Genomic DNA, 121,896 nt, shown 5'->3' with positions numbered 1-121,896 from the left:
CCAAGCAGAGACCATAGAATAGATTCTATTATATGGTCTCTGGTCCAAGTGTTGGTAACAGAAAAACAGAAAGCACATTGTGATCATTGTGATCATAATGTGATTTGGCACATTAAATATAATCAACATTAGGAAAATGTACATATGTCATTACTACATTTAACAAAATGTACATTTTCATAGGTCATTTCACCTGTGAAGATCCTGGTAATAATAGGTCTTCAGCAACCCATGCTTGCTGTAAGAGACGACTAACGGCATCGGGTGGCCTCACTTACTGACTTGGTTGATGCATGTCATCATTGCGTAGATCGATGTTGATGATGTCAATCACTGGACTGTCTGGTCCAGACTCGATTATTTACAAACCGCCGTCATGTAGTTTGAATATTGATGATTACGGCGTTAAACAACAAACAACGATACAACAAACACTGATTTCATCATCATGGGCAATGCTATCATGTGATAGAACCTTCCAGAAGGTATTTAGACTAGCCCGTGCATATATCCTCTCACATTACATCAAGACCAGCGGTTGTGATAAAACCACTTTTCAGCCTGGATTCCCAGCCTAGGCCTATTTTGGAAGCTTGACCACAGTTGCTGATAGGTGAATATTATTTTCACTGACTTTTGTTATCGCCATGCACTGCTATTGTGTTTTATCACTGCTATTGTATTGTACTGCCATTCTGTTGTATGCTTGCATTGTAATTGCTGTGCAGTAATTTGCATTGATTTGTCAACCTGGTTCATTTTGTGATACAAATGTTAATTGCAAATAATGTCTTTGTTGTTTGTTAGTTTCACACTGAATTATTATACGTACAGATTTATGGATTAACTTATTGACTCAATTTGGATGTCGACACGTAACACACACACACACACACACACACACACACACACACACACACACACACACACACACACTCACTCACTCATGTTGATGTAGGATACGTATTATTTTTATAACTACATTAATGACACTGCATGAAATGGCGCAATTTTTGCTTGTTTGTTTGTTGTTAAACGCCGCATTTAGCAATATTCCAGCTATATGACGGCAGTCTGTAGATATTCGAGTCTGGACCAGACAATCCAGTGATTAACATCATGAGCATCGATCCATGCAATTGGGATACGATGACATGCATCAACCAAGTCAGCGAGCCTGACCACCCGATCCCGTTAGTCGCCTTTTACAGCAAGCATGGGTTGCTGAAGACCAATTCTACCTCGGATCTTCACGGACGTAATAAATGCCTTACAACTGTCATCATATCTTTGTTTGCTTCTTCCAAATAAGCAATATTTTAGTCCCGTTCCAGCTTACCACACAAACACGCGCATATATATGTGGATTGTTAAACCAACAAAAACATTTTATTATTATTAAAAATAATTAAAATATCTAAAAACAAAATCTACAACCGGGGAAACATATTACAACTAACCCCCATAACAATAACAACACAATTAACAATATTTTATTTTCTGTCCAGTCTGTTCGGTGTATGCCAAATACCGCTGTGTCGAAGTTGAAGGACATACGTAAATACTTCGAGTTATGAGAGGTTCGACACAACCGAAAATGATGACTAACGCAGAAATACATAGGGACCAAGCTTTTACTTCGAGACAACCTTAAATTCGACACAACTGTGTATTTGGTCTTAAATGCATATAACAAAATGTTAGTAAATGAAATCAGGTTATCGCCGGTCAAGATATAGCGATTTTACGTGCTCATCATAAGAGACTATTACATTCATCAATGAGTTTGTTTGTTTGTTTGTTTGTTGTTTAACACAGCACTAAGCAATATTCCAGCTATATAACGGCGGTCTGTAAAAAATCAAGTCTGGACCAGAAAATCTAGTGATTGACATCACGAGCATTGATCCACGCAATTAGGACCGATGACATGCATCAACCAAGTCAGCGAGCCTGACCACCCGATCCCGTTAGTCGCCCCTTACGACAATGTCGTTTTGATCCCACATGTTGTCTGCTTCTGATGAAAGTAGTAAATACTACCAGAGACTATATATTAGTATAGAGACCATGTATCGGGACTCCAAAGAGTAATAAAAAAACCGCATGCGATTGACACAAAAACCGGACAAAGTTATTTTACGTGTGCATCGAATGAAAACCAGGGGATATAATATGTTTAATGTCCCTTGCTCTATTCCGATTAGCGAAACGTTTCAATCCAAAGTCACTCGGCACATCAGAATGAATCAGAATGAATCGGCATCGTCACGATGCGATGAAATACGAGGTAACTGAAGTAACACGGAAACGTTACTAATGCATCTGTCGTCTGCACTTCCGGTACAACACACAAAACGCAAGGCATTGAAATATTGCTTTCCGTCCTCTTCGTCATTAATTCTGAAAGGTGAATTTCTTCCTCTACGGTCACCAAGACTGCAATGTCCATAGACATGGAGGCGTGCAGATACAGGCCGCGTTATGTTTTACAAAGTGAGTGAGTGAGTTGGGTTTTACGCCGCTTTTAACAGTATTCCAGATATATCTCGGCGTGTCAGGTTAATGGGGGAGGAAAGCCCGAAGTGATGCAGGTCTTAGACGTTTACCACTTCGGTGAAACCCACGAGCACGGGTATGGTGCTGACAAACCTAGAAACATAATCGGGGCGAACAGGGATTGAACCAACAATTATAGGTTTCTGGCGCACCCAAGGGACGCAACTCTGCACAGCGAATCGTGGCGCCTTAGACGACTGGGCCACTCGTTCCCCGTTTTACAAAGAAATCTGATACTCAATATTCCATTTGGCATAATAGGCAAACTATGAAAAGTATATAGGTGGATCACTAAAATATCGAGGAAAAACAAGGTTTTCGGTGTGTGTGTGTGTGTGTGTGTGTGTGAGTAACGCCGCACCCGACCAGTGCTTGACATCATGAGCACCGATTTACGCGATTGGGATACGATGACATGCATTAACCAAGTCAGAGCCTGATCACCCGATCCCGTTAGTCACCTCTCACGCAAGTATGGGTTGCTGCAGACCAATTCATCACGGGTAGCACTGGTATGTAGCCTCTCGGACATGCAACAGGCGATGACCCTAGTACGTCAGTGGCATCCCCCAGGCCATTGCAGATCACATTGAAACTGTACGAGTGAACCAGGTGACGCAAGCTGTAAGTCGGTTCATACAAAGATGAACGACACTCTAAGGGCGTATCAGCCGTTGTAGCGTTGATTTACGACAACACCGGCATACTAGGTTGACAATAAGGCAAATTAAAACACATCTGTGACGTCATTCTATTGTTTGAATGCTCCATTATTTTTCAGGAATGGTGAGTTGTTTGTCAACTATACATTATCTTGAACCAACATTTGAATTAATTTCCACTTGGAATAGACGGAACTATTTTTCACATTCATTGACAAGTGAATAATTTCATATTTTTTCCGAAAACATGTGTCGCAAGCGGGGTACGTACCCGCATCGTTTGATTTGAGAAACTGTAACTGTCAACCTCAGCTACGGCGGCACATGAAGGTATGGTGTGAAATTAACTATTAAATATTTTCATAATACTGCATAATTCTCTAAAGCTCAAAATACATGTAATATGTATATAGTTTGTGTTAGAGCAGGTTACCCACATTAATGTTCATATTTATAGATAGTTAGATAAACCTTTGAAGAGAAAAAACAAATCAGGTAATATATATCTATCTTTGTTCGAGGCTCTATATTTCTATTTATTCCCGTCAGCATGTATTAACAATGTGCAAGCGATTGATAAATACTAGTTTAGGACCCAACGAAATTATGAACAGCTGTGAACCATGCATTGTAAATGTCAGCTCGCGACGGAGCTTGGGGCACGTGCAACAGCGGCAGAGAACGCATTCCTCGTGCATCACGCAATGGCGACTCACGCATTTAAATACAGACAACAAAGTGTTCTGGTTTATTTGTCAAATATTTTCCACAACAGAAAATTTTGTCAAAGTGTAAAAGTAGGGATGAGTTTTAAGAAGGGGAATATCCTCGTAATTCTCCATTCCTGGCCCCTGCTCCATTATTTTTAAGGAATGGAGAGTTACTCGGACATTCCCCTCTTATGGAATACTGTAAGGGACATTCTCGCGATCTCGCATTCTCGCGATCTCGACCTTTGGAAACGAGGTAAATATGCCCAAAACACGAGAATGCGAGATCGCGAGAATGTCCCTTACAGTATTCCATACCCTCTGCGTAATCGCGAAGGCACACGTTAATTGGTAAGTACCAGACAACAACTAATGCAGCTGTCCTGCAAGGCAAAATGTACACTGTCACTATAGCAGCAATGAACAAAACATGATTTAGCGTCTATCAGCAAACCAAGATGTTGATAGAAAATAAATAGCTGAGTGTCCCACAGTGAATTCAATGAAATTAAACACATCAAATAAATAAACTGAAAAGCTTGATATATAATCGGACAGCAGGCTGTTGCTGGGTGTAATTGAATCAGGCCACATAATAATCAGATAATCGCACTCACCGAACTTAATTTAATAACAGTGCCATAAAACTATATATGGCTTCAAATAAATTGAACTTTTAAACGTTCTTTGTTCTAATGAGTATAATCTATTTCAAAATGAACAAACCTGTTGACTGAGTAAGCGTTCATTAGCTCAGATAGATATAGTTCACTTGAAATTACAGAATCAGATCTTTATATGTATTAAAACTTAACTCTGTCCTCCAATACAATGACTCTTGTGCAATTTTTTCATATCACAAGCATTTCCGATCTATTCCGCATCTACCGATGTCAGAACACATGAAATTAGGCTTCCAGACGACCTCAACTGACAACAACTGCCTTTCTACGGAAACTGGGGTATCATTGGGTGAGGACAGCACCCGCATCTCGTTCTGAATGTTATACTCTCCCCACCCCTCCACACAATTTAGGGGCGGTCGGGTAGCCTGGTTGTTAAAACGTTCGCTCGTCACGCCGAAGACCCGGGTTCGATTCCGAACATGTGTACAATGTGTGAAGCCCATTTCTGGTGTCCCCCGCCGTGATATTGCTGGAGTATTGCTAAACGCGGCGAAAAACCATACTCAATCACATCACACAATTTGACCAGCAGAACTATCCTTGACAAACCCTGGTTAATCCAGATTCAATGTAGTGAGTCCTGCTTGTAACCTCGGTTGATTCAGGTCACGCAAAGTTAAATACAGGAAACCATGGTACGATAATTTGAGACTATGGGACTTATTGGTAATATAACAGGAATGCTTTTTTGTTTTGTTTGTTGTTTAACGCCGCACTCAGCACTATTCTAGCTATATGACGGTGGTCTGGACCAGACAATCCATTGAATGACACCATGAGCATCGATCCACGCAATTGGGATACGATGACATGCATTAACCAAGTCAGCGATCCTGACCACCCGATCCAGTTAGTCGGCTCTTATGACAAGCATAGTCGCCTTTTACGGCAAGCATGGGTTGCTGAAGACCTTTTCTACCCCGGATCTTCGCGGGGTTTCGAAAAGAATGCACTGTCAATGGGTCGTTTTCAAGTATGTTTAAAAGACACCTTGAATTCCAGCACATCCATCCATACGCCATTTCGCTATAATAACGAGAGGAATATTCTTTCCTCACAGCCGGTTGAAAAAAAACTCCTGAAGGTACTATATGTACGCTTCAGTGACTATTGAAGAAATAATGGGTAGAGTTAACGTTCCTGCAATGTTGCTTCATTTCTTCCCCCTCCTCCTCCCCCCACCCCCTCCTTTGAAAGTGTACCTTATCCTTATAGGTTTGACACTTTTAACAGTGTAAGTACATGCATATATTATGTGGTGTCATGTAAATATGATGCGCAGCATTTAATATTTGTTTCATTCTCTCACTGATCTATCGCTCCTAACTTGACCGAATATGGTCTGATGCCAGCAGACAGTGTTCGCATCAAGGCCTTTCTGTGTTGTTTTGTTCGCCATATGCCTTAGACAACATACGGGACTCATCATACAATATCGAATACGCGTGATGCCTTGTTTATTTGATGTAGACGTTGTTTTGTATGAAGGTTGTTTTATTTTAATATTGTTTCAAATCTTATCGATGTCTTATGGTAGTTTACTGTCAGGCAGGTCTCGCTTCCGTAGCATAATTCATAACATTGTATATTTTTACTGTGAAACTTGAAACCCATTAGGCATGTGCTGTATTTGTGCCTTTGGCAATAAGTGAGTGAGTGAGTCTTGTTTACACCGCATTTGGCAATATTCCAGCAATATCACGGCGGGGGACATGTCAGGAATGGAACCCGGGTCTTCGGCGTGAAGAGCGAACACTTTAACCACTAGGCTACCCGACCGCCCCACCTTTGGCAATTAAGATTAATGTTAGGCTGAGTGCTGAGGAAGAAGAACTGACTGATAGTATTACCAAACCATTTGCATCAGTAAAGATAATGATGCCTAGTGGTTAAACCGTTCACTCGTCACGCCGAAGACCCGGGTTGAATTGCCCACATAGATAAACAGTTCATTTTAAGTTTCTTCGCCGTGATATTTCTGAATTATTTACAGACGGCGTTAAATCTTAAATCGAGGATGACCAACATTCAATTAGATTGCTATCAATGACCACCCGATCTACCACTTACAACAAAGGTTTCTGGGGACAAATTCTTACGGGACGGGACATTGTGAAGTACATCATATGGCAACAAACTAATGTCTGTTTGTTTGTTTTCTTTGTTGTTTAACGTCGCACTCAGCATTCCAGCTATATGACGACGGTTTGTACATAATCGAGTCTTGATCAGACACTCCTGTGATTGACATGTATCAACCAAGTCAGCGAGCCTGACAACCCGATCCCGTTAGTCGCCTCTCACGACAATCCTGAGTTGCCGAAGACCCTTTCTCTACCCTGATCTTAACGGGTCACAAACTAATGTTCATGCACCTTCCTTGTCGACATTTTAACTCTACAACAAAATAACAGCAGGGTCAGAAATCAAGTTTGGCTACGTTTCTTCATGGATAGCTTTCAATATGCACATCACAAAAAAATCCAATCGACGTTCATTATAGCGCTTAAAAACTATAGTAAGTGAGTGAGTTGGGTTTAACGCTTTGAACAGTATTCAAGATATATCACGGCGTGTCAGCTTAATGTTTGAAGAAAGCTCGAAGAGATGCAGGTCTCAGACGTTTACCACTTTGGTGAAACCCACGAGCACGGGTACGGTGTTGACAAACCCAGAAACATAATCTATTCACCCAATGTCACTGAAATCAGATGTTAGTTCTCGCTACCGCTAAACAAAGATCTGAGACAATCCCATTAGGGGTCACGTCAGAACGACCTTTCATCCGACCAATCAGAGCGTCGCTTACCAGATCATGAAAGTGACAGTCGGAATGTGATTTCTTATCATGCAACCTCGAAAACTTCCGAACGATAGTTCCGGGTTTAACGACTGAATCCAGACAATCTAGACCATATATTTGCCATTCCAGAATTTTCTTTTGTACAGGTTTCAAATTTTTAATCGAGAATTTGTCAAAAAATGTTTCGAAGCGTAGTCGCCAATTTGAATTTATTGCCGTAAAGCACGATAGAGCAGCCTTCTGATGTCGACTTCTTGTCAGTCCTTCCACTGGTCAGTCAAAATTCGCGCTAGGTTGGTCTGACGTGACCCGTAATGGGATGTCCTCAGATCTTTGTTTAGCGATAGCGAGAACTAAGATCTGATTTTAATGAGATTGATTCTCGCAAGCTTGTTGAACAAAATTAACATGTACCAATGGAGTTCTTGAACACACGCCACTTCTGCGTCTTGACGCGCATAAAAAAGTCGAAGAAACGCAAGTGAGCCTCGATTGGCTCAACTCGTAACCATGACACCACGTGACAATGCCGACGAACACCTGCGTGAAATATACAACCCTTCAAATCTGACCTGACATTGTTTATGAAAAACAGCCTACAACGACGGCGCTAACTTAAAAGAAGTTGTCTAGCCCAGAGGTGAAGGCGCTTGATCGTCTCTTCGAAGGCCGAGTTCGAATCTTTATATGGGTGTAATGTATAAATCCCACTGTTAATGTCCGCCGTCATGTGGCTGAGATAATGCTAAAATTGATGATATATCCAAATCACTCACTCACTCTATGAAATGCTAGGCTCTATATCCAATCCAGATCTAAACGTGTAATTAGGAATATCACAGTGAGTGAGTGAGTGAGTTGGGTTTAACGCCGCTTTTAACATTATTCCAGTTATATCACTGCGTGTCAGCTTAATGTGGGAGGAAAGCCCGAAGTGATGCAGGTCTCAGGCGTTTACCACTTCGGTGAAACACACGAGCACGGGTATGGTGCTGGCAAACTAGAAACATAATCGGGGCGAACAGGGATTCGAACCCTCATCATCATTATCATCATCATCATCATGCAATTTGAGATAGCAGACAAACTGTGTCTTTGACTGATTTGAACCAAACCTGCTAACTGGCCGGGGCCGTGTACATCAAAGTAAAATACACGCTTGTACATGTTAATGACTTTCTATAGGTTTAAACATACTGCATTATTCAAGTTATCTTTCGGGTTCATGTGATAATCACCGTAATGTTTTGTGATATTGTTCTCCGTCCATCATATACACTGTATGCTGTTAAAAAGAAATTCAGCATCGAAATATAAACCTGGAATGCAATCTAGAAAATATGCCCCTGATTGTACGGTCAACTAGTGACAACTAAATGCCCAAATGCACGCACGCTCTTTTTCACGTGAATACGGTGCATTTAGGATTTTAACATTTATTCTAAGTAAATAATTCCGTTCTTGTCGTGAATACGTGAGGTAAAACTGCCTTCCAGAAAGATACGAAATGGTTCCAAAATTTATAGGAAAGGTCAGATTGGGCAAATGAATATTATAAAAAGAATATGGAGACAGAAAGTTCGCGAAACAGATAGTGAATAACTGTTTTGTTTGTTTGTTGTTTAACGCCGCAGTCTGTAATGTTCCAGCCATACTGACAGCGGTCTGTAATTAATCGAATCTAGGACAGACAATCTAGTCACTGAGAAAAATCTAGCGAAATTTATTAACTTAACTAGTAATTGCTGCCAGAAGGTTAGTATACAGCGAATATACTATCCTGTCTGGTAGACTGCACTCGGCAGCAGTAAAGGGAAGCTAAAGGAGAAACCTGTTTCATTTTCGCCGCCAAGACCACGTGAAATGAAGAAGGGTTGCCAGTGTAAAACAGTATTTGTTTACTTTATTTTCCTGTCACTTACTCTTTCGTAGCATTCTTTAGATAAACTCAAAATGACACTGAAAATCATTATTTGTTATACATTGTCCATGTCATTTGGGATTTTTGCAGATTTTCCCAGCTGTCAAAGGGATTGAAAAAGGACCAAGAAACGAGCCTTACTTAAATTGTAGTAAAACTTACTTCAAGCTTAGTAAATATACTATTGCACTTAATAAATTAGAAGATTCTTTGAAAGATAGATAGTAATCTCTTCTATCTGATTAGTAAATTGTAACGATATGCCACCTACTAGTCTAATCAGCAAATATTTTTAAAGTTGTTAGTAAAGTCAACTAACATGTTAGTGTCTGTACAGACAGTGAAATTCACTAACTTAAACATCACTTGCTATTCCTGTCAGTGATGATTGACGTCAGAACATTGATTCATGCAATCAACCAAGTCACCGAGCCTGACCATCTACTCCACCCCAAGCATATCTCGTTGGGGACCAGTTCTAAACCGGAATCCAAAAAGGATGGAAAATTTGAGCATACACGCTATACATGATTTGTTCCGACAGTTACCTTACCGATATTTTCAACATTACCACAAATTCCCAGCCGAGCAACGTGATGAATGCCTAAAGGCTATTGGCATGTTTCAAAATGGTAAAGCTCAATAAGAGGCACCTGGTATGTTCAATTTGTCTCAAACTGTGACATGCAGACTTTGGAAATGTTTTTTGAAGAATGTTAAAGATCGGCTCCGCACCGTGAGGGAGCCCCAGGCCAACAACAAGTCCAGGATCAATTAATCAGAAACCATGCTTTACGAAATTGACCCCAAACAGCCAATCAAATCGCTGGATGGGATCATATAACTGCAAGAATTGCATACTGTGCACGGAAGAGTCACTTGATAGCACTACCGAGACAACATACTGGGTTATGCCGTTTGCCTACCATGCTGGTCCACGTTTTGTCTTTCAAGGCGGTAGCGCTTGGCGTCACTTTTTTTAACCTCCAGCAAGAAAACATCAGCAGAATACAATAGCCAGCCAAGAATCCTGGCCTTTGACCCCACAGAGCACATCTGGGACACAGGAAACGTGTATGGCAATGTCAAAGGCCACCGGCTACGTTAGCCGAACTTGGCCAGGCGCTGCAAGAGGAAAGGAAACGACTCCGTCAATTTGTCATTACGGGGTGGATTACGACCATACCACATCGTATATATTAATCCATTATTGATCACTTGATCCCAAACTTTCATTTAGTGAGTGAGTGAGTATGGTTTCACGCCGCTTTTAGCAATATTCCAGCAATATCACGGCGGGGGACACCAGAAATGGGCTTCGCACATTGTACCCATGTTCGGAATCGAACCCGGGTCTTCGGCTTGACGAGCGAACGCTTTAATCACTAGACTACCCGACCGCCCCAAAACGTTCATTTACTTACTGTAGACACTATCGTCTTTCTTGGTTGTTCGCCACCTTACAGTAAACAACCCACACGTTATGTTGATGGTAATGTTACACCACGTCCTTCCTTTTTCTTATTCGCTAACGCCGATCAATGTTGCGAACAACGCTCCACGCCGTCGGGATCCCATGACACGCCATCAACCACGTCACCGAGCCTGACCATGTCCATTAAGACGTCTTGTACGATCAGCATAGGCTGCTGGGAACTATTCTACCCTGCAATCCCCACGGAGTGAGTGAGTCTTGTTTACGCCGCTTTTAGCAATATTCCTGCAATACAAATGTGGGGGACACCAGAAATGGACACACAATGTACCCATGTGGTGAATGGAACCTGGGTCTTTGGCGTGAAGAGCGAACGCTTTAACCACCAGGCTACCCGGCCGCACCTATCGCCACGGAGGCTTGTAGATAATGGACAAGATGATGGACATTGTAGATAATGTAAATTAATGTTTGACGTTATTAGCAACGTCACACGATGATTGCAATGAGTCTGATCACCCGATCCATCTGAAGCTAGGCACATTGGGAGTTGGGGCAAATCAGACGTTGACGCTGTGAACAACTCTCCAGGCCGCTCTTTCCACTCTGCCGACTGGCCTTTTACGGCCAGCACACCTTGTTATGGCTGTTATTAAAGGTAACCACTGATCGTTCATTCACGTCGCTGGTTATCCCACATTGAGGCTTTAATAAGTCTTAAATGGTAATTATAACACTGATTATAGGTTTTGTTTGTTTGTTTGTTGTATAACCCCGCACTCCAGCAATATTTCAGCTATATGACGACCTTCTGTTATTCCATTTGACGTATTTAGGTCACGTGTTACGTTAGCAGGATCCGACACGGCCACTGGTCCATGTTTCCGAGACTAGCGAAAATCTACACAGACTAGTTGTTTTCTCCTAAAATCTTGTTATTCGACTAAAGCCACTAGCCCGAAATGAACTGTAGAATAGTTGGATATGACAAAATGGTGTTTATCCAAGTTGAGGCTTTCCAGCCTTTGGGCATCGCTCGATGGCTCACATTAACTACGGACCATGTGTTCTACATTTTTACAGTATTCGGCACAAACTTACAACACGTTTAACATGGAAGGGGTCATGTGGTCGCAAATTATTTTTTTTAACTAAATTATGATTTCCCAGCCACATATTACTTTTTACAAACTGTTGCAGGAATGAGTGATGGTAAAATAGACATAATCAAATTTAACAACTTTACCTCTCATTTTATATTTGTATCTCAGTATAAACTAACATCTCGAGCGAGTTAATGAGTTGCGCAAACGCCGAATTTAACAATACTTCAGACATATCAACCTGATGGGAAGTTATGACGGCCCTGGACGCTTCCGACTTGGTGAACCCCACGAGCCGTACGGTGCAAATAGTCCAAGAATCATAATCAGGGACAATGTGGGATTTGAGCCGACGATCTTTGCATTCTGGCACCCATAAGGGACGCAACTCTGTGTGGAGTATTTTGGTGCCTGAGACCAGTGGGCCAGCCGTGTTCCCTCTTGAACGATTATAAAGTAATACATACGAAATAATACACATTTGTCGATGCTTCCTGTTTATCGAATTAAGTGAGGGAATATTATTTTACGCAAGAATCCACCAATGGGAACACCAGAAATTAGCGTACCACTGTACCCATGAGAAGAATCAAGCGGCGTGACCACTTAACCACAAGGCTACTCTGTCATCGAAATGGAGTAAGGTAATATAACCGATCTCTTTCACACAGATCACATCCTGACGTGGAGTGTGCCTCCGTGGTCTAGTGTCAGAGCGTCCCCCCCGGAGAGCGGAAGGTATAGGGTTTTCCGGAAGCGTCGTACCATAAGACTTAAAAGATGTTGTTACCCCGTCTGGCGCTCGGCATTAAGGGGCTAAAACAAGGACTGGTCGGCTCGGAGTCAGTATACAGTATCTGAGTGGGGTATTCATGTTAAACTGGGACATGGTATCCCATTAGGCTAGCACAATAAAATCGGCATTAGTCCGGAATAGTACGCGCAGCCACACACACACACACACACACACACACACACACACACACACACACTATATATATATATATATATATATATATATATATATATATATATATACTCTCTTCTGCAATTGGATCATACTTGTGTATATATATAAGTGCAATAATGTTGGACGCGACTTTAGACCACATTTCACCTCCTCTCACCTTACATGGAGATCTATGTCTTCTGTGAACAAGCTACCCAACAAATCCTCAAGTATTTGATTCCCAGCATCCTTTAATGATCTTTTTTTCATGCAAAACAGTTAACATGATAGTAGGTTAATAAAACTTATCCTGTAAACCTGTCCTTGTTAGGTCATGCCTCACAAGCTTGATGGTATTGCCCTGATACGGACTATATTCCCGTTCTCAGTGGAAATTTCCACAGCTTGAATAACCCTGTTCGTAACGCACCGGACGTAACCGATTTCTCCTAAAGACAACAGAAGTATAGAGAAAACAGGTAGGGAACCGACATTTACTGTTACTTACCCTGATCTCCATTTTACCCCGAAGACCGAACAAACTACATGAAAATCATGAATGTCGACATTTTCTTTCTGAGCATGAAATGTTTAAAACACATCTCACTCGTGTTAGCACACATGAACGTATCACGTGTATTGTCCTGAAGATTTGTTTCTAAAGGTTTCCTTTTTTCCAGAAATATGCGTATTAATATTAGTTATGCCGACGGATACTGTTTTAGGGAGTCCGGAGCTGTGCCATTGTTAGCCCAAGGGGTTGAGGTAACCCCAAGGGATTGAGGTAACCCCAAGGTGACACAGATTATCGACATTTAGGATCCTTTTATATTGTAAATTGTTATAAAATATATGTAACTCATTGTGACTCATAGCCATAATGATGATTTTATTAGAGTTGGGGTTCTGCATGCATGGATTCATTTGAAGCCCTGCATGTATGGTTTCAGTGGAGAATATGCATGCATGGTTTCCGTGGAGGTTCTGCAAGGTTTCAGTGGAGGTCGGCATCATACCAAAAGACGTTAAAAAGATGGCACTTGTTGCTACCCTGCCATAGTTTCAGTGGAGACTATGCATGCATAATTTTAGCGAAGGTTGTGCATGCATTATTTCACTGGAGGTTCACTGGTTTTTTTCATGCATGGTTGCAGTGGAAAATCTGCATGCATAGTTTCCGTGGAGGTTGTGCATACATCGTTTCAATGGAGGTTGTGCATGCATGGTTTCAGTGGAGGTCCTGCATGGTTTCCGTGGAGGGTTTCTCTGGGTACGGTCCAGTGGAGGTCCTGCATGGTTGCAGCAGAGGTCCTGCATGGTTTCATTGGAGGTTTAGCCTAGGTTCAGTGGAAACATATGTTTTTTTATGCATGGATCAGTGGAGAATCTGCATAGTTTCAGTGTAGTTCCGCATTGTCTCAGTGAAGGTTGTACATGCATGGTTTCAGTGGAGGTCCTGCATGGTTTCAGTGAAGGTTCTAAATGGTTTCAGTGAAGTTTTTGCATGATTCCAGTGGAGTTCCTGCATGGTTTCAATGACGGTTTTGCATGATTACAGTGAAGGTTCTGCATGGTTTCAGTGAAGGTCATGCATGGTTTCAGTGGAGTTCCTGCATTGTTTCAGTGAAGGCTCTGCATGGTTTCAGTGAAGATTCTGCATGATTTCAGTGAAGGTTGTACATGCATGGTTTCAGTGAAGGTCCTGCATGGTTTCAGTGGATGTCCTGCATGGTTTCAGTGAAGATTATACATGCATGGTTTCAGTGAAGGTTGTACATGCATGGTTTCAGTGGAGGTCCTGCATGGTTTCAGTGAAGGTTGTACATGCATGGTTTCAGTGAAGATTGTACATGCATGGTTTCAGTGAAGGTTGTACATGCATGGTTTCAGTGAAGGTTGTACATGCATGGTTTCAGTGAAGGTTGTACATGCATGGTTTCAGTGAAGGTTGTGCATGCATGGTTTCAGTGAAGGTTGTACATGCATGGTTTCAGTGGAGGTCCTGCATGGTTTCAGTGAAGGTTGTACATGCATGGTTTCAGTGAAGGTTGTACATGCATGGTTTCAGTGAAGGTCCTGCATGGTTTCAGTGAAGGTTGTACATGCATGGTTTCAGTGAAGGTTGTACATGCATGGTTTCAGTGAAGGTCCTGCATGGTTTCAGTGAAGGTTGTACATGCATGGTTTCAGTGAAGGTCCTGCATGGTTTCAGTGAAGGTTGTACATGCATGGTTTCAGTGAAGGTTGTACATGCATGGTTTCAGTGAAGGTTGTACATGCATGGTTTCAGTGAAGGTTGTACATGCATGGTTTCAGTGAAGGTTGTACATGCATGGTTTCAGTGAAGGTTGTACATGCATGGTTTCAGTGAAGGTTGTACATGCATGGTTTCAGTGAAGGTTGTACATGCATGGTTTCAGTGAAGGTTTTGCATGCTTCCAGGGAAGGTTCTGCATTGTTTCAGTAAAGGTCCTGTTTGATTTCAGTGAAGGTTCTGCATGATTATAGTGAAGGTTCTGCATGATTTCAGTGGAGGTTCTGTCTGGGTTCAGTTGAGGTTTTGTCTGGAATTTCCTTGCTATTCCAGCTATATAAATAAATCGAGTCTGGACCAGACAAATCCAGTGATTGTCATCATGAGCATCGATCCACGCAAATGGGATACGATGACATGTATCAACCAAGTCCGCAAGCCTGACCACCCGATTCCGTTAGTCGCCTTTTACAGCAAACATTGGTTGCTGAAGACCTTTTCTAAGGAAACTTAATCTACAGTTCGGAACTTGGTATGGTTGTTAACGCACACACTGTCAATCTTACGAGACTCGCTAAGACTGAAACAGATATGTTCGCCAAGAATGGATAGTTCAATCCTTACATTTTGAAAAAGACTCGCCACTGCTACAGGTAAGGTGGTGAGGAAGGCGTCGTTATGACAAACCATGATGTTATGCTGAGCAAGACGATTTGGACATGACGCCACATAGAGGAAAACCTTTACCTCGCATGACCACGAATGACGATGACGAATTAATGTGTAATTAATGCATGCTCGCGTGCACTGCCTTATAAGAGAAATTTGTCGTCACAGATCATGAACATGCAAAACCTAGTATCTTTCGAAATGAGTAAACATTGAAACATTGAGGAATTAAACATACATTTTCTTCTATGTAGAACTATGGTACCAGTAGATCTGACAACACTAAATAGAGTTTGGAACCTAACGTGTAGAATTAAGTCGCCGCGAATAGCTGCAAAATTGCTGATGCGGCGTTAAGCAATATTCACTCACTCACTGTAGAATTAAGCTAACAAATAAATAAATAAATAAATAAAATAAAATAATAATGATAGGGTAAGATATTATGCTGTATAGATCATGAACTACTGCTTCAATTTTGTGACATTCATTCGAGGTCAATTGTACGAGGACAATGAGCCTAAACTAGTTTTATCCCCTCACAACCGCTTCAGTTTGGTCAAGGCACGGTTCAAGTTCATTCTTATTTAGATGCCACTTGAACTGGACGGAAAGTTCTGAACTATGTTATTGGTGACTAACCTCTGGTCTTACTAAACTGTTTGTCCACTGATAGGAAAGTAAGGTGAGAATATATCATCTAATGTTACTTTCTTTTTCTGTTCTGATTCGCAAAGTTTATATAAATGCATAACTTTGATTCCAGATTTTATATGCGCAATTAATTACTTAAATCAACTTCATTACTTGCAGAGTTGTGCCCCTTGGGCTTTCAAGAAGCCTATGACCATGGGTTCGAATCTTAGATTCGCCCTGGTAATAGTTGTAGATATTCAGCACCATACCTGCCTTGTAGTTTTACAAATGCAAACGGCTAAAACCTTTTGATTTTGTGGCAAAAAAGGAAAACAACATAATTCTAGTTTACCCCTCAAAATTAATTATGTACTCGACATGTTGGGTGTTCTGAAAATGATGTGATAAAAATGATGTGATAAAAAATATGTGTTCCTTTCCCCCAGAAACGCATTGCGTAGTACCCCCTCTAACTATTTAAACGTCAATGCAGTAGGACAACCAGTCTTGATTATCCATCGAAACATATTTCATTTGGCGGAATGGGCAAAGTAGCTGTGAAAACTATATGAATGACCTTTTGGAAATCAGTGATGACACCAGGTGTTCCAGAAAACTAAACCTCAGCAGCATTCTCCCTCCCCAACACCCCCACCCCCACCAACTCACCCCACCCACACCCCCACGCCCCTCCTCATTTCAGGTTTCCCATCCACATCAAGCTTACACGTCGTGATATAACTGAAATACTGTTCTAACCGGAGTTAAACTCATTCACTCATTCGGTCGGTCTTCGTCTGTATTCAATCATAAATGTGTTTGTTGACGTATGTTTATCAACGAATCTCAGACTGAGGTGGAATACATCTGGCTTTGATTAACCGAGTTTAAGCGACCAACTCGCCTTAACAGCATTCCTCCAAACAATGAATGGAAAATCTCAGTAGAATGTCATACGCATGACAATATTTAGTTCAATACATCGGTAAAAAGGATGTTATTTAATGCCATCTCGTGATAGCAGGTTATATTACATACTCAACCAATGATGTAACAGTCTTGAAACAATATCAAATTACCATTACTCCGTATTTAATTATATTTAGTAATTGAATTGGTTAACAGTTAAAAACATGTAAATGTGTGTGCTAATGTCAGAATGTGTAAATCACCGCTCCCGAGGGTACGACTTTTATAAGATTTTGAGCAAAATAAATGGTTCGCTGGACAGATCGGATGATTTGAAAAAATATGTTTGAGTTAAAATTGTTCGGCTTCACGTTTCAGAGAAAAAAATAATTTGAACAAGTGACATAAAAACAATAACCTGTCTGTAATAGGAATCCGAGCAGCGACATTATCTTTTCCAAAATGCTCTTAACCGCATTCTGCATGTAAATTGGACCTATTCCTTGTGTTTGCTTGTCACCCGATCATAACATAGGATTGTAGTCTGGTGACGTAGTGGAAACTGACCAACTGACTAAACTGACGTGAGTTATTGTGCCTTTATACGATTTAAACAGGTAGAGTTCGTGAGTGAGTTGGATTTCACGCTGCTTTAAACATTATTTCATTCATATCACATCATGCCAGCTTAATGTTGTAGAAACGTCCCTGTGAGGCGTGTGTTAGACATTTACCACTTTGGTGAAACGCACGAGCATGGTTTGGTGCTGACAAACCTAGAAATATAAACAGAAAGAATCTGTGATTCGAATCCATGATCTGAGGTCAAGGGGCAGAACTCTGCACAGCGGATTGCGGGCCCTTTGACAAGGGGCCCACTGTGCCCCTAAGTGTTTACCTTTTCTTAACGGTTTTAAGTATGCCTTCGTTTGGAAAATATTCGTTACATTTTGAGGGAACGTAATGCTTGAAACTTATCAAATTTGTAAAGTTCCATGTTAATGCGTTACTGGTAAACTTCTTTTAAATTGCATAAATGTACACTTACCTAAAACAGTATACCTCATTGTGCTGTGACGTCAAATACAATTTTGAATTTTTCATGTGATCAGGTTCCGACAACTCTCTTTAATTAAATGGGCTCTATGAAAAGCAGGTTGATTGCAAACATCCAGCATGAACTTATCAAGGTTCGAATCCCAGATTCATCCTGATTGTGATCAATGGTTTGGCAGCACCAGATGTGCTAAAGGGTTTCATCAACGTGATTAACGTCAAACGCTGGTTGGTTGTTGTTTAAGGCCGCACTCGACAATATCACAGCCATCGTAGATCGATGCTCATGATGTCAATCACTGGATTGTCTGGTTCAGACACGATATAGCTGGAAGGGGCGGTCGGGTAGCCTACTGGTTATAGCGTTCGCTCGTCACGCCGAAGACCCGTGTTCGATGCCCGACATGGGTACAATGTGTGAAGCCCATTTCTGGTGTCCCCCGCCGTGATGTTGCTGGAATATTGCTGAGTGCGGCGTTAAACAACAAACAAACACACAAGCAACTGTCCAGCATTAGTTGGGGGCTACATAACACGGAATTTCTACCTGGGGCCCTCATTCAATATTAACTTGACACACAGTGGTATTGCTGAAATACTCTTCAAAACAGCGTAGAACACAGCTCACTCACTCACTCGCGTTACCAGACAAAGTGATTGTGTACGTCACGCACAAGTTACATGAAAATGGTGGTGAGATGAAAAGGGCTTTACGTCGCCTAAAAAAAATATTGCGCTTATTTTAGCACGTGAATGCATCTGTGTGTCTGCTTGTACTAGTCCGGACTAATGCCGGTTTTATAGTGCTAGCTCATTGAGATACCATGCCTCAGTTTAACATGGGTACCCTTCCCAGTTATCAATCTAGGAATATGGTGTGTACGTTATCTGTGAGCCTGTGTACGGCCCGGGGTACATAGACTCACACATGGGGTACTTCATACCATATGCCCCGAGTAATCGGTTGGCAACGAATTTGTCTCGCCCACATTCATTCAAACCGAGTTACTTCCCTTTACCCAATGCATTGAACATCGGTTCATTTCAGCTCAACGATACTTATGCGACTCGTACGCGAGAAAAGAAAGTTACCTAAGGCGTGTTACGATTGATTTCTCGGATGGGGTACATGAGCGGACTACAATGGAAAATAATTGCCCTCTCCTTAGCCAATCAAAAGCTAGTATTTTAATGTCAAGTGAGATGATGTCATTTGGACTATGCCCTGTGAGACATGCACTTGATCATAATATTATTTCGTTCACGTATAGATAAAAAGCTTTGGATTTACGCGTGTGCAGGCATATTTTAACACAATAAGTCTGCCAAGATTAGGTCCAAATTCCATTCTGCTTTTTTATTCCGTTTAAAAATGCAACAGCAGTTAACACAATGCTTGTTAAAGACTACTCAAATAGGTAAAAAATTGAATAACAACTACAATTATTTTATTCAGTAAATCTAATTTTATGACCAAAGTAAAACTGTTTTGGTACACAACTTTTAACTGAACTGTATCATATTGAATATCGAAATTATCTTTCATTTGAGTGATTGAGTACATAAATGCAGTCACATCATATTTCCATGTTCCATGGCACAGACGTCTAAGAGCCGCAATTCGCTGTGCAGAGTATTGGTTGCGTCCCTTGTGCATGCCAGAAACCTATGATTGTGGGTTCGATTCCCTTTTCGCCCCGATTATTTCTATAGGTTTGCCGTGGTTGCGGGCCTCACCGAAGTGGTAAACGTCCAAGAATTACATCATTTCAGGTTTTCTAACCACGTCAAGCTGACACGCCGTGACATAACTAAAATACTGTTCAAAGTGGCGTTAAACTCAGTTCACTCACGCCTGGAAAATCCCAAAGACGTTTTCTTTGTAGCCTCGAATTTATATGTGACCTTGGTAAGGACACAAGCTAAAGCCGACGCACGTTAAGTTTGATGGAAGAGTCAAGGTTAATCCCCAAATCGTATGGTGGGCCAGAGGGGACATCGGTCTATTGACTTCAAATACGGTCACGAGAAAGCGATAATACGAGACGATAAAGCGATAATACGAGACAAGAAAGCGAGTTAGTCCATCAGGAGGCTCTGTCGCCATTTGCAACTGTGAAAATGGATTCAATAATTGAAGATCTAAACTTTAGGCATCCTCATCACCAAGCAAAGCATTAATTTCTGACATTTAAACTCATCCATTTATAGAGGCCATTCATTCAAGTCGCTGAGTGGTATCTTTGTACAACGTTATCAACTTGTCCGGCTGTGATATGGCAGATACAGTTGTTAACTGTAAAGTGCAATCCTAATCAAGCATCATTTGCCCTTATTTAAAATATAACATAAACCTAACAGTGTAATGAGTATGAAATAGTTTATAGTGTGTGTGGTTGTGTGCGTGCGCGAGTGCATAAGGGTTTTATCATATCTGAAATTACTATACACACTGATCCCTGTACTGTCCAGGTACTTTCTGTCAAATTGGTAAGTGGCGTTTCTGGTACTTGGAAAAAATCGAAATGTGGCTTTTTTTCAGTTTTATATCTTAAAATAACAAATAATTAAGGAAAATATAGTATACCTCGTTCCAAGTATAAACTTTAATGTGTAAATGCCACATGGACATACACAGCATTTCACAAATAAGTTCCCCTCTTTTCCCGCCACTGTTGCATCACTATCGCGGTATTACGATACACTTTCATCCCCTTTGTCAGGATGAGAACACTTTTGAGTCACTATTTCATCACTATGACTTCACTTTGATGTCATTTTCGAAGTAAAATCCCGTCACTATCGCGAGACTTTGGCGACACAAGGGAAGTAAAATATGAAATTTAGTGTATAGAAATAAACTAGTGCTTTTATCTGGTCTAAATAAAACTGTCAACATGCAACAGGCATGGGATTACTGGTAGCTGGGCTTCCATAACGTAGATATGATTGTAAAATAATATTATAGGGGATCAGTCAGCTCAAACAAACCTTATAGCATTATTAAGGTTTAATGAACCCCATTGTTAAGCATCAATACTGGCATTATTTCATTAGAACCTTTGTCGGTATTCACAAACGTTCTTAAAAGAATTTTAAGCCATAATAACTCTTAAATCCACACACAATTCTTACGTCACATTCACATAGCTTCTTAGTCCTTAGTTCTTAGATTAAGAAATATCTTAGATATTATACTAATTCTTTGCTCCATTGATTACTTTGACAACAGGAGTCTGCACAGGAGACAACAGGAGTCTGCACAGGAGACAACAGGAGTCCCAGGGTCCATGGCATGCACGGTCTGGTATAAACTGTGTCTCCTATTTAAGTGTTGCAGTGTCTCGTTTCGTTTGCTTATGAACTAATACAAGTTTTGGATCCAGGATGGGCGGGGAAATATGGTCGCACCAACTGGACTACTTCCTGACATTGATGGGCTACACGGTCGGAGTTGGAAGCATTTGGAAGTTCCCCTACATGTGTGCAAGGAATGGCGGGGGTAAGTTGACATTCACGACCATTCGTACATTCCGGCATGTCATACAAAGAGTCGCGTGGTGACGTTTGACCTTGGAATTTGCAGTACGTTTAATTTCATTTGCCCCGGGAGGTAGATTGTTTTTAAGTATGATGTACTTGAAATTGTAAGAGCAGGTTAAACAGTCAACCATCACTTATCCGATATACAAAAAGAATGAAGTTAATAAGCCTCACAAATACCCAAATGTTAACATATATTCAACAAATACAGATACACCATGACAAATCGACCGTAATCTATTGAGTCGGAAACGTCAATGTATAAAATATACAGCATATGTAGAAGCTCCATGTGATGTTGCAACAAAAGTGGTCTGTTCAGCTGTGAGACTTACAGTTCAAACGACGTGCCATCAAACACATGCACCCTCAGAGGACAAAATCACACGTGTCATTCTTAACTCTAATCAAACAGTTCAGTAAAGCATTTGTCCTCCCCTGGAGTCTATGCATGCTTGACAATGTCGTCTCATCGACTCGATGACACTCTTGACCATTCTGATGTTCTGCCATTACTGTACCAAAGCATGCGCCAGCTTGTCTCATAGATGCTCTATTGGACCTGGGAACATACTGGCCACGGTAAGTCATCGATGTTGCTTTGGGCCTGGAATGCAGTACAGATCGGGGCAACATGTTGACTCGCATTGTCGTGTTGAAATGCCATGTACTGTCGGAGAGCATTTGGAGCCAATTGGAGTCAAAATCTCATCCCCGTGATATTGCCATCCACAATGTGAAGGTCGGTGCTACCCCGTCCAGTACTCCCTGCCCAAATCATAACACTTCCACCTGCGACCATTTGCATTACACAGCAATCATAGAAACGTTTACCAGCTCGACGATACACTCGAACACGCCCATCAGCATCGTTGACATTAAAACGTGATTCGTCACGTCACTAAAGACGACGTTACACCACCTAAACCTGGTCCATCTTAGACGTTGACGTGTCCATCGGATACATCGTTGCCTGTCGAGAAGTACCAGTATCGGTCTCCTTGTGGGTTTTCGCGCTCTAATGTAATGCCCACACAAGTGATTTGTTATGTTCTTGGCAAATATATTCTTCCGCCTAGCCTATTTTGGCACTCTGGAACCAGTTATGTAGAGTGTTTGTTCAAATATACCGATATATAAATAGGTGCAGTAAATACGGCTCTGCAGGGATATACATAATAGCATATCACACAAGTTGATATAGAGGTGCAGCAGGCATGGCTTCACAAAGATATACATGTTAACAGATCACACAGGTTGATACAGAGGTGCGGCAGGCATGGCTTCACAAAGATATACATGTAAACAGATCACACAGGTTTATATAGAGGTGCAGCAGACATGGCTTTATAAAGATATACATGTTAACATATCGCACAGGTTTATATAGAGGTCAGCAGACATGGCTTTACAAAGATATACATGGTAACATATCGCACAGGTTTATATGGAGGTGCAGCAGACATGGCTTTACAAAGATATACATGTTAACAGATCCCACAGGTTGATATAGAGGTGCAGCAGACATGGCTTTACAAAGATATACATGGTAACATATCGCACAGGTTTATATGGAGGTGCAGCAGACATGGCTTTACAAAGATATACATGTTAACAGATCCCACAGGTTGATATAGAGGTGCAGCAGACATGGCTTTACAAAGATATACATGTTAACATGCCACACAGGTTGATATAGAGGTGCAGCAGACATGGCTTTACAAAAATATGCATGTTAACAGATCACACAGGTTGATATAGAGGTGCAGCAGACATGGCTTTACAAATATATACATGTTAACATATCGCACATGTTGATATAGACGTCAGGAGACATGGCTTTACAAAGATATACAGGTTAACATACCACACAAGTTGATATAGAGGTGCAGCAGACATGGTTTCACAAAGATATACATGTTAACAGATCACACAGGTTGATATAGAGGTGCAGCAGACATGGCTTCACAAAGATATGCATGTTAACAGATCACACAGGTTGATATGGAGGTGCAGCAGACATGGCTTTACAAAGATATACAGGTTAACATACCACACAAATTGATATAGAGGTGCAGCAGACAATACTTCACAAAGATATACATGTTAACAGATCACACAGGTTGATATAGAGGTGCAGCAGACATGGCTTCACAAAGATATACATGTTAACAGATCACACAAGTTGATATAGAGGTGCAGCAGACATGGCTTTACAAAGATATACATGTTAACAGATCACACAGGTTGATATAGAGGTGCGGCAGACATGGCTTCGCAAAGATATACATGTTAACAGATCACACAAGTTGATATAGAGGTGCAGCAGACATGGCTTCGCAAAGATATACATGTTAACAGATCACACAAGTTGATATAGAGGTGCAGCAGACATGGCTTCACAAAGATATGCATGTTAACAGATCACACAGGTTGATATAGAGGTGCAGCAGACATGTCTCCACAAAGATATGCATGTTAACAGATCACACAGGTTGATATAGAGGTGCAGCAGACATGGCTTCACAAAGATATACATGTTAACAGGTCACACAGGTTGATATGGAGGTGCGGCAGACATGGCTTCGCAAAGATATGCATGTTAACAGATCACACAGGTTGATATAGAGGTGCAGCAGACATGGCTTCACAAAGATATGCATGTTAACAGATCACACAGGTTGATATAGAGGTGCAGCAGACATGGCTTCGCAAAGATATGCATGTTAACAGATCACACAGGTTGATATAGAGGTGCAGCAGACATGGCTTAACAAAGATATGCATGTTAACAGATCACACAGGTTGATATAGAGGTGCAGCAGACATGGCTTTACAAAGATATACATGTTACCATACCACACAGGTTGATATGGAGCTGCAGCAGACATGGCTTTACAAAGATGTACATGCTAACATATGACACAGGTTGATATGGAGCTGCAGTAGACATGGCTTTACAAATATATACAGGTTACCATACCACACAGGTTGATATGGAGGTGCAGCAGACATGACGGGTGTTACCGATAGGGCGGGACTTGATTGACATCAAGTCTCTGAAATGAACATGTTTTACACACACACACACACACACAGAACCCAGTTGTTAAATTATAGTTATAACATATAATAAAAAGGACCCCAGAGACTTACTTCATTTTCAGAGACTTTCTTAATTTTAAGATACTTCAGTAATCCAAACATTATGGACTTGCATTGGCTGTATTGGATATATTTTTCTGGGTCTGTATGACAGACTAGGGCGGGACATGCTTAACGTTTTCGCGAATACCTTGTATCATCACTGATTTTTAGTGGTTTATTCATTCCACTGCTATAATGTATTTTGCCCTTATTCCCTTGAATGGACGTTTTATATTTAATTATTTTGTAAATATAATTAGGTTTGCATATATCACATGATTCCGGAATTCTTCTTTCTAGTTCATTTGAATACTTTTATGATATATTTATATATATATATATATTACATACATACATACATACAAACATACATACATACATACATACATACATACATACATACATACATACATACATACATACATACATACATACATACATACATACATACATACATACATACATACATACATACATACATATAGTTCTAGTTCATTCATACTTTTATACTATACCCTACTTATGCAACCCTTATGTTGGGATTTTTAGAGAATATGTTTTATGATAAGGTGAGAGACACTCTTGGTGAATCTATGAAAGAACAAATTGAATCCTCATGGAAAAGGTTTTTAGACGACTGTCATATTAAAAACCAGCGAAAGTCAACTTACAGCTGTTCATGAAATTTTAAATTCACTTAATGCGTCACTCAATTTCACTATGGAAAAAAGCGAATCCAGTTTAACCTTTCTCGATGTAGGAATCAATTTAATATCTGGGAGATTTGTACAAACTGATATCTTTGATAAAGATACTGATACGCACCAATATTTGGATTTTGGATCATGTCACCCGTATCATACAAAACGAAATATCCCTTACTGTCTCGCAAGATGTATTTGTTACCATTGTTTCCGGGAATGATGTTAAAACTACTCGCCTTGCTGAACTTAAGAGTTTCCTACTGCATCAAAATTATCCCGCAAAGCTAATTGAAGATAGCATACAGAAGGCGCTAAGTATTAAGCAACTAAAACTGAGAGAAAAGTCTGAAGAAAACAATATGGGGAATAATTTAACTCTAGTATCTACCTTCAACCCTAATCATGAAGAAACATTATCCATGGTTCAACGATACCTGCCTATTTTGAATCAAAGTATTAACATGGAGAAGATATTGAGCAAATACAAAATTATCAACAGCCAAAGACAACCCAAAAATCTTAGAAAGATTTTGACAAGTTCTAAATTTGATTCTGTTGTCATCACTCCACAGGTTTCTAAGTGCGGTGACAAACGTTGCCTAATATAACTTGCAGCAATATAATTGAAGGCTGTTCAGTCCAAATTACCAAGGACACTAAATTTACTGTAAAACAAAATATGACTTGTGATACTAGAAATGTTATTTACTTGATTGTTTGTAGTGGATGCAATGAAAAGTATATCGGAAAGACAGAACTATATATATATAATGAAATATACGAGTATATATATTTTTTTTAGATTTCAGTAATTAGACATAACCACCGAGTGAATCAGTTATAAGACATAATCACTGAAATTTTCAGTCATTAGACTTTATCACTGATTATACTTGTTTCCTGTAACATATATATATATTCTCCTTTCTTTATATATATATATTATATATCATAAAAGTATTCAAATGAACTAGAAAGAAGAATTCCGGAATCAAACCCCATTTAACAAATCTTTTCAACCTATCAGATTGCAGCCCACACTCCATAATATGTTTACATCCTTTCTTTCCAGGTAGTTTCCTTATCCCGTTCATCATCTTCACTCTGCTGGGGTCTGTACCACTGACGTATCTGGAGATGTTCGTGGGCCAGTACTCTCGAGGTGGACCAATCAGCGCATGGAAAATATGTCCGCCATTGCGAGGTAGGTGGCAGATTGACATTCCCCGCAAGTGTGATTCAAATCGATCAAAGCACCCTCTGTTTGTCTACTAATGTAAATTCTATCATGTCTATCCATCTAGCAGTTAGCGGTTACCCTAATCATTCAGAGATAACGCTATGTTAATAGAAATAACGACTGGTGACATAGGGGCACGAATTACAAAGTCTAGTCCTGGGCCCACTTGCACAAAGCGATCTTAGCGCTAAGATGATCTTAACTCCCATACTTTAACATAGGCTTACAATAGTCGTAGCGCTAAGATCGCTTTGTGCAAGTGGGCCCTGGACTGACATTGGGTACCAGACTGTGGAACAAACATGTAGCTTCTCCTTAAAACATTTCGCGTTTTAATTATCTCCACACAGAGAACAAAGGACGTTTTATGTTACGAATTGCACTATTACTCATGGCAATGATCCAGCTCAGCAAAATAAATCTATTGTGGAGATTAGTCGGTGAGCTTTGTTAGTTCAACTCGATGACGAAGGATTGGTTTACAGTAGCACGATGTCCGCTGGGTCTTTGCGTCACTTTATTTCTGACCGAACATATGTTGGATGGGAAAAACTTGAATAACAGTACAAGCCTTAGAACTTTTTGTTCACTCATGTAGGTTTTGTTTCCCTTTTGGGATCAGTGCTTGGTATCCGGGTTATTTTTTCACCTTTCTACCACCTACCCCGACTTCTCATCTTCTATGGGGATCCATCTTTTTGATGTGTGTCAGAATTAGGAAGGAGATCCATTGACCTCCCCTCCCCTGTGTTGTATGTGTGTGTATCATGGGTCAGTGATGGTGTCCTCGCTATTCACCACCTACTTCTCATCTTCTTGGTGATCCATCTTCGTTGATGTGTGTCAGAGTTAGGAAGGAGATCCATTGACCTCCCCTCCCCTGTGTTGTATGTGTGTGGATCATGGGTCAGTGATGGTGTCCTCACTATTCACCACCTACTTCTCATCTTCTTCCTATTCAATCTTCCATGAATCTGATAGTTAGGACGGAGTTCGTCAAGAATACGGGCATCGTGTTTTATTGTTTTGATACATTACCAAAATTCTATCAACTATACCTTCACAGTTTCCTGAAACGGACCAATTTGCATTGTAGTCAGTCAACGAGATTCAATCTGTAGAATTGATTTGAAACAAATCCTTCAGTAAATGTTTCCAAACATGCTGAGCTAAGACCACCGGACGAGGTCTCACCTGCTGTACACACATTTGTGACGGTGTTTTGTGAGGGTTTGAGAATATGAGAAGATAATTTAAATACGGAATTATATAGACAATAATTTACGAGTGACGAGGAATGACGGATTAGCCGTGCCCCAGTGAAATTAAAGTTGTAAGTCCCGAGCCTTGGCGAGAGTCATTCAACATTAATTTCAGGAGGGACAGATAATCAGTTGTTCCTTGAGTTGTTTTTTTCAAATATTTGTATAACCCATCGGCAAGTTTTAAATAAGAATCTAAAAGACAAGAAAGAGTTTACTCTTATAACAGAGGCGAAGTCGCATTTCATAATTATTCATTCGCGTGTGAAACAGCATCGAATTCACGGAATATTACCTGACCGCATACTCTACACTCAAAACTAAGATTCCACGATTCTAGGCCAGCGGACGCAAATATGACTGGAAAAGTACATGGCATGTGACATAAGCCAAAGAACAAACAGTGACTGGCTACTCATGCTGCTAGAACGTGCCAAGTTTGACAGTCGCAAAAGATATAGGGTAAACTGTGTCATTTTAACTGAATTAATTTTGAAATATCCACTCTTAGTCCCGAATGTGATGAAGTACTAGTTCCCATGAATCTACATGCTGTCAACCGGTTCACGAGTTACAGTTGGTGTAAAAACGGAATCATAAAAATAATATATTATAAAACGAAATCGAACAATTGCAATAGGGCACTTACCCAGTCTGGCCTGAAGACTGTGATGAGTGTGATGTCAAAGGTAAGAACTTGAGTAGTGGCTCTAATGATTGTGTTAGTACAGTAAACTACGGTTATAACGAACTCAAAGGGACCACTAAATTAAGTTCGCTATAACCGTAGTTCGTTATAAACATAGATACATCATATATATACAACAAATGGACGGGACTAAAAATAAGTTCGTTATATCGGCCATTTCGTTATAAGCGTGTTCGGTATAACCGTAGTTTACTGTACCACCGATTAGGATAACTGTGTCGATACATGCATTGATCTATTTCACCTCATCAGTGTGTATTTCCGGCTGCCTGAGTACTTTACGCTTTTCTTTGTTGACGAGAACGTTACTTACTTCGCACTTTGGGTTTACAGGCCACCGATTTTCTCAAACGCAAGGATGAATTATAAAATCAATATTATGAAAAAAACCTATGACATATGATACATGTACATCCTAAAACCAGTCACACTGACGAGGTAGTGTTAATCCATGTTAATGGAGGTCTAGTGTCGAAATAGCGCGTTGCAAACTGCATCGAATTTGAACAACTTTGGAATAATATCTCGGATGATGTTTATCTAAGAAAGGCCGTATTTGACTGTGACACTGATTAATCGCATACCTTCCTGGTTAAAACCGCACTCGTCAATATTCTGAAACTTATAAAGGCACTCAGCAGGGTTATTTCCCATGTTTGATTGACGCTTCTTTTTCTTTCTTCGAGCCTCCGCCGAATGCAATGCAGTGAACGGTTTACATATTTTAGTGACGCTTCTTTTGACACGCAAGCTCAAGTTCATTCAAGTCCGGCAGAAGAAAGTGTTCTCTCTTTATCATGTTGTAGTTCTGTTGTCATAAACATATGATGTTTTATGCCGCTTGTGAATAAATGCATTCAGATATTATTAACGTATACTTCTGTTATCATACCATCCTCGTGGCTCCCTGACCATTAGCCATCTACGTCCCTCCAAGCCTAGCTTTATTCTCACCTTCTAGCCTTCCTTCTGAACGTTGGACTTGGTTCAGTGATGTTACCCTTGCTATTCGCCAAGCGCAGTTGTTTCCTCCAATATTAAGGTATTATTCTAATCTCATTCTATGTCCTCATGTTGCAGGGGTTGGCCTGGGTTCAGTCATGATATCCTGGTTATTCGCCATCTACTACCCAGTCTTCTTCGCCTGGATTCTATACTACCTCTACTTCTCCTTCTTCCCCACTCTGCCTTGGACACAGTGCAACCAGGAGTGGAACACACAGAACTGTGTCGACGGGACGTCACACATCAATAGAACATTGACAGCCTACAACTCCACAGCCCTTCACAGCAACTTCTCAGACTACGGGATAAAGACTACGCTCGGCAGGTTGACAAACTTGTCGACTGGAAATGAAAGTCATGTAGAAATCTCGGCCTCCGAAGAATTCTTTCGGTATGTTATTTAAATAATATGGACCAAAGTCAGTGTAACTTAAAAACATTCAAACATTTAAAACAGTTTCTGCTTTGATATATTTATTATATCATGTCTACATCTTCAGACATATCAATTTATTTAAAAGTGATTTAAAACCAAAGGATAAGGAAGGTAAGGACCTGTTATGACTCATTGAGTATTTGGATTTCAGAAATGAAATCTAACGTCTCGATATCGATATAAAAGCTGTCATGTGTCATAAAAAGGATTCTTTTAATCATATGTATGTGTTGGGCTTCCAACAACAACAAAATGATTAGGTAAGGAAAAATGTGTCAAAAAGGTTGACATGAGGTTATGAAGCACTTTCTAATATTTGAAAGTGAGCAAGTCTTCGACTTTTGCTGTAGATAGGGCATAGAAAAACATGTAATAAAAAATATCATCTTGGAGTTGCACATATATTTCATTTGTAGTTAAAAAGATCACAATTGTTCGCACATTTTAGCCACCCATATATGTTTCATCGTTTCAGAAACCTCCAAAACAATAGTTATGAGCCATTTGAACATTTCTGATAATTTACATATAAAAATATTAATTCCGTTACCATAACATTTGACATTTCCAGTTGTCCAAAATAGGCTCTTATTCTACCTCGTCCCGTGGCGCTTAAAATGCCTTTAGGGATGGTGTCTATAGGGGCTATAAACAAATGCGATACATGTTTGAATCATGGATCAGAGTTAGTCCACACCATATTTGTCCTCGTTGGTTTTACCAAGGTGTTAAATATCTAGGACCTACATCACTTTGGGCACTGCTCCCTCCTTAAGCTGATGCGCCGTATACACACTGAAATGTGTGCTGCTATAACAGAGTCAAACGCATTCCACTCGCTCACTTTTCATTGTTCGTGTTTCAGAAACCAAGTTCTAGATATATCAGATGGTGTGGAGAATATGGGGACACTAAGATGGCCGCTGATCGGTTGTCTTGCGGTGACCTTCCTGTCTGTATATTTGTGCCTACTCAATGGGGTCAAATTATCTGGCAAGGTAAGGGGGTATATATTGCAATGTAATATATGACGGGGAACAATAACATAATAATAATAACATATTGATTTAGTAGTAAAAGTAACAACAGTAGTAGTATAAGTAGTAGTAGAAGTTGTAGTTGTAGTAGCAGTAGTAGCTGCAGCGGAAGTAGTAGTGGTAGCATCAGTATTAGTGGTAGTAGCAGTTGTAGTAGTAGTTGTGGTAGTAGTAGCAGCTCTAGTAGTAGCAGCCATGGTAATAGTAGTACTGGCAGTATATCAGAAGCAATATTAGAAGTAGTAGTAGTGGTAGTAACAGTAGAAGTAGTAGTAACAGCAGTAGTAGGAGCATCATCTGTATAAGTAGTAACTGTAGCAGCGACAGCAACAGTAGTATTATCAGTAGTAGTAGTAGCAGCAACAGCAACAGCAGTAGTAGTAGTAGCAGCAACAGCAGTAGTAGTAGTAGCAGCAACAGTAGTTGTAATAATAGTACGAGCAGCAGTAGTAGTAGTAGTAGCAGCAACAGCAGTAGTAGTAGTAGTAGTAGCAGCTACAGCAACAGCAGTAGTAGTAGTAGCAGCAACAGTAGTAGTAATAATAGTACGAACAGAAGTAGTAGTAGCAGAAGGAACAGCATTAGGAATAGTGTTAGCAGAAGTAGTAGTAGTAGTGGTGGTGGTGGTGGTAGTAGTAGTGGTAGTAGTAGTTGTAGAAGTAGCAGTGGTAGTAGAAGTAGCAGTAGTACACTCCTAAGACCTGCATAGTGTTTGGCTTTCAACTCACTCACCAATGTATATTGTCCGTTATAGATCGTGTACGTCACAGTGTCCTGTCCCTACATCCTCATCCTGGTGTTCCTGGTCCGCAGTTCCTCCCTCCCCGGTGCTGTAGACGGTGTCATGTTCTTCATCATGCCACACTTTGAAAAACTTATTGATCCAAAGGTAAAGTGTTTTAATGCTAACATCTTTATGTCATCATAGACACACTGATGTCCCATCAGGGACAGATTGGTTGGTTTGGTTTGTTTGTTGTTGTTTAACGCCGCTCTCAGCAAAATTCCAGCTATATGACGGCGGTCTGTAAATAATCGAGTCTGGACCAGACAATCAAGTGATTGATATCATGAACACGCAATTTGAATCGATGACATGGATCAACCAAGTCAGCGAGCTTGACCACCCGATCCCGTTAGTCTCCTTTTACGACAAGCATAGTCACCTTTTACGGCAAGCATGGGTTGCTGAAGACCTATTCTACACCGGAATCTTCACGGGTTCAGGGGCAGGTAACCCAGTCATTTAAAGCGTGTCTGAAACGTAACAGTATGGTCGTGGGTTCGCCCTGTTTCTAGGTATTTCTGCACCACCTTTTGCAGCACCATACATGTGCTCCATCAGGATCGTCTTGGATTTTCATCCTACATCAAGAATACATGCGCCCGGTAAAGATCCAGGGTAGAATAGGTCTTCAGCAACCCATGCTTGCCGTAAAAGGCGACTATGCATGTCGTAAGAGGCGGCTAACGGGATCGGGTGGTCAGGCTCACTGACTTGGTTGATGCGTGTCATCGTAATCCAATTGCGTGGATCGATGCTCATGATGTCAATCACTGGATTGTCTGGTCCAGACTCGATTATTTTCAGACCGCCGTCATATAGCTGGAATATTGGTGAGTGGGGCGTTAAACAACAAACAGGAATACATGCTCGCGATATAACGGAAATAATGTTCAACATTGTCAAATCCATGCATTTTTGACAGCATCATCCATTTTGTTACAGAAATGATATTTGTCACCACCGTTAGGGTTGACCAATCTTCTAAGCCGCAACAATTCGATATGCAAAATTACTTCCCCTAGTATTGCCAGGTTCCGCTAATCGATGGTTCTAATAAGAGATACTCTGAATCTAATTCTTGGTTTGTCATCACCATCCCCGTGCTCGTGGTTCCATCAGTAGAAAAGACCAGAACCTCCATCACGTAGGGCTTTCCTCCCACATCGAGCTGACATGTCGTGATATAACTGAAATCCTGTTCAAACTGTACATCCCTTTGTCTGGCAAGATTTCGACGATCGAGGGTTTGAATCAGGGTACGCCCATCACCATACCCGTCCTCCTGGGTTTCATCAGTTGAAACGTCTAGAACTGGACTATTGTTCAAGGGTGTTAAAACTCACTCACTCACTCACTCACTCACTCACTCACTCACTCACTCTAATGATGATTTCTTTAACATTCAGGTGTGGATGGAGGCACTCGGACTGAGTTTGTATCAAATGGGAATTAGCTACGGGTTCCTAATAACAATGGCAGCCCACAACCCAGTCAACAACAACTGTTTTAGGTGAGTTCCTTTCGCTTAATTTGACAACAAATTGAAAAATATTTTTTTCCACAATATAGTCAGGTAATCATCCAATCTCAGTTCTCGCTACCGCTAACCAAAGATCTGAAGACATCCCATTAAGGATAACTTCACACCGACCTTTCGCGAACTTTTACCGACCAATGGCATGGGCGGATACGGCTTTTTTGAAAAGGGGGATGGGGTGGGGTGGGGTGGGGTGTGTGCACAGTTAAGATCTATTTATTGTCTTTGGTGGTAATTTATACAGAAATAAAGATTTTTTTCGAAATAAAAAAAGGGGGGGGGGGGGGGGGGGGGGGGGGGGGCACTGACAAGAACACGCTCAGGCGCAGTGGTGACTTAGCATAACACCATTGCAACAGGCTAATTTGCATGTCACGTGACCGGACTTTTCTCTTCTTTGTTAACAAATGCGCTTTTTCAGAAATCAGAATAGAACGGCCTTATTCAAGTTTTTAGGGGCGCTGTACATATTGTTTTGCATAATTATATACATATGCTACTACAACTTCGACAGTGAGTTGAATGACAATACATATTTCATATTTACACACCAAAGAGACCGTATCGCTAGCTCTCCGTAGGGTTTCGATGACAGCACGTGGAGCCGGACAACCAATGTAAACATAGGATAACTACGCAAATTGAAATAGTTTTTCATGAATTAGGATATTTTCTCAATGAAAGTTTACCACGTGCACTCTATGACATATGTTTATCTAGATATGTAGACTTGTTAAAAATGAAACGGATGAAAAACATATGCAATATTTTGAATTGACTGTGTAAGATGTGACGAATGCCTTTGGCAGAGGTACGATGCTGGTCACATGGAACTCTGGGTAGGGGAGTGTGACAAGAAGTCGGTATTAGCCAATCAGAAGGCAGCTTTCTCGTGCTTCACGGCACTAGTTTCAAACTGGCGGCTACGTTCAGAACCATATTTTAACAAATTCTCGGTTACAAATTCTAAATTGGAATGGCTAATAGATGGCCAAGAATGTATGGTTTCAGCCATAAAGCCCATAACTGTCGTTCGGAAGGACTCGTGTTAAATCTTTGAGGTTGCATAATATGAAAACACATTCCATCTGTCACTTTCATTATCTGGTAAGCGACGCTTTAATTGGTATGATGAAAGGTCGTTCCGACGTGCCCCGGGATGTCCTCAGACCTTTGTTTGGCGGTAGCGAGAACTAATATAAGATTTTAATGAGATTTGGTGATCACCGGAAGATCAGATAGCAGAATTGGTCGAGATCATCCAATCTGCTTGAGGACAGAGTAACGCAACATTGGTTGCCGTGCAAAAGAAAGTATACACCATGAATAATGGTTTCTAAATATGATACAAACAAGAAATGGTTATTTGATGGTGATGTATTTGATGCGAGTAGCATAGTTGTGGTTGTGACCTTTCGTTCGCAGTGTTTTGGCGACTTTTTTCGGTCTGGTGCATTTTGATTACGTTTATAATGTTTTGGTCAAATTCAGTTTTCAAGTGTATACTTTCTTCCGCTCGACAGTACAGGTTTATTTGATAATATATAGAGGTTATCACGCGAGTGTGTTTGGGGATGGTAAATATCCTGCGTTAGGATTAAACATTGTATTTAGCGAGCCTTGTCCGCTAGAGTAACTGCCCTTTGTCAAAGGGAAGCTACTCTAACCCTAGTCTATAAGACGTCACGGTCACGTTCAGACGTTGTTGATAGTCGGCCTGTCCTGTCATAACGTTAAGAAGTGATGTACACACAGCGACAAAACGAAGCAAGGTAACAATTGAAACATATTTCGGCCGAATCCAACTATTGTAATTTGTGGAGAAGGTTTCAAGCCGCAGAGATCTACAAGCACAGATATGGCTACTGATCCCGCTTGGCTAGGCCTCGTGCCCTCGAAAAATTGTTTCGAAATTTATATCTCCAAAGTTGCCAAAACTTATAAAATGCCTTATCTACGTCACAGTTAGACACTGATTTTCAGTATATTAGACTGTTCTTTTGATAATGATAGCAATTATCCCTGTAGCTTATTCAGATTCCCGATGGTTAATTCGGACTCGATCGCCGAATGACAAGGGCGACGCCATGTTTGTTTATAAACAGTGAAAGTAGTCCCTACTTGACCTTTGATAATTGCATCTCTATCCGCATATGACCCCAACGGATATCGGTTTTATCCGTTGGCTTTATCCTGCCGAAAAACCTACCTATTATGTGATAAAGAAAGATATGTCGATTCATGGTTTAAAGAATGTTGGCACATCATTGCACAATGCGCGACGTTGTTGGTTGTGTCATCACAACCCGACGACGTATATCCTTGCTCATGCTATCAACCGTTCGTTTGCCAGACACTGGTTATCCGTTGGCCACTGTACTATTACTGATAAAACATGCCCACTCTTCCGATGCACGACAAACATTTTCCATATTGTTATAAAATCTTTAAATGTTTGATTACAATATTATATTTGATCGGTTACAACACTCATTCTTTTCAAATGCACCAGAAAAATACCAAAACATTTAATAAAAGTTGCTGTCTCATTTACAGGGATGCGTTATTCATCACGGTGATCACGCTGCTGTCACAGATATTCTTCGGCTTCGCTGTGTTCTGCATCACCGGGCATGTGGCGTTTAAACGTGATGTCCCCATCGAACACTTCCAGACCTCAGGTATGTCATATCGTACAGATGATGGCTGATAATACATCTTACCCAGTACAGCCTTCACCCGTGCAGATCCGGGGTAGAATAGGTCTTCAGCAACCCATGCTTGTCGTTAGAAGCGACTATGCATGTCGTAAAAGACGACTAACGGGAATGGGTGGTCAGGTTCGCTGACATGGATGATGCATGTCATCGTATCCCACTTGCGTAGATCGATGCTCATGACATCAATCCTTGGATTGACTGGTTACAGACCGCCGTCATATAGCTGGAACATTGCTGAGTGCGGCGTTAAACAACAAACAATACTTTCAACATGATTGGCGATGCTATCACAAACTATGACTTATACAGGGAGTTTTCCCAATTCATTAAGCACTTACTTACTCACAAGCTTGATTGTGGCGTTGAACAACAAAGAAAACAAATACATATTTCATTAATACACATATCTTAAATTTAAGATCTAACAAATGTGTACCCAGGTTTAAAGGAGCAATCAAATGTTAATTTAGAATTGACGTTACTATTTTTTTGCATTAATGCAAAACCTGGGTGCCGTTGTACAAAACAACCTTAGCGCTAAGGTTACCTTATATCCTTAAGTTTTAACCTTAGGCCTTTACTAAGGTTGACCCCCTGTTGCATGAAACTACCCTACGCTAAGGTAGCCTTAGTTAAGGTGAAAATTTTAAGGTTGGTCAGACCCAACCTTAGCCACGCTAAGGTTGATACTTCATTGAATTTCAACATGGCTACTTTCTTGTTGATGTGTGAGGAAACTGAGAGAAGTTTGAGGAAACAGCGTGTTTTCCGAGATCGCACCATGCAGCTTGAGACACTGACAGACTTGGACCTGATATCGCGTTATCGCCTCACTCGCGAAGCCATTTTCTGTCTCGTAGACAAAGTTCGTCCTTTGGTCGAAAGACCAACACAGCGTTCGTACGCTATGACAGTGGAATCTCAAGTTTTGTTTACGCTGAGATATTTAGGAAAAGGGGGATTTCTTTCTGAAATTGGAGATTTGCATGGTTTGGATAAATCAAGTGTGTCGAGAGGTTTTCATTCAACGGTAAATGCAATATGCACGGTTTTAGACAATATTACTTTTCCCTGGAGTCACGAGCAGCAAACCAAGGTACAGCAAGCATTCTATAGAATTGGTCATTTCCCAAAAGTTCTTGGTGCCGTCGACGGAACACTTATTCCCATAAAACGACCATCACCAAACGACGAAGCGGCCTACATATGCCGGAAGGGATATCATGCCATCAATGTGCAGGCGATATGCGACAGCTCTCTCCGGTAAGATGTACAGTAGATCCCTTATTTTACAATAAAGATACATTATGTATATTTTTTTATCGATATCAATCAATTAACGGCAATCAACTTTCAAAGAATAGTGGTAACTGGGCCATGGTCCGCAAACTACGCTGTACTGTTTACACTAGCAACGGCCTTGACCCACAAGCGAGTCGAAACTACTTTCCTGTCAAATGAAACCAGCTTCATTCAATCTTTTTTTGCTTATCTACATATAAGTTGCCTTATATTTTGTTACCATTTATACAACAATATTTTTAGGATTATTTTCTGAGTGTTACTAGAACTCATTAATTTCAAGATACATGAAATGTAATTTTGTTTCTTTTAACAAACATTGTACTTTTAATTATTTAGTGTGTGGTCTTCATTGAACTGATTTGACATGTCAAAAAGTTATGATTACGTATATTAATTTACAAAGTATTCAAATTGTAGGAATATGAGTTTGAATGTAATGAAAGTTATCAAATCCGAAAGATATAAATTGTCTGATAATATTAGATTGTTCATAATATATATTAGATTATCAATACAAAAATATTTTCATTGCTTTAATGGAAACCAAACATCTGTTTAAAGTGGAATTGTTTACTATTACAGCTTTACCAACGTGGTGGCAAAATGGCCAGGATCGACTCACGATTCTTTGATTTGGAGTAGTAGTCAAGTTGGGATGAGGATGGAAGAAACTGCACCTGATGGTTGGCTGCTTGGTGACTCAGGGTAAACCAGTTGAACCTTATCCATAATGCACTAAATATAGGTACAAAGTTGAGAGTTTTGAAACTAGAATTTTTGTGAAGGAAAGTGCCACGTTTGTGTAACTATCATTAATATTTCTGATGTTACTATGTAAGGAATGAATATCCTACATTTGTAAACAAATGTTATTTGGCTTCTACTATTTGTACAGATATGCATGCAGACCTTGGATGCTAACCCCCTTAGCAGATCCTCAGACGAAGCCTGAACAAAAGTTCAATGCAGCCCATATCAGGACAAGAAACACTGTTGAAAGGGCCTTTGGTGTGCTAAAGTCCAGATTCAGGTATAATATCAAAATTACATGTGTCTAGTTTCAGAAATGTAATCGAAAACCAGATAAGGGACTGGTCAGTTATTACAGAGAAGAGAGAGAGAATAGAATAACAATAACATAAAATGCCTTTCTTTAAATTTTGGTGGGATGGTAGGTCCAACATGTTATGCAAGCTTCATTGTGAATTATCCATGGTTCCATTCAGGAATAAGAACATTTATGAAGTTTTGAATTGTTTATAAGATATGTGTTTGAAAATTATCATTAATGATATTGTATGAACATAATGTTAATGCTGTAATTGTTGAAATTAGTTCATAATTTGTAACAAATACAAGAACTTGATAATATGACATTTTCAGATGTCTCCATAAGTCCACCGGATGTTTATGGTTTAATCCACAAAGATGTGTAGCTGTAATTATGGCTACTTTCAAGCTGCACAACTTCTGCATCGACAACAAGGTTGCACCACCACTAGAGGAAGCAGTGGTTGATCATGTTGATGAAGAAAACAATCCTGAAGTCAGACAGTGTCAGGATGGGTGTGCGACTAGGAGTAAGCTGATTACTGAAAGATTTACATAGGCTGTAAGTAAACAACACAATAAACAACAATTGAATACACATATGTATTTATTTCAATTACAGCTAAACAGCTGGGCAGTGCATGAACATAAATGTATTGGCAGAAAATAAAAGGGTTGTTAACTCTCTCTATACACAATATGTATTAATCTCACTTAATATAAAACCTTAAAACACTAGTCAGATACATCAGCTGGGGTGCTGGCACGGTTAGGAGGATAACATAAAGTTGATGACTGGGGACAAAGTATTTGGAGATCTATTTCCTGGATTCATTAAAAGACGTTGCAAAAGTTCAAATTTGGATTTCTCCAGGTCAAGCCTTTCTCTCTGTACCACCAAGTGCTCCTCTGATATGCTGAGCATCCTCTTTTGCACATCTATTAGCTCCTTGAGGGCATCTGCTTTGGCTGTCTCAACGTCAATTATTGAGGCAATGTGCTTCGGTGGCTGCTGTGAGTTTTCTTTAAAAATTGTTAGAAAATTCAATGTATCATGTTTATTATATTATCATGATCAGAAGTAATCATTGATGAAAATAATACACTTCATTAAGATAAAAGAATATCATACAGGAAATTAGTAGTTAAAACCCAATATATGTCTCCACAAAACATTGCTTTTACTGAAATTGTTAAGAATTATCCAAAAATAATATTGGCATGATTATAAAAGACTGTACACAAAATATAGAATAATGTCATACCATATCTTCTTTGTCTGGATCTGTTCATCTTGATATCCTTAGCTGTAAAAATTCAAGAGATAAGTTAATTATCCACTTATTATCAGCTTGATTTGATATATGGAGTCATCAGGTGATTGGATATTAAGTATAATTCTATATTATTGTTGATTATTTTTTCAAATAGGCTAGTTTTTAAACTTTTACCATTTGTGACTGAAGAATGACTTGTCTCATCTACTCTCATTTCTGCTGATTCCACAGGTTGACTCATTGATGAAGCCTCATCACTGCCAGTGTTCCCACACATAAAGATAGGACCTGCAAGTTTGATGAAATTAGGTTACATCAGAACACATGGTAATTTCATATATCTGAGATTGGTAAACTGTAATTAACTGACATCATGAATAACTGCACATTGAATGATTTTTTAAAAAGTATTGAATAAGTGTACCAGGTGTTTCAAGGGTCTGTGTCTCTTCACTTGTGATAATTGTATCAAAGAAGTCCACTGTGGCAAGGTCACCTTCATTCAATGCGTTGAGTGTAGGGAAAGCTGAAAATGTTATGAGTTCTTATGAAATAATCATCTATGTCCATGTAAATCAAAACTGTTACCAGTGTTTATTTCAATACTCAGTGTTGGAAAATACATCCAGTTCAATGAAAATATTCAATCAACATGAAAGTTATTTTGTATTTTGAATATATAGTGAAATTAATTGAAAACAAACACTTACTTTCACCAACCTCAGACTCCAGTCCACCAGCTATTCCTTCAATTTGACACTGTGGAATCAGTGATACAACCTACAAATAGAAATATTCAAGCTATATACACTTGGGGAGAAGAATTATATTAATAAATGTTGTTGTGAGGGGACACTTTCATAATTAACTTTCCTATTCAGATAGCCTTGAAATACAATCCTCTAAAGGAAATTAAAATTTTATAACATACTTTGAATTCCAGATCAGTCAAAGGTGATGGTGCCGGACCGCCTCCTGTTTTGGACGATTCTTTGCGGACATCCATGGCCTTTCTTTTTACCTGAGATCTGTAAATTAATTAATCATGCTGATGTTCACATTGATCATTGTAAAGGGGCCATTTTATAACATAAGCAATTCATATTGTAAATAAACTGTTGATTGTTAACATTTCACCAATTGTTTGCCATTTTTTATTTACCAATTGTTATTATAAACCAAAACACTTGAACACCACAACAATGTAGTTAAATACTTACAAATACATGTGTACACACCAATAAATTCTAGCAATGGAATATATCTAATACTTACTTGTAATCATTCCACTTTTTTCTCAATTGAGCCCCTGTTCTCTCAACAGACGAGCAGGCATTTACTCTGTAACAGATTGACAAAAAATTATGCACACATGCACAAACATATTTAATTTAGACAACAATGTAGTATTTTCAAGATTATTAGCCAATATTTCGCAAACAGGCCGGTAAGAAGGGTTTCTATTTTTCCTTGCCACTTTGGGCTGAAAAAAAATCCTGTTCAAAATTAAACATTTTGAACTCAAATAGAAATATATAGATCTAATGGTGGGTGGGTGGGTGGGTGTGGGGGTGGGGGGGGGGGGGGGGGGGGGGGGGGGTGGGGGGGGGGGGGGGGGGGGGATATTTATTTATTTATTTTGGCCTGTAATTACGTTAGATATAAAATGAAAATTAATACATTTATTCTAACACCACTGGATGTCATGTCATGCTTTCAAATATAATATCAATGATAGATACATAGATTTGATCTCATTTACAAAGTAACTGCATCAGCTAGGTTGAATGTATGGCAAAACTTACTTTGCGGCTATTGCATCCCACTCCCTCATTTTGGATTGATTGGTGATTGTTGAAGAAAATGCGCCGAATAAAACATGGCTGCGACACTTGACTTCATCGGCCAAGAGTGTCAGCTCACTTGATGTAAAGTTTGATTGCCGACACCGTTTCTGTGCGCTGGTAGACGGCTGTGTCATGTTGAAGTAGCAATATTAGTCGTCTGCAGATGCGAGCAGGGGAGATAACTCTCAACCGTAACTACGGACATAATTGAGTCTCCCACACTAAAGAGTTCAACCTTAGTTAAGGTTGCCGCTAAGTATCCTGTCCACGTTAAGGTTGTCCAAAGGTAGTTTTGTGCAACGGGCGTAACTTTTTGATAAGGTTACCTTAAGATTAACCTTAGTAACTAAGTTCAACCTTAGTAAAGGTTGTTTTGTACAACGGCACCCTGGTGTGTATAATGTGTAAATCCGCGTAACGTCTTAAGCGCCAATACTGTTTTGTCAACAACTTGACGTAATGTGGCACGTTAGTGAACTTAGACTAACTAGGCTGTTGCCACTAAGTGACCATGTGTAATAAGGCAAATACAGGAAGTGAGGGATTGTTTGTTTATTCATGAACTAGCTGGTTTACCAACGTATGGAAGTGAATTAAAAAAATATGCCTCGTTATATTTTTTGTTTCTTGTCAACTTGCAATAAATAACTGCGTCATGAAACTATGGCGAGTGTGTGTCACTCGCAGGTTTCGAAGTACTCTCCTGCTCGCAAAGCTTTCCAGATTTACAGTACATATTAAAGTCAATTCTTATCAATAAACACAAAAGCAATTGCTTGGTTTATCCAATCAAACATATTGACTTCTTCTTGCAAATTTAAAGAGCGAAATTAAACGACTAGTTCCGAATGTAATTAAAAGGGCCGCGCCCTTTTATTGTTGTAGATATTATACAAATCCTCTCATATCTGAACTTTAGATTCACATGGAGTACCAGTTGTGTTCTGTGTGGGTTTTCTTTTGTTATAATCGAAATTTCCGAATCGAAGAAGAAATAAAATGAAGCCATTTCAGAAAGGCTGATATCTGATTGACTCAAGAACCCACGAAGCCTTCATTTAGATGGGTGATGAAAATCCGCCAAATTTACTAAACAGTATTTCGGCACTGTAACACAAAGAACATAAAACATTGATTTTACTTCGTGTTAATGTCTCTCATCAAAATATTCTTACGAATCATTTGTTTCTCTTTGCAGGCTTCAAGCTGGGTTTTATTACATATCCGGAGGCAGCCTCATATCTCCCCTTGCCTCAGCTTTGGTCCGTCTTCTTGTTTGTGATGCTTTATACATTAGGAATAGACAGTTTGGTGAGTCAAGGTTTTGGTACGCATAAAACAAATATACAGTTTTGTGAGTCAGTGCTTTGGTACACATAAAAGGAATATACATTTAGGTGAGTTAGTGGTTTGGTACACATAAAAGGAATAGAAAGTTAGGTGAGTTAGTGGTTTGGTACACATAAAAGGAATAGAAAGTTAGGTGATTTAGTGGTTTGGTACACATAAAATGAATAGACAGTCAGGTGAGTTAGTGGTTTGGTACACATAAAAGGAATAGACAGTCAGGTGAGTTAGTGGTTTGGTACACATAAAAGGAATAGACAGGTAGGTGAGTTAGTGGTTTGGTATACATAAAATGAATAGACAGTCAGGTGAGTTAGTGGTTTGGTACACATAAAAGGAATATACATTTAGGTGAGTTAGTGGTTTGGTACACATAAAAGGAATAGAAAGTTAGGTGAGTTAGTGGTTTGGTACACATAAAAGGAATAGAAAGTTAGGTGATTTAGTGGTTTGGTACACATAAAATGAATAGCCAGGTAGGTGAGTTAGTGGTTTGGTACACATAAAAGGTATAGACAGTCAGGTGAGTAAGTGGTTTGGTACACATAAAATGAATAGACAGGTAGGTGAGTTAGTGGTTTGGTATACATAAAATGAATAGACAGTCAGGTGAGTTAGTGGTTTGGTACACATAAAAGGAATAGACAGTCAGGTGAGTTAGTGGTTTGGTACACATAAAAGGAATAGAAAGGTAGGTGATTTAGTGGTTTGGTACACATAAAAGGAATAGACAGTCAGGTGAGTTAGTGGTTTGGTACACATAAAATGAATAGACAGTCAGGTGAGTTAGTGGTTTGGTACACATAAAAGGAATAGACAGTCAGGTGAGTTAGTGGTTTGGTACACATAAAAGGAATAGCCAGGTAGGTGAGTTAGTGGTTTGGTACACATAAAAGGAATAGACAGTCAGGTGAGTTAGTGGTTTGGTACACATAAAATGATAAGACAGTCAGGTGAGTTAGTGGTTTGGTATACATAAAAGGAATAGACAGTCAGGTGAGTTAGTGGTTTGGTACACATAAAAGGAATAGACAGTCAGGTGAGTTAGTGGTTTGGTACACATAAAAGGAATAGACAGCCAGGTGAGTTAGTGGTTTGGTACACATAAAAGGAATAGACAGTCAGGTGAGTTAGTGGTTTGGTACACATAAAAGGAATAGCCAGGTAGGTGATTTAGTCGTTTGGTACACATAAAAGGAATAGCCAGGTAGGTGAGTTAGTGGTTTGGTACACATAAAAGGAATAGCCAGGTAGGTGAGTTAGTGGTGTGGTACACATACAAGGAATAGCCAGGTAGGTGATTTAGTCGTTTGGTACACATAAAAGGAATAGCCAGGTAGGTGAGTTAGTGGTTTGGTACACATAAAAGGAATAGCCAGGTAGGTGAGTTAGTGGTTTGGTACACATAAAAGGAATAGCCAGGTAGGTGAGTTAGTGGTTTGGTACATATAAAAGGAATAGAAAGGTAGGTGAGTTAGTGGTTTGGTACACATAAAAGGAATAGCCAGGTAGGTGAGTTAGTGGTTTGGTACACATAAAAGGAATAGAAAGGTAGGTGAGTTAGTGGTTTGGTACACATAAAAGGAATAGACAGGTAGGTGATTTAGTGGTTTGGTATACATAAAAGGAAAAGACAGTTTGGGGAGTTAGTGTTATAATTCTCAGGAATTATTTCCACGTATGGAATAGACAATTCAATGAGACAACTTTATACTGGCTTTATTTGCAAAAGAGATTTCGATGAGTAAACACAATGTTTTCAAGGAATAAAAAAATCAACCCGTCATGGTTACATATGAGGAATAGACGCAGTGTGGACGTTTCAACCCAACTGACATATATTATTTATGTTAAAGGTTCCATCTTATGAAGTTGTGACAAACATGTTCAGTGAATGGTTCCCGAACTTCGCCAGACGACGATGGCTCCTCAACGCCTGCGTGTTGTTCCCGTCCTTCCTGCTAGCCCTGCCCTACATGACACAGGTTCGTCCTTGTCCTGTCTCACGTCTTCAAGACGTCAATGACCAGCATTACGTTTGGCTCTCCTCCCTCGTTAAGCTAATACGCCGTGATATAACTGAAATACTGTTCAAACAGATGTTCGGTTTGTAGATTATTTACAGACCGCCATCATATAGCTCGAGTGTGGCGTTAACAAAAACCAGTAAATTAACAAATAAAACATTTTTTTCTGTTCTACAGGGCGGGGTATATTTCCTCACTCTTGTGGAGTGGTATGCTTTTTTCCCTGCTATCATCCTTTTCGCTATGTTGGAATGCGTCGTTGTCGGCTGGATATATGGTGCGTATACAATTAAATTAATAGTACTTTAGGGTATACCCATCAGTGATCACACAACTCAAGGATTTCATAGTATTACCAAACATGAATCTATATTCACACAACTTTTTTAGTTTCATTTTCACAGGCCCTTTTAACATAATAAATTTTATAAACTTTAGATAATTGACTTCTCTATATCATTGGGTCACACCTCATAAGATCTGGTCGAAATCCTCACCTAACCTGAGAAGTTAGTTCGTCTTTCGGCCGGGTAACTTTAGAAACATTTCGCAAATCATTAAGTGCAACAGCAATGATGATATTACGATTCAGTGGGGCTTCTGGTCTGTTAAGGGTGTTTTCGCGGTATCAAATACAGCCTTAGCAAATGTGAACATACCCGAGTTAGAATTGGTCTTCAACACCCCATGCTTGTACAAGAGACCTCTAACGGGATCGGGTGGTCAGACTCACTGACTTGGTTGATGCATATCAACGTATCCCAATTTCGTAGATCGATGTTGATAATGTCAATCACTGGATTGTCTGATCCAAACTCGATCATTTACAGACCGCCGTCATTTAGCTGGAATATTGCCGACTGCGGCGTTAAACAAAACAAACAAATAAACAAACAAATTTGAAACACTCGTCAGCCTTGAACCCCTTAGTCCTCACTCTCTCGTCTTCTACTGATTCTTCCGATATTTCAGGAGTGAAGAGGATAGACAAGGCTATGGTGTTACTCTGGGGCAAACATCTGTCCCCGATCATATCATTTCTGTGGAGATTTGCCTGTCCGATTCTATTAGCTGTGAGTATACCCGACGCAATCATCCTTCAACGTGTGCATGCTGATTGAGGCTGCTCTATTTAAATGAATCATAGGTCACTATAAATTAGTGATGTCACCAGGTGTTGGAAAAACTACATCTACCGCCCGACCCAGTTTGAGTGACAGTAGTTAAACGGTCCTTATTGTGATTCTCCCTGTGTTCGCATTGCAGGTCATGTTCGCCTTCTCGCTGTACTCCTACCACCCACCCCAGTTTGAAGAGTACAACTTTCCTCCGTGGGCCAAATGGTTCGGATGGCTTATTTCAGTTGCCACCGTCATCCCCACCCCAATCCTCCTCATCCATTCCGTGTACACGGCCCCGGGAGATTCCTTACGCGAGGTGAGTTCTTTCAATGTCATGTATAATAGGTAGATCCAGAGCTCATTTCAAGCTCTACTCCCTCAACGAGGCTTACACTAACGCGCCGTGTTTAATGTCACGGGGTCTTCTACCCATAAGTTTTTGAACAAAGTGTGTATTGAAGGTGTTTAATAAAAATATGTTTATGATATAATCGGAATCGTACATTATTATCTACGAACAGCAAGTAATGTTGAGTGCAAAAAACGAATTTCGTTGCGACGTGTATATGTTTTTTTCAAGCCATTGTGTACTGTTCGATTTCTTCCTCCAACAGTTCGTTGCTAGTTCACAGCTGTACCGATGTAGTTCCTTGAGCATCTGGTTGGTTTGATGATATATGGCGGGAAAGTTATGGAGGTCGAGATATTTCATTAAGATTATTTCATATTGCCTAAAAGTCTAGTAGCAAACCAAATTCTCACACATTAAAACATGATGCCCTTGTTCGCCTTGGTAGCTTAGTTTGTTAAAGCGTTCGCTCGTTACGCCGAAGACCCGGGTTCGATTCCCGACATGGGTACAATGTGTGAAGCCCATTTTTGGTGTCCCCCGCCGTGATATTGTTGGAATATTGCTAAAAGCGGCGTTAAACCATACTCACCCACTCACTCACTCACTCACTCACTCACTCATGCCCTTGTTCACTCACTCACTCATGCCCTTGTTCACAAACAGTTCATTCCACCACCCACTGCATATTACCGTCTTATTTCTTGGCTGTCGGTGTAGCGTGTAAATGGGAATCTACGAATTATTTCTAATATAAATTATTTTATTTGCCCCCAGAAAATACGCATCGCCTTCCAGCCTAAGCACAGATGGGCGACACACGACCCTGATACTGATGAAGATGGAACGACTCCTACGACGATCGAACTGATAGCAAAAACATGAGCACTAAATCAGGGTTACAATTTTCCCCAATGTGCCGAACTTTTGTGATATTGTTTCATGTTTGGGATTCGAACCCAAACCACAAGGGAGACTATTCTACCCAATGACTGTTATCCTCCTTATATCAGCAAGACCATCATTCATGATAATGTACTCGTCCTTCCATTCCCCACACGTGTTCTGCTGACATATCACACCATAGACATCTATCGGTCAAGTGTTTTTGTGCTAAAACGTTCAATATATCCGAAACAGAAATTTCGCCATTGCGTTTGCTTCCAGTGTTATCAACTTTACCTCATAGTTGCAAATTTAATTTAATCCACACGAGTATGTTTTTACATTATGTTAACATCATCATTGTATCATTGGAGGTGAAATGGGGTTTTAACGTTACATCCATAATTAGTGCATTTACATAGCGACGTACATGCACGCGTGTCGACTCTATAGTGCCAGCCCACTGAGATACCATGCCGCAGTTTAACATGAACACCCCACTCAGACACAGTATACTGACTCCGTAGCCGACCAGTCATTGTTTTATCCCCTTTATGCCGAGCGCCAGACAGGGTAACAAAAAGAACCATCTTTTAACGTCTTTTGGTATGACGCGGCCGGGGAATCCCTTGACCTTCCGCTCTCCGGGGGATGCTCTACCGCCAGACCACAGTCGGTCCTTCATTGCCTATTATTTAGCATTTCGTTACTGTTTATATTTCAATTGAAACGATTTGGTTTTCAATAACCTACTTTTAAATAACCCACTTCATGATTTAGTTTCCCGGTGAGGATTCCGATATGGAACATGTGCGGAATGCCCAATGCTTTATTTGTTTGTTGTTATTGTTATCGATATTTGCTCATACTATCAACCACTGACGCGCCTGACCCAGACTCGCTACCTTGTCGAAGCTGGAAACACATGGCTGATAGCGGAGAAAAACAACATTAATTTACTGGTATTTTTCGTATAACGGATAACCGCTCTATGGAGTCAGTTAAAACTGATATGTTCCTATTTATAACATGTTCTGAATCATATTCCACTAGGTGAGAGAGTGTACTGCTTCATCAATGCCCGCATCATCAATCTTGCAATCTTATTAAAATCACATCTTTTACCCCGATATGAAGCCACTCTGAGCGACCTTTGAGCGAATGAAGGATGCTTTGGGTTTTGAGCCAATCAGATGTCAGCTTTCTAAAAATGTTTCATTTCTATGCGGAATCTCAAAAACATATCAATTCGGAATTTCGATTTTAACAAACGAAAACTAACTCTGGACAGAGATACGGGTTTTGAGTGTTGGTACGATGGTGCTCAGAAACGACAGGGTGAATACAATATTCACAACAATAACATGGCGCGGACTGTGATATGTTCATTCGGGAAAGGTAGTTTACTTCGTTTTCGAGATTACCCGTGAAGATCCGGTTTAGAATTGGTCTTCATTAAATCATGCTTTACATAACATGATTATCGTAAGAGGCGACTAACGGGATTTGGTTGATGCATGAAAACATATCCTAATTGCAGACGGTTTCATAATACTGTCCATGTTAACGAGGTTTCATTCGGACTGTAAATAGCATGTCGAAACCTTATCTTAAGGTAAACCTATTTTGCTTTCAGCGAAACGTACCAATCCAACTTATTCCAATTCATGGTATCCATTCCTTGTAAGGCTTTTCATTTTGTATGGTGCACGTGTTGAGTACATGTCCAAATTTGACGTATTGGTAACAAAAATAATGTCAGATGCTATTTGCTGTTGTGACGTACCACGTTTCCGTGTTTGCACAGGTGAACAGTTGACATGCCTTTGCATGTGTTTCTGACGGGTGCCACCGATGGGGCAGGATACAAACCTATTCGCGAACACCTGGTGTCTTTACTACTTGAGAGTGATTCGTAAACACATGCTCGTGATATAATCGGAATCGTACAATGGATTCAGATTTTAGAAGATAGTTTTTAGGATTATAAAAAACGTTTTTATTAACATTGGGGTGAAAATCCGAAGATATGTATGTGGCTTCACTTGCGAAGTTATCATCTAAGAAGTTGTTTCTATTGCGTATTGCTGTTATATTGCGAAGTTGTATCCTCGCGTACGGGAGAGTGGATAGTTGAAGCTCTCGTAAAATATATCGTTAGTCCAAGATTTTAAAGGGTCGCTACTAATAACGAATTGCTATAAACAGATAAACTACCGATCAGTGATTCAAGTCCATGTAAACAGATCCTCTTTATATAACACTGCATGATAGCGTGGTGTTGTGGAGTCGTTCTTGTATTAAGAGCGACAAAATGCTCTTGTAGAGCTTCAACATTCTACATATTTGTTTACTATACGTACTGTGTAAACACAAATCTTCTATGGAAATAAAATTATCGAGTATCAAGTGTCAGTATAATTATTTTTGTTCTGGAGATGTGAAGTGAATGAGTTGTGGTTTGTCCCAAAGAATATTTCTTTTTATTGGAGAGGAGATTCCATATTGTGATGCAGATCGTAGGCTTGTGTCCCACTTTCGTAAAAACAGGGGGCATGGGTATGGTGCTGACAACCCAAGGATCATAGGCAGCTCGAATCTGGGATTCGAACCAACGGTCACCGGATCCTGGCTCGGCAAAGAAGCATTTGTGCAGTCATTGCTACGCGCCATTGGTCGTGCACTCATCCCTTTGTGTACACGGATGATCAAATGTGTCCAATGTCCCCACAGCAATACATTCTTCCCTAGGTAATGAATGTGTAGCACATATGTAGACTGGTTACTTGTTTGATTTGCGCTGTATCACATCTGTGTAGTGAAGATATCTGCCTCATTTTTTCTCTTTTTTTATACCACGTGTACATCAAAAACAATAAAGCTTGAAAATGTGATTTGTCACATTTAATACCAAAACGAAACACACATACAAAAGGCTACATGTTTACATTCCTTAGAATAATTTATTGACATCCGGTTGGTGTGGTATAGTTTTGTGTGTGAAGGCGATGAAGAAGTGAGTTGGTGTTTATGTTGTTGTTGTTTAACGCCGCACTCAGCAATATTCCAGCTGTATGACGGCGGTCTGTAAATAATCGAGTCTGGACCAGACAATCCAGTGATTGCAGCTGTAAACAGTACTCCAGTATATCACGGCGTGTGGGAGGAAAGTCCGAAGTGAGGCAGGTCTTAGACGTTTACCATTTCGGCGAAACACACAGGCATAGGTATGGTGCTGACAAACCTAGAAATTTAAACGGGGCGAACAGGGGTTTCTAGTTCCTGGCATGCCCAAGGGACGCATCTCTGCACAGCGAAATGCGGCGCTTTAGACAACTGGGTGCCCCATGCCCCCCGTGAAGGCAAGGAACGTATGTCAGCAACTTCAACAGTCCCCAGATAGAAATGTAATTGAGTTTACATTTCTAAACAACAACGCTTTATTCCAGTCTTCCAAACGTTATGACAGAATAGTCCTGCTGGATTAAGGTTAGACGCATATTTGTGTCTTTTTATGACATGGAAGAACCTAAATTGTCGTGTGACATGCACGAATTCGTTTAAAAATTCATACAAATTTGGATTGCTGATCTACTCGGCAATCACAGTTATTGTTTGAGGAGCTGGGGACCACTCATATTGCTCTCCAGTTATTAATAAAGCCAAATAGGTCTCTGGAACACACGGATTTTACTTTCAAAACATTGCATGTAAACGCCATGAACACGCCATTTTCCGCCCAAACGTTGGATGCAGCCAAATAGTTATCTAATCGACCCAGTTTAAATTTACCGAGACAAAATGCGGACACATTACTTGTTTAGCCTGCAAGGGTTGTTGTATCTCTCATGCCGAACATGCATCTCCCAAATCTTCCACACAGCCAAATACTTCTGTAAATAGCAAATACTGTATCTCTTAAGCCTCGCATGCAGCTGAATAGTTCTTTAGTTCACAAAGCTAATACTCTCCGAACCTTGCAAACTGTCAAATAGTTCTCTAGTTGACAAAGGGTTGTATTCCCCGAAACTTGTAGAGAGTCAAATAGTTCTCTAGTTGACAAAGGGTTATATTCCCCGAAACTTTTAGGGAGTAAAATAGTTCTATATTCCCCGAGACTTGTAGAGCGTCAAATAGTTCACTTGTTGACAAAGGATTATATTACCAGAGACTTGCAGAGAGTCAAATTGTTCTTAAGTTGACATAGGGAAATATTCCCCGAGACTTGCAGCGAGTCAAATTGTTCTCTAGTTGACAAGGGCTATATTCCCCGAGACTTATAGAGAGTCTAATAGTTCTCTAGTTGACAAAGGATTGTATTGCCCGAGACTTGTAAAGAGTAAAATAGTTCTCTAGTTGACAAAGGGTTATATTCCCCGAAACTTTTAGAGAGTAAAATAGTTCTATATTCCCCGATACTTGTAGAGAGTCTAATAGTTCTCTAGTTGACAAAGGATTGTATTTCCCGAGACTTGTTAAGAGTCAAATAGATCTTTAGTTGGCAAAGGGTTATATTCCCCGAGACTTGTAGAGAGTCAAATAGTTCTCTAGTTGACAAAGGATTATATTACCCGAGACTTGCAGAGAGTCAAATTGTTCTCTAGTAGACAAAGGGCTATATTCCCCGAGACGTGTAGAGAGTCTAATAGTTCTCTAGTTGACAATTGAATGTATTGCAAGAGACTTGTAAAGGGTCAAATAGATCTTTAGTTGGCAAAGGGTTATATTCCCCGAGACTTGTAGAGAGTCAAATAGTTCTCAAGTTGACAAAGGATTATATTCCCCGAGACTTGCAGAGAGTAAAATTGTTCTTTAGTTGACAAAGGGCCATATTCCCCGAGACGTGTAGAGAGTCTGATAGTTCTCTAGTTGACAAAGGGTTATATTACCCGAGACTTGTAGAGAGTCAAATAGTTCTATATTCCCCGAGACTTGTAGAGAGTCTGATAGTTCTCTAGTTGACAAAGGGTTATATTACCCGAGACTTGTAGAGAGTCAAATAGTTCTATATTCCCCGAGACTTGTAGAGAGTCTGATAGTTCTCTAGTTGACAAAGGGTTATATTACCCGAGACTTGTAGAGAGTCAAATAGTTCTATATTCCCCGAGACTTGTAGAGAGTCTAATCGTTCTCTAGTTGACAAAGGATTGTATTGCCCGAGACTTGTAGAGAGTCAAATAGTTCCCTAGTTGACAAAGGATTATATTACCCGAGACTTGCAGAGAGTCAAATTGTTCTTTAGTTGACAAACGGTTATATTACTCGAGACTTGCAGAGAGTCAAATTGTTCTCTAGTTGACAAAGGGCTCTATTCCCCGATACTTGTAGAGAGTCTAATAGTTCTCTAGTTGACAATGGAATGTATTGCAAGAGACTTGTAAAGAGTCAAATAGTTCCCTAGTTGACAAAAGGTTATATTCCCCGAAACTTGCAGAGAGTCAAATAGTTCTTTAGTTGACAAAGGGTTATATTACCCGAGACTTGTAGAGAGTCAAATAGTTCTATATTCCCCGTGACTTGTAGAGAGTCTGATAGTTCTCTAGTTGACAAAGGGTTATATTACCCGAGACTTGTAGAGAGTCAAATAGTTCTATATTCCCCGAGACTTGTAGAGAGTCTGATAGTTCTCTAGTTGACAAAGGGTTATATTACCCGAGACTTGTAGAGAGTCAAATAGTTCTATATTCCCCGAGACTTGTAGAGAGTCTAATCGTTCTCTAGTTGACAAAGGATTGTATTGCCCGAGACTTGTAGAGAGTCAAATAGTTCCCTAGTTGACAAAGGATTATATTACCCGAGACTTGCAGAGAGTCAAATTGTTCTTTAGTTGACAAAGGGTTATATTACCCGAGACTTGCAGAGAGTCAAATTGTTCTCTAGTTGACAAAGGGCTCTATTCCCCGATACTTGTAGAGAGTCTAATAGTTCTCTAGTTGACAATGGAATGTATTGCAAGAGACTTGTAAAGAGTCAAATAGTTCCCTAGTTGACAAAAGGTTATATTCCCCGAAACTTGCAGAGAGTCAAATAGTTCTTTAGTTGACAAAGGGTTATATTACCCGAGACTTGTAGAGAGTCAAATAGTTCTATATTCCCCGTGACTTGTAGAGAGTCTGATAGTTCTCTAGTTGACAAAGGGTTATATTACCCGAGACTTGTAGAGAGTCAAATAGTTCTATATTCCCCGAGACTTGTAGAGAGTCTGATAGTTCTCTAGTTGACAAAGGGTTATATTACCCGAGACTTGTAGAGAGTCAAATAGTTCTATATTCCCCGAGACTTGTAGAGAGTCTAATCGTTCTCTAGTTGACAAAGGATTGTATTGCCCGAGACTTGTAGAGAGTCAAATAGTTCCCTAGTTGACAAAGGATTATATTACCCGAGACTTGCAGAGAGTCAAATTGTTCTTTAGTTGACAAAGGGTTATATTACCCGAGACTTGCAGAGAGTCAAATTGTTCTCTAGTTGACAAAGGGCTCTATTCCCCGATACTTGTAGAGAGTCTTATAGTTCTCTAGTTGACAATGGAATGTATTGCAAGAGACTTGTAAAGAGTCAAATAGTTCCCTAGTTGACAAAAGGTTATATTCCCCGAAACTTGCAGAGAGTCAAATAGTTCTTTAGTTGACAAAGGGTTATATTACCCGAGACTTGTAGAGAGTCAAATAGTTCCCTAGTTGACAAAGGATTATATTACCCGAGACTTGCAGCGAGTCTAATTGTTCTCTAGTTGACAAAGGATTATATTACCCGAGTCAAATAGTTCCCTAGTTGACAAAGGGTTATATTCCTCGAAACTTTTAGAGAGTCTAATAGTTCCCTAGCTGACAAAGGAATGTATTGCCCGAGACTTGCATACAGTGAAATCGTTCTGTATTCGAGACAGTAGTTTAGCACTGTAAAATGACCACTCATTCGCCAACATTGCGTAAAGACACAGCTATGGATCGTCTTCTTCACCACCCTTGCCTTACAAACTTGCACACTTATGTTTAACCTGATATCTTAAATGTCAGTAGGATGAAAACAAATGGAAAACAGATGCTGTTTCGAGTGTTCCGTTGACTGACAAGTCAGAGCGTTACCAGCCGCCTACTGCTTCATAATCCTATTTAGATCTGCGGATTCAGAGTGATAAAAAGTTATCCACACGGGTCTATGACGGGAAGGATGACTTCACCTTGCCAATAGTCGACCAATAGTCCAGCAGCTCCCCCCTTTGGTATCTACACTTCACAGCTTTTGAGGTTGTTCCTCAAGGCCTCAGTACATTTTACAAAAACGCCTTTGTTAAGAGACGTTGAGGACACTACCAAATCTGTAACAAAAATGATATCCGATGAAATCGATTCTGACTTGCACCATACGTTTCTGTGTTTTTCCCTGACCGATCCCTAACACCCTGGTGTTTTTTATTCGATCTGAATGGGTTATCCTTCTGACAGACTGTTCTAATGTGGGTAGATATAGGCAGGTTCAGAAATAAGGAAAACGTAATGTACACATATGGCCGCAGAAACTGCTCTCTTGTACCTTGTAACCGATGGATTTACACTCATTCTCCATGCAACATTTAATCAATCAGTAGCGCAGATCCGGGCACGTCTAAGGGACGTTACTCTGTAAATAACATTTCGGCACTTTAGACGACTGGGCCATGAGTGGAAGTGGTTTTACGTCGCGTGTAGCACTATTCCAGAAATATCAATTCCAGAAATTGGCCTCAAACACATTGTACGTATGCGGGAATCAGATCAGGTCCTGGCATACGAAAACCATCATACCTCCCCACTCCAGCATGTATGTTAATCATGTAACACAATATATATATATATATATATATATATATATATACATGTCACCGTTTCAGATAAAGTGTGAACATATATCGAAAACGTTCAGAGAATTGATTATATAAAAAAAAACGCCTCCGTGCTCTAGTGGTAGAACGTCCGCTCGGAGAGCGAGGTTCGATCCCCGGCCGCGTCAAACCAAAAGACGTTACAAGATGGTACGTGTTGTTACCCTGTCTGGCGCTCGGCTTAAAGGGGCTGAAACGACAACTGGTCGGCTCGGAGTCAGTGTACTGTGTCTGAGTAGGATATTCATAGTGTGCTATCACTATAAATCGGCATCAGTCCGGACTAGTACAAGCAGCCACACACACACGCACGCACGCACGCACGCACGCACGCACGCACGCACGCACGCACGCACACACACACTATATAAGTGCAATAATCTTGGACGCGACGTTAAACCCCATTTCACCTCATTGATTATGTTAAAAATGGAGGGGCATAATTTGAATGACATTGACTATACTTCAGACCAGTATTCATTACTTTGACTACACTTCAGACCAGTAATCATGACCAAACACTACATAAAAACTGCAACCCTAACTCCTATTTATTTGATTTCCGTGATTGAAAAATCGAGTGTGCCTTCCAGGTCAAGGAGGGCCTCTTACTCCAGTCAACATCACTTGTTCCCTGGATTGATCCTGGACATATCTCCGCCTTGCAGTTTGGTTGTATCAGCATGAAGTATCATTGAATTGAAGCGTCACCTTAGAGGGTTGAAGTAGGATTTTAGTTTGATTATGTTCTCTACACGGTGATCAGATCAAGGAAACTCTGATTGAATCTGTATTTCTGGCCATGGCCATGCATGCTAGGTGCCATTCCTTGCCTTAACGATATATATGTTGTCACATGTATCTATATGGTAACTCTCGGAAAGCTTGCTGTTGAATCATTGACTTCTGGCATCTAATCGTGTCTTAGTCGCGTCCACATTTCTATGTTTGAAGGGGAGGATATTTCATTATCATAGAGGACTTGAGACAAATATGATCAACTAGTCTTAACAGATGTGAAGTATTTTCAGATGGCGTGACATTTAAAAGGCTCATACCGCATATATTTTTCCATCACTGCTTTATCCAACAACGAACTGACTTAACCTCCCTGCTGTTAGAGATCTAAAGATTTGACCGGTGTCCTCAATAGAATGTCCAAAGATGAAAATGTCATAGTCCTAAGTGCCATCACAGCTAAACTGATGTCCTGCATCAACAGCTGAGTGGGTAATAGGTAATAGCTTGGAAATTTTATTCTCAAGAATGGTAATTTACAATTTTGCTCTGCAGCAAATACCTGACAAATTCCGTTGTTCCACGTGTATTTTCTATTTGGTACTCACCAATGCCTTTGTCCTGAATGTATTCTCTTATAAAACACTGGTCAATGCCTTTGTCCTGAATCAATTCTCCTATAAAGGATAAGTCAATGCCTTTGTCCTAAATGTATTCTCCTATAAAGGACTGGCCAATGTTTTTTTCATGAATGTATTCTCCTATAAAGGACTTGTCAATGCTTTTGTCCTGAATGTATTCTCCTATACAGGACTGGTCAGTGCCTTTGTCCTGAATGTATTCTCCTTTACAGGACTGGTCAATGCTTTTGTCCTGAATGTATTCTCCTATAAAGGACTGGTCAATGCCTTTGTCCTGAATGTATTCTCCTTTACAGGACTGGTCAATGTCTTTGTCCTGAATGTATTCTCCTTTAAAGGACTGGTCAATGTCTTTGTCCTGAATGAATTCTCCTTTAAAGGATTTGTCAATGCCTTTGTCCTGAATGTATTCTCCTATAAAGGACTAGTCAATGCCTTTATCCTGAATGTATTCTCCTATAAAGGACTGGTCAATGCCTTTGTCCTGAATGTATTCTTCTATAGAGGACTGGTCAATGCCTTTTCCTGAATGTATTCTCATTCAAAGGATTAGTCAATGCCTTTGTCGTGAATGTATTCTCCTATAAGAACTGGTCAATGCCTTTGTCCTGAATGTATTCTCCTTTACAGGACTGGTCAATGCCTCTGTCGTGAATGTATTCTCATTTAAAGGATTGTCCAATGCCTTTGTCCTGAATGTATTCTTCTATAAAGGACTGGTCAATGTCTTTGTCCTGAATGTATTCTCCTTTAAAGGACTTGTCAATGCCTTTGTCCTGAATGAATTCTCCTTTAAAGGACTTGTCAATGCCTTTGTCCTGAATGTATTCTCCTGTAAAGGCCTAGTCAATGCCTTTACCCTGAATGTATTCTCCTATAAAAGACTGGTCAATGTCTTTGTCCTGAATGTATTCTCCTATAAAGGACTAGTCAATACCTTTACCCTGAATGTATTCTCCTATGAAGTACTGGTCAATGCCTTTGTCCTGAATGTATTCTCCTTTAAGGACTGGTCAATGTCTTTGTCCTGAATGTATTCTTCTATAAAGGGCTGGCCAATGCCTTTGTCCTGAATGAATTCTCCTTTAAAGGACTGGTCAATGCCTTTGTCCTGAATGTGTTCTTCTATAAAGGACTGGTCAGTGCCTTTGTCCTGAATGTGTTCTCCTTTAAAGGACTGGTCAATGCCTTTGTCCTGAATGTATTCTTCTATAAAGGGCTGGCCAATGCCTTTGTCCTGAATGTGTTCTTCTATAAAGGACTGGCCAATGCCTTTGTCTTGAATGAATTCTTCTATAAAGGACCGGTCAATGCCTTTGTCCTGAATGTATTCTCCTTTAAAGGACTGGTCAATGCCTTTGTCATGAATGTGTTCTTCTATAAAGGACTGGTCAATGCCTTTACCCTGAATGTATTCTCCTTTAAAGTACTGGTCAATGCCTTTGTCCTGAATGTATTCTCCTTTAAAGGACTGGTCAATGCCTTTGTCATGAATGTGTTCTTCTATAAAGGACTAGTCAATGCCTTTACCCTGAATCTATTCTCCTTTAAAGTACTGGTCAATGCCTTTGTCCTGAATGTATTCTTCTATAAAGTACTGGTCAATGCCTTTGTCCTGAATGTATTCTCCTATAAAACACTGGTCAATTCCTTTGTCCTGAATGTTTTATCCTAAAAAGGACTAGTCAATGTCTTTGTCCTGAATGTAAAGTGTCTCTCTTTGTACATGTAATGTATTCACAAACATATTTAAGGATGCTCGACGCATTTGTTTATGGCGCGTGCATTACCCCAGAGAGGACACGAACGAAATGCCTGTTAAATGAGTACCGAAAAGGGCAGAACCAGATGTTTGGTAAGCCTTTTATTGAAGTAAACAAATACAATTCTTACTCAACCCCATAACAGTTGAGTCCCTTGTGAAACAATGGCTCTCTTAAAATTGTTTACTCATCCCTTCAGACCTTGCACACATGACCGTAACAATTGCGTGATAGCTTCAACGTCATCTCCACCAACGGGCATATACATGGACGGGAGTTTTACCACCTCACAACTTCACCTACGGCAAAACCAAACACAGTGAAGATATGTGCCCTTAAAACATAATATTTCCCACACTTCTAGGCACAGGGGTATACCTTTCAGCCACTTTAATCAGATTAAACGGAGTCTTGGTAGGAAAACCATTCATACACAGAAAACGCTGTCACTCCACGTCGAATTGCATTCGTTCGCTTGGACCAAACGCGCAGCTTGTCGATTTATTGTCATTAGCTTTTCCTTATCAAACTGTTGGTGGTGGAGGTTCCTGTGCCCCTGAGCGTGTCAATTGATAATGAAATAGGAATCATATTAACCACCCCAAACAACTTTACTTCAATGTTTATGTCAATCAATCAACAGGGGTAAGTATTTGTTTCCTCTGTTAAATACTGGATCAACAAATATTGAACGAAATGAAGCCTGTTATTGCATTTTGAAAAGAGGACTGGATTGCTTGCATTGTATTGGGGGACACTTTGATTGTACTTATATAGTGACGTGCATGCGTGTGTGTGTGTGTGTGTGTGTGTGTGTGTGTGTGTGTGTGTGTGTGCTAGCCTTGGCTAATGCCGATTTTACAGTGCTGAGATACCACATCGCAATTTAACATGAATATCCCACTCAAACACAGTATACTGACTCCTACCCGACCACTCCTTGTTTTAGCCCCTTAATGCCGAATGACAGACAGGGTAACAACAAGTACCATCTTTTAACGTCTTTTGGTATGACGCGGACCGGGATCGAAACCCGGACCTTACGCTCTCTGGGCGGACGCTCAACCACTAGACCACGGAACGGTCTATCTATGTAGGTTTATTATTTTACTTTAATTCTTGTATGGAACACCGTTTCCGTGGTTTAGTGAATAGGGTATAGTCCCGGAGACAGGAAGGTCTGTGGTTACAAATGTCCATATTTGGCAAAATATTAGCAAACATTGTCATTAATTAAATCTAATTGGGACGGTTATACTAAATAGATGATGAATAACCGCATCAACTAAAAGCGACAAAACCCTTTCTAAACTAGTGTCCAAAAGAAACGATACCAACTTATTTTCAAAATTGTTTTTTACTAAGTGAATTGTCAAGTATGAAAACATGCCAATTCGTATTGCACATCCCAAACACAGCATAGTCGATAAAAAATACCGGGAACACGTGATCACTTCCGGGAAAAAACGTAAATTTCGTGAAAGTGACATTTCCCTCTCTAGCATGTTCTGCACGTGCAGAAAAACTGTATAAAACGGCTGATCAGACACGTTGATATCACAGCAACAAAAAGAACACAAGATATGCCACGTTTGACAGCCATCGAGAGAGAGAGAGAGCCGTTGGAATGGTCCAACAAGGAGCGTCACACGTCGACGTCGCCAGAAGGTTGGGCTGCGCACGCATCACTATCTTCAGGTTAATGCAGCGGTTACGTCAGACAGGTCAGACGTCAGACAGGCCCAGGAGTGGAAGACCACGAGTAACCACGCCCCGTGAAGATCGTTACATCCGGGTATTACACCTGAGGAACCGCACCGTAACAGCGACGTCCACGGCGGCTACAGCACTTGGACACAGGATCAGTCGACAGACCGTCTACAGGAGACTACGGCAGTATGGTATCCGGCCACGTCATCCCTACCGCGGACCGCTCCTGACGCCTCGACACCAGAACAACAGACTGATCTTGGCCAGGCGAGTTCGACGTTGGCAACGGCGGGACTGGGCACGTGTTATGTTCTCTGATGAGAGCAGATTCCTCATCTTCAGAAACGATGGACGGCAGCTTGTATACCGACGATTTGGAGAACGTTTGGCGCCTAACTTTATCCAACAGGTCCGGCCGTTTGGAGGTTGAGGGTTAATGGTTTGGGGTGGCATATGTGGTGACGTCAAAACGATGCTTGTCGTAATTCGTGGAAACCTGAATGCACAGCGTTATCTTGATGACATCCTACGGCCTGTTGTGGTGCCCTTTATTCAGCAACAGCTTCGTGGACTCCTTTTCCAACATGACAATGCAAGGCCACACACAGCAAGATTGACACAGAACTTCCTTGCCAACGCCAACGTACAGGTTTTGCCATGGCCCGCATGTTCACCGGACATGAATCCCATCGAGCACTTATGGGACCACCTCGATCGGCAAATCCGACGTCGCCGTGTGCCTCCAGTCAACGTCCAGGACTTGGAACGATGTCTCCTCGAGGAATGGCAACGCATCACTCCCAACGTCATCAGACGTTTGACGTCATCAGTCCGTAGGCGTGTTCTGGCATGTATTGATGCTCACGGTGGACATACCCGCTACTGACTTGACTTTGAGACGTGTGGTGTGACATTTCCCGTTGTTTCTGTGATCAGTGCTCTAACGAAATGTTCATTTTTCGACCCCACCCATCTTTCAAGGCTTGTCATATTGGTTGTACAGATTTTATTGAAATGAAATTTTTGTACAGATGTTGTGAAAGGATTTCTCAAAAGCATAACACCAATCCTAAACTTCTGCATTGTTTAGTTTTTCTTTTATGTCATTGCAAACAGGTGGTATCGTTTCTTTTCGACACTAGTTTATAATTCCAAGACATCTCTGCTCAAAGCAGAGTCCATTGCACGATTCTGACTACATGTATATCATGTGTTTATGAATCAATATCAAGTATTGAAGATACCATGGGTTCGCGAAAAGGCAACAGTATCCTGCCTCACCTGTCACAAAAACATACAAAGGCAAATCAAATAGTCACCTGAACAAACCCGGGGACATATGCTACAAGTCAAACTGGTTATTGCGTTTTGGTCACTGTTGCATCAAATTTGGAACTGCCCTCTACATTTCTACCATGAAACTTTTTGAAAGCTTTACTAAGTGAATGCTGTAACCCTGATCAACAACTGTTCAGCAAGCTTCGTAACGCGCACTTTGAAATAGAAAACGTAGAAAAAGCATGCTCGATAGTATCAAAAGGTGTGACCCAAAGGGTGGAACTGCTGGAATATTGCCCGATATAAAGGCAAAGTTGACAAGAGGGAATTTGAGACACATTCATTAGATTTCACTAAGATACGCTGAATGTTCAGTGTTCTGTGTGACAGCCCTCTTCTTACTTTTTAATCCGACACAAGAATGATCTTATTCACCTGAACACGAGGAAGCCTTTACTGTCACTTAAGACTTCTTATGTCAACGCCACATTGGGTTAACTGATATTCGAGGATAGAAATGTTGACCGAATACATTCGACGTTAATCATTACAGTCATGTACATACGTACTTCAAAATGAACATATCGTTTTTAGGTTCAACAAAATCAGTAACCACAAAGTTGTTTCACTTGAATACCTGTTGCCCTATCATTTGGTTGTCTGGTCCAGACTCTTCAGTTTACAGGCGGACGTCGTATGGCAAGAGTTCTCCTGTATGGGATAAGGCAACAAACCTTACTTTATAGTGTAAAATGTGTTGGGTGCTACAGACAGAGCAGGACATGCATAGCCTTTTCGAGGTACATTAGGTGTCATCGCTGATTGTCAGTAATCCATTCATATTATTGTCGCCGCTATTTTGCCTTTTACGCCGCCATCTTGAATGAAGTCACGCACTCGTGAGATCTCGTTATGCAATTACTTTAACATTTAATGTTACTTCCCTCCTTGAAACATTGCTCACGAGTTCTGGAGGAAAACGTTTGTGTACAGCAGCTCTATTAACACAGATTAAACTGTCTTTAGTACATGGAGAAAGTCATAATGATTTTAAAGGAATATGAATGTATTGTATGAATACATTAATTCACACAGAGTGTGCTTGATTTGTCTAACATAAAAATATTTATCGATAATAATTAACAGTTAATTTGTGATTTCATGCATACATGTAACATCCAATCTAAAATAACAAAATACAAGATATGAGTATCATAGTATTGTATGCGAGTTGATGGGACAGAAGTCATTGCCTTCTTTGGTGGTGGTGATGTTATTCTCAAAAACTGTTTTGATTAGTTTTTTGACTATGATTGAATGTTGCTTGAAGCGATGAGCCCAGTATTCAACCATTGTCACAAATCGTTGCAAGAACCTTTCTTGATTAGCTTCAAATAGGTGGATCATCACTAGACACGAATCGTTCCTGGTGTCGCTGACGTAACAGGCCACCCAGGACGGGGTCGTACAGATCGTCTTCAAGGCTTTCCCTGCCACACACTGCCGCCCACATCTTTTACATTGGCATAGTAAGGGGCATCCTTTCCTTGTGTTAAGCCCTTTTTCTGCAAGTACTTTATCACTGCACGTTTCTAGATCTCAAGTTTGTCTATTTTCCAAAAGACCCCTGCTTATTTTACTGATGTCTCAATTTACTTAACTGACTCAAATCTTTGTGGATATACCTCTTTGACATCTTGTAATGTTCACAGCAAAAGATTTCACTATTACGCAATTCCACCTGTGAGGCTTTGAACTTATCAACCCTCGTATGAAAAAGGGTTCATTGGCTCATGTTCACAACATGTTCACTGTGGGATGAGTTCAACCTGTGAACACCTTTGGTTAATGTACCAGTATAGACATTAATAAAAATTCACAGTCCACAACAGATAAGTAACAATGTCTGTAACTTATATATGACATATTTACAGATCAAATTATTTTCAGTAATTCATTGGAAACAAAACGTTTCCCACAAATCTCTTGATAAAAAATAATTATGCTTCAGGCTGTTGAAAGATACATATTGTCCTCCATAAAAAAACAAACACTGCAAGGTGTTTTTTCCCTTTAAAATGTATCTGGTTTTGCAGCTGTAGCTTAAGAATCTATTCTCCACACAAAATCACAGCGCACCATTGAATATTGTACTACCACTCCATTGTGTACTGCCATTGTAATTGTTGTGCAGTAAGTTGTATTAATTTGTTAACCTAGTTAATCGTGTAATACATTTGTTGATTGTATACCATTTTTTTGTTGTTGTTGGTTTCCCAATAAATTCTCTACTATCAGATTTCTGGTTTAACAAATTGTTTCAATTTGGGAATCGACACGTAACAAATGACATGCTCTCTCTTCTTAAATGATTACTTGTACGGGCGACAGATCTAAATCAGCTTAATATTTTGGACAAATGAGAAGAAATCGTTCTTACAGGTACATGGTACAAATAATGAACAATTTCTCTCAAATCAATGGAAACATAATACTAATCGACATCTACGTTACCAAACTTTAAAAAAATTCAAACCACATTAATATCAAGTAACTGTGTGGGTGTATTTCGATAAATTAAGTTGATACAAGTTATAGTTACTTTTGACTTATCAAAGACTGAAGCACAAGAAATAAAAGTTATTCAACTGAAAGAAAGACGTTCGGGATAAAAGCATGAAGAGATCAATTAAAAATCCTGTTTGATAGTTCGCGTGTCGTGTCTTGGAAATATTATTTATCAAATTGATATATTATACCAAAAAACGACGGTTATATAGTTCAACTGATTGAATTGAGAAGGTTATAAACTTACCCATTCTGTTTTTGAGAAAAGAAATATTTTTTTTCACCAGCAGAATACGCGATGTGCCAAATTCAACCGACCGCCACTTCAGATCACAGGCCATTTAAAGAGCATGAACAATAAACGTACGCTGGAAGCTACAGAATCAATACAAAGCCAAAACTGCCCTAAAAATGAAACTTTACCAGCTGGAATGAATTGGTCCTATCCCACTTATCAGTTTATCTGTTAGGGTACACGACATGAAAGTACCATGCTTGGTCAAGCACACCTTGGAAGCCTACTTATTTCGCTGTAACAGAATGATCACAGGGAAGCACAACTTTGAGAAGCATCCATATAAACTAGATCGATTATAATCACTGGTGTGTCAAAATCAATTTATGTTGAATTACGACATCAATGGAAATATTTCAGTGTATATACACTTATTAACCTGGGGTACCACTATCTCTGAATAAATGTGACTAAAGGGATTGTTCATATCCATTAGCTGTGATGGAGTATATAAACACTTCTGTTTGTGTATGTGTTGTTTGACGTCGCAGTCAGTAGATTTCCGAATACATCGCGGTAGTCGAGTCTGGTAAAGAGACTGAACTGAAAGGGGGTTTAACGTCGTGTTCAAAATTATTGCATTTATAAAGCGACATGCATGCACATATGTGTGTGACTGTTTGTACTATTCCAGATTTCTAGATTTATAGCGCCAGCCCACTGAGATACCATGTCGCTGTTTAACATTGATACCCAATTCAAACACAGTATACTGTCGACGTCCTTGATGTGTCCCTTTGGGGTCGATCTCTTGGCAGGGCAACAACAAGTTCCATCTTTTAACGTCTTTATGTACGACGTGGCCAGGGTATTGAACCACCGACCTACCGCTCTCCGGTGTCTGGGTCAGACAGACTAGTGGTCGGTAAGTCGAGCAACGTAACACGCCTTCCGGGTACAATGACCCCAAATCAACCAAAATCAACGAGTTGGGCCCTGTGGTGCAGTTTAGTAGCTTTTTCCCTCTGGGAAACTATCCGGGGTTCACACCTAGTATGGTAAATGAGTGACACTATGTCACCACTACAGCGAATGCACATTCTGTTAATATCAATTAATCTCAGCCGTTAAAATGTGATTCTACGATGACTTAGGAAACACTCGATCACAGTTTTCAAACAACTATAACCACCTCTGATTGAAACGGCTGATTTGACGACAGCATCACCGTATTCGTAGAAGTTAATGTACTTAAACATATTTCTTTCGCAGTCATTTTCGGAAGGCATTTTTAAAAATAAATTATTTCTAAAATTTAAGAAATAAAGTTTGCTCTACCCCCATATGTAGTGCAATAAAGTATAGTTTCTCTCTCACTCTCTTTCATCGCTTCGATACCCGCTTTCATGTGAGGATCGCTCACCGTCCCTGATTCCCTGTCTAGCCCATCGCGAAAGCTTGACCACTGTCACCACTGGATGAATATATATAATATCACTGACTTTTGCCATCACCAGTGTATTTTGTATTTGATACTGACCACTGCCCCGATATTATTTATTGTCATTGAATATTGTACTACCGCTCTATTGATTACTGCCATTGTAATTGCTGTGGAGTAACTTGTATTTGCAAACTTGGTGAGTTTTTGTAATACATTTGTTGATTGTATACCACTTGTTGGTTGTTTATTGGTTTCACATTTTCTTTAACGTACAGATATCTGGATTAACATATTGTTTCAATTTGGTAATCGACACGTAAAAAAATACAAAATCTACATATACATGGCTCAAATTACAAGAGAAAACAGCCCATTCTTTAACACACGTATATGTACTTTTCGGTTTTTATCCAGTCAGACAAAACAAATAAGATGGTGTCTGAAGTGCAGGCGTATCAAAAGTTTACATATGTAAAGAAACAATCCAGACGGAAAATGTCTAGGATTTCGTTAAGACAAGCAGTTATATTTGACTTTTATATGATTAAATGAAAACGACAGTTTATTTGTGAGATGTTGTTTACACCGCAGTCAGCTGTTTTCCACCTGTATCACAGTGACCTCTGAAACATCTCGTCCAAGCAGGTGATTGATAGCATGAGCATCCAGAATCAAGGCAAAGGAAATATGTGTCCTCCTGTGATGAAGATGTATGTCCTTGATCAGAAAATATATTCTGGATAAACATTGTTTCCCTGTAACAGAAAAAGGTCTTTTGGGAATTAACCATATTCTTTATTTAATGCAAGAACTAATAGAATAATCTGAATGATTTAAATACATATTTACTGGGATTATCTTGTGTGTGCTTCATATGAAAAAGAGAACACGAGTCGTCAAAAGCGCCGCAATTTGTTGTGCAGTGTTGCCTCCCTTATACGGGCAAGAAACCTATTATTTTGGCTTCCAATCCCGGGTCTCCATGATTATTTATCTACAATGTAGGTTTGTCAGCACCATGCCCGTACTTGTTGATTTCACCAAAGTGGTAAAGGTCTAAGATGTGCATCACTTCTGGCTTTTCTCGCACATCAAGTTGACACGCCGTCATGTAACTGAAATACTGTTAAACCCAACTCACTTATTGACTCACTCACTGATATTAAAAAAAGGACTTCCAATTTTTTTGCCAGTAATTCAGTTCCAATTTCAATTGAGTAAGAATATCAAAGCACGCGTTCTATCAAAATCCAAATTGACAATAATTTGAAAAGTGCGATAGTATTGATATTTCTTCAAGGTTCGATATCGCTGCAATGGGCTGGTATGAATAATGGTAAAAGGAATTGATCACCTTGCCTAACGCAATATGCAGCCACAAATTATCGATCCACCATCACATCACAAGTATGAAAATCGAACTTCAAAGAACGTATTTTCCTTTAGGCTTTAATGGCCATAACATAGGCGGTCTCCGATCACATATGTTATGGATCACGTTATACATGGCTGTAACTGTAAATGCTTTCAATGCAACCCCCCTGATTACGTTTCAGGGTTTGTCTGTACCTTTACAGTGCTCAGGGTTTCGTGGAAAACGTCTAAGACATGAATCAGTTTGGGCTTTCCTCCCACTTAACGCTGACACGATAGTGATATAACTGTTCATAGGAGGTTTAAACCAAACTTATTCAATCTCCCAGTATTAGCCGACGTATAAGGATTACGGGGATACAATCGCTTGACCTGGCATTTTGTGTGTCATCGAACCCGGATCTGTGCTCATGCTGTCATGCTGTTTTAGAGGTCACAGTGATATGTAAAACAATCAGTGCGGGCTTTCCCCCTGCATCAATTGTAACGCGCACCGATACCACAGTTCCAAATAGAGTGACGCTAATGTAGAGCAATGCTACCTCAGATTTAGAGGGTCTGACGTTTAAATTAAATCTGGAACCGAAAGCGAAGAAAATAAATCAAGGGTTCTAAACCCAACATCAAGTTGATGACGTTACATGGCTCATTGACGGAGATAGAGAAGCCCCTTGTTGTCTCAGAACCTTGAAATATACCGTCTCATTCAATTTCCATTATGTTTACGACCGCCTCCGTGGTCTAGTGGTAGAGCGTCCGCCCGGAGAGCGGAAGGTCCGGGGTTCGATCCCCGACCGCGTCATACCAAAAGACGTTTAAAGATGGTACTTGTTGTTACCCTGTCTGGCGCTCCGCATTAAGGGGCTAAAACAAGGACTGGTCGGCTCGGAGTCAGTATACTGTGTCTGAGTGGGGTATTCATGTTAAACTGCGGCATGGTATCTCAGTGAGCTAGCACTATAAATCGGCATCAGTCCGGACTAGTACAAGCAGCCACACACACACACACACACGTGCATGCACGTCGCTATATAAGTGCAATAATCTTGGACGCGACGTTAAACCCCATTTCACCTCACCTCACCATCATGTTTACCGCCAAAGACATTTTGTCATACATACTTTTATTTTAGTAATAAAAATAGCACCATAAAAATTGGCATAAGTCCGGACCAGTACAAGCAGCCACAAACACGCACGCACACTTTGCTATATAAGTGCAATAATCTTGGACGTGACGTTTAACCTTATTTTACCTCACCTCACCTGTCATAACTGCCAGCCTTAACGATATACTAGATATTTTATGTCTATAAAATTTTGATACGCACACGCTTCAAAGCGCATCTTATTTGTCTTGTCTGATTGGATTAATACAGAAGAGTAAATATACGTGTGTTAAAGAATGGGCCCTATTCGTTTGATACTTATACCATGTATATGGAGATCTTATTTGAAATGTTTGATAGGCATTACTTAGAGTGAGTGAGTGAGTATGGTTTTACGCCGCTTTTAGCAATATTCCAACAATATCACGGAGGGGGACACCAGAAATGGGCTTCACACATTGTACCCATGTCGGGACGAGCGAACCCTCTAACCACTTGGCTACCCGACCGCCCCCATTACTTAGAAGTTGACGGATGACAACTTCTTTAATTATTGTGAAGGCGACACTCATCACAGACAACTATTCATCGTCTATATTTTCACCCGCCAGTAGGAATCGTACTGTGATAATGAGATTAGGCAATGTGAGCAAGAAGCTTATCGATCTCAAGTTGTGAGGGATTATGGGTGAGTAAGTAGATGAGAGCAAGTGATTAGTGATAAGGGCGTTGTAGTGTGGTGTCATCAGTCTTAGCGTAGGACATGGGGAAAGGGATTATGAGCAACAATTCAAGCTTGTTGTCCTTGTCGAACGGATCAATGTTTCCCTTCCTCCATGTAAGTGTTGACTTCAGGGTGAATGTTGAGCCTGTGTGAAAACAAAGTAGACACAATATATGGATAAAAACTTCTTTAATTACCGTGAAGGCGACATTTCGGTAGAGATCCTTTTTACTAGTCTTGATTGACAATGGTTATAAGTATCTATGCCGAAATGTCTTCTTCACAGTAATAATAGAAGTTGTTATCCATATCTGTCTAATTTGTAAAATTTATGTATCATGTTCCAGTCACACAAGTTGGATCGAAATGTAACTTCAATCGACACCGCGTGTTTAACTCAAGATCACTGGCCATCAGATCCAATAAAATGTATAATTTAATACAATTTGACGTTGTGAACAGATGGGACACCTGTCGTCTGCTTCTTTACTTTCCCGGTGTACACGTCACGTGACCTGAGACGGGACGTCCTCGTCAAAATTCAAAACAATGGAATGGAAAAACGGCCATTCTTATCGAAAGCTCAATGCGTTTTGAGAACCCAGTATTGGTAGTTTGGGGTTTATGAGGATAATTTATATAAGCTTTTGTGCAAGTTTTTGTACCAATGGTAAGCTGCCGAGAAGAGGTCAACATAGGCCATATTTGTCTGCTGCCCTTGACAAGTTATATAATGATGCTTATGTTTGAATGATGGAATGTTTACTAGTAAAGCTGTCATTACCTTTGCTGTTCCCTTTGCTTCACTTCTTGATTGAATAAGTGGGGAAATTGTAATTGCTATTGAATGTGGAACTACTGTTGGTAGAAGGCCCATATCGTGTGTAGAAGAGGAGGTGAGGTGAGGTGAGGTAAAATTGGGTTTAACGTCGCGTCCAAGGTTATTGCACTTATATAGCGACGTGCATTGTACTGGTCCGGACTTATAGTGCTGGCCCACGGAGATACCATGCCGCAGTTTAACATGAATACCCCACTCAGACACAGTATACTGACTCCGAGCTGACCAGTCCTTGTTTTAGCCCCTTAATGCCGAGCGTCTTTTGGTATGACGCGGCCGGGGATCGAACCCCGGACCTTCCGCTCTCCGGGCGGACGCTCTACCACTAGACCACGGAGGCGGTCGTAGAAGAGGAGAAAGGAAGTGTATCACATATTGACGCCATGGCTATTTGAGTGGGACTCAGGTTGGCACAATTGCCGCAAATCTGAAATTCGTCTTAAAAAGAATTCAAAGGATGAAAACACTGCAGTCGTTCTACGGATATTTGAAACGATGTCCTGGTCTATTGGTGAAGAAGCCACAACCCCAAGGGATAGATCTCATGTATCTATTCCGTTGATCAAAGGGGCATGTCAGCATCACTTTATTCTGTTTGTGCTGCCTGCACACACGTCCAATTTTTTACAGCCAATTGATGTTGGCTGTTTCGGAACTTTTGCGAATATACACAGCAACTCCCGCCACTGAAGTACTCACGGAAATGAAAAAACCCTGTTTTTTCGATCTCACATTTTTAATAAATGCAGTAAATATACAAAATATATAAATATTCAAACAACTCAATTAGTACTAATTGGGCCTTGGCACAAATACAGCGTATCAAAGGTTTTTATGTGTTTTTACACGTAAAAGTGTGTAAACATATGAACAAAACAGACTATTGTGAAACTGAGCATAACCAGGTGTTAGAAGATCAAGGTGAATGTCCATGACCTATGACACCTTGACGACAGGTGAAAACAGGTGCTTGAAACCCACGTGCATGTGATTTGTCAGTGGTGAGTGATTTGGGAGTGGCATTGTGGGATAGTGAATCATCGTCAAAATATCAAAAGTAACATATTTCCTTCTCAAACAACAACTTACATGTCATTATTATTATGTACATAAACATAGCTATTATTGTTAATGTTGTTTTGATAATTTTTTCCAGGCTTATTTGCATAATGCCTATAGCCTGTTTCTGCCATGTCAATTTGGACTTAGTTTTATTTTTGAATGTTGAAAGTGCCTACAAATTACCTCATGTAAAGTACATTTTGTATGGAGCACTGAGATAAAACTAGAAAATCCAGGCTAGTACTTTTCCAGTTGTTTTGTTATTTCGTATTTACATCTACGTAATGCTTTGTGTCGATTATTAAATCCAGCAAAACATTGTTTTTCATTTCCATGAGTACTTTTGGATATGCAGGAAAATGCCACAAATTCAGTTGACAATCATTATGCAGAGCTCATAACCTGACACTGACACCAGCCAATTTACACCCCTCTTTCAGGAACTATGAAGTCTACCACCGCCAATATGGACTTTGCACCATGTACAGTTTTAAAGTCGACTGAACGCTCGCTGCATCCTGATACAGATGTTACTGATTGAAGAGTGCCAGTTGTAGGCAAGGATGTCACTTCACTAACTGAGGCCGAAGATGTCAATGAAGCAGCAGAATTAAAGACAAGTCGACTGTGTTTTTCAAGAAATCAGTGCCTACCAAGAAGAGACACTTTCTCAGTGTTGTTATGACTGTGGGGACTATAATTGAAGATATTCTGTAAATACTATTTCCCATCTGACGGACAAAGCAAGAATGCAAACCTTCCAAATCTACCACATTGCGACGGATGCAATTCTTCTGTAATTTCACAATAGTTTTGATTCGCACAATAGTGAGTCTTTAGTATCGACAACAAATGTAAGCAATTCGTACCTGATGAGGATCCAGTTAGTGACTCGTAAATAGTTACTACCTAGGAACAACGTACCCATCTACACGAACATTTATGCTGGTCTATTCGTGTTGTGTGTAGACATGTTGGTCCGCCTGTCGGGATGAGCATCATACTTGTAAGTAAGTTTTATCTTTTTGTTATAAAAGATATTACCAAACTTTCATGAAACTTCTGACAACAAACAAGCATATTATACTGCATTGCACAATTAAGAGATGAAATTTAGACTAAGTGACGGGGGAGGCTGAGAGGTCTGCTCTTCCACCAGAACAATGCGCCAGTGAAAAGTTCAGTCGTGCCCATGGGACGCACCTCTGCATAGGGAATCGCGGCGCCTTAGACGACTGGACCATCCGTGCCCCCTGTTGTCTGCAAACTCCACTTAGACACTTTCGGTTACAACGGGATACAAAACAAGATTGCACCTTTAAAGTGTTCTTGGAGTGGGTTTGTTTTGGGGTCCAGCAGGATATCGACCTCGGAGAATGTTTTCGCCAATACATACCTGAACTGGTGATTATCAGGCCGTGATTATTAATAAATGTTATCTGTTTACGTAGAATATATTTCGAATCGTCAAATCTGAAGACCAACAACAGTACATACTTGTATTGGTGTCATGTCCAAAACAAAATCCATGCTTTAAGTGAATTAAAAGATATTGTTTTAAAATTAGAAATTAAAAACTTGAAAATTGAAGGCGCATTTTACGCAGTGGATACGTTGTGTATATGCACCAAAGATAAGTAACTGTACTTCATATAAAGTTCAATAAGTATACATATATTCTAAAATTAAATAATGCATCTATCGATACATATTTATGCATGCTACTCACACAAGTGTTTCTTTTATGTGAAAAGGCACACTTTTGTTTAATCGTAAGTAACGCTAATACTTGCCACGCCTTGCTGAAAATGTCTTTGCGCCGTGGGTATGCTACAAGGTGAAATTGGGTTTAACGTCGCGTCCAAGATTGCTGCACTTATATAGCGACGTGCATGCGCGCGCACGTGCGTGTATATGTGTCTGCTTGTACTAGTCCGGAATTTATAGTGCTAGCACACTGAGATACCATGCAGCAGTTTAACATGAATACTCCACTCAGACACAGTATACTGACTCCGAGCCGACCAGTGCTTGTTTTAGCCCCTTAATTTCGAGCGCCAAGTACCAACTAACAAGTACCATCTTTTAACGTCTTTTGATATGACGCGGCCGGGTATCGAACCATGGACCTTCAACTCTCCGGGGGGACGCTCTACCACTAGACCACGGAGGCGGTCCGTATGCTCCAAACAGGGATGGGGCGACACGAAGTTGCCAGAGATTTTAATGTTCATCGAAACACATTATATATAGGACACAACTCTTGGGAGAACACAACTCATTATTGTTAATGGATGTACTGCCATGTTTGGCTGTTTGGCCACACCTCTTCTCCAAAGAACACGTCTGCGATGAAATAGAACGACCCCTATGACAGGATCTGAACCAGCCGGTAACGCTATCTAAGCGGAGACAATCCTTGGTTGACTTTTTAGACCGTATCGGTGTGTCTCCGGTTACCAGGTATGGGTATTGTCCCCGAACGGGTAGCCATGTTGTTATGCGACAACATAACATTTGTACCAATTTATATGAGGTGCAGTTACTTTTTTACCGATAATATACATTCAGGTTTTCAATTTTGTTGTCCATTTGTTCAAGCACAGTGACTGCGTAATAATATCTTTGGCTATTCATATATAAAGTAGTGTTGAAAAATACAGAGCCAATGAAAGAAAACCAAATGTATGGGTACAGGCTTTCTCTTTTTGGCTTCGCTCCTAAAACCGAGAGGGAAATACGGGCGTATTATATCAGACCTGATCTCCACGTCACCCATTTGAGTTCTCAGGAGTGAACGAAGTGGTATTTGCAGTGCACACTCTGTTATCCCAGTATCATGTCCACAATAAATCGGTAGTATATTTCGTGTGCACGGTTTAATGTTTCGTGCGCACGGTATAACATAATAATATATTTTACCATGATGTCTCTTCATTTCGTGCTACATCGTGCGCACACTTTAGTGTATCGCGTGTACAATGTATAATCATTTTTTTCTCCTCTTCAGCGCTTCAGTAAATAGCAATTTGCACCAAACATATGTTCTAAACAAGGACCCACTGAAGTTGTCATAAACATAGGAGTCAATAAAAAGTTGTTGTTCCTGAAATCGATAGGATGCTTAGATGCACAGAAGTTTTCCCGCTTGACTCGCCATGTTTGCATTGCTTAAAGCAACAGCTGTTTTGCTGGTCCCCCCACCCACCCACCCCTCCACACACACATTAAACCCTTTTTATTGTTTTATACCAGCGACCTGTTGTGGTGCATAAAAATAAAATTGAATTGCTGTTTTTTGTTTTTTCATTCACCTACCGACAGGTATTTTCCTGTAAAAAAGTCCGCAGACAAATAAAAAAAGTGTGGCCTTACCTCTGCACATAAGTAGTCTTCGAAAGCAAACGCTTCACCATACAGACATACAGTTAACGCGATCTGCCAATTTACCATCTGTATTTTACGTCAGAGATGTAGCGGAAAGGATAACTACTTGTTACACAACTCAAATTGCAGCGCCCAAGACATATAGACCACCCATGCATGTATGTGCTGTATCACATTCATATAGATCTCACCATACATGTATTTAAAGTATTAAAGGAATTCGCGAAAAGTTTTTACTTTTGTCATTATAAAATTAACCTTACTGCACGGTAATAATCAGTAGCGAACACTGTATCAAACTGCTGCACTAGCGTCTTCTGATTTACGTAATTGAAGAGATTGAGTCGTTCCTACAAGGTCAAGGAAGCTCTCCCCTCCAGTCAACAGCTCCTTGTCTATGAGTTGATGAAAAAAATATCCTGTTTGAATTTTTTTCGTTTCTAATTTGATTATCGATACGAAGTTTCATTGAATTGTGGCTTCACTTTAGAGAATGAATACTTCTGAAGATGTAGGTTTTAGGTTGATTATAGTCTTCCATCAGCATTGAAGTTTGCAAGTTTCTGATTGAGTCTGGTAATGGACACAATATCAACGTTCTTGCCTAAGGTGATATTGTATAATCTTACATAAATATGAATAACCATTTCAAATAAGAAAAGAAATTAGTTTTTTATGAATAACTGTTTTGTTGAAACCTTTCGTTTTGTTGAAAGAAGTCTTACTGATCTCTCGAGTGCACTTTAGAGAATGAATTGTCGAGTCCCGTCGCGTATCCGAGGTCGGACGACTCGTCCATATGACCAAAGGAATTGACCCAGTCAGCTGTTTTGTGACTCCTCGTCCTACTACGTCCTGAACGTGCTCAGCTCAACGTTGGGTGACAATGGAACGACGATAAAGAAACCGAATCCCGTAACCGGATTCGAACCACGGACCTTCTTGTCGGTTGTCGGACGACTTGTCCACACGATGAAAGAGGTAAACGACGTCAGCAAACTGACAAGGTAAGTGTATCATCTGTGGGATAACTCCACGCCCAGGACAGATGTTTAATTTTACTTGAAACACACAAATCCCCACACCAGCTCAAACGTTTAATCGCAGATATAGGAATGCGAAATGTTTTTGTACTATCTTGGTTCTCCAAGTAAAATAAAACAAATAAATGTTTTCCTCATACATTCTATGATCAATCGGGCTGAGCACACCACTTGACATAAGCTTATGTCACTTAATGTAGGAGTACCGTACCTGTATGTTACAACCTCCGGATCCTCCGTACATGACCGTGTGCTTTACATCCACACTGCATTGGCTTAAACATTTACCGCTCAGCCGGACCTCAGCAGAGTAACATACCTTTTACCAATTTTAATCAGATTAGTCCAAATCTAAATAGGAAATGTTTCCAGACATAGAAAACGTGCACACTTGACCTCAAATTGAATTCGTTTTCTTTGATTCCTTGGATGTTTAGCGTTACATTTTATTTATTAGATTGTTGGTGTGTTGTTATTGGATATTAGTACGAGTTCGTGGAACATGAAATGGTTATCATATAAACCATCTCAAAGATGATTGCTTCATAAAATGTAAATGTCAATATGTCCAATACGAACGGTTCTGCGCTATTAAATCAACGGTAACAACGGACGCATTAATGGAATCTTAGTACTACATATGGGAAAGAAGGCGATGTTTTTCAGACTCGTTGACTGAATTTGGAGCAAATGCTGTCAGAATGACCTGCTCTTATTAGGATCGTACAGTTGTAGTCGTCCAATCCTTATGGGGGGCACGGGTGGCCCAGTCTAAGGCGCCGCGATTCGCTGTGCAGAGTTGCGTCGCTTGGGCACGCCAGAAACCTATGATTGTGGGTTCGAATCCTGGTTCGCCCCGATTATGTTTCAAGTTTGTCAGCACCAAACCCGTGCTCGTGGGTTTCACCGAAGTGGTAAACGTCTGAGACATGCATCACTTCGGGCTTTCCTACAACATTAAGCTGACACGCCGTGATATAACTGGAATAATGTTAAAAGCGGCGTAAAACCCAACTCACTCACTCCAATCCTCATGACTTAAAGACAGGTGGGGATCCTGCAATTAGTTTTTGACTAAGCATTACGCATGTATGCACTCATGTAGGAGTAAAATACTAGATGATCATAATTGATTTATCTTGTGGTGGTTGTTTAAGTGTCGTTCTACAGTTGTATATTGGGGTGGACTTCTCGTAATTATACTTCTTGTAGGGCTGGATAGACGATCTAGAGTCCATGTTAATGCTTGATGAAGGGAACTGAATTGTATGTGTGATCTCATACTGGTTTTCAGTCAGAGGCAACCAATAATAAGGTGGCTGGATGTCACCACCGTGCGATTGAAGAGGTCAGTGGTTGCAATTAAGTACATTAAACCACGGTTATAATGACCTCGAAGTGACCACTTATTTTAGTTCGTAATAACCGTAGTTCGTTATAAGCATATATACGACATTTATACAACAAATGGTCGGGACTGAAAAATATGTTCGTTATATAAGTCAGTTCGTTATATGCGTGTTCGCTATAACCGAAGATTACTGTACCCAAATTAACTATGATCATGAAACTGGATATATCTTCACCCCAAACCTGCCATTGATTATATGGTACTGTAGGTTTGTCATCTGAGATCTACTGACAAAACCAGCTGTCACAAATGTAAACCGTGTCCATACATATTTAAGGAACCTGTATTAAAGTTTGAATTGAAGCTCACGTGGTTGTTTAAATTTGGTTATTTTTTCAATTTTGTCATGAGATTTTTGTCCAAAGAATCCTTGCACATTATTAATACAGATTTGATAAACCTGCATTATCACCATTGTCATGTATTCGATTTGGGTGTTTGCAGGTGAACATAGTTGCCGCTGCAATGAAAATGACAGTACAAATATTCATAGTTATTCCGAAATACTAGTACACATCTTTTCAATATTTTTCGAATAATACACTGTGGTTGGGTTACATAATTTAACTTCACATATTGTAGCACCCACTGGCATTAAAGCTGACTTCACGTTGTGCAGAAGTATTAGAAACCTTATTTAAAATCAAACTTAAATTGCACACGTGTGTAATAAGATCGCATCAGAGAAATGAAACAATATTAAGATATTCTGATATTCAATATTAGGTGCATGTCAGTCGGAATTTTATGACCAAGAATCAAGTCCAAGACTGAAATCGAATGTTTGAAATTTAATAATGGTTTGAGGGATTTATGTAAGAATTAATCTGAAAATTGACATTAATGTTTTGTTTATCATGTATAATTTGATGTGTTATGTCTTGGAAACTTCATTTATCAGATTAAAATGGATTTATAGTAACATATGCGGATATATCCAACTGAAGGAAATGGTAATGCAATGAAATCACCGCATCTGGTTTGTATTACTCCACAAACACGTGGGGTTTAATTAGGAATAGACAAAACATTTAACGCCTTTTATCAGGGCTTCACACCATAGGAGATTAAAAGACATAAAAAACGTTTTTTCACTTAAACGTGAGAAATCAATACAAAGATCGATGGTGTATGAATTAAGCCGATCAGCGTAACTATTTGTAGAATATGTAACAACTGGAATGAATTGGTAAATCCTAATGATGAGTTCAGCTGAAGTCTGTTGGAGCCCAGGACATAAAATGAACATGCTGGGTCAAGCACAATTCATTTGTCACGCTTTTCTGAAAGATGACATGAATTCAACAGACTGGGAAGCGCCTAGAGGATTTTTTCCTAATTGTTGACAAATATTGTTGTATAACAATCAATCCATTCTGAATGACGGCGTGTCTACTAAGTAACACTCTTGCAATGAATGTACTTATCCTGACATTCGTTGTTTAATTGTATTCACTGAGTTGATGATAAAATTACACTTGCTATTTTTGTCGTAACGTTTATGACCCATGACATAGTTGATAAAGACTCAGCTAAAGGTGGCCATTAAAATTAAGGCAAAATGTGTCCTTTGAAGTTTACATTTAAAAGTTTTGATGAGCTGGTAGATTGAAGTGTAACGTTTTTATAGTTTCATCTAACTTTTTGAATGCTTTCGTAATGGTATTTCTGTCAGTGGAATGTTTTGATGTGTCAAGATAGATTGCGACCTCATGCCTATTACATAAAGCAAGGTTTTCAATCCCCCGCCAACATCATACATTCATCGGTCCATATCACCAAAACACGCCACATTACCTGAAGGTATTTCCGAAACATCTCACTTATTCCAATTATAGTCTAGGTGGCCTGCCATGATTCTCTTAAGGCTCAAATGGAACTATTTATTGCCAAGGTCCCAGCAAGGCGGAAACTTCATTCAAGGCAGATGGTCTTTTGAGTTATTTAAAACTGATCAACACCCTTCATTACACTCTTGCATTAACGCCACATGATAGAATATACAGCAAGAACATTAAGACCATGATAATATTCTTATGGTTTTTACCCTTATGGATAAATCGGAATATTTAAAGCATGTAATATATTTGTACCTCTCGAATACATGTAAAACATGAGACGATAACTACATTATGAAATGACCATCAAGAAGAAAATCAAGTTCATTTAGGTTTTCACAAACTATCAACTTCTATAGTTTTGAATGAATGATTTATATATTGTTATGTATTTTATCGAAAATTGATATTTACAATAATGATATACAAAGGAGATCCTTAATGTGACCATCCAGTGTTTGTAGCCAAATGGACCAGGTCTATCGAAGACAATGTAGACCCCCTTTATAATAGCACTATAATTATAATCCTTTTCAAAACTGAATTTACTTTCAACAAATGAGAGGGGGCATGGGTGGCCCAGTCGTCTAAGGCACCGAGATTCGCTGTGCAGAGTTGCGTCCCTTGGGCACGACAGAAACCTTGTGGGTTCGAATCCCGGTTCGCCCCGATTATGTTTCTAGGTTTTCCAGTACCTTACCCGTGCTCGTGGGTTTCACCGAAGTGGTAAACGTCTGAGACCTGCATCACTTCGGGCTTTCCTCCCACATTAAGCTGACACGTCGTGATATAACTGGAATACTGTTAAAAGCGGCGTTAAATCCAACTCACTCACACGAATTCAACAAATGAGATATTATCTTTACTTAAAACAAGGGTGTTCACATATACCTTCTTTTGCCCGGCAGTGCATTTGTCTCAGAATTGATCCTAGAAATATTCTTGCTATTTCCTCGATTGTAGTTTCCTTATCCACAGTAAGGTTCATTAACTAAGCGGCGAGTGTGACAGTTCTCTTTACGCGAAGATGACATTGAGTAAATGCCTTATTTGGACAGAAACCTTTGCTTTGGGCATCGGTGGTGCTATGAGCATGCAGACTAAACAAATAGTGGTTACTGCCCTGTATATCATCTACATGGGCAATTTCAGTCAGCAGTCAAATCAGTGAGTTGTGTTCACTCAAGTAGCCTCCTATTCCTTTCTTATAGAAGTAGTAGTAGAAGTAGTAACAGTAGTAATAGTAGTAGTGGTAGTAGTGGTAGTGGTAGTAGTAGTGGTAGTAGTGGTAGTAGTAGTAGTGGTAGTAGTAGAAGTGGTAGTAGTAGAAATGGTAGTAGGCTCCTATTCCATTCTTATAGTAGTAGTAGTAGAAGTAGTAGCAGTAGTAATAGTAGTAGTGGTAGTAGTGGTAGTGGTAGTAGTAGTGGTAGTAGTGGTAGTAGTAGTAGTAGTGGTAGTAGTAGAAGTGGTAGTAGTAGAAATGGTAGTAGGCTCCTATTCCATTCTTATAGTAGTAGTAGTAGAAGTAGTAGCAGTAGTAATAGTAGTAGTGGTAGTGGTAGTAGTAGTAGTAGTAGAAGTAGTGGTAGTAGTAGTAGTAGTAGTGGTAGTGGTAGTAGTAGTAGTGGTAGTAGTAGTAGTTGTAGTGGTAGTGGTAGTGGTAGTGGTAGTAGTAGTAGTAGTAGTAGTAGTAGCAGTAGTGATAGCAGTAGTAGTAGAAGTGGTAGTAGTAGAAGTGGTAGTAGTAGAAGTGGTAGTAGTAGAAGTGGTAGTAGTAGTAGTAGTAGTAGTAGTAGTAGTAGTAGTAGTAGTAGTAGTAGTAGTAGTAGTAAAATGTTTATTAAAGTGTCACACGCACAACATGCACAATATAAATCAATGCACATAAGACAAAAGGTGTATGGAGTGCGTCCAACCAGACATTGGCTCATGAGATACTATATACAATATAAACAAAATATATACATAATATATATAATGTGAGAGAAGGGAAATTTAGCTACGAAGTCAGAAGACTCACAGGAAACAATAACAAACTCCTCGATTCACCATCGAAAGAAAAAGAAAGGATCGATAGAGAGAGTTCTACCCAAATCACTGTAAATGGTTTAACTGGATATGGACAAACCAATCCCTGTACAAACCACCATATCAAGGCCATACCCAACACTGAGTGTCACCCTTGTTCTACGTTTATTTGTTATAAAGAAATGACCATTGCCATTGACTTAAATGAACTCTCAGATACGTGTTCTTGACTGTGCGCGGTACAAAGTTCACACATCAATACCCCTAACAGAGTGAGTGAGTGAGTATGGTTTTACGCCGCTTTTAGCAATATATCAGCAATATTACGGCGGGGGACACCAGAAATGGGCTTCACACATTGTACCCATGTCGGGAATCGAACCCGGGTCTTCGGCGTGACGAGCGAACGCTTTAACCACAAGGCTACCCGACCCCTAACAGAGTCAACATTCACAATTTATTGAGGAGGCTGACTGTTTTGATTAGGAGATTGAATCAAGATGGTTTGTGTTGTCTTTCTTGGTAGTCGGTAATACATCTTGCGCAACCTGTTAGGAATCCAATATATGCCATAATCCAGCAACTTAATTTGATATGTTTTAGATCACTCTTTGAAATGAAACAAAATCTCCACAAGAGTGTTTCTTTTATTGCTGGATTAAATAAAATGAAGTTTCGTTATGACATCAATCATCATGTCTGATTTGAGATATGGAAAATCTGTAATTTTTATTTAATGCTTCAAAACATACCATATTCTGTATGGCAGGTATTTCTACATTTGGTGCAACAAAGTGGTATGTCCACAGTCATCCACTGGCTTTGTCATGTGTGTTGTGTAATATTCTCCTATTGGGAATATCGATAGAAGTTTAAATGAATATCGTCATCTCCAGTGAAGTTACCTCTCTGAACGTGATCCTATTTGCTGAACACCACAATAATACATACGATTAATGCGATAAATACTCGCCTGGTACTTATAATTCAAAATAATAATCTATTATAACGTACGTAATCGTTAAAAATCTTTACCAGATGGAATCAGCTGAAATACTTTACCGGACATCTTCCCGAGGCAACTGACTGTAACTGACCGAAGGGTTTACTTCATACTTATGGGCAAACTATTATTTACCATGTCCATATCCTTTCAGCTGATTCCATCCGGTAACATCTTCCCGAGGCAAGAGAGTTATATAACTGGCTTTAAAAGTTACATTTTGGCTGGACTAACGAGTCTGTACATAGTCCAAACAAAATCGCGCACCGAAATCGAAATCCGGTCCGTAAACTGTCGTGCAGATTTCGGTGGATTGCAGGATTTGCAAAGCATGTACACAGCCAACTCGTTGTCAAGAGATATTTTCTAAATCTTTTCATGTTTTTAATCAAGGTGCTCACGTGATGTTATGCATTTCGCGATGTAAGACCCGTTGTATAACAATATAGATCTTGATTATCGATTAGATCGTCCTGACTGGTCGCCACCATTTTGTGTGAAGCAAACGCAAGTGATACGAGAGGTGGAATCTGATTGGTCCATAGGATAGGCTTAGAAGGGACGTAACTGGTATAGCCACTGGTGGCGCTGCGATCGAGCCCAGTAATTCCAGCCTGGTTCGGCAAGGGTGGAAACTGGACTTTTAAAGCCAGTTAACTCTCTTTCCTCAGGAAGATGTTACCGGATGGAATCAGCTGAAAGGATATGGACATGGCAAATGATAGTTTGCCCATAAGTATGAAGTAAACCCTTCGGATAACCATAAGAAATCGTTTCTAAAAGTCCATTGTGCGAATCCGACTATGTTATGACAATGTGTTTATGAATCACTATGAAATAGTGATCATACTGAAAGGATATGGACATGGCAAATGATAGTTTGCCCATAAGTATGAAGTAAACTCTTCGGATAACCATAATAAATTGTCTCTAAAAGTCCATTATGCGAATCCGACTATGTTATGACCATGTGTTTATGAATCACAATGAAATAGTGATCATACCAGGTGTTCAGGAAAATATGGTCCAGTATTGCAGATCTATTACGGCGTGACAGCTTAATGTGGGAGGAAAGCCCATAGTGATGCAGTCGTTTACTACGTTGGTGAAACACATGGGCACGGGGACGGTGCTGACAAACCCAGAAACATTATGAGAGCAAACCGAATTGTTTACCTGAAGGAAAACCCCATAACACTGGAACACATGATACAGGTCAAAATAGTGACATCATTTTGGTTCCTGATGCGTAAGAGTTGTAAGGAACAAGGTCTTACAAAAACATTCATTAAAATACAGAAAGGATATATGGAGAACTCAGTTCAATCAAAACTGCTGAGTGTTAAGAGTCACATGTGCTAACAAAAAGAGTATTTTTTATCTCTCGTACAAGAGGAAGCTTTTACCGTCACTGCAGATGGGAAAAACGTGTTATTTGTTAAGACAACACACGCTGCGAGTCTAGTTTCAAGAATCAGAAGGAGAGTTAGCCAAATGTTTTCCCTATAAGGATAGGCTTATTATTAGCCATTACTTGGTTTCTGACATCAGTTATTCATTTTAGTAAATTGCATTATCAAAATTATGGTGTTATCGTGACTACTTCCATCAAAGAATTAACTTTCACTTTGTGTGAGTTCACTGGCGTATGAACCTTCATAAAGTGAGGACCAAACGGTATGAAAGTTGGAACTTGCGACGACGTTCATACAATGTTTGGCCCCCACCCTATGAAGGCCCATACTCCAATGAACTCATACAAAGTGAAATCCAATTATTATACCTTTACATCACTTACATTCTTACCTCGAAGGATGTAGATCTATTTAATGTTTTATATTTAGCACGTGTGACTACGTGTTTATACGGGGCGGTCGCATAGCCTAGTGGTTAAAGCGCCGAAGACCTGGGTTCGATTCCCGACATGGGTACAATGTGTGAAGCCTATTTCTGGTGTCCCTCGCCGTGATATTGCTGGAATATTACTAAAAGCGGCGTAAAACCATACTTACTCACTCACTCGTGTTTATACTGACAACAACCATCATTCTGAACAGGAAACAGTTAAAACATATATAAAAATCAAGCTGTACTAGTAAATGCACTTTAACGTGAAATGTGAATTCACTCAAGGTAAATGAAAGTCTTTTTGTTTGAAGAAAGACACACACCATTTCTGTATACAGCGTATTCCCATTTCAAAAGTAGAAAGATAGCTATTGATAAATGGAGAAGACACAACACAGGCTAAAGCGTCATCGACAAAAGAAAATAGTCCAAACAAATATGTACTGAGGTAATGGAAAACTTGGGTTTATAAGATTGGGGATATTAGGATCAATTGTTTTTCTTGTTCATTGTTCAAAGTAATGTCAGTGTGTAAGTGTTCTTATATTTGATGATGATTGAACGTTCACCAGCAATGTATGGCTAGCCAACTCAGTCCAAGAACTGGGTCGAGTGTTTATGTGGAACAGTGCCACGAACGATTTAGTAGCAAAACTGAAATAATATGGCTATTAATCATCTATCAACAATTTGTGTTACATTACGAAAGAGATGTGTAGAATATATACGCAAACTGATGGAATTGGTTATGTTATGCTGCTTTGCCTTCCGTCCTGCAGGGGGAAATATGTAATGCTGTCCAGCGTTAGGCAACAAACAAAAACACTAAATTAACTTACTTTTTGATGCAAGTTGTGTGAATGGAAGGTGCTTCCGGGAGCGCAGGACATGATTACCTTTAACGCGAACACCTAGTGTCATCACCGATTTTCAGTTATCCAATTATATAATTTTATATCGCTATTTTGCACTTTACGTCCAATCAAATCTGCTTCAGCGGATAAACGAGGCTGGTTATTCTCTGGCGTTGACGTTACATCTTAATCTCCTCCAGCAACCCGTGATGTTAAATTAGACGTTGCCAAAACAAAATGCACCTTACATCAAAGCTTCAGACCAAGAGGTTAAGAATCAGTCAATGTATGCATTGTATTAACAAGTTCATGAACGATTCCCTTAATGGAAATCTAACAGCCGGAATGATTGGTACGTTCTTATTTTCAGTTCATTTGAAGCCTGTTTGGCTACTGGACATCATGTTACCAAGCTTGGTCGAGCACAATTTAGTAATCACCTTTTACTACCAATAAAGACAAAGCACGGGGATCTGACGATCTAGGAAGCGCCAAGATGAACTTACCAAAATAATAATCAATCCATTTGATCCTTTTCTCTGGTACATCTATTTGTATGCCAGCCACGTCCTGTCTGAACGCAGTCCACCAGTCTTTGTAACTATAGAAAGTGAGTGACAACCTTGGACTGTCAAATCCAATCTGTGTATCTAAATTTGTTTTATCTCTGGGTAAAGATATTGGAAGTGCCATTGTACAATCTGTAGTCTAACTATAGCAAAGAAGTTGTTGTATTAACAACTACAGTGCAATGTGCACAGCAATATTTAGTTTGGGAAACTGGTTGTCGTAGATTAAACTATATCCATATGTTTCCTAATGGGTATAAAATGACAGATAGACCTCTATACATATTGGAACTAGATTTGGTAGGTGGGGGTGCTTATGCGACAAATAGTTGATATCTCTCCAGCTCCCTTTAGCTTTTATTGCAAATAGAAGTAGCCATTGTGGACAAATTCCTCTGGCTAAGAAATAAGCTATTTCCATGTTATTCCATGCAGTGGTTTGTCAATGTGATTGCGTTCAAAGGCGTGAACAGTTTCGCAAAGGGATTTCGACTAAACCATTTTGATAGCTAATTACAACAAGGGCTCAGACGTATTGGACAGAATTTTAATTGGTGCGCTGATAGGGTTACATGTAATTTAGCACGTTTAAATCCATATAATGTTCAAAATCCATGTTATTTCTTTGGCAATGTAACGAGTTGATGGCAATCATGTTCGTATACAACACATAATGTTCTTTCATTAATCTGGTGAGTGAGATAGTTGGCATCAGCGGAAAATACACTAAGGGACACAGATGCTTGACGTGTACCACTTTCTGGACACCGAGATGCATGGGTATGTTTCTTACAACCCAAGGATCACTATCGATATATAGTCATGAACTCATTGACATTAGTTGATCCGGTGGCAAAAGTGTTCACATTTTGCATATGGAGTTTGACGTCGAATTCATCCATGTATTTGCTCAATAAAAAAGATATATGGTACTAATTAAAGTAAAAATCATGTTCCGTGTATGGTATTATTATTTATACTCCTTCAAGATCTTGACCTCCCGTGCCCCTATTCACTTTTCTTAAATTTTATGTCTGGTCATCTGCTCTATATTGGGCATGTAATGACAACACGCAATGTGCAGCCCTACCGTAATAAGTCAATATATTTGCGATTCTGTTCTGTAGTGTGGTTGATAAGGATTCACCAGAAACACATTAATCAATGTCAGGTTTGCTTCTGCTACTTGATGTATTCCTCTGATGATGAGTTAGTTCCACGTTACAACCTCCTTTGAAAAATGTGATGATCTTCTCCAAAGGACCAGATGTAGACCTGCAAGCAGAAGGGGAGGCACTGCAGGTGGGATTAGTGTTTGTCCAGATGGATCATCAAAGGGAAATTACTTCCCCTACGTCAAAAATGGGATTTAATTACCCTAATAGGAGCTTAATCTATCTGCGTTCAAGGCTTTAATTCAGCCTATTTTGAAATATAATTTCACATTTATGTGAATGTCCAGGACGAGATTAATTGGATACTCAGCAAGAGCATGACATGTTTCCTTGATTAGTAATTATGGACATGATCATCTAACCGCACCTTAGAGTACGGTTACAAAGAGATGGTAATTAACTTATCAAAAGGAGGGAGTTGCCCTGCTTTAAATTACCACGAATCTACTTGCGTCTAGTAAAGCACATGATGTGTTTACTTTGCGGGTTAGGTGAACTGCAATACTTTCATTCTGAAAGCCCTAATTAACCCGTTTCCCGTGACTATGTTTTCTTGTCCAAATATTGTGTAATATGTTCACAAAATAAACACAAACCGTATTTCAAAGCATGAGAGTCATTTGGCACTGACAGTCTGGAGGCTAGCTAGGTGTGGTTTGTTAATTGATTTGTTCACCTGCATGTTATTGATTTGAATACATAATCCATCTTTTACAGTACCATAATATCAGTACTGACAACATTCTTGATACATTCGTTTGGACTTTGACTTATTAAAATCAGGGTAAGTGCTACAAGTACGTAAAATAGGTTTGTGACTTTGATAAATAAGCAGACACTTTTTTATATTATTATCCTTGAAAGAGACATTTAGGGCACACATGAAAACGACGATGGGGAAGTATTCTTCCATTTGGAGTACAGGCAAATGAAACCACACGTATCATTTAGCGAACAGAGAAATGTACGGAAGTTGGCTAATGTCACTTGTAATTCAGTGACGACTTTGCAAACTCATACTCACGATTGCACTATCTGATAATTAAGACGAAAGACATACACCTTAAGTCGCAAAAACAGTTTACATAAAGCATATATGTATGATAAACGTGCTTTGTCGTAATTACGCTACATATATATATATATATATATATATATATATATATATATATATATATATATATATATATATATATATATATATATTTATTTATAAGTTGGAAGAATATTTCCCCATCGTCGTTTTCATGTGTGCCCTAAATGTCTCTTTCAAGGATAATAATAAAAAAAGTGTCTGCTGATTTATAAAAGTCACAAACTTATTTCACGTACTTGTAGCACTTACCCTAATTTTACATAAGTCAAAGTCCAAATGTATCAAGAATGTTGTTTGTACTGATATTATGTTACTGTACAGTTGCACTAAAGAGCTGTCATGAGACAGCGAAAGTACTATGTCTGAAACTGATATAAAGAAGATGATGGACTAACGTGGACTTCATTATTTTTATATATATTACATGTACACCGAGTGAACATTTACCTCATTTGTGTGTGTGTGTGTGTGTGTGTGTGTGTCTATATATATATATATATATATATATATATATATATATATATATATTTGCTCCGGTACGAGCACCGAATACCATGCTCATCATTGTTATCCTTCTGACTGAAAGATCAACATCACCGTTATTCTTGTCTGCTGTTAATTCTGTCCAAGGCTCTGTTCAGTACTGATGTCATTCTATAGTAAACGTTTCACCCATGTTCAAATTCACAGTAATATTCACAAAATACTTAATGAAAATACCACGATGTACTGACAATATGTTTTAACGTCTTCATGTTTGTTACGCCTCCGACATTTCTCTGTGGTGATAGAATAATGCCCAGTGATGACACAACGATGTCTTGTATCAATGTTTCTCGGTTATATTCAACTACAGACATGTACGTGCGCACACAGCAGCACTCTCAACCAGACAAACGTCCAACCCACTTCACATACCTTATCACAAAGAACATTACTTACATGTACTAGAAATAAATTACTCTGACGACATCGAACGTGATCACTCGCAGGGCGCCGCCATCTTGAATGGTTGCCCTCTCGCGAGATCTCGTTATACATTTACATTTAACTAAATTTTATTATTTACAATGAGTGAGTGAGTGAGTGAGTGAGTTTAGTTTAACGCCGCTTTTAACAGTATTCTAGTTATATCGCGGCGTGTCAGCTTAATGTGGGAGGAAAGCCCGAAGTGATGCAGGTCTCAGACGTTTACCACATCGGTGAAACCCACGAGCACGGGTATGGTGCTGACAAACCTAGAAACATAATCGGGGCGAATCGGGATTCGAACCCACAATCATAGGTTTCTGGCGTGCCCAAGGGATGCAACTCTGCACAGCGAATCGCGACGCCTTAGACGACTGGGCCACCCGTGCCCCCTCATTTACAATGAGAATGTTCTGGCATTTGAACTTAACTGTGTATGAAGAATATCGATGAATATACAATGAAGAATTGTTTGTATTATTTACATTAAAGGACCTTAGTGACGAGTAGTTGCTTGTCAGGACTCCCACTGACAGAAACGAAATCATGTATTTAGACATTCAAAATTCTTGTAGCAGTATATGAAAGAGTTCTGCCAAATTGATTAATCCACGAATTTTGTAAGTTCAGAAAATGACAGTAAAATGTGTAAGTCGTTCAGATAAAGTGAATATGATCCTTCATTATGCACCATCAGCTATGTTTGCCTCAGTCTGCATGCCAGATGAAGCGGCCGTCAAATCACTAATTTTAATTAGAGATGTTATTGTCGTTTGAAACCTCTGGCAGACAAATTAGAATAGGGGCTGCACCACATGTATGGCAAACATCTAAAACTTATCCTGGTTTGCTTTCAAAACTCATTTCCCCTTAATATGCAAAGTGTTTTAGCGGCAGATCACATATGTTTGAACTTAACAGTTTTTTCATTTACAAAACAAAGCAAGCTAAGACGCTCATTTGCACTGTTTCCCCCTTTTTGCTCAACAGGCAAAACATAATTAACTCATGAGCAATATGGCGGTGTAGTTAAGTCAAGGAAAGATAACTCTTCTGTCTAAATGGAGACATCTTTGCATTGGTAGAACAATTGCCACAGGGGATTTGTAACAGGAAATTTACACATGAACTTGCCATATACATGTACGTGACAGGTTTAGTCGATACGCGCAGGAAGGCATCGTCATATCTAATTTAATCTATCAAGATCGTGTGGCAATTCATTCACGATATCATTACTGTCCTGGACAGTGTGTCTCCTAAGAGCTATTTCAGATGTAATTATAAACTTCAGGGAATGTTCGAATCTATTATAGTCGCCATTACTGGAGAATTTATCAACTACGTGCAAAATACGTAATAACATTTCACTTTAAAATCTAATTAAGTCATTTAAATTATACTCAGACATAAACCTTGGCCTAATAAAGTTAAAAAGAAACTTAAAAGGATAATTAAATATCGTAGAAAAGGTAAGCTCGTTATGCCCTGCTCTACCAGTAGCACCACCCACTCACACACGTTTCATATAAAGAAAGTGTTTGTTTGGTGCCTAACGTCGCACCCAACAACACTCCTGCCGCCTGTACACGATCGAAGGGAGTGAAGACCATTTGTGCAATTCGGTTGAACATGAAATAAAAATAATTGAAATTAATCTAAATGTCAATCAATTACGGTATACAGTAGAGTGTTTCTACTCTACTGCAACCGTGACCAACAATATTAAAAGTAAATGAAAACAAAAGAAAAAAGATGTATCATAATAAGAGGGCAATATCACCATAGCTTGCGTCCAATTGATCTGAGATGAAAGGAGTTAACATTTGAAATGTCAGAATGCCTTGATCGTGTTTGTTTTTTTAGGTTCACATACAGTTTGAGTATCAAGTTCCCTTACTCGTTTTGTTTCCTATGTTTCATGCATATGTTTGGGTTTGTAGGTTCGCATACGTTTCATTCATGTCAGTTCATACACGTGGTATTGTTGGTGCAATATTTTGTGTCTTTGCGGGTAATAAGCTTTGTCTCATATGTTGTGACTGCATGTTTTTTTTTGTAGGATAACCTACTTGTTGTCGATGTAGGACCAAAGGGGTTTTGTCTTTTTAGTTTCACATAGGGTTATGTATCTGAACATTCATATTGCCTTCTATGTCTTATAAGTTTACATTTTGTTTCGTCTTCCGCTCATTTAATATTACAACAGATGCACAGAAGTTCTAGTTTCCTACTGCGTTGCACTTGTTTCTGCAGAATTGCGTTTTCTAGAGTGTCCCCAAAGTGACAAAGGTCTGATAATGAAAATGCTCTTAGGGATTACCTAAGTCACCACCACAACAATAGTAACATTCACTAAATGCCAGTAGAGTGTTTCATCAAATGGCAGAAGAGAACCCTTAGCTTGCGTTCACTGGCAATTACCCATACATTTCACCAGAGCTTGCATTCACTGGCAATTACCCAACCATTTCACCAGAGCTTGCGTTCACTGGCAATTACCCAGCAACTTCACCAGTGCTTGCGTTTACTGGCAATTACCTAGCCATTTCACCAGTGCTTGCGTTTACTGGCAATTACCCAGTCATTTCACCAGTGCTTGCGTTCAATGGCAATTACCCAGCCATTTCACCAGAGCTTGCGTTCACTGGCAGTTACCCAGCCATTTCACCAGAGCTTGCATTCAATGTCAATTACCCAGCCATTTCACCAGATCTTGCGTTCACTGGCAATTACTCAGCCATTTTACCAGAGCCTGCGTTCACTGGCAATTACCCAGCCATTTCACCAGTGCTTGCGTTTACTGGCAATTACCCAGTCATTTCACCAGTGCTTGCGTTCAATGGCAATTATCTAGCCATTTCACCAGAGCTTGCGTTCACTGGCAATTACCCAGCCATTTCACAAGTGCTAGCGTTTACTGGCAATTACCCAGCCATTTCACCAGTGCTTGCTCTTACTGGCAATTACCCAGCCATTTCACCAGAGCTTGCGTTCAATGGCAATTACGCAGCCATTTCACCAGTGCTTGCGCTTACTGGTAATTACCCAGCCATTTAACCAGAGCTTGCGTTCAATGGCAATTACACAGCCATTTCACCAGAACTTGCGTTCACTGGCAATTACTCAGCCATTTCATCAGAGCTTGCGTTCACTGTCAATTTCTCAGCCATTTCATCAGAGCTTGCATTCAATGGCAATTACACAGCCATTTCACCAGAACTTGCGTTCACTTGCAATTACTCAGCCATTTCATCAGAGCTTGCGTTCACTGGCAATTACCCAGCCTTTTCACCAGAGCTTCCATTCACTGGCAATTACCCAGTCATTTCACCAGTGCTTGCGTTCAATGGCAATTACCTAGTCATTTCACCAGAGCTTGCGTTCATTGGCATTTACCCAGCCATTTCACAAGAGCTTGCGTTTACTGGTAATTACCCAGCCATTTCACCAGTGCTTGCGTTTTCTGGCAATTACCCAGCCTTTTCACCAGAGCTTGCGTTCAATGGCAATTACACAGACATTTCACCAGAACTTGCGTTCACTGGCAATTACTCAGCCATTTCATCAGAGCTTGCGTTCACTGGCAATTACCCAGCCTTTTCACCAGAGCTTGCATTCAATGGCAATTACCCAGCCATTTTACCAGAGCTTGCGTTCACTGGCAATTACCCATACATTTCACCAGAGCTTGCGTTCAATGGCAATTACACAGCCATTTCACCAGAACTTGCGTTTACTGGCAATTACTCAGCCATTTCATCAGTGCTTGCGTTCACTGGCAATTACCCAGCCTTTTCACCAGAGCTTGCATTCAATGGCAATTTCCCAGCCATTTCACTAGAGCTTGCGTTCACTGGCAATTACTCAGCCATTTTACCAGAGCCTGCGTTCACTGGCAATTACCCAGCCTTTTCACCAGAGCTTGCGTTCACTGGCAATTACCCAGCCATTTCACCAGAGCTTGCGTTCACTGGCAATTACCAAACCATTTCACCAGAGCTGCTTATGCACACGCCAAAATAATATCAAATTAGATTCGTAGCCTTGCAGAGAGCAAAGGATTTCACAATATTTACATTCTCCGAGGGGTAATAGCATAGTTCGTGAAACATGAAATGCCGATCATAATGCACATTCACTGCTTTTGAATCCCTGAGTAAAAAACGACTGGCATCAACTCAAACAACTTGTCCAACATAGCGTTTCAAAGTTTACTTGTGTCACTGACTTTGAGGCAAAAACTAAAGTGTGCATTTGAAACTGTTTCCCCATCTAATGGATTAGACTGAGATTGATTCAATCAGAGTTCAAGATAGTTTGTGATGCTTTTATGGAAGCAGATGATACTCTTGACGCATCCCATTTTTCATAGTTTTAGGAATCCAATACCCATAACAATGAAACAACTTGATCTGACCTGTTTGACATTACTCTTGGCAGAGACACAACTATGATCCTTTATGTGTGTCTGTCTGCTTGCACTAGTCCGGACTGTTGCCGATTTGATAGTGCTAGCCCACTGAGGTACCATGCCGCAGTTTAACATGAATACCCAACTCAGACACAGTATACTGACTCCGAGCCGACCAGTCCTTGTTTTAGCCCCACAATGCGGGCGTCAGGCAGGGCAACAACAAGTACTACCTTCCAACGTCTTTTGGTATGACGCGACCGGGCGGACGCTCTGCCACTAGACCAAGGAGGCAGTCTAATTCCTTATGCCTGATCTGAGTTTTGATAAACGCTTCAAAATGACCATCATCCTTAACTGGTTTTATTACTTTCCCGTGAAGAGATCACCCGTTTAATAAACATACAGCTGTATTACACATTGTGTAATACCAAAACGCGTGCTTTTGTACTCTCGGCACATGTTTCACGAACAAATATTGAAAGCTCTCAACATCCCTTGGCTTATTCAACGACATTGGGTGTGGAGTTGATAGATCACTGAGAGGAGCTTATGCACACTCGATGACCCCAGCAACCTTGTTGCTAGGCTGACGTCACATGGCATTGTTTCGCCGATGGATCTTGCAAAAAATTTCCACAAATTACGTCATCAGGTATTGTGACGTTATTGTAAACTTTGAGGTGCAAGGCCCGTTCCACAAGGCGATCGTATTTGAGCGCCACGACAGTCGTTAGTCTGTTAAAGTATGTGAGTTGCGATAGCCTTAGCCCTACGATAAATTTGTGAATTCTAAAGGTGGATCGTTGTATGGTATTAAATTCATACGTTTCAACTTTTGACGTGTTTGAAGTATTATTCTGTTAAACTCAATTGGACTATGCCGTGGATCGTGTAGGTGTCAGCCTATTCATACTCAACAGTATAATTCTAAAAACGTTATAAATGGCAAGTAATAAATAAAATACTAAACTCGCTCCCGTGTAAAACCAATTTTATGAAACTCGGGGTAAGTTGTGGAACTGACTCGCTTTCGCTCGCCAGATACCACAACTATTCACTCGTTTCATAAAATTTGTATTACACGGGAGCTCATTTAGTATTCTATATATATCTCAACATAAAAAGTTTTCATTAATATTGTCTTTATTAGTTGTGATACGATATTTTATCATCCAAAACTGGTTCCCACAGGAGATATCGCTTGGGTGAGATGAAGCGATATCTACACTGTAGATATCGCTGCAATGAAATTGCATCACAATTCTTTGCAGACCATTGTGACATCATTGGTTACCATGACGTCACAATCAAATGACATCACTAATGGCTCTGCTACTGAAACTGTTAGCAGTACTTTTTACACTGAAGACACTGCTTATTACTGTCTACAAACTGAAAAAGTTGGAAGAAGCCTCGGAGTTTTCCCATTTTTATAAACTCGTGTTGATATATTTGATATCAAAAGACACTCGGGTGAGATTCTCTATATGTATGAAAACTATTGCATTATTTGAACCAAAAAACACCCACCTCAGAATGTCATGTCCATATATCGTTTACCGGCTTTATATGTTATGTTCTAGTGTCATTTTTGGAATATAGTGATATTAATATTTGCCTCATTTATACGATTCCTTCATGTGATCCATTCATATAATTGTTCACCGTTATTTTGCTTTTTAAAGCCCAATAGAATTTGTTTCAGCAGATAGTCGAGACTGATTATTCTCAGGAGATGCCATTTTATATTCGATTGACATGATCCCATTCTCGAGCATCACAACGATGCGATACGATCAATGCGATGAAAGCTCGACTGGTACTTATATCAGTAGCCTATAATCTAAACTAACATAAATAATTATAAACCATTACCAGGACGTAGCTACCAAAGGGATGTGGATATGACGATTTGCATAACATTCCAAGGCATAGAAGTTACTCAAACGTTTCATAAACAATGCATAAGATTACATGGACCACCGACTTACGTAAGCTGAGTGTCAACGAGAAACGTGTGCTGGTTCTTTCTGATTTATATTTAAAAAATGGAGGATCCTTTTCTCTCAAACAAGAGGAAGCTGTTTTACTGTCATTTATTTGAAAGAACGTGTTATTTGTGTTGGATAAGACAACAGACGCAGCCAATATATTTTCAAGGATCATACTTTGTGAAAGGAGAATTGTTTTCCACATTAGTCAGTGCTGAGCTACATTATCAATCGGATTATTCAATTTCTTTATGTAGTTTATATTAGATATTATGTTTTCGCGTGACTATGTTCATTTGGTGTTTAACTTGTGACCACAAGTCCAATAATACTCTAAATAATCAATATATCAAAGGCGTGATTTACGTTCATGACAAGAATCATTGTAGAGGTTGCATAAAGAGTATTTGTAAATTACAAGATGGCTTACAGATTGACACGTATTTGCCACAGACACTGATCGTGACTTAGATGATGGAAATGGCATTAGATAAGTTATACGTACAGGCGCATAAAGTAACTAAATGCATAAAAAAATTGTCAACATTGGTCAAACAATTATACATAACATGATTAAATTTGAGAAGAGGTTCCGGATCTTACACACAAAATACAGGTGAGCGGAGATTCCGGCTCATGCAAAAACACATTGGACGTTTCAACCGAAAGGCAAATCGATATCCTGCTCGCGGTCGCCAATGCAGTCCAAATACCAGACTGATGAATACATTTATTTCCGTAGGTATCCCAATGAAAAAGGCAATAAACGTTGTTAAAGTAAAGTAAATAAAAGTAGTAAGACGAGTTCTATGGATGAACAACTTTTTTATTACAATTAGTGCGACGTTTCGGTGTAGATCCTAACACCTTTATCAAGCAAGTGAGGCTTGATAAAGGTGTTAGGATCTACACCGAAACGTCGCACTAATTGTAATAAAGAAGTTGTTCATCCATAGAACTCGTCTTACTTCATCACTCCAACTTCCAAATGCCACTCAAAGAAGTTAAATAAAAGTATTGAAATGGTTGGCACTATAACAGTATATTAGAAAAAATACTTATAATAACACGTTTGACTGTATAGAGATAAAAATGTAAATTTTGATATATGCACGTACATGTACATCAGAACCGACCCGTGAAGATCCGGGATAGAATAGGTCTTCAGCAACCCATGCTTGCCATAAAAGGCGACTATGCTCGTCGTACAAGGCGACTAACGGGATCGGGTGGTCAGGCTCGCTGACTTTATTCATGTCATCGATCCCAATTGCGTGGATCAATGCTCATGATATCAATCACTGGATTGTGTGGTCCAGACTCGATTATTTACAGACCGCCGTCATATACCTGGAATATTGCTGAGTGCGGAGTTAAACAACCAACCAACCAACCAACCAACCAACCAACCAACATCAGAACATTTCAGAATCAGAAACAAATTATACGAGTAAATGAACTGATTTTCGCTTATTTTCAGTGTTCCATTCATATAATTTCACCGCTTTTTAGCATATTGCGCCCAGTGGAGTCGGATTGCTGTGAAATGTGATTTCACCCCAGATCAAAGAAATCACGTGTTTGTGTTTCGAAAAAGACATCCACCTTTCTTTGATTGTCCTGATTGGTAATAGATAAACCAAGAAGACAATACAGAAAATAGAACACCCCGCTACATGTAATAGATAGTCTGCCTCATAAAACAAAGAGAACAGTTCTTTGTGTTACCAGTACACAAATATGCATTGATGGAAATCAATGCTTGGTGTAATGGTTTGGGGGATATCACAGCACTACTTTATATCTGATTTATTGTTCAAAGTAATGGCGAAAGAGTTCTTATAATTGATGACCTTCAACGGGTATTTGTTTGTGCGTTACATGTGGCAAAGTGTACAGTACGATTAAGGTAACAAACTGAAACGATTGTGTTGTTTATCATCAATCAACAATTTGTGTTACATTGCGTGTCAAATCTTTGAAGCATCTTTTGCCAAAGGAATATAAACAATATAAAACAATAATATAGAACGATATAAAACAGGAATAACTTGGGTAATTGAGTATGTTATGCCATTACGACTTAATTGTTTCTTATAACACTTTTTATCTTCTACAGTTTGCTACATGTGATGTACAACTACATGTAGCCAAACAATCACGCACATTATATCAAGGCGATACGCCATGTTAATAAAAACACAAGAAACGATATGAAGTCAGTTTATAGACTCAGTTAACGTATGAATTGCTTTGACAAGCCCATAACGTAATCAATTGAAGGAAATCTAATAGCCAGGTTGGTTTGTTGTTTTACGCCGCACTCAGCAATATTCCAGCTATTTGATGGCAGTCTGTAAATAATCGAGTCTGGACCACACGATCCAGTGATACATAACATGAGCATCGATCCACGCAATTGGGATCGATAACATGCTTCAACCACGTCAGTGAGCCTGACCAACCCGGACCTTCACGGGTACTAATAGCCAGGGATGACTGGCCTTTCCGAATTATCAGTTCATTTAAATTCTGTTTGAGTAAACACAATGTTACCATTCTTGGTCAAGCACAATCTAGTAATCACCCTTCCCCGCCAATGAGGAAATATTACAAGGATCGATGACCTGGGGAGCGCATATATGAAATAATGAGTAAACTTCTGTTCAATCCACTGACGTGTTTTCCAACATAGATCAAATCCGAGTGGTAGTTCATTGGTTCGATTCCGGTAGCGTCATACCAAAAGACGTTAAAAGATGGAACTTGTTGTTACCCTGCCTGGCACTCGGTATTAAGGGGATTAAGGGAAAACAAGGACTAGTCGGCCCGGAGCCAGTATATTGTGTCGAAGTGGGTTGGTTATCCATCATGCTACACTGCGGCATGGTATCTCAGTGGGCTAGTACGTATACTATCGACCAGGCATTAGTCCGGACTAGTACAAGCAGCCACACACACCAACACACGCTACATAAGTGCAATAATCTTGAAAGATTTAAACCTCATTTCCCCTCACCATCTTAAGGAAATTCACTAGTCTATTTGACGATTTATCTGTACCCAAGTAGTGACAACCATGGACTGTTGAATCTAATTTGAACATCAAATCTGTCTTATCTCTGGCTCTAATAAAGATGTTGACAGTACCATGTCTCTATAGCATACAGAAATATCGATAGGTTATACATGTATTCACTTGGCAGGAAAGTTTGATCCAGTTTCGTGTGAAAATGCGTTTGCTTTCATGAGGTGCACTGAAGTATTTAGTATTGCAAACCAGCAGACTAAACTAAATGCACATGTTTCTTCCCCGATATGGCAATATTTATTTTGGAACAAGTCAATTGCTGATAAAGCTTTTTTATTGAACTCGAAGAGGCAGGTGGAGGCGCTTCTTCGATAAATATTTGATTTTTCTCTTACTACCGTTAGCGGCCAATAGAAGAAGGCGTTGCGCACACACCCGATAGACTAATGATTAGCTGATTCTAACACTAATTTCATTTTCTTGTTTGTCAAAGTGTATTTGAGGCTTTTAACCCGTTTGCTCAATGGATTGCGTGAAACAAAGACCGTGATCATTGCATTGATATATAGACGCCAGAAACTTTAAAGAAATACACAACTTGCTACGATACAAATGACATGTCCCACAAATGAGATAGGTGATTGATTATTAATCAGGATCGTGACGGGCTAGCTTTTCAGTGTCATAAAGATTATTTTACCAAATTACCTTACATACTGAAAACGGGCTGCCCATCTGTACTTGGTAGTCTGATCACAATGTAGCGGATACCTAGTCTCTCACTATGACTATTCTGCCCATTATACATTACTGCCCTTTGTGTGTGTTACTCCTATTTTATTATAGTTATTCCTCTTATTTAACAGGAAGCCACGCTGTTTTTGCACTGCGATTTTGGAAAATATTTTACTCATCATCCTTCCCTTTTTAATTTTCACAAGTACACTTAAAATTTTATATTTTATTGCCATATTTACAAGGGTGATGTATTTTCCCCTTAACCTATATTTATGAATGTTTATTAATTTTAATTTACGCGTAATAAAAAATTCAGTTTCTGTTATATGGGTTTAAGGCATATAATAATTCATTTTTTAAATAATGTTTTCTTTGAATTCCCATATCCTCAGTTTCATAAACATTCTTGTAAATCAACATCAATCTACATTCTATAACATTTTAATACACTTCCTACTCCATATGAAAATGTAATTGCATATGCTCTTCGGCATTATAGCCTCTTTTTCTAGACGAAGGGCTCATCTTCAACGAAAGTATGCGTTGAGAAACATCACAAACAACTTTCTGTCGTTTTGTAAGATATGCAATTATCAGATGCTGGGAGGACCTTCAAAAGTGTAATTGTGCATATTTGTACTAAATTAATTAAATTTCCTAAAACATTATCTTCATGTATATTACGTATATATCAAAATATAAGAGAAAAACTGTAAACATGGTCTAACATATCATTTGGGCAAGCATTTCGACGTTTCCAAATACACCTGGTTCCCTAATTGTAATATGCGACAAAGAATTTTATTACACACTTGTCATCGAAAAACATGTTCTCAGATTTGTACTCTTCAAAAAAGGAAATGCAAAGCGAAATTTGTGTGAGATAAGAAAATACGTTTATACGAGGAACCGTACAAGGTATTGAGCCAAAATGTTGTGGAGAGAACACTTTGTGATTGTACTCATCTCAGTTATCGGTACATAGGAAAAGTCCAAGGTGAAGATCAGCTACCATCAATAACGCGTATGTCCCCCGTTGGAATCGATAGCGGCCTGACATCTCCTACCCATGGAGGAGACGATTATGCGAATCACATCCTGGGGAATGGTAGCCCAGTCGGCCTGCAACACAAAAGCCAACTGCTGCAACGTCTGGAGTTATGCTTGACGTCGGCGTAACCGTCTATCCAGTTCATTCCATAGGTGCACTATCGGGTTCTAATCCGGGGATCTGTAGGGCCAGGGGAGAACATCAACGTTGTTGTTGTGTAGATAGGCTCTCGTGATCAGTGCTGTATGCGGTCGAGCGTTGTCTTGCTGGAATACACCGTTGCCGTTGGCTGCAATTGGGAGATCGTGTGGTAGGAGAATTCCGTTGATGTATCGTTGAGCCGTAAGATCATCCTGGATATGGACCAAACCTGTCCTGCCATGATGAGAGATAGCCGCCCACATCATAACGCTACCCCCACCAAACCTGTCCACTTCCTTACGCAGTTTCCGGCGTAACGTTCTCCCCGACGTCTGTAGACCAGTGCTCTTCCATCCCCTCGACCGAGGAGAAATCGGCCGTCGCTGAACCAGATATCTCTCCAGACAATTGAGGCCATACCCTGTGTTGACGACACCAATGCAGTCGTTGTTGACGATGTTGTCGACTCAATATGACGTCGAACAGGACGTCGTGCAAGTAGACCTGCTGCTCTTAAACGGTTTCGTGTGGTCTGGTCGGAGGTTCTGCGCAGTCCGGGTATTTGGGATGCGGTTGAGGTGGATGTGGTCCTCCTTTCACGTAGGTGGCGCAGTCGGATGTAGCCATCTTGGGCGGGAGTGGTTACTCTTGGTCGGCTCGACCTTGGCGGATCACGTGTTGACCAATGCTGTTGAAACCGATCCCATAGCCTTGTGATGGTGCTGGGCGCTACATTGAAAAACCTGGCTACAGTTGATCGGGATTCCCCTGCGTGCAAGCGGTCTTTGACGTTGTTTCCTTCCACCTATGTTAATCTTGGCATGTAGTTGAACTGTCACCGTCCGATTGACGCAGATGCCAGGCAATCAAAAACCCTGCACTATCATACCATTCATAGTTCACGTACTGCACGTGCCCTTTTGTTAATGCACTAGGTGCGTTTTTCCGAATCGTACGTGTTTCCCGACTGATTGTTTGCATGTCCATGTTGTGATCATTTGTCACTGACACTATAACACATTAAACCTCTTCATTTTGCACACCATGGTCCCCTGACTATGCTTTTATGGCCAAAAATATCCGTATTGCGTTTCATTTTTTGAAGAGTATATGAACGAGACACACATGCAAGAAATGTGCATGGACATGAGTGGAGCCACAATACAATGTCAATGTTGCATTGACTATATATTTCCTTTATCTTTCCTCTGTACTGCCAAAAGGTTTATCTTGAGAAATGCGTAGGTGTGCCAACATTCGCATAATACGTCACATAAATTATGAAAGTCTACGATCAAAATATAAATTAGTTATATTTTATGGTATATATTTATTGCATGATTGCGTTTTAAATGATTAAATAGAATAATAATAAACCAACATTTTGTGTTTCACCTTAAGAAATAATATGAAATCGTCGCAACCCGAACAGTTACAACATTACAGCCGAGTGACAGTACTTTATAAAACTTATTTTCAAAGTTTTACAAAGGTAACGTAGTTGTTTAAGTATGTACCTTGGTGTGGGCAGATGTGGATTTCCGTTAACAATTGTATGGCTTCTACGTAAATCAAACGATTGTTGTATAATAACCACGTGTTCTTTAGCATTGTGTTCTCACGTAATTTACGACGCATCTCCAGACATCAAGCGTGTGTCCTGAACCGCCATACTAATTCTTTTTTTATATTGGTTCAATGATAAACCATAAAACGAAAATATACCACACTGAAATATAACAGAACTCTAGATAGACACGAACATTACTCTGGTAAAATTATTACTTTTCAGAATGATTGAATGCTTTGCACGATTTAGATACGTAAAATTATTAGCCAATCACTCATGGAATACGTGGGGAAACCAGTGATATGTACGTGCTGACGTCCATAAAGATCTGTATTATGTCAGAAATTCGACGTTTTGTAAATAATCGAGTCTGGACCAGACAATCCAGTGATTAATATCATGAGCATCGATCCACGCAATTGGGATCGATGACATGCATCAACCAAGTCAGCGAACCTGACCACCCGATCCCGTTAGTCGCCTTTTACGACAAGCATTGTCACCTTTTACGGCAAGCATGGGTTGCTGAAGACCTATTCTACCCCGCATCTTCACGGGTCTCATAGTGAAGTAGTGACGCAACAGTGATGAATCGATGTATTATTTTGTTTGTTTGTTTGTTGTTTAACGCCGCATTCAGCAATATTCCAGCTATACGACAAGCATAGTGGCCTCTTGGGAAGCATGGGTTGCTGAAGTGCTGTTCTGACCCGGATTTTCACGGGTCGAAATGATATATCAAAATAATATTAAAATATATTAATTTGAATTTGAATTTGAATGTTTATAAAATTCCGAGTACCTGATGGTATTTCAGTTTGAAGTATTCAAGTTTTGTTTACAATGGCCATGTGTGACCATGCTTGCCGTAAAAGGCAACTGAGCTTGTCGTAAGAGGCGACTAACGGGATCTGGTGGTAAGGCTCGCTGGCTTGGTTGATACATGCCATCGTATCCTAATTGCGTGGATCGATGCTCATGATGCAGATCACTTGATTGTCTTGTTCAGGCTCGATTACTTACAGAACACAGACACATAGCTGGAATATTGCTGAGGGCGGCGTTAAACAACAAACAAACAAGCATGTTCATGATTTCCATTGTTGGATCCATTCCATGGATCACGTTTTTGCGCCGCTACATAAGAGCCAATATGATGACCATATCTCGGGACACAATGTAGCCTCTGTCTGTATGGATAAATGAAAATACAAATAATATTTCAGCATCCCCGATTAGCAAGCACATTTAATTTCCATTCCATTATGATATACATATTTATAATAATGAAATGGGGATATGATACGTTTGATAAAGCAGGACGACATTTCTGCTACAACTCATGTATGTTCAGTGTATTGAATACAACAAACTAAGTGAAATTAACTAGCTCGGAAATATAATCTTCAAAACAACTACTTCCAGGATCTTTCAGTTTGAAGTCAATGTAGAGACGGGAGTCCCGCTTACTTCAACCGGATTTGACCTCAAACAAACGTGCTGAGCGTTTATAATGGCGGCCTCTACCGGTTCCTAGCTGGCGCAAGTTTGTCAATTACAGCTTCAGTATTCTGTGAAATTGATAAATTAATCGTTCAGCTTCAATCCCGATAGATCCCAAGTCTGGTTTGGAAGGGGGTCTGCTTGATCCACTCTGTTGCCTGCAGCTGAAATAAACCTTTAACCAACTGAGTGAATTTGACACACATTGGACCAATATTCAATGCATTCATACATTTATGAGAAAGCTCAGATTCAATCACCGCCTCACAAAATTAAGGACAAAACCGAGTGGTGAACGTTAAGGGCCTTTGTTGATGACTGCGACAACCGCTTGATTGTCTGAGTAGAACATGACTTTTTTACTGTAGAGGTCTGCTCCCCAGAAGCCAAACAAATTGTTACATATATTGTGAACGGCTTCAGGCATGTTATGTCTGCTGTGTAACCTTTTGATGCCGGCTTGCTGGCCACATGCCATACTTCCAATCCTCTGTCAAAGTATATCCAAAACACCGATACTTCCATCGCTGTTTGTGTACAATATCAAGGGAAAATTGCTTTCCCATGTCTGATTTAGAGATTTCATTGTGTTTATCTAAAATGGCAACCAGACGTGCATGTCCTTCGTCCCTTCTTGTGTGATCATGATGTGGTGAAAGAGCATTAAGAACCCGAAAAATCACATTTCTGAGTCTTCGCAAGATCGCTCTGTCAGGGCTTTGACCCTACAGAAGAAACAGGTGGCACGGGTGGCCTAGTCGTCTGAGGCGCCGAAATTCGCTGTGCAGAGTTAAGCCCTTGGGTACTCCAGAATCTTATGATTTTACGTTCGAATCCCAGTTCGCCCAGAATATGGCGTTTGGTCTGTTAGCATCATACCCTTGGGTTTATGACTGGATTAGTCTATTGTCATCCACCCATTCTTATGATGATCCTGTGACTGCATTAGAGATGACGAGCAAATCAAACAACCTCGCATATATCCTCGAAAGAGGTTAAAGAAATGAACATTCATTCACATATAATGTAACGTACTCTCTACCAACCAAACACTGTAGCTGCCCTTTGATCACTAATCACAGATATGTGGTATAAAAAACATGAATTTATTTTGCTTGCTTAAGTACCTTTTATGTACTTGCTTAAGTTTGTCATCTGAAGTCTACATTGAAAAGAACCAACAGTTCATGAAATGCTGGACTTCATCATTGATAAAATCTGTGTGAAATATTGGGAGAAAACATTAGGCAGGAAGTACATGTAAGCATCCCCATGAGCGCCATTTGTGTTCACCTTCTTGCTGGTCTGATTCGAATTTTTTGCTCGGAAAATAAGACAGGAGTGATGACTTTAACTTTTCAAAGGTCAACTTTCTCTCTATGGCTACCAATCCCAGCAGCTCCAGCCTTTGGGGCCTACATTTAATAACTTTTAAGGTACAATCAAGCATGCTCTTCGAAGATTTTAAAGTGCGTCATGCGATCCTTGTTCAAAAGTTGTTTGATCAGGGTTACGACTTTCAAGGCCTCGGTGAAGCTTTCAAAAGGTTTTATGGTAGGCATGTGGCGAACCTTTCCAAATTTGACGCATGAGTGAGTGACAAAAATGATGTCCGATGCAAGACCCAACTGCTACTTGTCCCATATGTTTCTTTTCAGGTGAACAAATGGCTTAGCTTGTGCATAGTGCTCTGAAACCAATTTACTACTTAATGTTTTATAAGAATTAGTTTTGAAATTGTATTACTTACCTAAAACAGATTAACGATATATAATTAACTGCCAACTTCCCTTGATACATGCAAGTATATCGAACCTTTGTCTATACTCATCAGTCCCGTTGAGACAATAGTTGCGGAATTGGCTTATGAACAATTGTCTACGAGGAGGATGTATAATTTACCAGAACATCAACACCGTGGCACCTTTTCATCTCAACCTTTTCTTACAGGCATTATAGTGGTAACTTATCTCCACTGACATCTGATGATAACCATTACACTGATTTTTCTAATTGATAATCGATTGAGATAAATGCTGGTTTAGTTGAGTCCATCGTAGCATATTGCTACGGGAACTCTTCTAATTTCTCTTCCTTTATCTCTTTACACTTCGGAGCATTTGTTAATGCCACCAGCTCCCCTGACAAGTAATCCTTTTATATTACAGTCGGTACCTGTCCAATTTGGATATGGGCTTCAGCTGTAGCATGTGCCGTACTTCCTTTTGGCTATGTAATGATTCTCGCATAAGCTCAGTCCACACTTCCGATAGTGCGACAGGGATACTTTCACCACTAATTGCCAAGTCTGGCGGGACGCAATCAGAAGACTTATGTCACGGGGCTCTTTCTGTACCTGCATTTGCTAGTCAAAATTGGATCGCGTTGATGTCGCGATTTGAATGATTTCGTTTATTACAAAGGAGCTTAAATGAAAAAGAGATCTCTAGGGGCGTTTTGAAACAGGACTCGTTACACCATTTGCTCACATCTTATAATCTCTTTTTAGACCGGCGTTTTGAATTAATTGGACGTATTCCTTCCTAACAACTACTAAATGGACATCAAACAATTGAATATAAGAGTTAGTTTGTGTTAATTTTAGTGAGAGGTGGCCGCTACTGTAAGGCAGGACATGGTTAACCTTTTCGCGAACACCTGGTGTCATCACTCGTTTTCAGTGATCCATTCATATACAGTGAACTACGTTTATAACGAACACGCTTATAAATAACTGGCGGATATAACGAACTGTTTCTTTGTTCCCGGCCATTTGCTGTAAATGTTATCACATAAAATTGATGGATATAACGAACACGCTTTTTACGAAATAACGGATATGACGAACTCATGATCACTTTGTGGTCCCGAGTGTAGTTTTTACCACTATTTTGCCTTTTTAGCCCAATGAAATCTGTTTCGGCAGATACCTAGACTGGTTATTCTCAACGTTGACGTTTTATCTTTACAACTTTGTTATGTCTTGGACTATAAATGCATGTTTATCTCGAAATAATTACGAAGAACACGAGAGTTTGTATAGGATGACATAGTTTTAGTTTAGACATAGTCCTCCGCACACATAATGAAAATTGAAACGTCATGAAAACAAGTCGTATTCAAAAGAGCATGATGCATAGAGGCTCTTGTTCACGGCATGTCAATAACACAACACACCTTATGTACTGATAATGCTACAATAATAACTTTATTAACGTTTTGTTAGTTGATACTGCTGTAGGGTCATTTCCAGAAAGCTATTTGCCGGATCATCTTGATTGTCTTGATATAGTTTAGTCTTTGTGTTCTCTTACTGTTTAACCTGTGAAGGGCCGGTGTAGAATAGCTCTTCAGCAACTCGTGCTTGCCATGTAAGGCGACTATGGTTGTCGTAAGAGGCGTCTAACGGGATAGGGTGGTCAGGCTCGGTGACTTGGTTGATGCATGTCATCGAGCCCAATTGCCTGGATCGATGATCATGATATCAATCACTGGATTGTCTGGTCCAGACTCGATTATTTACAGAACGTCGTCAAACAGTTGGAATATTTCTGAGTGCGGCGTTAAACAACCAACCAACAAACCACTTACTATTTGAAGGAAAATGGATTATATATTGTAGTCTCCCCTGGAACGTTTAAAACACTCTACATTCAATTTCTTAATCTCGCCAATGAACAATAAGATAACATCCAAAGCTACGGTATATATACTTTTACGAGTACAAGAAAGAGGTATACGTAAAGAGTGAAAATGGGCAATTTTAAATGGATTGAGTCACTTTGGAAGTTTCACATATCGTACAGTCTGGTTACCACATATATTTAGAACAGTTCTTGGTCAAAGAGTGAGTGAGTGAATATGGTTTTACGCCGCTTTTAGCAATATTCCAGCAATATCACGGCGGGGGACACCAGAAATGGGCTTCACACATTGTACCCATGTCGGGAATCGAACCCGGGTCTTCGGCGTGACGAGCGAACGCTTTAACCACTAGGCTACCCGACCGCCCCTTGGTCACAGGAGGCTGACAGGACAGGAGACTGTAGACAAAATCAGTGTGGGCACTGATGTCCACAGGACCAATATTGATGATGTTTCGAATCATGCATTGACACAGGCTTTGTGTCAGAAGATCGTCATGCTGTAGACCACAGAGAAAGCAGATTCCTCCATCATATTGCCGGTTCTCCAAAGGGCACACAAATGAACAATGAATGCAGATTGTTTCTTAACGTTTGGGCGGGCTTTTACTCGCCAATAAACAATAAAACAGCAACCAACACACATACTATGTGTTTAGTGTCCTTAATGTATTTGCAGATAATTGTCCTGAAGGTATGGCCAACACAGGACTGACTAGTGTCCTTGTATCACGCGTGCTTGGGGTCTCCAGTCAAACAATGCATGCTATCCCACATACATTCTCCCATTAAAGGATTGATCAATTCCCATTCATCAAGACCTGTGTAACACATAGATAGCAATGTAACATACAATACTTGTTTATCGCTTTATGTAAGAGTACAAAACCAGGGTCTGAAACATCTTGACTTGGATAAATGTTAGTAGCGTGTTAGGAAAAAGTCACATTGAGTAATATGTCTGGTAAAGTTGTACAACAACAGTTCGCTGAAGAATTCTGTAAATGGGGCTAAGTACATAACATTTCATGGAAGCTTAATACATCACTTACTCCTCTGTACATGGACGTGTGCATTACTTTCATCCTGCTCCCGCTTTGCTTGAACAAATGAGTGAGCGTGTCTGGTTTTACGTGACGTTTTACAATAATTGAGCAATATCACGACGGGAAACACCAGAAATAGGTTTCACACATTGTACCATGCTGGGAATCTAACCAGGGCCATAGGCATGACGAGTTCAACGCTTGTTACCACTATATTATTCTGCCGCCCCTATAAAAAGTAGAGGACGTCATTTACCCACTTAAATATGAGACCCGTGGAGATCCGGGGTAGAATAGGTCTTCAGCAACCCATGCTTGCCGTAAAAGGCGACTAACGGGATCTTGTGGTCAGGCTGGAATATTGCTGAGTGCGGTGTTAAACAACAAACCAACCAAACAAACAATCACTTACTATTTGAGGGAAAATTGTGATTATATATTGTAGTTTCTCCTGGAACATTTAAAACACTCTACATTCAAATTTTTAATCTCGCCAATGATCAATAAAATAACACCCAAAGCTACGGTATATATACTTTTATTCCTCCACGGGCGAGTACGAGAAAGAGGTATACGTAAAGAGTGAAAATGGGCAATTTTAAATGGATTGAGAGTCGTTGGTTGGTTTGTTGTTTAACGCCGCACTCAGCATTATTCCAGCTCTATGACGGCGGTCTGTTAAAAATCGAGTCTGGACCAGACAATCCAGTGATTAATGTCATGAACATCGATCCACGCAATTCGGATCGATGACATGCATCAACCAAGTCAGCGAGCCTGACCACACATCGTACAGTCTGGTTATCACAGACATTTGGAACAGTTCTTGGTCACAGGAGGCAGACAAGATCAGTTTCAGCGTATCCAATTTGCGTGGATCGATGCTCATGATGTCTATCACTGGATTGTCTGGTCCAGGCTCGATTATTTACGGAGCGCCGTCATACAGCTGTAATATTGCTGAGTGCGGCGTTAAACAACAAATAAACAAACTTAAATTTGATTAGACAGAGTCGACATAGGAAGCCGTTCAGAACACAACTGACCTTGAGTTGAATTTGTCTGTGGCCGAATGCAAGACTCAATGTGCAGTATTACGTTTATTTTATATAGAATGCAGGTGCCCATTATTTAACAACAAAGGCTTCATACGAATTGAAATGGAAAAGTGAGGAAATACTTTCATGACCGACCTACCGAGAGAATTTGGATTACATTTTCCTATTTAAGAAGCCAGTGGTCTTACAAAACTATCCAAAGTAACTGTGATCATGCAACTGGATTTATTACCCACCAAAACAGAGGTCGACCGTTCAATAACAAGACATCTTTATTAAACAGTGTATAATTACATAATATACTGAAGGGACTGTTTTGGGCATCAGCCTGTCATTCGAAAGGGGTCTGTGCAACTTTACCCTGCAACGTCTACTCTGCTTCTAGACGGATAGTCCACTCCCGATAGACACTACTAATTTTAACAGAACACCAGAGATGCATAGACACACTATACATGCATCTGAAACTCAATTTTTAACTCAATTTGTCAAGTCTGTGAGTATTTGGAGTTGGCTATGATCTATCGCAGAACTCGCGAACAAATAAGTTTGAAATAGAGAGAGAGTATACGGACTCTCACTTTTGTAATAGTGCCATTGTAAAAGTTGTTTGTTGTTTAACGCCGCACTCAGCAAACGAATGGGGTTTGATGTTAAATGTAATTCCAATAATTCTTGTACATAATACAGATTTCAGAGACAAGTATCATTTTATGGACAACATAAATAATCTTTACATATATTGCCCATATCTTGAGAGCAATACACTATGATTCTACTACGTATAAAGTAGTTTATTATTGACATTTTATGTTTACTTCAACTCGATGTTTCTGCTGTGGACTCAAGTCACCCAGTTTCATCATAGTGAGTGAGTGAGAGAGATGGGTTTAACGCCGTTTTTAACAGTAATCCAGTTGTATCGCGGTATGCCAGCTTAATGTGGGAGGAGAGCACGAAGTCATGCAGGTCTCAGACGTTTACAACTTCGGTGAAACCCACGAGCACGGGTATGGTGCTGACAAACCCAGAAACATAATCTGGGTGAACCAGGATTCGAACCCACAATCATAGGTTTCTGGCGTCCCAAGGGGACGCAACTCTGCACAGCGAAAAGCGGCGCCTTAGACGACTGGGCCCCCCGTGCCCCCCGTTTCATCATAAGCACAGTAACATTTATCTATGCTGGGTCAACTATAAAAGATATAATTGGGTCGAGACATCAAAACTGCCCACCCCCCACTGTGTTGCAAAACGAATATATTTCTTAAACGTTTTCTTTACTTATAAGCAGCAGCATCTCTGTACTTGTACTCAGCCGATGTGATTCAAGATCAACGTATCGTTTTTATCAGTTTCAACAAATGCTCTGTCGTGTCACTTGATTTTATGGTTCATCGATCACTTGATTGTCTGGTTTGTTCATAGGCTGCTTCGCATGGCACGAGTACTGCGTCAGGCAATAAATACTTACTTTTTATGCCAATTGTGTGAATGGCAGGTACTACCGGTAGAACAGGACATGCTTACCCTTTTCGCTAACACCTAGTGTCATCACTGATTTGCAGTGGTCCATCCATATTATTTCACAGCTATTTAGCAAATGATAATACCAATTATACAGGCATTTAGAAGTGATACACATAAGGAAGAGAATATATTGATGTCAACTTCTTTATTATGAGGAACACAACGTTTCGAAGTATATGCTTACTCCTTCATCAGGTGAATGAATGCCATGAGTACAAAAAGCGATCAGAGAATTATCAGAAGTTCATGAACATAACGCGATAATGGAACTTTCAGACGAACAGCAATTTGAATTGGTCCTACTAATCCACTCATTCAGACATGATGTTAGCTTGCTTAGTCAAGCACATTTTCTTATCGCCTTTCAAAAAAAGCGAGGATGTGAGTGAATATTGTTTAACGCCGCGTCAGCAACATTGCAGCGGTTCGCCGCGCCTGTGACGAAAGATCACAGGGATTCGACAATAAGGTAAGCACCTAGACGAATTGTCCTGATTGTTCATAATTATTGTTGTATTACAGTCAGTCCGTATTAGCTAGCAGTATGCCTTTACCGGTGATCTAAAAGTGTTATAACTGTTTACGTTTACGACCCATCAAATGATCATGAAGATGCTGTTACAATCAAAGCAAAAGGTGACTGTCCTTGTAGATTGATTTCTGTATTAATATTTCCATCTGACGTTTTGGAAGCTTTTGAAAGTCCCTAGCACAAAACATTCCACATTACTTGAATATAAAACATCAAGGCTAAAGCATAGCCATCCTCGATTATCTGCTAAACAGATTCCATCGGGCGTGAAAAGCAAAAACGATTCCTGAAAATCAGTGAGGACACCAGGTGTTCGCGAAAAGGGGAAGCGTGTCCTGTCTTACCGTTAAGCACGTGCCACTCATACAATGTGCCCCACTACTTGAAAGTATTTCTGAAACATCACAGTTTTTCAAATTACAGTCAAAGTGAGATTTTGATAGAGGGCATGTCATACTTGTTCTAATGCACAGTTGCAATGGAGCTATTTTCCCAAAGTATCAGAAGGGCTGAAAGCTATAATGCCAAACTAATCAAAATATTTCATAAAGTATAAGTGCATTGATGTCATGCGATTTTAAGAACATGACGTTTATGTTATTTACCCTGAGAACTAATTCAATGGAATGTAATGTACATTTATGGCCCAAAACGCTGAGACAACAACTGGATTTTGTATTGTACATCAAAGAAGGACATTCAGTGCAATTTGATTCCACAAGTTATCTTAGTTCAAGTGTGAACTAATTTTTGAACTAACTTTATTTTTTTTTTATTATTCAATGGAACATCAACTTTCAGCAGATTGTATTATACTTTCCGCACTTTAAGGTTTCTTAAAGTAGGTTTTTATTTGACAGTGATCGTTACGCGAAGATTACGCCAGGTGGACAATTTCTGTCAGTCTAATGGCGTAAGGTTGTGCATATTTGCGTTCTTTAGTCGTGGTAGAATCCAGTGATAGTGAGTTCGAATACCAAAGTCGTCATTATTACAATCTTTGGTCTGCCTTTTGGGGTGTTGTCAAAGAGGTAAGCGTATGCGACCTGCGTCCCATTAGGCCTTCCTTTCATTATCCTGATACATGTGCTGTTACGGAATTGAAATACGATTTGGGATTAACTCAGTCACTCCAACAGTCAAACATACCAAAACAAAGTTTCCCAATCATTACCCGAAGACCCTTAGCTTGCATGCACTGACAGTTACCCTATCATTTCTGCCCATGTCTGAATAATATCAAACTAGATTTTGCAGCGTTGCTGTGATCAATTAATTTTTATTAAGATACGTTTGCGCACCTTGTGCTGACGTCCTGTCTGTGAGGGATGATGTGACAAAAGAGTATTTCTTTCAAGCTGGAAATGCCTGCCATAAGGCACCAACACTGTTTTGGATTCCCAGAATGAAAAATGGCATACCAACAGCCACCATATGGCCTCAAACATCCGTTCATCATAGCGTTTCATATGCGATTGACTTGGAGGCAGAAACGAAAGCGTGCATGTGAAAATGTTTTCCTTAGCTAACGAATTAGGATAAGATTGATTCAATCAAAGATCAAGTCAGTTTGTGGTGCTCTTATTGATAGGTGACTCAGCCTGCCTTAACTAGCTTAAGGAATCCAATATCTGTCATAATCCAGCAACTTTATTTGATTAATTTTACATCACTCTTGGCATGGACACAGAGACAGCATTGATACTCAACCATAGTTTTTCGTTGATTATTGGATTCTAAAATAATCAAGTTTCATCATGTCATTAAGCCTCATCATTCATAATGCTTGATCTTTTAAAAAGTCTGCGTTTCTGAATGACTTTCCTGTTCATGTCTATACACACAAATTGCCATTTAATTTGACTTCATCAGCTGTGACATAATATTATGCATGATTAGAAATGCATCATGTTATCTCAAATAACATAAATCACTACAAACCGATGAAGCTACTAACGTGATTTGGAAATGGCAAATGACAATTTGCATAACATTCCAAGGGTAACACAGCTCTCGTAAACTGTGCAATATTCTGGACTTTGCATAAAGTGTGTTTGCGTACATAGTTATATAATGGCACCGGTGGCGGTTACTGTTCAAATTTACACCTTCAGAACACGATTTTAAATTAGACGTGGCAGTCCAGTATATAAGGGCTTCAGACCATGCGACATTGTCGCGTTTATTTAAACGAATTATAAACAATATTCTGTTGAAGTTAAAACATCAATCAATGTATGAATTATTTTGACAAATCCATGAACATAATAACTTGATGGAAATCTGACAGCTAAAACGATGTGAAAGTTATTATCAGTTCATTTGAAGTATATTTGGGTACAGGACATCACGTTACCATACCTGGCAAGCACAATTTAGTAATCACCTTTGTCTGCCAATGAAGAAAGATCAATGGGATCCGACAGCACGAGAAGCGCCTAGATGAACTTATCACCCAAATAATGTTCAATCCACTTAACCGTTTTCGTTCGTGTAAGTATAAATATACCACTTCCTGTCTGATCGGAATGTCTAAGTTAATGTTTATCTATAGGACGTAAGAGACCTTGGACGGTTACATCTAATCTGTATATCTAATTTGTCTTGTCTCTGGCTCGATTAAGATTATTGGAGGTACCGTTGTACATAACATTCAAAAGTACCGGTGGATTGGTTTTGTTTATTCTCAGCACAAGGTGATATTAAACTGGAAGATTAAACTGAATGCATGTGTTTCCTCCTCAGTATATGATCTGGTAGAGATGTCAAATTTGGAGGTGAGGTGAAATTGGGTTTAACGTCGCGTCCAAGATTATTGCACTTATGTAGCGACGTGCATGCACGTGTGTGTGTGTGTGTGTGTGTGTGTGTGTGTGGCTGCTTGTACTAGTCCGGCCTGATGCCGATTTATAGTGCTAGCCCACTGAGATACCATGCCGCAGTTTAACATGAATACCCCACTCAGACACAGTATACTGACTCAGAGCCGACCAGTCCTTGTTTTAGCCCCTTAATGCCGAGCGCCAGACAGGGTAACATCAAGTACAATCTTTTAACGTCTTTTGATATGACGCGGCCGGGGATCGAACCCCGGACCTTCCGCTCTACCACTAGACCACGGAGGCGGTCCCAAATTTGGAACATGACCATTGCTGATATTTGATTCCTTATAGAAATAACAGTGGCAGGCGCTGTTTCAATAAATAGTTTTCTCAAACGACCTTTAATGTTTACAGCAGAGAAAATAGGCCATTATGAAACGCATCTGACAGACTAATAATTAGCTGAAGACATTCTATTAACTGGTTTGTGAAAGCGGTTGTGGGGCATGGACATGTTTGTTGACGTGACTTTATGGAAGATATGGGCATGTTCTGCAGCTAATGACCATTATCATGACACTTATATGTGGACGCCTAAAATCGCAAATTTTAAATATTGAGCTTGCCGACGAATTCATCCGTGTATTTGAGTAATGGATTCTACATACGAGACTGTATGAAAAATATACATGTACCGTGTATGGTACTTTAAAGACCTGGACAACCCGTGTCCCTGTTCACTGGTCTTGAATTATACCTAGAGTCGTATGCATACTATTCTGCATGTACCCTCTGACCGTTCTCCTCTCTTAAACCTTGGTGATCTCTAGTTCACATTCATATCGTCCAATATGTTTCGATAGGACTCCAATATTTCAAAAACAAGGGCCAATATCCCTTTCCAGTGTTTGCTATCCACAGTCTCACTGGGGAGGAATAGCACAACGGTTAGCGTGTGGACCGACGGTGCTTGAGGTCGTAGTTTCGTCCAGGGAGCTCGTATCTTCTTCCGCGGTTCTACATGCGAGGTTTGGGTGCAATACTACATTACCCTAAGTAACGACAAAACACGAATTTTTTATGGTATACTACATGTGACCTGCAACATTTTCTCAGGTGATTAATACATTTGTTTTACATTTGAACAGTATCTTGGCTCCACCTCTCTCCACTGTGAATTGAATGGAATTCACACATGCAGTAGAAGCACCAATATCTAGCTGTAGTGTTGGGCTGGACATGAAGTCGTGGTAGTTCCATTGGGAGATAACTCGGTAAGGTATTAGGTGACACTTCAGCATGCAGTTTCTCTGAACCATTTCCACAATCTTGAGTAGTTCAAAACTTTTAAGTCAAATTCTTCGATGATGAAGATACGTTATAAGGGGAACAAAGATGTCCCCTCATTGCCAAGTGGTGTTTAACTACCAGATTCAATAAGATATGTTTAAATAATTTACTTACCTCAAATACATGTACTTCTTCGTAAAGTCAATAGACTTGTGTTGAAGTCAAACATTGGAGACTTTAGTGACTCCCCTGTGTGGCGCATATATTTCTACCCATTCTTATAACCAAAGCTGACACGTGAAGATCCAGGTTATTAAGGCAACCCACGCTTGTCGCAAGAGGCGACTTTCGGGATCGGGTGGTCAGGCTCGCAGACTTGGTTGATGCATGTCATCGTATCCCAATTGCGTAGATTGATGCCCATGATGCCAATCACTGGATTATCTGGTCCAGTTCGATTATTTACAGACCGCCGTCATATAGCTGTAAACATCAAACAAACAAATATAAACAAAGTTGGAATTAGCCCGTTCCCCACGACAGGCGTTCCGCGCCCCCTCAGATACTGCACAAGGAGTTTTTGTGGTGTTTTCCCCAAACTACCCCTTTTCCACAATGTCGTCCTGCTCTCGTGACACAACAATAGCCTTTTTTGTATGAATGCCAATGCTCTTCTGTGCCAAAGCTTTCATTTCGGCATTTAGAATTCTATAAAGATGCCTGTAACTGTGATGTCTCTGCTAGAGTGCGCGTTTCTTCCATTCCAGAAATCCAGACTGGACCTCAGCCTTTTGATTTCTGACCTTAGATACAAAAGTAATCCATATAGGTTTAACTCATCACCAGTAAGGGTTAACATGTACCGCCTAATACCATATATTACCCATTTACGCTCTCGAAACTATCCATTTATTTCCCACTGGCATGATTTTTGCAACATTTTCCAAGTCAGCAAATTCTTTTTTGTTCAAGTGCTTTCTGAAACGTGATTTGGAAGGACAGCTTTTGTCACTTGACATAGCTTCATTTTGTTCTATTTCATGAGTTTAACGAACGAATCTAAAACTTTTTTTCGAAATCGGATGATAGATCATCTGAACTGAAAGGAAGGGTTGTAAATGTATCTTGAGTTCTAAAAATATTACCGTCATCAGAATCGTCGAGCATCGTGATTGCCTTGCACAGGATGAGACAAACCTAAACGAGACGTTCATATACAGGTATCCAATATGCAATTACCTGCCAGTATGTCATTGCACGTGCACACGAGCAGCAAGATGCACATGGGTCCTTTTCAGGACGCCAATATGTTTGGCTTCTTACAGATGTGTTTGGGTGTGTGGAAATCGTGATAATGTGGGTTTAACGCTTAAACACTCCCATGTTAATCCCCTTTATTTGGTCCGAGGATTTCTGAGCATAATTAATACATGAATTCAGATGCACCGTAATATAATGTGTTTAGAAGTGCACGATCCTGTCCTGTAGTACGGTCGTTGAGCATGTGCACCTGTAACTCATTAATCTATGCCAGATTTCCTGCTGCCACATGACTTATTGCCCAAGAAGTGCACGATCCTGTCCTGTAGTACGGTCGTTGAGCATGTACACCTGTAACTCATTAATCTATGCCAGATTTCCTGCTGCCACATGACTTATTGCCCTGATGGGGAGTTAGTTCCACCTTACTACCTTCTATGGAAGTTGATAATCTCCAGAAGATCGGATGAGGCATGACATCAGATTGGGGCACAATGCAGGTTGGATTTGTTTGTTCGGATGAATCATCAAAGGGATATTATAATTACTTCCTCTACTTAGCAAGTCGGGATATAATTATCTTAACATTGGTCTAAGTTATCTGCATAATATAAACTGCCTTAATTCAGCCTATTTTGAAACTATATTGGTGCATGAATGTGAGTTGGGTTTTGAAGCCACATTGAACTGTATTTCAGTTATATCACGGCGTGTCGGCTTACTGTGGTAGGAAACGCTAAGTAATGCTGATCTCCGACGTTTACAAGTTTGGCGAAACCCATGAGCACGTGTCAGGTGTATAAAAAACATAATCAGACAGAACCGAGATTTGATCCCACGATCATAGGTTTTGGGCGGGGCCTGGGGACGCAACTCGAATTGCGGCGCCTTAGACGACTGGGCCATCCGTGTCCCCAAATTAGTGTGAATGTCCATGACGAGAATGTACGGGTACTAAGCAACAGCTGACTTATTTTCTTGATACGTTCAATTGTTGATTGTCACAAATGGGAATAGTTAACTCAATGCATTACAGATATGGATCATATATGTTCAGATCTAAACTTATTCTGATATTTAAAAAAAAAAAAAAAAAAAAATATAAAATTGAAACTCATTTTCATTAGTCAAAAACTAATTCAACTCATAAATAACTGTGGGGGAATAGTTTAGATGAGGACATAAAACTCATTTGTTCAAATGCAGATGTTTTGACATAAGTAGAATTAATATTTGTAAACTATGTTTCTTTTATCAGAGACAATTTGTCAACGCAGCAAGTTTTTAATTATCCATAAGATAAAAGCAAACATTTGTAATTTCCAAGGCTCAAGTATATACTAGTATGTATTTAGGTATGCATGTATCTACTTTAATTTATAGCTCCTTATGTCAAACATGGATATAAACCATTCTGTTAAGGTATATATTTGCAGGATGTTTGCACTTACATGTACATAGCGACGTGCGTGCAAGAGTATGTATGTGGTTGCTTGTAGTAGTCCGGATTGATGCCGATTGATAGTGCTAGCAAACAGAGATACCATGTCGCAGTTTAACATAAATACCCAACTCAGACACAGTATACTGACTCCGAGTCGACCAGTTCTTGCTTTAGCTCCTAAATGCCTAAATGACAGGATAACAACACGTACCATCTTTTAAGTCTTTTGGTATGACGCGGCCGGGGATCGAACCCCGGACCTTCCGCTCTCCGGGCGGACGTTCTACCACTAGACCACGGAGGCAATCATATATTCGATACATATGGTATAATTACTAACGAGCACCTCGACAGCGGTATAGACCAGTCGATGAAACATGCAGGTAGGCATCGTGAAATTTGATTGAATTTATCAAGATCGACAGTTCATTTACAATATTATTACTGCTCTAGGCACTGTGTCTCCCAGGACTTATTTCAGTCTCAAGTACAGAGTACATGGACTGTTTGAATCTATAATAGTGCAGCAGCAATTCATAGAGAATTTATCAACTGGGGGCAACTATTGGGGATGAAGCAGCTTTCTTTGGCGCTGTTGAAGCGTGGGCAGTGGAGTTAAAGAGCGGAAGAGAGAGCATAGAAGCTGATCAGGAAGACCCCCAATTGCCATAACTGAGAAAAATGTTGACAACATCCATGAAAACTGTTTGATAGGCCTTTTTGTGTTGTTGTTCAACGCCGTACTCAGTTTGATAGCCATTTCACCGAAGTAACGGGTGACAAAGTAGACACAAATCATAAGGATAAAACTTCTTCATTGTCCTTGCCGTTGTCAAGCAAGACTTCTTCATTGTTCTGTAATAGCGACGTATGGATCCTTATTCCGTTGTCAAGCAAGACTGATTAATGAACAAGCTGCATAATTATGTATGGTGGTCGAATGATTGACAGTAACAACTTTCCCTCTGACGAATGATAATTGTTGTTACTGTTAATCATTTAACTACCAAACATAATTCTGTACCATGTTCTTTATTCAGTCCTGCTCGACAAGATATAAGGATCTATTACCGTATAATGTTATCCATCAATTTTGTGTCCACTTGAACGTACATATTAGTTACTATGGAGGATGGATAACTTACCACAAATCACACAGCCAATACACTAGGCACTACTAATTGCCAAGCTTGGCGGGATACAATCAGTAGTTGTATATCACGGGACTATTACTGTACATGCATTTCCTGGTGAACAGTAAATGCACATCGTTAATGCAAAATATGAGATCTCCAAGGGCTTTAAGTAAAGATCTGATTCATCGTTTTTCTAATGCATACCAAATACCTTTAATGATCATCCACTACTAGTATTTGTTTTCGTCACTCATAACTTAACTCTGGAACACTTAATAATGTGAATAAATGTATAATTAGATACTCTGGTCAGTGAGGGAGCATGGTGGTTAAAGCAGTGACAGTGTGATGTCCCCACAATGATATGACTAGAATTATCAGGCTCCTTCTCAGCGGGTGAGGTATGCGTTACCCTACCGGTATAATCGCTGACAACAGTTTGCAAGCGGCCATTAAAATAATCTGTAAAACATTTCCTCAGACCCCAAATGTTTTTACATTTATTCAATAAGACCGACAAAACATCGATGCAGTCATTACTAGAGGTGTTTAAACTTTGTCCAAAACACTCAAGCTGAAGCAATTGGCTGCCCCCAAAATAATCGCACCTTGTCATGTTTTAGTTGGATAGGTCCAATCAACGAATTGTGAGATGTTTGGCTGGAAAAGAACGTTCTTCTTTCTAACCTTGGTAATTAGACCATGAAAGATCAGATCCAATCCGTAGTAGCGGATCCCAGTTGGCAACTCAAAGCTGACAATCTTTCTATTTACAGTGAAATGGGAAAAGATATGTGACTCATTTACTATTTTGATGAATTTATGTTTGTTTGTTTCGTGAGATTTGTTTGCGTTAACAGAAAAGCATCCCCTTCTTACATTTGCACTATAATAATTAAAGGATAGCTGACATGAAGTTGAACTTAAACAAACAAAACAGTTTAGCCAGGGAAAGAGGTGATGAAGTGAAATCGGGTTAAACATCGCGTTCAGAATTAATACTCTTATGTAGCGACGTGCATGCATATGTATGTGTGTCTGCTTGTACTATAACAGACTAATGTCGAGTTTATAGTGCTAGCCCACTGAGATACCATGCCATGCCGAGATTTTACTTAGGATACCCCATTCAGACGCAGTGTCCTGATTTCGAGCCGACCAGATCTTGTTTTGCCCCCTTAATGCAGAGCGCCAGTTAGTGAATCGAACCATGGACCTGTCGCTCTCCGGGCAGACCCTCCCCCACTAGACCACGGAAGCGATGCATGAGGAAGAGGTTTTGGCGTCATGGCAGTCATGAATAGTTTGTAAACATAACAGTCAGTCAGTGCATGGTTGTGTGCAGGCCACAATGGGGAGATGTGACTGGGGCAAGCGATAGAATAGAGAGCTCTGCGAACGGGCTATCGCTGTGAGGAGAATGTGGAATAAGAGGTACATAAATCCCAACACACTCACTAACTCACCACATGAAGTAATACTGAAGGTACGAGGCGGCATATTTTTGTGACACTAAATATACTGTATTAAACAAACGACATGTACATAATGTATCTACTTTGATGCTACATGTGTTACGATGCTTATATTATCAACGTCTTGTCACGTAACAGGCAGCGTGAGTAGACACACTCTCATATGTTGTGTGTCTGTTTCTGTAGCTTATATCAATGGATGATACATAATTATCATTCTTTAATGGTACAAGAAAGCGGAATATTTGCTTCCTGGAACTGATCTCAAGATGTGATGAACTTGAACACAAAATGCGCTGTGAAGCTACACTGTTAAACCTAAAAAATCGAAATGACATTGATAATTAATAAGTTCTGGAAATTTCATTGTGACAATTACTGTGTGAAACCCAATGTAATCACTGTAATGTGGTTTTATTACCATTGGACACAACACTGATGCTTCAGTAGTATGATAGATGCAACTAAGAGCAACATTGTGTAAACTGCATCACGTGAGCTAGTCGACTTAAAAACAGCATGAACAAGTAGTTTAATGTTACGAAGCATCATTTAACTAGTCACAGCAACTGTATTAACAGAGGCTCCCCTTTTCCTCTGGAAACTTAAGTCTTAACAGCATATCGTTCTATGGAAACTCATTGAAAATATACTGTGATACTGAAAGGTTGAAGCATCTCTGAGGTTTAACAGCATCATCATACGGTCACAGTAGCGTTTCATGCTAAGATGCAATATTAACAAGGATAACTCCAAAAGTACACCCATTTCGTCTTCTTGTTAACAGATATGTTATACAGCCTCCCAATCACCACGTGCTGTAAATAGCTCATCAAATAAGTCATTTTACCATCATCGACAACTTGACAATAACTATCAGTTTCAATGACTACATAAGGCCAATCGTGTATAGCTCACATTCTTTATCCTTCAAATTCAATTATGGAAAACGAGTATATCACAGTTATCTGTGCACGTCCGGTATAATTGACCAGACATAGAGTGGCGGGCGACTACCATCATCCGACCTTGGTTGTGTAAGTCATTCCACTCACATGTCCGGGAAGGAGTTTAACTGTGGTATCCTGGTCTTGACACAGATTCGAGACACAAGATATGAAGTCCCTGGTTGATAGCGTCTTGTGAGTCGGAGATTAACTGTACAGAGTCTTCAGTAAGCCAGACAACACGTCTGTGCATTTTGGTGTCTGAACGATAATTCCAACTCGGTTAGGGTAAACAGAACACGGACTTAGTTGAAGTCGTGTAGTTCGGTCTTCGTTTCCGTTACAGGTATGTTATTGGCGTACAATCATCCACTGAATAAACCATACTTCGACCCAAATCAAGATAATAACTTATGCAGTGTGACAATACAAGTAACGTCAATATCATAATAAATAAAAGCGACAAAATCATTTCCATAATCATAAGAAATCTCTGCTAAAAGCAAAGTCCATTGTACGATACTAATTGTTATGTCAAAAAAGAAAACATCAGAATCAAAATGTAGTACAATGCAGTACACTACATACAGGTTTCAGGGCTGAATGTTTTAAATGAATAATTTGAAAGTATAGATATATGTATAGACATATATATATATATAGGTATAGATTAGTTTCAATCATTTCATTACGTCATGTCAGTTACACGATTATTGAATCTTTATTAACATTTTTGATATAATTTGTAGGTTAACCATTTTTTAACACAATAAATAAAAAATATAAAAATTCTGTTATTTTGCCATATGATGTACACGTATACTTGTCTTGTGGAAATCATTTTTCAATAGACTGTTATGCTTTGGAAAAACAGGCAGAAAAGGGCCTGACTATGGTAAAACAATTTGTGATAATGTTTTCCGAATATACCTGTTTAGACGGCCTTCAAAATCTTTTATTGCAAAATGCAAATTTTATATAGCTCGGAAATTTGTGGAGGCACAATTGATA

General features: G+C 39.8%; 4 protein-coding genes across 7 annotated transcripts; 2 read left to right on the top strand and 2 right to left on the bottom strand.

The window, feature by feature from the left end:
* The first annotated feature begins 11,414 nt into the window (after positions 1-11,414).
* On the top strand, positions 11,415-50,097 carry LOC124143111 (sodium- and chloride-dependent glycine transporter 2-like). 3 transcript variants are annotated; one of them, XM_046511939.2, is made up of 14 exons: positions 11,415-11,434; positions 21,739-21,854; positions 26,819-26,950; positions 30,038-30,353; positions 31,264-31,396; positions 32,190-32,324; positions 33,629-33,732; positions 36,316-36,440; positions 43,157-43,269; positions 45,162-45,290; positions 45,510-45,609; positions 46,305-46,405; positions 46,599-46,769; positions 47,580-50,097. In XM_046511939.2, exons 2-14 carry the CDS (start codon positions 21,740-21,742, stop codon positions 47,685-47,687), a joined length of 1,782 nt encoding a protein of 593 aa, XP_046367895.1. In that variant the 5' UTR covers positions 11,415-11,434; position 21,739; the 3' UTR covers positions 47,688-50,097. The 3 variants fall into 3 exon arrangements, with proteins under 3 accessions (XP_046367895.1, XP_046367894.1, XP_046367893.1); XM_046511938.2 differs by lacking the exon at positions 11,415-11,434 and adding an exon at positions 13,170-13,307; XM_046511937.2 differs by lacking the exon at positions 11,415-11,434 and adding an exon at positions 16,287-16,436.
* LOC124128291 (putative nuclease HARBI1) lies at positions 36,996-40,438 on the top strand. Of its 2 annotated transcripts, none has more exons than XM_046491674.2 (5): positions 36,996-37,742; positions 38,367-38,489; positions 38,680-38,814; positions 39,168-39,396; positions 40,343-40,438. In XM_046491674.2, the coding sequence occupies exons 1-4, from the start codon at positions 37,081-37,083 to the stop codon at positions 39,391-39,393; spliced, it is 1,146 nt and encodes a 381-aa protein (XP_046347630.2). In that variant the 5' UTR covers positions 36,996-37,080; the 3' UTR covers positions 39,394-39,396; positions 40,343-40,438. The 2 variants fall into 2 exon arrangements, with proteins under 2 accessions (XP_046347630.2, XP_046347629.2); XM_046491673.2 differs by lacking the exon at positions 40,343-40,438 and adding an exon at positions 39,709-39,840.
* On the bottom strand, positions 39,474-42,344 carry LOC124128292 (myb-related transcription factor, partner of profilin-like). Its single transcript, XM_048387961.1, has 8 exons — positions 41,917-42,344; positions 41,387-41,452; positions 41,043-41,139; positions 40,822-40,891; positions 40,536-40,637; positions 40,286-40,399; positions 40,100-40,141; positions 39,474-39,857 (listed from the first exon to the last, which is right to left on the bottom strand). Exons 1-8 carry the CDS (start codon positions 42,090-42,092, stop codon positions 39,604-39,606), a joined length of 921 nt encoding a protein of 306 aa, XP_048243918.1. The 5' UTR covers positions 42,093-42,344; the 3' UTR covers positions 39,474-39,603.
* A 6,894-nt stretch (positions 50,098-56,991) lies between the features above and the next one.
* Positions 56,992-63,191, bottom strand: LOC125374604. The gene is made up of 3 exons (XM_048385524.1): positions 63,119-63,191; positions 57,897-58,409; positions 56,992-57,341 (listed from the first exon to the last, which is right to left on the bottom strand). The coding sequence occupies exons 1-3, from the start codon at positions 63,189-63,191 to the stop codon at positions 56,992-56,994; spliced, it is 936 nt and encodes a 311-aa protein (XP_048241481.1).
* Positions 63,192-121,896: the final 58,705 nt, after the last annotated feature.

Source organism: Haliotis rufescens, unplaced genomic scaffold, assembly GCF_023055435.1.
Source record: "Haliotis rufescens isolate VD_foot unplaced genomic scaffold, xgHalRufe1.0.p SCAF_10, whole genome shotgun sequence".
NCBI classification, from domain to species: domain Eukaryota; kingdom Metazoa; phylum Mollusca; class Gastropoda; order Lepetellida; family Haliotidae; genus Haliotis; species Haliotis rufescens.
Note: the sequence above shows the minus strand (reverse complement) of the source record. Positions and strands in the feature narration are given on the sequence as shown.

Excerpts from the sequence above, each read along its gene's own strand:
- LOC124143111 (XM_046511939.2), top strand. The coding sequence starts at position 21,740 with ATGGGCGGGGAAATATGGTCGCACCAACTGGACTACTTCCTGACATTG. Across the intron at positions 33,733-36,315 it reads GTCAACAACAACTGTTTTAG|GGATGCGTTATTCATCACGG; the intron begins GTGAGTTCCTTT and ends TCTCATTTACAG. Across the intron at positions 46,406-46,598 it reads CCTGTCCGATTCTATTAGCT|GTCATGTTCGCCTTCTCGCT; the intron begins GTGAGTATACCC and ends TTCGCATTGCAG.
- LOC124128291 (XM_046491674.2), top strand. The coding sequence starts at position 37,081 with ATGAAACTACCCTACGCTAAGGTAGCCTTAGTTAAGGTGAAAATTTTA. Across the intron at positions 37,743-38,366 it reads ATATGCGACAGCTCTCTCCG|CTTTACCAACGTGGTGGCAA; the intron begins GTAAGATGTACA and ends TTACTATTACAG. Across the intron at positions 38,490-38,679 it reads TGGCTGCTTGGTGACTCAGG|ATATGCATGCAGACCTTGGA; the intron begins GTAAACCAGTTG and ends CTATTTGTACAG.
- LOC124128292 (XM_048387961.1), bottom strand. The coding sequence starts at position 42,092 with ATGACACAGCCGTCTACCAGCGCACAGAAACGGTGTCGGCAATCAAAC. Across the intron at positions 41,140-41,386 it reads AAAAAGTGGAATGATTACAA|ATCTCAGGTAAAAAGAAAGG; the intron begins GTAAGTATTAGA and ends ATTAATTTACAG. Across the intron at positions 39,858-40,099 it reads ATCCAGACAAAGAAGATATG|AAAACTCACAGCAGCCACCG; the intron begins GTATGACATTAT and ends CAATTTTTAAAG.
- LOC125374604 (XM_048385524.1), bottom strand. The coding sequence starts at position 63,191 with ATGTGGGCGGCAGTGTGTGGCAGGGAAAGCCTTGAAGACGATCTGTAC. Across the intron at positions 58,410-63,118 it reads CGTCCTGGGTGGCCTGTTAC|GCATTGACCAGTCCTTTAAA; the intron begins GTCAGCGACACC and ends TTCATGACAAAG. Across the intron at positions 57,342-57,896 it reads CAGGACAAAGGCATTGACCA|GAGAATACATTCAGGACAAA; the intron begins GTACTTCATAGG and ends AGTCCTTTATAG.